General features: G+C 38.7%; 1 protein-coding gene, 1 non-coding gene and 1 pseudogene across 6 annotated transcripts; 2 read left to right on the forward strand and 1 right to left on the reverse strand.

The window, feature by feature from the left end:
• The first annotated feature begins 1,393 nt into the window (after positions 1 to 1,393).
• Positions 1,394 to 113,062, forward strand: FKBP5 (FKBP prolyl isomerase 5). Of its 5 annotated transcripts, XM_060109385.1 has the most exons (13): positions 1,394 to 1,522; positions 1,897 to 2,315; positions 6,894 to 6,998; positions 44,761 to 44,889; positions 49,845 to 49,989; positions 76,093 to 76,235; positions 77,197 to 77,311; positions 92,738 to 92,894; positions 98,159 to 98,249; positions 100,977 to 101,060; positions 107,023 to 107,208; positions 109,734 to 109,973; positions 110,709 to 113,062. In XM_060109385.1, the coding sequence occupies exons 4-13, from the start codon at positions 44,785 to 44,787 to the stop codon at positions 110,814 to 110,816; spliced, it is 1,374 nt and encodes a 457-aa protein (XP_059965368.1). In that variant the 5' UTR covers positions 1,394 to 1,522; positions 1,897 to 2,315; positions 6,894 to 6,998; positions 44,761 to 44,784; the 3' UTR covers positions 110,817 to 113,062. The 5 variants fall into 5 exon arrangements, with proteins under 5 accessions (XP_059965368.1, XP_059965366.1, XP_059965367.1 ...); XM_060109383.1 differs by lacking the exon at positions 1,897 to 2,315; XM_060109384.1 differs by lacking the exon at positions 1,897 to 2,315 and having other exon boundaries at positions 44,764 to 44,889.
• Positions 113,063 to 136,690: 23,628 nt separating this feature from the next.
• Positions 136,691 to 137,343, forward strand: LOC132497764 (sigma intracellular receptor 2-like; annotated as a pseudogene).
• A 6,202-nt stretch (positions 137,344 to 143,545) lies between these two features.
• Positions 143,546 to 143,618, reverse strand: TRNAA-UGC (transfer RNA alanine (anticodon UGC)). Its single transcript has one exon. It is a non-coding gene; the product is annotated as a tRNA-Ala (tRNA).
• Between the last annotated feature and the right edge of the window lie 561 nt (positions 143,619 to 144,179).

The following is a 144,179-nucleotide window of genomic DNA, read 5'->3' on the forward strand; positions in this document are numbered from 1 at the left end:
ATAGTAGGGCTTCCCTGGTGGCGCAGTGGTTGGGAGCCCGCCTGCCGATGCAGGGGACACGAGTTTGTGCCCCGGTCCGGGAGGATCCCACGTGCCGCGGAGCGGCTGGGCCCGTGAGCCATGGCCGCTGAGCCTGCGTGTCCGGAGCCTGTGCTCCGCAATGGGAGAGGCCACAACAGTGAGAGGCCCGCGTACCGCAAAAAAAAAAAAAAAAAAAAAAAAAAAAAATCATAGTAGATGCTTAATCAACTGGTGTTAGTATGCAGAGTAGTTTTAATCACCATTGTCTTACTGAATTAATGCACAAATAAATTGTTTCAGTGACTCTCCCTGGCATCTGGTAAAAAGGGAAGCTTCTAGGCACCTAGACAGGGCCTTTGCCCTTGACGAGGTTTCAGTGTCAGCTCTAGTGGTTATTTCTGCAGGCAGCACCTCTTGAAGGCAGGGATGGTGATTTGTAGAAGCTTGTCATCAATACCTAAATGACCCAGGTGATATAGCTTAGACAGCAGTTGTGGAGCTAGGAAATGTTAGGTTTCCATAGGTAATTAATAAGCTCCATAGCTATGGGACTTCAGGATTCTGTTTCCTCAAAAATGAGATTGAGCTAGCTACTTCCTAAGGCCCAGGTGGCTAGCTCAGTCCCCTCATCTGAATCTCTGGGTGGCCATTTCATTGGAGGGGCCTGAGCACCTCCTGAAGCCGAGTTGCTCAGCAGGCTTACCCTTCCGCAGGTGGCAGAGAACACAGACATCTTTTAAGGCCCTTTGCTCTCTCAGTCACGTGGGATCTCATGTTTGAAAGGTAGAAAGCCACAGGAAAGCGTAGTCTTCACAGTCCCTGAGTGTCCAGAGGGAAGTGCTATGTGCTATGTGCTATGGTTCTCCAGGTGGGATTTTCCCCAGTTCCAAATGGACAACTTTGAGTTCCTGGTATTGTTTCCTGGGGTTAACCTCACACAAACAAGCCTGGTCTGTCACTCTCCATCCTCAGGGCAGGCCTAGTGGGCAGACAGGAGGGCAGAGCTTTCAGAGAGAGATCCATATGTTTAGTCAACTAGCTTCTTTAGGCATTAGTTTTCCCGGAGATAAGGGATGGTGTGAGGGGGTGTCGGTCAGTTTCCTCCATCCCTTCCCTCCAGCTCCCACAAAGGTTAAGGGCCAGACACGTGGGCTGGCGTGGAGAGGCGGAGGTTACACCAAGGCGGAGGTGCAAATGGTCGGGGGCGGGGCCTTATTTGCATGGACGGCGCGCGGCCACCAATCCGGACAGGCGGAGCGACAGCCCGCGCGCCTTTTGGGGGCGGACTGACAGCCCCGGGGCCCTATGGGAGGCGGGTCCTGCGGCCGGCGTGGGTGGGACGGCGCCGGGCGCTACCCGGGGGATTCGGGCCGGTTCGCGGGCGCTGCCAGTCTCGGGCGGCGGCGTCCGGCGCGCGGGCGGCCTGCTGGGCGGGCTGAGGGGCCAGCGGCTCGCGGACTAGGCGGAGAGAGACAGAGCAGACGAACAACCGCGGCGACAGGTACTGGCTCCATGGCCGCAGGGATGGGGAGGGTGGTCGCTAAGCCCAGGGAGCCGAATTCCCTGCTTCGCGGTCCGGCCGCCGCTGCGCCGCCGCCTCCCCGCCCCCTCACGCGGCTCCCCAGCCCGGGAGCGGCGCGTCGGGGCCAGGGGGGCCTGGGGAGCCCCCAGGCGGGCGCGCCGGAGGCCCCTAGCTCCACTGCGGGGCTCCTCTACGTCCCGCCGGGCCGCGGGGCAGGGGCTCCCTCCCGGAGGCGCGGAGCCGGCGGCTGCTGGAGCGGCTCCCCGCCCCCCGCCGCGCTCTCTCTCTCGGAGACGAGGCCGGTCGCGCCCGCTGGTCCTCACCCGGCTTTTGTTTCCCTCCCGGGGTGACAGGTCCCGGCTCCCGTCCGCGGCCCCCGACTCGCCCGAGGCCCGGCGCCCGTGACCGCGGCAGCCCGGAGCAGACGGCGGGACCGGCGGAGAGCCGGGCGGCGCGTGAACAGCAGCTGCCGCGGGCGGGAGAGAAACTTCGCTTTCCGGGGCCCGGGCAGCGGGAGAAGTGGAGCCGGGGTGAGCCGTGCACCGGGACGCCGCGGGCGCGATGGAGCCGCGCTCACCTGGCGGGCCAGCCGAGAGTGAGGATAACGGAGCGTCCCGCCGCCGCCGTCCTGGCTTTCGGTTTGCGCTCCCCGGGCGGCGGGTGTGGATGCGCGTTCACCGCCTTCACCTGCCGCCCAGGGACCAGTGACTGGGAACAGCATCCCCGCTCTCGGCCGCTCGTAGAGGGTGCGGGTGCGGCGCCGTTCTAACAGGTGATAATCCTAGTGCCAGGTGAAAGCCAGTGAAAAGTTGTTTCAGAGCTCAGTATTCAGTTCACTCCGGGACGTTATAACGCCTTCTCCCTTAATGATTTCTAAAAAGGTGTGCTGGCCGCAGTATAGGAGTCAAAACTAGTATTGATTGGGAGGGAAAACAAAGGTGGGGGGCGGGTGTTGTCAGCGTGTAGATTGCCTTCTTTCCAATGACTTGCAGGGAGGAACATCTTTGTAAAAATCGGTTTCTGCAGTGGTGGCGAAAGCATCATAGTAAGGTACAGGTTGTAAATGGAGAATGCAGAACTCTAGATATCCTTCAGTGTGGTTCAGGGTAGCGTGTACAACGTTTGGCCGCCATTCAGTAAATTCTTCATGAAGCTGTTTGAGCTCGTGGTTTTGGATTTACTTTACAGGAGTGGAATAAGGCTTACTTTACAGGAGTGGAATAAGGCTTAGCGTTGAATGGGAGCTTTCTTTGCCTCTCTGAGGGCTCACAGGAGTGTTTATTTTCATTGTCTTCCCGTTTTGTTAGATTGTAGACAAGGGAAAATTAAGGCATATTTTGGTTCAGTATTTTGAGTAGTCTGTGGGAATTCTCCCGCACCCCCCCCCCCCGCATAAGAGTTTTGTTTTTTTCTTCCAAGGATAGAGTTGAAAAACTTCTTATTCTTGTGGGAAATTTTTATTTGTTATACTTTTCACTTATTTTCTGTTTCTCTCTCTCCCATCTGACCTCACTTAACAATCTACAGTTATGGCCCTGACCAATTTAGGGCATCTATAGAAAAAAAAGTTTTAAAATAATGTATAATTACTTTAAAATATATTATGAAGGTTATTAATAGCCTTCATTTGTGAGGAACAGTTGATTTAGATTACTCAGTTATTTTCTTCTAATGTGTCTTTTTTTTATATCTATGCTGGGTATGATTTGTACTTAAGAGATGTTAGTTTAACTTCTTAAGGACAGTTCTTTTAATTATGGTACTTTATTAGTGTTTCATTGAATGGTAGTTTTAGTTACTTACATAGCTAATTAGTAACACCTTTTAAAGGTGAACTCTTTAACCAATAGTCTAGTTGTGACTGGGATTTAAAAAAAAATCAAAGATGGACTTCATAAAATGTTTTATTTCTCTAGAACAACAGGCTTATATGCTGTGAGGTCTTTGTCTTTCCAGTATTTAACAAAACAAGTGTGTTTCTGAATCTTCAATTTTTTTAGTGATGGAATTTTGGGTAAATTTCTTTTTTAAAACACGATTTTAACCAGTTCAACATGAACATTTTAAAATATTGGATTAGGCACTAGTGAAATCTTCAATTTTCTGTTTATCCTTGGATTGGAAAAGGATACATATTTTAGGTTGTTTTGTTTCCTAAAGCCTTCTTACCTTAGAACCAGTCTAGAGAAGGAAGAGCATCCTCTTTCTCTAGCTGTAGAAGAAGTTATTACTGTTGAAAGCTGAGTTGGCTTTTTGATGTTTAGTGAGGGTAGATTGTTTGAACAGTGACTCGTGCAGAGTGGGTTTTATTATGTATAAGTAGTTTTAAGGAATCTTATGAGACTGGGGTTATGGGTGATGTATATAATTGTCCTTTAAAGTGTATAGGAATATATTAGTTTACTATGTGTAATTAGAAGTTTTATAGTCATTGTCCTATAATGATGCTTAACTACACCACATATCATAAATTAAAGCTATATTTCTTAGTTTTATTTATGTAGAGCATATTTGGGGAACTTTAACTATAGAAGTGCCCTTTAATTAAAAGACGATTTTCAAATTCAATTTTTACATATTTTAATTACTGATTGTTGTCCACTTTAACTTGCGGTAGACCATATCATAAAATTATCAACCACATTACAGTTTCAAAATTAAGCATAAGTTGAATTCTTGCATTTACACAATAAATGTTGGGAGTGTTTAAGTCACTGACCCTCAGGTGTGGCTCCTTTTTAGTTTGGGGGTGGGCAAATATTTTTGAATGAATAAAGCTACAAAAGAACAGGGACACATATTAAACCAGCTAAATTTGAGGGTAGATCACATGATACTGTTAGACATTAATACTACTTTATTTAACAGTAGTATGCATGCTGTATCTGTCATTAAGAATATTTTCTGTAGGCCTTTAATATAATTTTCCACAATTCCTAACAAAGAATCTATATTGTATATATTTTGGCACACTAAGTTCTGTAATTATTTTATGCTGAACAATTAAATATTTTATACATTTTATAATTCTGAGACTGTGTGAACTTTCTAACCTAGCTGATTAGTAATTAGATTTTGTTTTTTCATTGTTTCACATTCTGAATTTTTTTACAGCGCATTTTTAACTTCTGACATTATGTCCCCAAAAGTGTAAGGAAAATTAAGTCTACACTCGCCAGAGATTAGGTGGACGTTGGTAGGTAAATCACGTAACTATTGATTTAAAAACAGTAGCCACGGGACTTACCTTGGTGGTGCAGTGGTTAAGAATCTGCCTGCCAATGCAGGGCACACGGGTTTGAGCCCTGGTCCGGGAATATCCCACATGCTGGGAGCAACTAAGCCTGTGCGCCACAACTACTGAGCTGCACTCTAGAGCCTGCAAGCCACAACTACTGAAGCCCGCATGCCTAGAGCCCGTGCTTCGCAACAAGAGAAGCCACCGCAGTGAGAAGCCTGCACACCGCAGCTAGAGAGAGCCCACGCCCAGCAATGAAGACCCAACGCAGCCAAAAATAAATAAATAAATTTATTTTAAAATATATATATATAGTACATTTGAATTGTATAGTCTTGGAATTGTTCATTGTTTGGAAGGAAGAATAAAAGATGGAGAAAGATCAAAGGCTAGAAGAGGTTTTTTTTTCCCTTTTGTAGTTGCAAACCCTTCCTAAAGCAGATGATGGTAAATTTCTGGAACCGTTTGTAGTGTTCAGCCTCAGTCTTGGCAATTTATGTATGATGTTAAATAAGGAGCCATTCCTAGTCCCCTGAAAATGATCATCTGATTATTAAAAACAGGGTTGGGAATTTCAAATTGATCTCATCAAGAATCAGATTTGTGTGTATGTTTCTCAGTGTTCTATCTCTGGAAATTAAAGATCCTCCTCTACTGTCTGCCGAAAATTACACACAGAATTTGAAGGTTAGAATGTCTCTATCACAGACTTAATGCTGTAGTAAGTTACTTTTTGGAACGGAGAAAACATCCTAGCCTTCTTCAGAATATACAGTATTCTCAATGAGGATGAAATGGTCTTTACCCATGTTAAATGTTAGCCAATGGAATTATTTCCATGTTTTTAACTTTTTAAAAAAGCAAGACAGTAAAATAAAATATTGACAGATTTTGGATTTGGCCCCTAGCATAAAAAATTATTACATGGTGTATGGTAATATTTAATGTTTTGGAACTCTAGTTTGAGAAGGGGATTTGTTATGAGAAGAAGGGTATTTCATTGAAGCAAAACAGGGTAACTTACATGGAAAGAAATTTGTTTCTCTTTTGAATTAGTCTTAGGTTAAAACATACTTATTAAGAAAAATGGAAATGTCATCTTTCCTATCTTAAATTTACCTGCACTATGAACTTTATAAGGTCTTTTTTAAAAATGAATTTATTTATTTGTTTGTTTGCTTATTTATTTACTGGGTCTTTGTTGCTGTGCACGGGCTTTCTTTAGTTGCGGCGAGCCGGAGCTACTCTTCGTTGCGGTACGCCAAGGGCTTCTCATTGCTGTGGCTTTTCTTGTTGCAGAGCATAGGCTCTAGGCACTGCGGGCTTCAGTAGTTGTGGCTTGCAGGCTCTAAAGCGCAGGCTCAGTAGTTGTGGTGCACGGGCTTAGTTGCTCCACGGCATGTGGGATTTTCCCAGACCAGGGCTCGAACCCGTGTCCCTGGCATTGGCAGGCGGATTCTTAATCACTGTGCCACAAGGGAAGCCCTATAAGGTCTTTTAAAATATCTTTGTTGGTCCTAGGTGGACCTCTCAGAATCCATTTGTAGAGACACACACACATATATATACACACAGGTAGATAAAGTATCTATGCTATATATATTTGCATTATATATGTAACTATGTTTGCTATATGTATATATATAAATCAATCCATCTGTCTATACTGTGTGACTTCACAGGCTTATTTATATGTGAAACCTTTTTTTTTTTAAATGAAATCTTGCTACACCAAGAGGAATAAAGTGCATGTACACAGAAAGACTGATGAAAATGTTCATAGCAGCTTTTTCACAATAGTAATGAACTAATGATTCATACAGTGACATAAATGAATCTCAGAAATATTATTCAGAGCAAGAGAAGCCAAGCACAAGTATGTACTATAAGATGCCATTTATAAAAAATACAGGAACAGGCCAAACTTAGGTATGGTGATAGAAATCAGGACAGTGGTTTCTGGGTAAGGGCTGTGGATGACTGGAAAGGGGCAAAAAGGAACTTTTTAGGGTAATGGAAATATTCTGTACCTTGATTTGGGAATCAAGCTATGGAATTCAAGTGTACACTTTTGGGGTAAGTTTTAATTTTCATGTAACTTTTAACTTACAGAACAGTTGCAAGACCAGTACGAGGGACTTCCAGATTCACCAACTGTTGGTGTATACATTTGTTCACATTTACCCAGCTGAATACTTAAGATCCGTGCATTTTATGGTATGTAACTTTTATTTTCATAAGGGAAAACTATAAAAATTTGTTGAAGATGAGGAGAATGACCCTGTTTCTGAAAAAAGTGAAATACCTCAATTTGAAATTAAGCAGTGCTTTAATAATGATGTAGGAGAAGAGAATTACTGACAGTCTTTTGTCTCTACATATATGTATCTATGCTGCTTCTCTTTGAAGTTTCACGGCAGCATATTTCTTTTTTTTCTTTTTTTTTTTTTGTGGTACGCGGGCCTCTCACTGTTGTGGCCTCTCTCGCTGCTGAGCACAGGCTCCAGACGCGCAGGCTCAGCAGCCATGGCTCACGGACTCAGCCGCTCCGCGGCATGTGGGATCCTCCCGGACCAGGGCACGAACCCGTGTCCCCTTCATCGGCAGGCGGACTCTCAACCACTGCGCCACCAGGGAAGCCCGGCAGCATATTTCTGTTAGAAGAAACAAGATCCTGAAAATAATTCAAGGCAAACTGCCAGCCAGGAAACTGTGCTTTATTTTGTTATCCTGTGTAAGTCACCTAGGGAATGAGACTGATACCTAGCGATAGCTTCCTGGGAATTGAAGGTAGTGATAATTCCTGTTAAGAGAGTTGCATACCTTCAGTGTGCTAGGTTTTGCACAAACGTGCAATCTTTACTGTCCTAGAACTCACCAGACAAAGAAGAGGCAAACAAAGCTGGTTGTCATTTTTGGGTGGTATTTATAGTAGGGAGAAGGATTGGTGCTCGTAAACCATATAAACTAATCTTGGTCGTAGGTAAGTGGTAAATCTAAGGTGGTGAATTTGATGCTCACTCTTAGTTTAAACTGTGATTTAAATAGGTTTAATTTAAAGCTAATCACTCTACAGCAGCCCTAAAACCATGTCAGTTGTTTAAAACGTTCAGCTTTTTTTCTCGACTTACTATTTTATATAATCTTAAATATGTGTTCTTCACAATTTAGGATTGGGCATTATTTATGGATATTCATTTTTTTAATCAGTTTTTTTGCATCCACATAAGAAATTTGTTTATTTGGTTATCTACTAGAGTGGAATATGATTTGAAGTAACAGAATGACTAGCCAGCGGTGTCAACAAATTAATCATTGATAACTGGGGATGAACATTTATATTGCCTTTACTAACAAAAACCATACATTTATATGGTCTATATATTTTTCTTTAACAAATATAAGTTCTTTGAAGAGAAAAATGACAAATGTCCAACTCAACCAACATGGATAAAAGGAGGACTTTCTCCATTTAATGAACATATTCATGTTCCTCTGAAATGACAGGGCCTTATCTCCCTTTCATATACACTAAATTTCATTGGTCTATTGAGCATGAGTAAAACATTATTTGAAAAGTTTTTAGAATTTTGTTTTGAGTTGTCAAATCCTAACTGCAGATAGAACTTTAAAAATATCTGTAGGTAGCCTTTTTTTTTTTTAGACTTTTTTATTATGAAAGTTTCAAACATACACAGAACTGGAAAGAATAATAATGAACCTCCATATACCCATTCTTCAGATTTATTAATTATCAACATTCTGGATAGTGTGCTTTTTTTTTTTTTTTTTTTTTTTTTTTTTTGCGGTATGTGGGCCTCTCACTGTTGTGGCCTCTCCCGTTGCGGAGCACAGGCTCCGGATGCGCAGGCCCAGCGGCCATGGCTCACGGGCCCAGCCGCTCCGCGGCATATGGGATCCTCCCAGACCGGGACACGAACCCGTATCCCCTGCATCGGCAGGCGGACTCTTAACCACTGCGCCACCAGGGAGGCCCGGATAGTGTGCTTTTAAAAACTGATACATTCTCACAAATATTGTAAAATAGTAGTGGTATTAGTGTACCAGATTTTTCTCTCAGTTTTTTCAAAAGTTTCGTTGTAAATAGAGAAACCTGAAGAGCAGTGTGTTTTAACTCAGAGACTTAACTTTGGACAATCAGTAATTATGAAACTATTTTTATTCTAAGTTCCTTTCTGTCAATTCATAGCCTGGAGAAGAAAGATTAATTTTTTAGCTTTTTATTTATAATAAATTAGTCCAAATATTCTAATCTATAGAATAAGGTAGTACTGTTCATCTGGTAAGTTAGATTATCTTCAAGGTGTAGTGTCTGAGGAATGCTCTTGTCTAAATGTTTTGCTGTTACTTTCTCTTTCTCTAAAAACTCAGTCATTGCTGTGCTTTTTTAGGCTCCAAATCTATATCTTATGTCTAAACTCCAGGCCTTGCAAAACTTAGGCCCAAATTTTCACTTATGTCTTGAAACTAAATATGTTTAAATACCATCTCTGTAGCAACTGCACACCAACACCCCCTCTCTCCACCCCCAGTCAAAACGCTTCTCTTCCTGACTTTCCTCTTTAGCTGTTTGTGACACCATTATTCTTACTGGTCATTTTTTACTTTTCCTTTGCTTCTTAAGCTCAGTGAGTCACTAAATCACTTTGTTTTTAAATGTCTTTTTATCTTTTCGTCCTTTTTCATTTCCACTCCAGTTGTCCTAATTTGGGTAACATGTTAGCAGGAAGTTATCCCTAATCTATAATGAACTTCATACATATCAAAATTAAGATATGTTCCTAAAGTAAAATAGGGCATTTTCTTCCCTTTCAGAGAAGGCTTCAGTGAGTCTTATAAGCAAACACATAATTTTTAAGGGCTAGGAAATCATTATATTTAAACCAAGGTGATAGAGACGATTTCCAAATCACTCAGCTCAAATAACCTCGTGAACAATGGCCAGCAGGGCCCACAGTTTATCAAGGGATATAGGCAGCAGACTTTCTTGGACCACAGAAATAGCCCAGAATGAGTTCCTTCCAGCCCAGAATATCTGCAGGTGCTTTGCAGTGGGGGAAATACTGAGTGTATATAACACATTTTCAGGACTTCTTGTGTTTTTATGGTAAAAATAAAGATCTGTGGGTTTACCCCAAAACCCTTCTATTCCTTGTGGCATATTTCCTGACGAAGATAGTTCTTATCAAAAAGCCATTGTGCCGAAAGTGACATGATACTCTTACCTCATTACTTTCCCTTCTTTTTACAGGCTCCTAGAATTGACGTTTGTCAGAAAGATAGGAACCTGAGGTTAGTTGGGAAAATATAAAATAGAAATGGGAAAATAAGTGATATCCATTCTACTTCCCACTAGCAGTCGTCCACCCTCCAGTGGTCTTGGGCCTGAGTCCTTTACAGATGGATTGTAGCTTATCAACTTGGCTGCTTTTGGTCAGCTTATGGAGCTCTTTCTTCTTTCCACTCTTTTGGGAAATGTTTGAATTTCTTCCTGGTAGAAATCAAGACCCAATTTAAGATTACTGACTTTGGGGATAAGAGAATAAAATTTGATATTGTTTTAGATAATCCAGAATATCTGATTATTTTCTTCTATGGGAAGTAGGAATAATATGGGGATTCTGAGATGCTTATGCAGAAATTAATTTAATAGTTATTAAGAGTGGAAAATGGGAGAGAAAATTACACCATTTCTAGGAAGCCTAGTATAGTAGGCATAGACAGGGATGAGATTCAGGAGTGTTGCTACATGATCTTGGGCAAGTTAAAGTTACTTAACCTTACTGAGCCTTATATTAATTGTAAAATGAATGGGTTGGATTAGATAGTGTTCTAAGGTCTTTTTGCAGCTCTGAATTTCTAAAATGAGTGGTTTTTCAGGGGAAAAACTCCTGATTTATATACTGTTCCTGGTTAATGATTTTTTTCAGTGATTGTTTCACCTACGTATTTTTCTGTTTCCATTAGAAGTTAGGAAAGAAATAATTAAAGGAGTCAGCATTCGCAAAATGAATTAGATTTTAGTGTTTTCATTTATCTACATCTCTCTACTGGATTTATTCTGGACTCACTTTCACCTTCTATTTGTGTCCACTCTCCTGCTTTTCTTGCTTTTTCTTAACTTTGCTATACAGTGTGACTTTCATCTCCCTCTTTTTGCTGCTTCTCCTTGCTACTGTTTTTTTTCTAGCTGTCCATTGCCCATATTTCATTATGGACATGGAATTTGCCAAATAGACCCTTGAGTCTGAGCTACTGATAAATTAAATTTAGACATTCTAATAGTTGTCAGGATTAGTGGGCTCCTCCTACTCGATAATACAGAAAGTAGAGAGATGAGTCCTAGGGTAGAGGGAGTGGGGGAAGCCTGAAGAGAGAAGGAATGGGATGGAAGAGTTTCCAAGGACTATTTAGATATTTTGATTTAAAATATAAGTTAAAATCTTCCTTAAGTTTTGATGATGGTGGCTCTGCCTGTGATATCAGAGTTTGGTCCTGAAGTCTTAGTGCACTGTGAGTTTCATGAGGGCAGCAGCTGTGCCTCTAATTCTGAATCCTTGGTGTTCAGCATAGTGCTGCAGAGTAAGTGAAAGTTGAACTGAGTTGTTGTTAGGACTGATTCTTTCTTCAGGGTGTTTTGTGGTTGGCTGGAGATTAAGATTCTGATTAGACCCTTAAGTAAGACTGTCACCACCACCTTGTGATATGGGACAAGATATGTAGCTTCTCTCTAAGCCTCAGTTTCTTCATCTATAATAATGGGAGGTGCAGGCAGTATTAATATCTACCTAAGGGTTGTGAGGAATAAATGAGACAATACATATAAAGTACTTAGCCCAGAACCTGGCATATGTCTTCAATAAATATTAAATGCTATTATAGTCTCATTAATAAGCACTTTTGTGTTCCAGATAATAAGTTCTGTGAGGTTCTAAGTAGTGTTGTTACAGAATAAATAAGACAAGATCCTGTCCTTAGAAAAGATAGAACATGTGCACAAAAGATAAATAACAACCTAGGTCTTGTGGTAAGTGACAAAGGAGTGGTTTACTTAAGGTCTCAAGAGGCAAGAATAATTGCTAAGCAGGTGAGAACTTCAGGAAGGTGACAGAACTCCATCTAAGCCTTGTAGGACTAGTTAGCAAGTTAGGAGGACAGACTCCTTGGAGCCAGTTTGCCTGTGTTGGAATCCTGACTCTGTTACTGTGTAATCTTTAGCAAGTTACTTGACCTCCTTCCTAGGATGTTGAGAGAATTAAATGAGTTTATACATGTCAAGTGCTTAGAATGGTGCCTCAAACATGGTTAGAGCATGATAAATTGTTATTATAAATTGAAAGAAGGGAGAAAGCATTTGACAGAACACTGAGTGACAATGAAGGGGAGATTTCATAGGTTTGTCTGAAATGATGAAGCCAAATGGACTAGAGGGAATAACCTGTTGGAAAATAGTGAGTGATTATGTTAGGGCAGAATTATGAATGATTAAGCCAGGGAGTATGGCATCTTTTCCATATGTACTGGGGGAACTTGGGAAGATTTCTTGGGTTATTTGTAAAGCATTCTTGAGTGTTACAAATAACATTTCTAAGTCTGTATCTCTAGCATTTCTCACTATCTCTCCTGATGTCATATAACTGAAACTACTATTATATTAATTTTGACAATGAAGCTCATGATCCTCTATTCTGAACCATTATGCCTCTTTAATTTGTCCATTTGTTTTTGTAAACATGTATTTTGGGCTTTCTCTTTTTCTGTCCATATTCTAGTTGTTTACATAATTCTTATTCCTTTTCTCCAGAGTTTAGTGGGTTTCTGCTATTTTCCTCTCTGTCCTCAAAAATCCCAGTCTAGATCCTAAATCAATGAAGTCATAAAGTAGAAAGGGCCAGGGAGAGGGAAAAAGGGGGAGGAAGTTAGGGAAGTATGCTCTAGTCCAGCAGTCTTATTGTACAGATGAGACATTGAGGTCCAGAGGAAGTAAAGTCAGGATCCACAGCTAATTAGTTAGTGGCCTGTACCTTTCAGAGCTAAATCAGGACTGCTTTTTTTACTGTCGTCCTAGTATGATTCTTAACCATCTGGGTGGGAATTACAGTAGTATTACCAATAATCGTTCTACTAACAGCTATCAAACACCAAGGTAAGAAATAATTTTACTGCCAGGAATAATGTGGTAATAATTCACTCTATTCTCAATGAGAAGCCCATGATCACACTTCTTGGACGGGCATTACTATTCTTAAAGTGATATTTAAAACCAAGGCTCCAGGGCTTCCCTGGTGGCGCAGTAGTTAAGAATCTGCCTGCCAGTGCAGGGGACACGGGTTCGATCCCTGGTCTGGGAAGATCCCACATGCCACGGAGCAGCTAAGCCTGTGTGCCACAACTACTGAGCCTGCACTCTAGAGCCTGTGAGCCACAATTACTGAAGCCTGTGCACCTACAGCCCGTGTTCTGCACCAAGAGAAGCCACCGCAATGAGAAGCCTGCACACTGCAAGGAAGAGTAGCCCCTGCTCACCGCAACTAAAGGAAACCTGTGCGCAGCAACGAAGACCCAAGACAGCCAAAAATAAATAAAATAAATGTATTAAAAAAATAAAATTAAAAAATAAAACCAAGGCTCCAAAATCTTCTTTAGGAACAAAAGGCTTTCTTTCTTTTATTTTTAGAGTTGTAAATTATAAATATAATAGTGTTGTAAACATAAATATCATTCTCAAAAAAAGTGGACTTCTGTTTCTGTCATGGTGGAACACAGGTTCTTTTACAGAGTGATTGATAGTCCAGTAAGATTAGCATGAAAAGTTAGGAACTATTGTACTTTCACCTCACAGCCCCCAGCTGTGTACTTCTACTAGTACAGTAGTCTCTAACTTTACATCTTCTTTCGTCTCTTACATTTTACCATATGCCACACATAATGGTGAGAAACTTATTTAAGCATTGTTTTCTTCTATATTGTTTTCCTACCTAGATGCAATGTGTTGGAATGTCTTTTATAAAGCCCTAAGCTTAGTGTCTGGTTACTCTAGTTGCTCAATAAATACTCCCTTCCCTTTTTACAGAGCAGGTAATTTTTTCTCATTAATGTCATTTCTTCATCTCCAAGTCACTGTCACACTACTTTTCTTCCCTTGAAATGTCTTGTTTTAACTTTGACAAGATGCTCTCCCTGCATTTTGAAAATTTGTGTGACATACAAATACTTTTTAGTCACTTTAAGCATAATTTTGTCATAAAATTATTTCACAGCTGGCAATCTTTTCAGGTTCTATATTCTTTCCCATGATTAAAGAAAGAAAAAGTGTCTTGGGTTACATAAAAATACCCTCGACCTTTCTGCTCATCCTGCCATATTCCTTTAAAAAAAAAAGAAGAAAAGAAGACTTCTAACTGGATTCATTTTTACTGAAATACTAATTTTTCTTTATCATTTTCAAACACTGTGAAGTTGAATTGTATAATACACAAATATCTATACAAAAGAATTTTTTCCATGTCCTCAGTGCTTTGTATCAGATCACTTAGTTGTATTTCCCATGGTTTGGTTTCTTTTTCCTGTCTTCATTTTTCTGAAGGGAGAAGGGATTTTTTTCTCTCTTATGATCTGTGACTTGTTTTGTATTTAGATGATTACTCTTTATAACAAATTTTAACTTCTATTTATGCTATTAGGGGGGAAGAGAAATGCTTCAAAATTAAATTTTAGATTTCTTTTTTGAGGAGTGTGTGTGTGTGTGTGTGTGTGTTTCTCTCAGCCCCTTTCTTCAGATAATATATAGGAGTTTGTTTTTAAATTTTTTTTATGTTGAACTGTTTTATTGTTGTTTGAAAGAAGTCTGTTAAGCTATATTTTATGAGTGGTTACTAGCCTTTCCTTGTACATTTATGGAGTAATAGTACTATAAATTCTACTCTATATATGTTATATATACTATATATAATACTGTATGATATATGTTATATATACAACATAAATATAGTATATATTAATACTATATACTATGCTGTATAGTATATAATAATGCTATATAAATTATATAGTAATTTATATAGTAACACATTTTGCTGTTAACTTCATCCTTAGAATATTAAGTTTTTTGTAATTTAACTTCTTTGGGTATGTCTTGCAATTCTCATGTTGAGAGAGAAAGGAACAGTTGGTTTTTGTAACTTTTATATAAATTATTTGGCTGTCTTCTTCCATTTATTATCATTTTCTATTTTTTTATTTATGGCTTCTAAAAGTGAAGAGCTTTAATATTATGCATTCTTGTAGACTGTAGTCTTTGTTACAAAATGTGTTCATTTCTCTTTTCCATGTTTAATATGACTATGCTTAGGTTTTTTTGTTTAATTCATGGTATATTTTTGTTTAGTTTTCAGCTGGATTTGTCAGTTTGGGTTGTAGTTTCTTTTCATCTTCGTGTTGTTTTTGTTCATTTTCTTAATATCTCATTTTATCTCCACTTAACAAACATTTTGGTATTACCATATACTGAATATTTTCATATATGTGTGTGTCTATAGTTTCTAAACAAGTGTGACCGAGTTTCCCTCTTTTCTTAAGATTCCTAGGCTATTTAAATATTTTTATACCTGTTGTCATTTTGCATCTAAAATGCTGATAACAGTAAATAAGATTTTAGTACACTTTATGTGAGTTAATTTTTTATGACAATCTTAACTTTGCCAGACCAATTTTGTTAGTGAATTAAAAACATTTAAAAATTACTAATCCTCCTAATCTAGTGTCCCTAATTTAGTAATTTGTTTTGATCCGTGTGTCATTTTACCAGTCTTTTATTTTGAAGACTTGCCAATGACTTTTCTAAAAGTGAATCATGGATTATGTGAAACAATTAACTTTGAAAGGGGAAAATAAATATACATTTTAGAATCTACATTTTATATAAATTGGATTAACAGATTACTCAGTGATGTAAAGATATAATCTTTTAAATTAAGTTTCTTTATACTCTATATTCATTGAGAAGATTTGATAGCTTGTAATTAAAACTAAAAAGGCAAGAAACATTAAAAACAAAGTCAGAAATTAAGCATAAATCACTTGAGAAATAAGGAGCAGGATGAGGGAGTGGAAAGAAATCTTTACAGCAATAATCTGAGGCAAAATATTTTCTGTATTTGAACATTAAATTTAGCTCTGAGCTTCCTGGCAAGCAGGAGAAAAAAGGAAACAGGATGGGTTTCATAGTTATTGTCTGATAAAGAAAGCTTATCAGTTTTTCATGGGAGAGAAACTTTTTCTGAGTTCTAAGTTATAAAAGGAGGTTATGTGAATTCTTAATAAGGAATATAATTTATATTTCCATTTTATAGCTTAATTCCTGCTATTGCTGTGTTAGCTGTGATATACCATTTATATGCACTGTAGTTATATTTGGTCATATTAAGTTCACATCCACTGTTGTCAGGAGTGGAAATACCATGGCTAGGGTGTGTTTATGTATTGCCTCTAGAATTGTAGCCATTGACGAACAGGAAACTGAAAGCTAAAAGTTCAGGAAATGTATTGTATTTAGACTTTGTGGAAAAAATATATATGATACTTAACTACTGAAATCCATGGCTGTTTGAAGACTGAAAAATTTATGTGTGCATTTAGTTAGAGAATAATATTATGGATTCTTATAACAATGCTGTCAGATGCTTAAATATGATAATAAATACAGTATGCACATTGTGTGCCAGGAAAATTGTGCAATGCTAGAAAAAATGCAATGGATTATAATATGTGTTCAGCTATACTCTCAAGAAATAAAACAGCTGGCACAGCAGTTGAATTCTTCAAGGATATCTTATTTTCAGAGAATTACAGAGTTTTGGTTTTAGTTTTAGTTCCAGGGAAGGAGAGGTCCCTGTTTTACAAGACAGTCCATTTCACTCTTAGGAAATTCTAATGGTTAAGTTTTATTTTCTCATATTGCATTGAAGTTTGTTCCCCTGTAATTTATTAATATACTCTATAGTTTTCTTAGTGTTGAAAGGAAAATGGTTAACTGATAAAGATTATTATTTTTTTTAATAAAGATGATTTTTAAAAAAATTTATTAATTTATTTATTTTGGCTGCTCCGGGTCTTAGTTGTGGTATGCGGGATCTAGTTCCCCGACCAGGGACCGAACCTGGGCCCCCCTGCATTGGGAGCGCGGAGTCCTACCCACTGGGCCACCAGGGAAGTCCTGATAAAAATTATTTTAAAAGTTAAATATATTTCAAATGCTTGGGTTTGGGATTTTTTTTTGTTTGTTTTAGGATGGTGGCATTTTAGGTGCCTCATGAAATACTACCTGTAGGAGCTTTATTTTTGAAGTTGTTTAAAAGATTTCTGTCAGAGGATAAGTGATTAACATATATGCTGCATCACCTGTATTTTCTTACTGTTTCTATACTTAGCTATTTTAACAGGATGTGATTTATATGGTTTCAACATTCTTTGAGACAGCATCAAGTTTTAATAGCTTTTTAGAAACGGGAATTTTCTAATATTGTATTTTTGTTGCTGTTCTGTTTCAACAAAAGCGATCAGTTATGACTGTTTTCACTGCCAGTTTTGTGATTTGAAGTTATAGTCACACAGAATATTCAGGGACCACATTAAATGAGAATTCTATTTATTACAAAGTTCTTTTAGGAAATTTAGCTGTATTATATGTCAGCACTTATAATCATTTTAATAGCCTCATTAAAATTAGCCTCTTTTCAGGATTGATTTGGATTTGGATCTGTTAGGGTCATGTGTTCACCTCTGAACTGTTGGGGTGGCCAAGGGGATAAAAAGCTCTGACTGGCAAAGACTGGGGATTGGGCCCACCCCAGGAGGTGAGGAGCAGTGATTCCCCAGTGGAAAGTCCCAGAATGCTGTTTGCAGCAGAGGTTGGAATGGGCTCTGGGCTGACAAAACAAGGAGTCTCAACAAGGCCATACCATAAAGGGCCTTGTATAATGGGTTAGGGGGTTGGACTTTAGGCAGTAGCTGATCTGTTGTTGCAACAGAGGGTTTTCAAAAACAACTTTTACTTCCTTCTTATTGTATAGTAGTACATGGTTATTGTAGAAGAATTTAGTAAGAAAATACAAATGAAGAAAATAAAAATTTCCTATAATGTTTTTTTCTTTTGAATTTTCTTAGCTAATTTCCCTTAAATTTCATTTAACATCTAAATTACTTTTTAAATTTTGTTCATTTGAAGTGGTGCTTGTTCAGTTCTTTCACAAATTGTGTTTCTGTTAACTTTTTAAATTAATTATGAAGGAAATAGGAGTTAATAACATTTAAAGCCTTTGTTTTTGTTTGATGTAATTATTCTATTAATTTGTGTCTATTTTATGGGAAACAGTAGGCATAATAGGCATAATGAGAACACAGACCTGGAAGTCAAAGTGGTTCTTACAGGAGAAACAGAAAAAATGGAGCAGGGACTAGGTCTGTCTTGTTCACAGTTATGGCAGTATCATCAGGCACAATGCCTGACATATAGTAAGTGTTCCATAAATAGTTGCTGAATGAATGGATGAGTTTCTCATTAAGCACTTTGAGTAGCTCATATTTCCTGCAATGTGGATAATCAAGATCAATTATATTCATCCAAAGTTAAGAGTCTTTGCTGTGCTCTGCCCTTTTTTAAAAATAAATAAATTGATTATTTATTTTAAAAGATACATATGTGTGTATGTACATGCACACACACACAGTACAAAAAGTAAAAATCCCTTGTTTCTTCCCCTGAATCCCATTCTCCAGAATTTGCTATTATTAATGGTTGGTATATTTTTTCTAGATATTTTTTTGCATTTACAAATGTATATGCATTTTTTCATACAAATAGAATAGTAATTTACACTGTTGTATAACTTGCTTTTTCCCCCTTCATGCCATTCTTAAACATCTTTCCCTATCAATTCATATATAACTGCTTCTTTATTTTTTTATTTTTTTATTTTATTTTTTTATTTTTTTTATTTTATTTTATTTTTTTTTGGCGTTACGCGGGCCTCTCACCGCTGCGGCCCCTCCCGCTGCGGAGCACAGGCTCCGGACGCGCAGGCCCAGCGGCCATGGCTCACGGGCTCAGCCGCTCCGCGGCATGTGGGATCCTCCCGGACCGGGGCACGAACCCGTGTTCCCTGCCTTGGCAGGCGGACTCTCAACCACTGCGCCACCAGGGAAGCCCTATTTTTTTATTTTTAAAATTTTTATTTATTTATTTTTGGCTGCGTTGGGTCTTTGTTGCTGCGTGCGGGCTTTCTCTAGTTGTGGTGAGTGGGGGTTACTCTTTGTTGCGGTGCGTGGGCTTCTCCTTGCAGTGGCTTCTCTTGTTACAGAGCATGAGCTCTAGGTGTGCAGGCTTCAGTAGTTGTGGCTTGCAGGCTCTGGAGTGCAGGCTCAGTAGTTGTGGCACATGGGCTTAGTTGCTCCGCGGCATGTGGGATCTTCCCGGACCAGGACTGAAACCCATGTCCCCTGCATTGGCAGGTGTATTCTTAACCACTGTGCCACCAGGCAAGTCCTGCTTCTTTATTTTTAATTGCTGCATAATATTCCATTGTGGAGATGTATAATAATAGTCAATTAAGGAAATTTCAATTGTTCCCCCCTCCCTTTTTTTAAACCATTACAACAGTGTTTAATATTCCTTCCACATATAATTTTGTTTTCTTCTGTGAGAATATCTATAGGTAATTTCCCGGAAGTGCTATTGCTGGGCTAAAGGATATTTCCACTTACACTTTTTATAGATGTTGGAAAATTCACCCTTAAAGATAGTATACTACTTTGCACTCTCATTTAAGGATATGAGGTGTTATTTTTTGATAACTACATACTTTCATTTTGTGGATTAGAAGGGTTCAGCTTTTGAAGATGAATCCTTAGGGTAATTTGAGTTGTCAGAAGATGATGGATTAAGTCATATATTCCCACTGCCTGACATAAGTAGTTGAAGTCAAGTGAAAGATGGTGGACTGTACTCTCTACAGACCTATAGTGTGCATTGCACTGATCCAGATGTGGAAGATCAAGTTGCTGGTTTTCTAGGGTTTTGTCTCCTTAATATTTTTAAGCTAAACGTTCATGAGTGACAGTCTGAAGGGGTGGAAGGCCCTGAGTGCTGATTTGAGAAGTTTAGTTTTATTATGCTGGGGAACTCTTCTAAGTCCTTGAACTGGGGTGTGTACCGTGTGAGAGAGGTTTACTGGCAGTATGTACAGAATGAATGGAAGGGAGTAGGCTGGAGGTAGGCAGGTCAGCTGGAGGGCTGTGGTGACTCAGGAAGGAAAGGAAGAAAACCCAGAATGTGGTGATAGCTATGGAATTGGAAAGTAAGATAGTAGGAAACACAATGAACAGTTGGCAGGCCCTGTTGATTAAATAGAGAAAAATTAAAGTTGTAGGAGAATAACCAGACAATAAAGATGATAAAGTAAATGGAGAAGGAGCCAATTTTGAAAAAGTGAATTTTCTTTAAAAAATAGGGATAAAAAAGGGTCCTGAAGTACTGAGTATCTATAGCCAGGCAATTTGGGAGAGATTAAAAACAGGAGAAGGGAAGAGGGAGAAATTATAACTAGATCTGGAAGTTATCTTAATAGAGGCCATATTTGAAATTAAGAGTGGATGAGTTCTGGTATGAAGTGGTTGACAGGGGAAAAGCTGTTGATTGAAAACTGCTTTTTGAAAAGAGATACTTGCAATAATAGGAGATGGGATGAAAGAATAATCAAGGAAAGAAGTAGGTAATCTGAGGAGTAGGAAAAGAATCAGGAGCAATGTTACTGGGATCTCACTTTCATTCTTTTTCTCTACATATGATACTGTATTTACTGGATGTTTTCCAGGTAGCCACCATATTCTTTCTTTGGTGTAATACCTCAGAAAATTTTGGTGTGAATATTTTAAAGATAGAGTTAGTTTTATTCCTGAAGTTGACTATTATACTTGAAAAAAGCTCTTGGAAAAGTAGTTTTGGTGTCATGTGCTATGTTCCTTCTGGTTTCATAAAATCTTTTCATCTTGTTTTAATATCTGTGGGTCTAAAACAAGAAAAAGTACAGCTTATAGTTGAATAGATGAAAGTCCAGATACCTTGTGCATTTTAACTGATCATTTTAAAAATGTTTCCTGGCGATTGAAACTTGGCTAATAACAAATGATACGATGCATGTCTTTTTAGAAGAACATAGCATGAATTTAGAGTACACTATCTTGGTGCTTGTCTGGATGGAGCCTATTCACTGGAAGTAATCTAGAATCAAAGCCAGGAACCTGCATCTTCACTTGCCTCAGTGTGTGAGATGGTTCAAGTGCAGGCTCAGAAGTCATTCTGCCTTGTTCCACTGTGCACTAGCAATATTATGCACCTGAATTTCGCCATCTGGAAACGCTAATAACGGTTCCTGTTATCAGGGTAATTGAGAGGATCCATCCTGGAACTTATATTCTAGTAAAGAGAGACGGGAAACTTACAGATAAATACATGTGCCCGGTGGTAAGTGGAGGGAAAAAAATGGTAGGATTGATTGCCATTGTTTCTTGCTCTTTTATATTGGGTAATAGGGAGGGCCTTTCTGATAAGAAAGTGTTTGAACAGAGACCTGACGGAAGTGAGGGAGCAAACTGTGCAGCTGTTTGGGGCAAGAGTTCCAGGCAGAGGGGGCAGCAAGTGCAGAAGCCCTGAGTAGGGGTGTATTGAAGGGTACAGCAAGAAAGCCAGTGTCACAAAAGCAGAGTGAGTGAGAGGAGGAGCAATAGGAAATAATTTCAGAGATAGCCACTGACCGGCATGTGGGGTTTTAAGCATAAGAACGACTGGATTTTATTCTGTGTGAGATGGGAAGCTCTTGGAGGATTGCCAGAGAAAAAAATTTTTCAAGTCAGTCTGATTGTCACTTCTTTTCTTTAAAATGCTTCAGTTCTCTATTTCCTTTGGAATAAAGTTCAAATGCCTTATTCTGGCACACAGAGTCCTTCACAGTCAGGCCTCTGCCTATTTATTTAGCATCATCGGCCTCCTTCCCACATGTACACTTCACTTTAGCTAAATTGGATTACATGCAGTTCCCTGCACGGGTCACGATGATTTGTGTCTTATGTGTTTTTCTGCATGCTGTTTGCCCTGGGAGAAACTCTCTTCCTCAGCTCCCATGGTCATTGGCTCTGTTTTAGAGGGTCCTCTTTGTGTTCCCAGAGCACCCTGTACCTTGTTCTGTCACCATTCCCTCCCCTAGCCACTTTGTACTCAAGCCGCATAGTCTTGGAATGTGCTGTGTTCTTTTACCAGCCTTGATTTTACTCTTGCCACACCCTTGCCGGTTGAAATTATGCCCACCCTTCGAGAACCAGCTCAAACACTGCTGTCTTTTCTCTACGTTATAAACCTTTATAAACTCTGCTATCTTTTCCCTACCCTCATAAATACTTCATAGCTCGGTTATAATCAATCATAGTTACCTTACCATTAAAATGTTTCTTTGCCTTACCTCACACAAAATCCTTGGCCTTACTCATTTTCAGTTTCTATTGTAGCCCCCAGTATAGGGTCTTGTACAGATTTCACGTTCAGTAGATGCTCCAGATATGCAGGATTCATATGATAATTAGAAAACTATTAGGTTTCAAGCTGCTAAGGATCAAAAGCAGCAAAAATGAACAGTTAAAGTGAGACGCCTGTTAAATTAACAGAACAAATTTATTATAACATAATGTTGATGATGGCATGATTACTCTGGTTCTCTCATATATTTACTACTAGTGCCAAAAACTAGTACACCCCTTTTGAAATGTAGTTTGGCACAATGTATTCAGTCATATAAATGTCCATGTTTTTTGAGGTGGTGATACCACTTCTGGAAGTCATCTTCAGAAAATAGCACAAACTAGAATAACAATTATAATAGCTACCTCTACCACTAATGTTGATAGTTTACTATGTGACAGGCACCATGCAGAGCCCTTTACATGCATTACTTAATTTAATTCTCAGAATTCCAAGAGGTGTCAATACTGTTAACCTCATGTCATATATGGGGAAATTGAGGCACAAAGAAGTTAACTGACTTGCCCGAGATCATACAGCTGCTATGTTGTCAAGCCAAGATTCCTACTAACAGAATTCATACCCTTAATTATATGATATGGTAAAAGCCTAGGCACAAAACTGTTCATAGCAGTGTTGCATAGATAAGTTGGAAGCAATGTATATCATTAATTATGGTCCATCCATTCAATAGAATAATAGAAAGCTGGATAATAGAATAGATTTATTGAAATAAAATTCACATAGCATAATATTCACCCCTTTTATTTATTTATTTTTTATTTTATTTTATTTTTGGTGGTACGCGGGCCTCTTACTGTTGTGGCCTCTCCCGTTGCGGAGCACAGGCTCCGGATGCGCAGGCTCAGTGGCCATGGCTCACGGGCCCAGCCGCTCCGTGGCATGTGGGATCTTCCTGGACTGGGGCACAAACCCGTGTCCCCTGCATCAGCAGGCGGACTCTCAACCACTGCGCCACCAGGGAAGCCCTATTCACCCCTTTTAAAGTGTACAAGTCATTGGTTTCCAGTATATTCACAGAGTTATACAACTATCACCATTATCCCACTTCAGAACACTTTATCACCCCCAAAGGAATCTCATACCCGTTAGCAGTCACTCCCTATTTCCCTGTTACCCTAGAAGATCACCAGTCTATTTTCTGTCACTATAGATTTGCCTATTCTGGACATTTCATATAAATGGAATTGTACAGAATATGGCATTTTGTGTCTGGCTTTCATTTAGCATAATATTTCATGGTTCACCCATGTTGTAGCATGTTATCAGTACTTCATTGCTTTTCATTGCTGAATAATATTCCACTGTATGGATATAGCACATTTTGTTTATCCATCATTAACTAATGAACATTTGGGTTGTTTCTACTCTTTAGCTATTATGAATAATGCTGTTATGAACATTCATGTACAAGTTTTTGTGTGGACATGTTTTCATTTTTCTTGGAATTGTTGATCAAATGATAACTTTAACTTTTAGAGGAACTGCCAGACTGTTTTCCAAAGCAGCTGCATCATTTTACCTTTCCACTAGCAATGCGTGAGGGTTTCACCTTCTCCACATCTTTGTCAATACTTGTTATTATCTGTGTCTTTGCCAATAGCCATCCTAGTGTGTATGGAGTAGTATTGCATTGTGGTTTTGATTTATATTTCCCTGATGACTAATGATGTTGAACATCTTTTCATGTGCTTATTGGCCATTTGTAAATCTTATCTGGAGAAATGTCTGTTTGAATCCTTTGCCCCTTTTTTAACTGAGTTATTTTCTGTTATTGAGTTAAAGGAGTTAAAGGAGTTCTTAGTATATTCTAGATACAGTCTCATTATCACTCTTACACTGAGGTCTTTGGTCCATTTTGAGTTCCTTTTTGTATACTGTGTGAGGTAGGGTGTCCAACTTTGTAATCTTTTGCATATGGAGATCCAGCACCATTTGTTGAAAAGGCTGTTCTTTCTCCCATTGAATTGTCTTGGCACCTTTTTCAAATATCAGTTGTCCATAAGTGTAAGAGTTTATTTATCAGCTCTCAATTCTATTCCATTGACCTTTGTGTCTGTCCTCATCCTAGTACCACACTGTCTTGATTACTGTCACTTTGTAGTAAGTTTTAGAACCATGACGTGAGTCCTCCCAACTTTGTTCTTTTCAAGGTTGTTTTGGCTGTTTTATTCTGTTTGCTGTGAACCTGTAACTGCTCTTAAAAATAAAGTCTGTTTTTAAAAAAGGCTTCCTGAATTGTAATGTTGGGATTATGGTGAATTCTTTTCTCCTTTCTTTATTTCTCAAACTTTCTGTAATATATAACTATATTTTATTTATAATTTTAAAATTTTAAGTTTAAGTTTTGGCTAATAGAATACTTTTTTTTTTTTTTTTTTTTTTTAACTCGAGAGGCAGCTCTTAGCTCTGTAGCTAAAAACCAGTTACCTAACTTTCCAGGAAGAATGTATGAAAGTGAAGAGCTGGGACATAACGTTATGGTTAGAATGAGCCAGTCTCAGATTTAACACTCAGCTCCATGAATGCTCCTTTCTGTCGCCAGTTTCCTTCAGTTTCTTTTTCGCCTTCTCACTTTCCATTAAAAGCCCTCCCTCACATGCTAAGACTTTCCTCAGAACATTTAGGTGAAATTTTTGGAATCTGGCTAGTCTGTATAATTGCCATTGAGAAATGGAAAGAATTGTGATTGAGTAGCATGAGGGCAAGGAGCCAGATAATGCAGTCCGAGCCACAGAAGTCACTTTGATGGAAGGTGATTTTGGGTGAGGGGGGGAGTCATCCAAGCAGAGCTCTTTATGGCCTTCTCTGCTCTTGTTGTGTTCTATCAGTTTTTTTGCACCTGTATATGTTGTTTTCTTATGAAATCATATGCTGAGGGCAGAGATCTGCAGATGGTGCTAGGGCTAGTTAAAAGTTTAAATAGACACACAGAGAAAGAAGCCACGTGACTTGGTGACAGCCTGCTCTTCCTATGTTGTTTGTAAGTACCACTACAGAGTGTGCATGTTCTAAAGTTTGGGGACTTTCTTTCCAGTTGAAGCAGTGTTAAAATCTCAGTTTATTATTTTTTTGCATATAATAGGTGTCCATTTGAGGTTTGTTCCAAAACAAAAGCAAGTTTTATAGACCTGCTAAAGACTGTTAATACCAGTGACAACCACAAGCCAACTTTTTTGTAGCATTGTGACTTTGAAGTATTAAGATGATTAACAATGTATTTTTTTAGTTGAATTAATCAAAGGAAGGGGAAAACAGTTTTTAACTCAGATTTTTAAAAATTGTGGTATATTTATTAATGGCATTTAGAAATGTAAAATCATAATGTTTTTATTCTTATAAGGCTTAAACTTATCATTTTCTTACATAGATTAAAGAGAAAAATGAGATACCACAATTATCCAAATTTCCAGAAATATGCACAAAACCATAGTTTTGACTGCTGTCTTAAGATCAAGTACCTGCCATTTTAGGAGAGAGATGTTTACTGTCAGTTACAGGCTTTGACTTTTGTATTGTCGTGGAAAAACTATATCCTTCAAATTTCAGACTGTCAAAATTAGTTCTAAATAATGTTTATTTTATAAGATATTTTCTTGCCACTTGAAATTCCATTCATAATACTTGTGTCTTTTTACTGTGTCTCCCTTTTTCTGGCTTAAAAAATATACTTGTGGGCTTGTGCTTCTGGCCAAGGTGGAATAACAGAGATTGGATTTACTCTCTTGGCTGTAATCACATAACTAACAAACAAACAAACAAAAACCCCAGAAATACGATATGAAGTTTCAAACACTGACCAACTGGCAGCACAGGACAATGATTCCCAAGAAAGCAGAAACAAACAGATGAACCCTACAATTATCCTAGCTTACTGCCTGGAGAGAGTTTCTAGGCTGCAGCATAAGGAGGGGAATCCTAGGCGGAGCCCATCAGTCTCCCTAGTTGAGGAGACAGAGCTGGAGGCCAAGGAGGCTGTAGTTTGGAGAAGAGAGAGCTGCACAAGGAGGAAACTCCAAAGGTCTGCAGAGAGTCTCCCTTAAGTCTTCATATGAGTAATGATTAGTTCTTATGTTGTATGGAAGCTACCTGAAGCCAGGAACCACCCAAAAGGAGTAGAGGGGATAATCCCTGATTCTTTTTCAGGGTTAAAAATAGTTTGTGTTCCCACCAGCCATAGGAAAAAACCTCATAAGTCACAGAACATTGGGTAGAGTACTCAGAGGGTATTGCCCCAGCACTGGTGCATATGTAGACCTAAACTATAGACTGCTGTGATCCCTTCTAACAAAGCTTAAAAATAGGCCTCAAAAGGATCAAACTGTTTCCAAGTAATTTAACTGCATCCCAGAACTCAATATGTATAGTTATACAAAAATATCTAGCACTGTATTACCAAATAACAAGTGTTGGTGTGGATGTGGAGAAAAGGGAACCCTTGTGCACTCTTGGTGGGAATATAGATTGGTACAGCCACTATGGAAAACAGTATGGAGATTCTTCAGAAAACTAAAAATAAAACTAGTATATGATCCAGCAATTCCACTCCTGCATATTTTTCCAAAGAAAACAAAATACTAATTAGAAAAGATACATGTACCCATATGTTCATTGCAGCATTATTTACAATAGCCAAGATATGGAAGCAACCTAGTTACCCATCAGTAGATGAAAGGTTAAAGAAGATGTGATCTTTATACCATTTGTGACAACATGGATGTAGAGGGTATTACGCTATGGGAAATAAATCAGAGAGAGATAAATACTATATGATTTCACTTACATGTGGAATCTGAAAACAAAACAAATGAACAAACATAACAAAACAGAGACAGTGTTACAGATACAGAGAACAAATGGGGAGTTGCCAGAGAGGAGGGGAATAGGGGGAAGAAAGAAATAGGTGAGAGAAATTAAGAGGTATAAACTTCTGGTTGCAGAAAAAAAAAATGAGTCAAGGGTATGAAATGTACAGTGTGGGGAATATAGTCAATAACTAATATCTTTGTATGGTGACCTATTGTAACTAGACTTATTGTGGTGATCATTAGACTTATTGTGATGATCATTTTGAAACATATAGAAATACCGAATCACTGTGTTGTGTAACAGGAACTAACATAGTGTTTTAGGTCAATTGTACTTCAAAAACAAACTCATAGAAAAAGAGACCAGCTTTGTGGTTACCAGAGGCAGGGGCAGGAGGAGGGGAATTGGATGCAGACAGTCAAAAGGTATAAACTCCCAGTTATAGGATAAATGAGTACTAGGGATGTAATGTACAACATGACGAATATAATTAACACTACTGTATGTTATATAGGAAACTTGTTAAGAGAGTAAATCCTGAGAGTTCTCATCACAAGGAATTTTCTATTTCTTTAATTTTGTATCTATATGAGATGATGGGTGTTCACTAAACTTATTGTGATAATTATTTCATGATATATGTAAGTCAAACCATTATGCTGTACACCTTCAACTTATACAGTGCTATATGTCAATTATATCAATAAAACTGGAGGAAAAAAATATCTAGCTCTCACCAAGGTAAAATTTACATTTGGCCTCCAGTCAAAAGTATCAGACTTGTAATGAAGCAATCCATGAGGAGGAAAATTTAAAAATAGAAACTGACCCAGAAATGACACAAGTGATAGAATTAGTGGACAAAAACATTAAAACGGTTTTGACTATATGCCATATATTCAAGAAAGCAGAGGAAAGATTGAGAATGTTAAATGCAGATATAAAATATATTTAAGAGACATAAATTGAACATCTAGAGATGGAAACTACAATGCGCAAGATGAAAAATAAACTACATGGGATTTACAACAAATTAGACAGTGCAAGAGAAAAGATTAGTAAAGCCATAGCAATACAAACTATCCAAAATAAAACTCAGAAAGGAAACAAAGACCAGGAAAAAATGAATAGAGCATCAGTGAGCTGTGAGACAACTTCAGGTGGCCTAATGTACACATAATTGTAGTCTCAAGGAGAGAAGGGGGTGCAGAAAATTTTTTTGAAGAAATAATGGTCAAAAATTTCCAAATTTGAGGGCTTCCCTGGTGGCGCAGTGGTTAAGAATCCGTCTGCCAATGCAGAGGACACGGGTTCGAGCCCTGGCCCAGGAAGATCCCACATGCCGCAGAGCAACTAAGCCCGTGTGCCACAACTACTGAGCCTGCGCTCTAGAGCCTGCGCACCTAGAGCCTGTGCTCTGCAACGAGAGAGGCCACCGCAGTGAGAAGCCCGTGCACTGCAACAAAGAGTAGCCCCTGCTCGCTGCAACTAGAGAAAGCTCATGTGCTGCAATGAAGACCCAACACAGCCAAAAATAATAAATAAATAAAATAAATAAATTTATTTAAAAAAATTCCAAATTTGATAAAAACTATAAATCTTGAGATCTTAAAAAAAAAAGAGGAAAAATGGAACAAAGAACAGATGACAAATAGAAAACAAATAGCAAAATGTTAGGTTTACACCAAACTATATCAATACTTATATTAGCTATAAACCATCTAAACAATCCAGTTAAATGGCAGAGCTTAATAGATTTGGTAAAAAAGCAAGACTCAACTGCGTGTTGCCTACAAGAAACCTCTGATACATAGTGAGATACAAATAGATTAAAAATAAAAGGTTGGAAAAGGATATTCCATGCTAATACTAATCAGGAAAGTTGGAACAACTATATTAATTTCAGAGAAATTAGATTTTAGAACAAAGACTATTACCAGGGATAAAGAGGGTCATAAGATAAAGTGGTCAGTTCATCAAGTTGAATTAATAGTACTAAATATGTATTGTACCTAATAACAGAGTTTAGAAATACATGAACCAGAAATTAATAGAACTGAAAGGAGAAATAGATCCACAGTTATAGTTGGAGATTTCAATACCTTACTTCTCAATAACTGATTGAACAAGTAGACAAAAAATTAGTAATGATTTAGAAGAGTTAAAGATTATCAACCAGTTGATCTAATTGACATTTATATGACATTCTACCCAATACAGCAGAATACACATTTTGTTCAATCGCACAAAGAACATTTACTAGTATAGGTTACATTTTGGTCCATAAAATAGTCTCAATAAATTTAAAATTACTTAAATCATAAAAAGTATGTCATCTGACCGAAAGGGAATTTAATTTAAAATCAGTAACAGAAAGATACCTGGAAAACCCCTAAATATTTAGAATCATACTTGTAAGAAATTCATGGGTCAAAGGAAAAAAAAATCAAAGATGAATTTAGAAAGTATTTTGTACTGATTGAAAACGCAACACATCAAAATTTGTGAGGTAGCTAATGTAATGTTCAGGGGAAAATTCACTAAATGCCTATATTAGAGAAAATGTAAGGTTGCACATCATTCTCCCCAGCTTCTACCTTAAGAAACTAGAAAAAAGGAGAAAATTAAACCCATAGTAAGCAGAAGAAATGAGTTAAAGATAAAAGCCGAAACTATGAAGTAGAAAAACAGTAGAGAAAGCTAATGAAATCAAAAGCTGCTTCTTTGAGAAGACCAATAAAACTGTTAAACCTTTATCCTGTTGGATCAGGAAAAAGAGAAGACAAGTTATCAATATCAGGAATGAAAGAGTCAACAATGCTGCAGATACTATAGTTTTAAAAATGATACATAAAAGAATGATATGGATTACTTTACATCAATACATTAGACTCTTAGATGAAGTGGGCAGATTTTTTGAAAGATGCAAGATACCAATGCCCACTCAAGAAGATATGAATAGCCTGAGTAGTCATATCTATTAAAGAATTGAATTTCCCCAAAGAAAACTCTGGGCCCAGATGACTTCCCTGAGGAATTCTAGCAGATATTTAGGGAAGTCATAATACCAAGTTTATGCAAATTCTTCCATAAAATTCATGGAGGGAATACTTACTTCTTAACTCATTCCATGACAGTGGTATTGTCTTGATACTAAAACCAAATACATTGCAAGAAAAGAAAGTTACAGACCAATATCCCTCATGAACATAGTTGCAAAATTCTTTACAAAATTTTGGCAAATTGACTGCGACAACATAAAAAGATAAAATACAATGACCAAATGGGATTTGTCCTAGGAATGCAAGGTTGGTTTAACATTTGAAAATCAATATCATGTACCATGTCAATAAAGTAAAAACAGAAAACCATATGATCAACTGAGTAAATGCAGGAAAAGCATTTAACAAAATCCAACATTAAAAACTCTCAAAAAACTAGGAATAGAAGGTAACTTCCTTAATCTGATAAAGAACATCCATGAAAAACCAATAGCTGAAATCATACTTAATACTGAAAGACTAAATCTTTCCCTTCTGAGATCAGGAACAAGGCAAGATGTCCATTGTGAGTCACCACTTCTATTCAACATTGTATTTGAGGTTCTAGCCAGTACAATCAGACAGGAAAAAGACTTAAAAGGTATCCAGATTGGAAGAGAAGTAAAACTCTTTATTCACAGATGACATGATTGCCTATGATTTCTAAAAAAAAAAAGAAAGAAAAAGCTACTAGAACAATTAAGTGCACTTAGCAAAGTTGTAGGATACAAGATCAATACAGAAAAGTCAATTATATTTCTATATACTAGGAAATGAACAGTCAGGAGTTGAAATTTTAAAAGAATACTATTTATAGTAAAATTAAAAATATTCAGTACCTAGGATAAGTTTCCTAAAAGATATATAAGGCTTCTACACTGGAAGCTATAAAATATTACTGAGAGAAATTAAGGAAAACCTAAATAAATGAAGATATGTTGTGTTCAAGGATTGGAAGATTCAATATTGTTGTCAGTTTTCTCTAAAGGTATAGATTCAGTGCAATCTCAATCAAAATCCCAGCTGCCAATTTGTAGAGAGTGACAAGCTGGTTTTAAAATTTATATGGAAATGCAAAGGTCCTAGAACAGAGAGGACTTAACACCATCTGATTTCTAAAACTTATTATAGCTACAATAATCAAGACAATGATGTTGGTGTAAAGATAAGCAAATAGACTCATAGAATAGCAAATATGATCAATTAATTTTTGAGTTATGGTGCCAAGTCAGTTAAATGGAAAAAAGTTTAGTCTTTTCAACGAATGGTGAGGAACAATTTGAGATTCATATACAAAAAACTAAATCCATACCGTATATCATATATAAAAGTTAATTCAAAATTGATCATAGACCTAAATGTAAAGCCCAAATCAATAAAATTTTTAGAAGAAAATATGTTTGACTTTGGGTTTGGTAAAGATTTTTAAGGTACAACACCAAAAGCATGATTTATAAAAGAAAAAAGATAAATTGGACTGTATCAATTAAGAACATCTCTTTGAAAGCCACCTTTAAGAGAATAAAAGGACAAGTCACAGACTGGGAGAAAATATTCACAAATCACAGTATCTGATTAAAGGCTTGTATTCACATTATATAAGGAGCTCTCAAAACTTAATAATAAGAAAACTCAGTCAAAAATAGGCAAAAGATTTGAACAGTTCACCAAAGATACATGGATGGCAAATCAGCCCATGAAAAGATGATGAACACCACTAGTCATTAGGAAAATGCAGATTAAAATCACAGTTAGATACCACTACATACATGTTAGAATGTCTTCAGTTAAAAAGGCTTATAGTACCAAGTGTTAGGATGTGGAGCAACTGAAACTCTTACACACTTCTGGTCGGAACACAAAATGGTACATCCACTTTGGAAAACAGTTTGCCACTTCCTTAAAGACCTAAAATGTACACCTACTCTGTGCTTTAGCCATTCCACTCCTAGGCATTTATCTAAGAGAAATGAATGCATATGACTACATGAAGATTTGTACCCAAATATTCATAGCAGCTTTATCTGTAATAGACAAAAATTGAAAACAATCCAAATGTGCATTAACAGGCAAATCACCCAAATGTGCATCAACAGGCAAACATTTAGCACTGTCTCTGTACAATGGAATACTACTCAGCAATAAAAAGGAATGAACTATTGGTAAATGCAACAATGTATTTTATTCTCTATTACAGTAGGAGAAAGAAGTCAGGGGAAAAAGACATGATTCCATTTATACGAAATTCTATAAAATACAAACTCTTCAGAAAGCAAATCAGAGATTGCTCTGACGTGAGCCAGAGAGGAATGAATTTTAAAGAGACACAAGGAAACTTTTGTGGGTGACAGATATATTCATTATCTTGATTGTAGTGATGGCTTTATGGATATATATACATATGTCAAAACATACAAACTTGGGCTTCCCTGGTGGCGCAGTGGTTGAGAGTACGCCTGCCGACGCAGGGGACACGGGTTCGTGCCCCGATCCGGGAAGATCCCATATGCTGCGGAGCGGCTGGGCCCGTGAGCCATGGCCGCTGAGCCTGCGCGTCCGGAGCCTGTGCTCCGCAACAGGAGAGGCCACAACAGTGAGAGGCCCGTGTACTGCAAAAAAAAAAACAACCAAACATACAAACTTACAACTTGTATACTTTAAATATATGAATTTTATTGTATTGTCACCAAATCTGTTTAAAAAATGTACTTGTGTGTTCTTCAACATTTATAGCAAGCTGTTTAAATTTCAGAAGCACATAAGGGACTCAGAATAATTTTAAAAATAATTTGTCAGTGATTAAGTTTGATGAGGTGGGGAAACCTGCATTGTATATATCAAGTTTACTTATAATTTTAACTTATTACAAAATTGAGAAACTGAATAAATGTTCCAATTTGGGCTTTCTGAAATTCTGAAGAATTTTTTAGAATAATAATGATCAAATGTTAGATTTAATTGTATTGTCATATTAGAACACTGTAATCCAACTGGATGGTAAATAAAGGGAGAGAGGGGAAAGAATGTTGAAAGAGCCCTAAGTATAAAATGGAGGAAGTCAACAGAATTCTAGGCTTGGGAGAAATTCTTATGATATTGTTTGGATGACTAGGTATCTGTGGTAGATAGTATTGAATAATGGCCCCCTCAAAGATGCCCTCATCCTAATCCCTGAAATTTGTTAATATGTTACCTTACAGAGTAGAAGGGACTTTGCAGATATGATCAAGGTTAAAGACTTTGAGGTGGGGAAGTTATCCTGGATTATCCAGATGAGCCCAACATAACCACATGGATTCTTAAGAAGTGTAAGAAAGCAGGGAAACTTTCCCAGCTGTGGCCAGAGGGAGATGTGACTATAGAAGAATGATCAGAGAGATACAATATTGCTGGCTTTGAAAATGGAGGAAGGGGGGCCATGAGCCTAGGAACGTGGACAGCCTCTAGAGTCTGGAAAAAAGGAAGTTCTCTCCTAGAGCCTCCAGAAGGAATGCAGCCCTGCTAACACCTTGATTTTAGCCCAGTGAGACCCATTTCTGACTTCTGCCCTCCAGAACTGTAACATAATAAGTGCGTATTGTTTAAGCCATTACGTTGGTGACAATTGTTGTGGCAGCTGTAGAAAATATCTAAGGGGATAAACCTCAGAATAATGTTTTGCCAGAGGATTGCAGTAGAAAGTGAACTCTGTGATACCAGAATAACTTTTTCCATTCCTTGGGAATTGTTTTCCCTTCCACATATCAAACTTCATTGTCCTATAAGGTAAAATATGTACTTATTCATTAAAAAGTAATTCTAAACATTAAATATTAGAGTTGGAATAAACCTTACCCCCTGAAATTTACAGATGGAGAAACTGAGTGAGGGCCAAAGATTCCAGAGCTAGTTACCAATGGATTTGAGTTTAAATTTAGGCATGGTTCAATCCTCTATCATATATACCCTTTAATTAGAAATTTGTTCTGGAAATATGGAATATATGAATATAAATATGAATATAAACACCCATTCCAAAAAGGGTGTTTACTTAGGGAGGTAGACAAATCTTTATCTAGTTGACAGGATTAATTTATGAGATTAATTTGTCACTTTGGAAGGTCCTAACCCTAACCCTGACCCTGAGGAGAAGGAATAAGTCATATTAACAAACTTCACTGTTCAATAATTAGATCTGCATGCAGAGGAGGTACCAACTCAGAATGGAGGGGTTTGGGAGATGGCAGGGTCACACCAAAAATAAATTTTCCTTATTTCTTCCTGCCTAGGATGTGTTACAGCCTTATAGATTCTGTTTCCCCCCAGACTTCTCCCCAAACAGGAGTTTCTCCTGTTACGGAACATCCCCTTGTTCTCAAAACCCAGTGCCCAGGCAGGGGCTCTGGTCGTCAAACTTGAGAGCAGCTCTCTTTCCCTTCTCTCTCCTCAGTCCCTGTCCTCCTTCCATACTTTTGTGGAAGGATTTAAGGTGACCAAGGGTTTTTTCCTTCTGTATTTAAGGATTTGATCACAGACACAAAATGCAGTTTATTCTTGTGCAGTTTTACTCTTGGACATATAATGGACCTTGGGAAACAGAGTGAAGCCATGTGTTAAACCTGCTTAATTTATGTTATAGTGCTTTAATGAAACTATAAGAGGAATGCAGTACTATACAAAAATGTTATCCTAGGTTTTTTCCTTCTGCAGTCCAGCTCTCTGAGCCATCTCTTCCTCCAGTTGCTATTTAGTGTATACTCAGAGATTGACAGCTAGGTGTGGTCCTCTGTTTTTGACTGCCCATGTTTTAGTCAAACTGATATAATTAATAAGATAAACCTGTTATGTGTATGTATGCATAGACATATACTTACAGATGTATTAATTATGCTAGGGTTTTCTTGATTACCACTCCTGATTAGAGCAGAATATTATTTTTACTTTCATAGTTGAACACTTAGGTACGGTGTAATTCTCCAGATTAGATTTTTCAGAGTAGATTTAGAGAAGGAATACAGTCAACTGGTAATGATATTTCAGTGCTGATTCCTTATAGTGTCTGCTATTTTACCATCTTTATATCAGTTGCTTTTGAAAATCACAATTCATTTGCGTTTATCGACTGCCTCTTATATGCCATCCATTTACACTAGGTGTTGGGGGTTCAAGAATGAATAGGACACATTCTCTGCCTATATACCATGTTTACAGACCTTTGCCATATGTTACCTTGCTGGCCTGTTCTTAGAAATCACCAGCAGACTTGGAATCAAACTGTTTGACCCTAATGAATCAGCTCAAGTTAATAATCTACCACTGTGGCACAGGTAGAAATTTAATTTTTCTATTAAAACATGAATGGAGACTCACTCCTACTGTGTTTACCCTTCCCAGAATGTAAGTTCCAGGGAGATGGAAATTATTTCATCTGTTCTGCCACAAGACCTAGTAATCAGAAGTAGGGCTGGGACGTTAAAAGTTTGAGAACCACTGTTGTACTTTCTTAGCGGTAACTGGAAGTGTACTTTTATCTTAATTCCATGTAGAATCTGATCACGCCCCAACGTGTACTGTCCCCCAGAGTTCTCTCCTGAGCACAGGCCTTGTCTCTGACTGCCTTCTGGATGTCTCACGAGCATGAACTCTGCTCAACCAGATTTTGCTTCCTCTGCATAGGAGGCACTCCAAAATGTTTGAGTTAAGTTGAACAGAAAGAATAAGTCCTGATGAGAGCAGCCGTGAAGTGTTTTCGTCTCTTTGTCCTAAGTTTTCTTAAAAAATCATGGAAGTAATATATACTTAGTGTTAAACTATTTAACTGATAAAAAATTTTATAAGTGAAAATCCCTTCTTAAACTCCTAAATCTCATTCTCCAGAAGTAACATTGTTTTAATGGTGGTTAAATATATTTTTCTTATATATATAAGTAAATATACACCCATTTTCTTCCCAAAAATAGGATTATACTACAAATTGTTCTGCAGCTTGCCATTCGCTTAACAGTCCATGTTGGATGTTGTTCCAACTTTCATGTCATTATTAGAAGCTTGCTTATCTGGAATAGCTAAGATCTCGCCTGTTCCATATTAATATTTCCAAAGTTTAGTTGTCTTAACTCTAAGGAAGAACAATGATGAAAAAGACATTTTGACATGTAATATGTAATATTTGCATAATTGTAAGCCAGTGCTCTAAAATGATTCTACACACCAAAATCTATAAATAACTGGGAAACATGGTTGGTTCCTGCAAGCAATTATGATATACCACATTGTCTGTACCACATGTATTATCCCTTTGTAACATCCTCAAGTGATGTTGGTTTTGTTTACAGCCGGGAGAACCAAATCATCACTGGGCGCTATGCATTGTAACAATACGTTTCATTTATTACAATGGTATTCTTTTTTAGTGGATGGGCATCTACAAAATCCTTTCTCAGTTCAGTTGTTTTGATGTTTTCGGTGTTTAGACTCTTAGCTCAGTGATTCTCTTTAGATTTATCTCATCCTTTTCAAAGACAGCATAATATTTTTATAGTATGAATTTGCTAATTTTTATTTAAACATTCCTCTTGAGGAAAAGCTTTAGAATACTTTTATTTAGCCATATTAATGTAGCTGTAACTTAAGTGGCTGGGGGGCGGTGGTGGTGGGATGAATTGGGAGATTGGGATTGACATGTATACACTAGTATGTATAAAACGGATAACTAATAAGAACCTGCTGTATAAAAAAGTAAAATAAAATTCGAAAAAATAAGCAATCTATAAATGTTTAATTGATGAACAAATCTATGCCTTTGTTCTTCCTACTCTTGAATCATTACATTTTTGTTTCCCTGTGACTCTTTCCCTGTGTATTTAAGCTTGTCAAGTTCTTTCTTGTTCTTAAGCCTTTGCTCTCCACTCCCCTTTCCACCAAAGCATTTTACTGTTTCCCTTTGTAAGCCTAGTAAAAGTCTCAAAATTCTCACATTTTGCATCTTATACATTCCCCTTATTCTTAACTTTACACTCAGAGTATGCTACCTTTCTCTCCTTTCCATTTCTTAACTTCTCAACCTTTACCACTGCCCAGTGCCTTTGGGAGATGCTAGGGGATACATAAAATCAGCATTTTTTTTTCCTTAAAAACTTTTTAGCCAAATACTTATTCATAGGAGATGTCCCATTTTATTGTAAGTAGAATCTTCAGAAATATTTGAAAGATAATTGCATCCATAAAGTAAAGACATGCTAAGAAAAAATGAGCAATCAGATAATAAGAGTATATAGAAATAAATATTTTTAAAAATCCTTTGAACAAATTAAATGACACAGTGGGCATAGCTGACAACCAAATGGTGATCTAGAAATTCCATCAAAGGAGATCTCTTAGAATATAGAGCAAAAAGGCAAAGATGGAATTGAGGTGGTTTCTGGACCCTGTGTGCATATTAGAATCATCTGAGATGCTTTTTAAAAACACTGATGTCCTGACCACAGACCAGTTAAATCCAGACTCCCTGGGAGTGGGTCCAGGCATCAGTGGCTTTTTAAAGCTTCTCAGGTAATTCTTCTTTTTTTTTTTTTCCCTTGGTTCTTTGCTGTACTTTATTGTTTTGTTTTTTTAACATCTTTATTAGAGTATAATTGCTTTACAATGTTGTGTTAGTTTCTACTGTATAACAAAGTGAATCAGCTATATGCATACGTATATCCCCATATCCCCTCTCTCTTGTGTCTCCCTCAGGTAATTCTAATATTTATCCCAGAAACATGTTTAGGAGACCTGGAGGATAGAACCAAGATGCCCAAAGTCTGTCTAATAAGACTTCTAGAAGCAGAGGACAGACAGTGAAGGAAAAGAAATATTAGTAGGAACTTTCCTGAGATCCTCAAAGACTTGTCTTCAGCATTTAAGGACCAGGATGTTAAGGCCTCTGCAGGAATGAAGGAAAGAAGATTAATAACACGTATATTCTGGTGATACATCCGAACCCCAGGAGTAAAGAAGATTCTTACATGTTCATAGAAAAAAATGGGAGCCACCTTGTGCATTCGGGAGGGAGGGAAACCTACCTGGCCTAACTGATCTGAACACAGCGTCTGCTCTGTCCCCCAGGTGGGGCTGTACTTAATTTCTCTGCTCTTTGTGATGCTGACCAGGCTCCCTTTGGAAGAGGTGTTCTTACAGTCGGTGTTAAGAAGGCAGTTTGCTCTTCTTTGTTCTCTCCTTCTGGCTGATCTCATCTGTGTTCTAGTTCAGTGATACACCTTTTCTTGTTTTCAAGCTCAGAGCTTTGCAGATTTTTCTGTCGCTCCATTGCCATCGTGGGGGAAGTTGATCCCTTAGTCTTTCAGCCCTTGGCATTTGGATGGTCTAATATTTTCTAGACCTTTTTTTGTTTTGTTTTAATGCTAATATAACTCTTTGCCTCCTACTTACTTAAGAACAGTAATTCATCCAAGTAAACAGGGTTAGTGACAGGAGTAATGGTAAATTTGGTGTATTAACTTTGCTTTTCTTCACTAATTACTGAGAAGGAAAGTGAGTTTACCAAAGCATTGTATGTATCTGAGAGAGACAATAAAGGAGGAAATAATTTATAGCAATCAAGGGGTAGCTCCATTTAGGATTCTCTTTCCTCTCCAGTCTTCATGATTGGACTTCCCAGAGTCTTTGGTCCCCGAAGAACTGATACAATAATCACTTCTGGAGGCTTGACTCAGAACTTTGGGATTGCGCTGGAAATACAGAAGGTATCCTCAATTAAGGGGAAGGTAGGAGAGCTAAAGAGAGAACCATGGTTAAATGTACAGTGCAGTGGCATTAAGTACATTCACATTGTTGTGCAGTTATCACCACTCTTCTCCAGAACTTTTTCATCTTCCTCAAAAGACACTCTATATCCATTAAACAACCACTCTATTCTCTGCTACCCTCAGCCCCTGGTAATCTCTGTTCTACTTTCTGTGTCTATAAATTTTCTAAAAATATTTATTTATTTAGTTGGTTGGTTGGTTGGTTGACTGGTTGTGCAGGGTGTTAGTTGCGGCAGGCGGGCTCCTTAGTTGTGGCATGCAGACTCTTAGTGGCAGCATGCATGTGAGATCTAGTTCCCTGACCAGGGATCGAACCTGGGCCCCCTGCATTGGGAGCGTGGAGTCTTATCCACTGTACCACCAGGGAAGTCCCTGTCTCTATAAATTTGCCTATTCTAAGTACCTCATATAAGTAGAATCATACAATATTTGTCCTTTTGTGTCTTGCTTATTTCACTTAACATAATGTTTTCAAGTTCATCCATGTTTAGCATGTATCAGAATTTCATTCCTTTTTATGGAATAATATTCATTTTAATAATAACATATAATACATATTGCGCACACACCATATTTTATTTATGGACACTTGGATTTTTTCCACCTTTTGGCTTTTGTGAATATACTACTGTATCTGTTTGAGTCTCTGGTTTTGCTTCTTTGGGGTACATACCTAGGAGTGGAATAGCTGGATCATATGGTGATTCTGTGTTTAATATTTTGAGGAACCACCAAACCTTTTCACAGAGGCTGCACCATTTTACATTACTACCAGCAGTGCATGAGGGTTCTGATTTCTCTACATCTTCACCAACACTTGTCATTTTTCCTTTTTTGATAACAACCATCCTCATGAGTGAGAAGTGGTATCTCATTGTGATTTTGACTTGCATTTCCCTTATGAATAAGGATGTTGAACATCTTTTCACGTGCTTACTGGCTCTTTGTATATCTTCTTGCAGGTTTCTTTTTTAAAGGAGAAAAAGTAAGTGTATGAGCATATATAAGAGCGTTGTTCATCATCTCCCCATTCCGCACCCCAGTGTGGAGGAAGCAAATTAACTGGGGGAAAGTAGGTGAATAAATACAGTGTGCAGTTTCATATAGACATATAGTCTGTCTTTATATTTGATCTCGTTTCCTCTGCATGCATGTATATCTCTCTTTTGTGTGTGTCTTGCCTACAAATAGATAACTACTCCTGACACTCCTGTGTTACTGGACTTGAATGTTTGATAGAGGCCTGGGGTTGAAAGTAAATGAGAGCTTTCCAGTTCGCCCTTACATGAATATTTTCAAAATTAGGATGCACTTATACTGCATTCAGTTACAGTCCTTTCCTTGTGTTTTCTCTCTTTCTTTTGTGTTTTAATTTTAGGAGACTGGAAGCCTTTATGGCCCAGACATCTATGGTACTTAGAAAGAGTGCTGCTGTAATTTTGTAATTTTCTGTGTTTCTAACAAATTAGCCAGTTCCTATATTCTTTTTTGTCTTCTTTCTGAAAACTCTTCTGTTAGACAGTAGGATAATCTGTGATACAAGATACCTATATTTTAACAAAGAGAACAACTACAACAGTAGGTAATATACATGGTTAATTAGTGGATAAACCTTTAAAATGATTTCTCATTTGGGGGAATATGACAATTTAGTTATGTTAACTGAAGTTTTCAGTACACTGTTGATGAAATTTTAAGCTTAGTCTCATTTTTCTGTGATGTCTCAGGTGTTTGCTGACCAGCACTTTGGAGAGTGCATGCTTATCTGGCATGTCCGTAACAGAACGAACTGTGTGTTCCCTCTCTGAGGCTCTGGGCAGCAATTTCCCCCTTTGGACAGTTCAGGACAGTGAGCTTTATCATAGATTAATATCCATAGCTACAGAGTGCTTTTAAATCCAGAATAAACCTAGGGTAGGGGAACGAAGAAAAGGCTCTCTTATGAAAAAAGGGAAATTTTCTTAGTGTGTCTTACCGTTTTTTAGGAATTATCTGTTCTTACGGCCTTTTTTTCATGTAACATTAGATCAAGGAAGAAGTTTTTCTTTATTTGTTTTGTTTGCTTACAAAAATCTATACCCCAAATGGTATAACTGGAATTAAGGGGAAGTACTTGGAATGTTCAGTTTATTTCTTTATTCTTCCAGATTTATCTGCCTTTGAAAGTTCAACAGAGTTTTAGTGTTGTTTTTATCTTTGTGTTTTAATTAATTTAATTCGTGCTACCTCTTTTCACATGGACCCCATACTAGTCAGAGTCATTCTGAGATTGCAAAGATTATTTGTATCCGTTCAAGTGTTAGAACCAAAAATGAAGAGCAAATTCCTTTATCAAATGAGATTTATAAAGTTTGCAAATCAACTTATACAAGTTCCCTATTTATTTAAATTTTAGCAAGCCATTGTTTCCAAAGGGGAGGGTTAGAACAAAAGAAAATGTTTTTTGATTGACAGTATTTTCATTTAAAAGTTTAGCTGATCTACAAATGACAAACATTCAAAAGAAAGGCATTGCCTTTGGATGTGTTGTAGTCATGCTTTCTGAATGCTCTGTTTTTAGCTTTTGGTGATACTTGTGCTCACACATGCTCTCTCTCAAATGATTTGAAAGTAAGTGGCAGACATCATGGCACCTCACCCCTAAATACTTCAGCATGTGTCTCCTAAGAATGAGGATATTATTCTGTATAAAACCACAATGCTATATCACACTCCAGAAGGCTAACATTATACAGTAATAATAAGGTAATGTATGGTCTGTTTTTCCAAATTTTCCTAATTCTCACAAAAATGTGCTTTTATAAATTTTTATTCCCCCTAATCCAGGATCCAGCCAAGGATCACACACTGCATTTGGTGGCTGTGTCTCTTTAGACTTTTTTAAACCAGAACAGGCCCGTTTTCTTTTTTTTTTAACTTTTTTTTTGTCTTTCATAACATTAACATTTTGAGGAGTCTAGGCCAGTTGTAGAATGTTCCACAACCTAATTTTGTCTTTTCTTCTTGATTAGTTTCAGGTTAAATGTTTTTGGTAGGAATACCACATGTATATGTCCCATTACATCACATCAGGAGGCATACTGATATTGGTTTGTGTTAATATAGAAGATGCAGAGTTTGGTCATGATGCAGATCACTTGTGTGAAGGGGGAGGTTTGTCAGGTCACTCCACTGGAAAGCCCTTTTTCCTTTTTTAATAATAAGTAATCTGTAGGTTCCTGTTTTGAGACCGTGTAGCTGTCCTGTTCCCTAATAACCTTTCATTTGGTGGTTTTAATTTGTTTTTTGATTTACTCCAGGGTTTCCCCAGGGGTTTACTGATGGATGTCTATGTACCTGTAAAGCACCAGGAAATTTTTTTGTGTGTATGTATTTTTCCAGGGATATGGTCCAACACCTCCAGAGTGCTTAAAAGATCTTTTCCCTCTGTTTTTGAGGTGGCTCCTGCAAATTTCTATGCATCAGAGAGTGTTTTATAAGTGGTAGGTTACTAGAATTTGGGAACAAACCCTGTTCATCTAATTTCCCTAATTATCTTGCCCAGCATCACACAACAAGTAGGTACTTAATTTTTGTTGTTGTTTGTTTGAGAACGCTTTGTTCTGGCCTTTCCCTTATCCTGCGCCAAGCATTTGGATCTTCTGTGTTTGGCATAAAGTGTACTAGAAAATAAAGCAAAGGGCTAAGCCCCTGGTTTTTGGTGTTCTCTTTGAAGATTTGGGGGCACAGCAAAATTTGATTTGTGTCTTTGTTGACACTGAAGTAAATTTAGGTCAATTGGAAATGATTTAAAACACTGTATCAACTATTATTTAGTTGTCTAATTATCAGTTGTATCAGTAAGACATTTTTCATGAGTGTAAAATAGCACTTTTTAACTGTGTAGGCAAGAGGGTCCCACAGGTGACTTAGGGAGCCTTATGTCCATTATTAGCCTAATACTGAAATAGCTGTAGAAGTGATTAATTCTTGTCTTCCCCTGCTCAACCAGGAGAGCAGTATGGAATTCATCATGGCAGCAGCCAGCAAGGTGTGTTTTGTTTTGTCTTGTTGATTAGCCTGTTGGTATTTGCCTTGCATGAAAAGTGTCTGTCATTTAGGTGACTGATGATAATAATAAGAGTAAACATTGGAATAGTATACTTTTAACATACACATTATACCATTTAATCCAGAAGATCACTCTGTGAAAGTAGATATTATTTTTATTCTAATGACACAGGTAGGGAAAAAGCTTAGAGAAGTTAGAGTAAGCACATTAAACAGCTTGTAAGGAGCTCCAGGTTCCTTGACCTTTCTGTCATTCCAGTCTAAAAGGTAGAGGCATTCTAAGGAATCTAAATATGGACAAAACATGGCCCTGCTCTCAAGGATCTTTTAAATACAACAAGTGTGTTGTCTTACGAATGTATTATAGACAACAAATCAAGGGGAGAGCTAAGGAAGTACAGAAAGGGCAGACAACTGCAAAATAGAAGGTCAAGTTTGGTATGATGGAGGTAGCATTTGAGTGGGAAAAATGGGGATTTTATTTTTCTTTAATTTTTTAAATTTTTATTTATTTTTGGCTGTGTTGGGTCTTCGTTGCTGCATGCAGGCTTTCTCTAGTTGCAGCAAGTGGGGCTACTCTTCGTTGAGGTGCACGGGCTTCTCATTGCAGTGGCTTCTCTTGTTGCAGAGCACCAGCTCTAGGCGCGCGGGCTTCAGTAGTTGTGGCTTGCGGGCCCTAGAGCACAGGCTCGGTAGTTGTGGCGCACGGGCTTAGTTGCTCCGCGGCACGTGGGATCTTCCCGGACCAGGGCTTGAACCCATGTCCCCTGCATTGGCAGGCGGATTCTTATCCACTGCGCCACCAGGGAAGCCCAAGAGTGGGGATTTTAAAAAAGAGTGACCAAGAGCATGGAGATGGGAAAGCACGGGACTTGTTATGGGAGAAGAATTGGTCTGGTTTGGCTAGAGCATGAGCTGCATGAAAGAAAGTAGTGGAAGCTAGACCTGAAAGATGGGTAAGGATCATGTTGTGGAGGGCCTGGAATGCCATGATAGGGAAGAACCTCATTCCAAAGGAACTTTTGAGCAGGAAATGAAAAATGTGGCTCTAAAAAAGACCCAGTAATAATCATGATAAATGTTTACATTTTTAAGTTATGACTTCGTGCTAATCTCTTAACATTTGTTATCTCATTAATGCCTCACAGTAACTCTATGAACAAAAACTCCATCCATTTTACAGATGTGAAACTGAGGCTCAGTGACTAAGTTTGCAAATGTCAAACAGATATTGCTGGAGCTAGGACTCAGACTGGGGTCTGTCATTTTGAAAGCCTGTCCTGTTTTCCACTGTGATGTATTGTCATTTCTTTATCAGATCACCTGATAAGTTCTTAATTCTCTGTCAAGAATATGGCTGTAGGAAAAGGATGTTTTCAAAGTTCTGAAAGGACTACTTCTCAATGTGTAATCATGCTAAGGAATGTAATCACTATCAAACCTGACTTGTTCTGCTCTCTAATTTGGGATCAGAGCTGGATGGGAAATTGAAGAGTTGGATGATGTTTCATTTACATGCCTCATGACATCAGTACATGCTCATAGCAAATGTTTTTATTTTCCTTTTCAGTGTTTAACCTTATTGGCCCTTAGTAAATCTTGGGTCAGGTAAAGCTCAGTTCCTAGGGGCATTTAAGATGCATAAAGAAGTGATACTTTCCTAGCTAAAATATGTTTCTTCTCAGCAGGTTGTCTACTTATAAAAGACAATGACTACTGATGAAGCTGCCAAGAACAATGGAGAAAGCCCCGCAGCAGCTGTTGCTGAACAGGGAGAGGATATTACCTCCAAAAAAGATAGAGGAGTATTAAAGGTGAGGCCACAAGGATGAATGACATTTAGGGAAATTTGCTATCTGGAAAGATTGTTAATAAAAGTCTTTTTTTGTTTTTTTGGTTGGAGGCGGAGATGGATAATGTTTATAGAGGCTTACTAAGTACCAAACACTGCAGTTAAATTCTCATTTTGTCTTCATAACTGGAGGTTTATTTATTTATTTTATTAGTTTCTGCTTTATAACAAAGTGAATCAGTCATACATATACATCTGTTTCCATATCCCTTCCCTCTTGCATCTCCTTCCCTCCCACCCTCCCTATCCCCCCGCTCCAGGCGGTCACAGAGCACCGAGCTGATCTCCCTGTGCTATGCGGCTGCTTCCCACTATCTACCTACCTTACGTTTGGTAGTGTATATATGTCCATTCCTCTCTCTCACTTTGTCACAGCTTACCCTTCCCCCTCCCCATATCCTCAAGTCCATTCTCAAGTAGGTCTGTGTCTTTATTCCTGTTTTATGGAGGTTTATTTTTAATCCCAGATTATAGATGGTAAAACTGAGGGCCAGCTAGGTAAATTAACTTGCCCCAAATCATATATCTTAGTAAATGCAGATCTGGGGTTTAGGTCCAAGTTACGTCTGACTCCAAAAGGCTGTGTCTCTCTATTCTCAGAGTGTATAAATGGGTTATTATTATTATTATTATTATTATTATTTTTTTTTTCGGTATGTGGGCCTCTCACTGTTGTGGCCTCCCCCGTTGCGGAGCACAGGCTCTGGACGCGCAGGCTCCGGATGCGCAGGCTCAGCGGCCATGGCTCACGGGCCCAGCCGCTCCACAGCATGTGGGATCTTCCTGGACTGGGGCACGAACCCGTGTCCCCTGCATTGGCAGGCGGACTCTCAACCACTGTGCCACCAGGGAAGCCCAATTTATTTTATTTTTATTTATTTTTGGCTGCGTTGGGTCTTTGTTGCTGCATGCAGGCTTTCTCTAGTTGCAGTGAGCAGGGGCTACTCTTCGTTGCAGTGCGCAGGCTTCTCATTGCAGTGGCCTCTCTTGTTGCGGAGCGTGGGCTCTAGGCATGTGGGCTTCGGTAGTTGTGGCTCATGGGCTCTAGAGCACAGGCTCAGTAGTTATGGCGCACGGGCTTAGTTGCTCCGCAGCATGTGGGATCTTCCCGGACCAGGGCTCGAACCTGTGTCCCCTGTGTTGGCAGGCAGATTCTTATCCACTGTGCCACCAGAGAAGCCCACAGAATATTTTTAGTTTGATGTTCCACTTATTTATTTTTGTTGCTTGTACTTTTTGTGTCATATCCAAAAAATTATTGCCAAGATTAATGTCAAGGAGATTTTTCCCTTGTTTTCCTTAGATGTTTTATAGTTTCATATCTTATATTTAAGTCTTTCATTGATTTTGAGTTAATTTTTGTGAGTGGTGTAAGATAGGGGTCCAATTTTATTCTTCATAGGGTTATCCACTTTTCCCTACATCTTTTACTGAAGAGATTATCTGTTCCTCATTGAGCATTCTTGGCTCCCTTGTCAAATATTAGTTGACTGTATATGCTACAGTTTATTTCTGGGTTCTCGATTCTGTTCCATTGGTCTGTGTGCCTCTTTTTATGACAGTACCATTCTGTTTTTATCACTATAGTTTTTAATATAGTTTGAAATCAGGAAATGTTATGCCTCCAGCTTTGTTCTTTCTCAGAATTGCTTTGACTATTTGGGATCTTTTATGGGTCTGTACTAATTTTAGCTTTTTTTTTCCTATTTCTGTGAAAAATGCAGAAATTTTGATATGTCTTGATATGTCTTGGATTGAATCTATAGATGTTTTTCAGTAGTATGGACATTTTAACATTTTTAATTCTTCTGATCCATGATCATAGGATACCTTTCCATTTATATGTGTCTTCTTCAGTTTCTTTCATCAGAATCTTATAGTTTTCAGTGTATAGATCTTCCACCTCCTTGGTTAAATTTATTTCTAACTATTTTATAGTTTTTGATGATATTGTGAATGGGATTTTTTATTGAGGTATAATTGACATATAACGTTTTATTAGTTTCGGGTGTACAGCATAATGATTTGACATTTGTATGTATTGTGAAATGATCACCACAATAAGTCTATTTAACGTCTGCCACCATACATAGTTTAAAAAATTTTTTTTGTGATGAGAACTTTTTAGATCTATTCTCTTAGCAGCTTCCAAATATGCAATACAATATTATTAACTATTGCATCATGCTGTACATTACATCCATGACTTATTCTGTAACTGAAGGTTTGTACCTTTTGACTCCCTTTACCCATTTCTCCCACCCTCCCCTCAAACTCTGACCTCTGGCAACCACCAATCTGTTTCTGTTCTTTGTATCTATAAATTTAGTTGTTTTTTTCTTTACTTTTCTTTCTTTTCTTTTCTTTTTTTTTTTTTTTGTGGTACACGGGGCTCTCACTGTTGTGGCCTCTCCCGTTGAGGAGCACAGGCTCCGGACGCGCAGGCTCAGCGGCCATGGCTCACGGGCCCAGAGGCTCCGCGGCATGTGGAATCTTCCTGGACCGGGGCATGAACCCGTGTCCCCTGCATTGGCAGGCGGACTCTCAACCACTGCGCCACTAGGGAAGCCCTTTTTTTTTTTAAGATTCCATATATAAGTGAGACCATACAGTGTTTGTCTTTCTCTGTCTGACCTATTTTCACTTAGCATAATTCCCTCAAGGTCCATCCATGTTGTTAGAAATGGCAAGATTTCATTCCTTTTTTTAAAAATAAGTTTATTTATTTACTTATTTGGCTGCACTGAGTCTTTGCTGCTGCTTTCTCTGGGGCTCTTATTGTGGTGTGCGGGCTTCTCATTGTTGTGGCTTCTTTTGTTGCAGAGCATGGGCTCTAGGTGCACGGGCTCAGTAGTTGTGGCTCTCGGCCTCTAGAGCGCAGGCTCAGTACTTGTGGTGCATGGGCTTTGTTGCTCCGCGGCATTTGGGATCTTCCTGGACCAGGGCTCGAACCCGTGTCCCCTGCATTGGCAGGCAGATTCTTAACCACTGTGCCACCAGGGAAGTCCCGATTTCGTTCTTTTTTATGGCTAAATAATCATCCATTGTGTGTGTGTGTGTGTGTGTGTGTGTGTGTGTGTGTGTGTGTGTGTGTGTGTGTGTGTGTGTGTACATATATATATATATATATAAAACATACAAATATATATATATTTTCTTTATCCATTCATTTATTGATGAACACAGGTTGTTTCCATATCTTGGCTAATGTAAGTAATGCTGCAGTGAACATGGCGAGGGTGCATGTATCTTTTTCAGTTAGTGTTTTCATTTCTTTTGTATAAATACCCACAAGTGGAATTGTTGGATCATATGGTAGTTCTACTTTTAATCTTTTGAGGAACCTCCATACTGCCCTCCGTAGTGGCTGCACCAATTTACATTCCCACCAACAGTGCAAGAGGGTTCCCTTTTCTCCACATCCTCACCAACACTTTTTATTTCTTTTTGATGACAGCCATTCTGACAGGTGTGAGGTGATATCTCATTGTGGTTTTGGTTTACATTTCTGGGATTGTTTTCTCTATATCTTTTTCAGATATTTTGTTAGTGTGTAGAAACACAACTGATTTCTGTATATTGATTTTGTAATTCTGCAGCTTTACTGAATTCATTGATTAGTTCAAACACTTTTTTTTGATGAAGTTGCAGTAATCATTTTTTTTCCTTTAGGATTTCTAGGCTTTTGAGCTAAGAAGGTTGTAGAATCTAAGTTCACAGTGTTTATGTGGTGATATGAGGGTGGGGCAAGGAGGACACATCTCAAAAAAGAATTTAGGAGCAAATAATTGAATTCTTCAGGGGCTTCCCTGGTGGCGCAGTGGTTGAGAGTCTGCCTGCCGATGCAAGGGACACGGGTTCGTGCCCCGGTCCGGGAGGATCCCACATGCTGCGGAGCGGTTGGGCCCGTGAGCCATGGCCACTGGGCCTGCGCGTCCGGAGCCTGTGCTCCGCAACGGGAGAGGCCACAGCAGTGAGAGGCCGGCGTACCGCAAAAAAAAAAAAAAAAAAAAAATTTGAATTCTTCAGATAAAAATTCAGACCCTTCCCCCCAAAAAATGTTTATTGGACATTAGCTACCATCCTCTGTTATCTAATAAAAATGATTAATTTGGCATAAGTGATTGACAGAATAAATTATACACCACATGCCTGGATTTGATTTTCTTTTCCCAGAACTGACCAACTGCATTAGTGGCTTGCTCTGCCAAGAACAAAATAAATATACTGGATTTTATGATAGTTAAATGTTTTTCAACTCGGAGTTTTTTGGCATTTCCTTTACTAGAACACAAGTTATTCAGTATCATATCAAACTGTGCAGTGGTACTGTTTTTTTTACACTTTGAATATTCTTCAAATAGTAGGACGTATAACTTTATATCAGGAAATTGGGCTTTTTGAAATTAAACCAAACTAGTGGGATCTAGTCAAAAGATAATGTTTTTAGCAAAGGAGAGAAATAAAAATCTCACCTTTGAAACTTTGCTTCAGACTTCTTCTTGTTTTGAAAGTCCACTAATCTTTTTGAAAGTCCACTAATCTTTGAATGTTTTTGAAAGTCCACTAATCTTTTTGGTCTAATTCAGTTTGTACATGGACTAACTGTGTTTTGAAAGATTTCAGTGTCAAAAGATGAGGCATTAAACCAATGAAACAAGATCTATTGATTAATTATTTTGAGAGAATAGTGTGATTAACAATACAATTAAGTATAGCATTAAAGATTTAGAGTAGTACAGGATAATTTTGTAACAGTGAGGATCATTGAGAGAACTGGGAGGGAAGCCTTTAGAAAGGACAGACAGTTGTTTGCAAATGTGCCTCAGTGATGTGGAAGGGACTGTGTGACCTCTTTATTCTCTGATTAGAAATAAAATGTTTAACCTCATTTTTCTTGACATTTGTCTTTTCTAGATTGTCAAAAGAGTAGGGAATAGTGAGGAAACCCCGATGATTGGAGACAAAGTTTATGTCCATTACAAAGGAAAATTGTCAAATGGAAAGAAGTTTGATTCCAGTCATGATCGAAACGAACCATTTGTCTTTAGTCTTGGCAAAGGTAAGAGGGTTTTTGTTTTTTTTGAGTTGTTTTGCTTAGATTTATTGCTATTTATATTATACGGGAGCTAGTGGATCCTGTCCTTGCCAAAAGTGAAGATGTTTTGGAGCAGTAGTTCTCATGGATCCTATCCTTGCCAAAAATAAAGATATTTTGGAGCAGTAGTTCTCAAAGTATGGTCCATGGATCCCTGTGGGGTCCCGGAGATACTTTTAGGGGGTCCATAGTGTCAAAATTATTTTCATAATAATACTAAGATTTTATTTATTTATTTATTTATTCATTCATTCATTCATTTATTTTACTGTGTTGACATTTGCACCGATGGTACCAAGCTGCAATGGTGAATATTTGCTGGAGCCTTAGCACAAATCTAGGCAATGGCACCAAACTATACCATTAGTATGCCCTCACTCACTGTTTAAATAAGAAAAAAAAAGAAGGCCAGTTTCACTTAAGAATGTCCTTGATAAGGTGTAAAACATATTAATTTTATTAAATCCTAATGAGTTTCACATTGTTTTGATATTTTGTGACAGATGGGAAAGCACACATAAAACACTTCTGCATCCCCAACTACAGTAGCTATCTCAAGGGAAAGCACTCGTGTACTTGGCTTTAGTCAAGAGCTGAACTAGCTGCATTTTTTTCCATGAAGCACCATTTTTTTTTTTTTTTTTTTTTTTTGCGGTACGCGGGCCTCTCACTGTTGTGGCCTCTCCTGTTGCGGAGCACAGGCTCCGGACGTGCAGGCTCAGCGGCCATGGCTCATGGGCCTAGCCGCTCCGCTGCATGTGGGATCTTCCTGGACTGGGGCATGAACCTGTGTCCCCTGCATCGGCAGGCAGACCCTCAACCACTGTGCCACCAGGGAAGCCCGAAGCACCATTTTTATTTGAAAGAGCAAACTATGATTATTCAGACTTGATTTTTCCATATTTGGCAGATATTTTCTTGCAAATGAATGAAGTGAGCCTGTCACTTCAAGGACAGCAACTGACAGTATTTGTTGCCATTGAGTTTTCAAGTGAAAATTACAGTTTTGGAAAATTTGTATCTGCTACTCAGAGCTTGACAGCTTCCCAAAACTTAAAAGACTTCTGTTGAGATCAATGAGTATTAATGAATGTGATTTTTAAAATATCATGAAATGAAATGTGTTAACATTTGGAAGATTTTGTGACTCAGTGAACAATATTTTCCCAATGACCAATGCAAGACGTTATAAAATTACGCATGAGTAAAAGGTCCATTTGATGTGTAAGCTAGACCAATGGATTTTAACGTAACATAATATGAAAAGTTCATTGATAACGGTTTCAGATTCCACATTGCAACTAACCTTTATGAAACTACCACTTGTCCAGTTTTGATGTAGTATCAGATTATATTCATAATTATCTGAAAAGGCTATTAAAAAACTCCTATCTTTTCTGATTATCTATATGTGTGGGTTTGGATTTTTTCCATATACTTCAGCCAAAAATTGCAACAGATGAATCCAAAAGTAGGTATGAGAATCTGGTTGTCTTTTATTAAGTCAGACACATTTTACATTTGTAAAGTGATAAAACAACGTCACTCTTCTCACTAATTTTTTTCTTTTGGGAAATATAGTTATTTTCCATAAAAATAATTTATGTTAACATATGAGGTTATTGTTATTTTAAATGAACTGGTAAATAACTATTAAAAAAAATTTTAATATGGTAAATATCAATAGATACAGCATACAAACAAAAGGACCTTAGGGTCTTCAATTTTTAAGATGTAAAGGGGTCCTGAGGATAAAAAGTTGAGAACCACTGTTTTAAAATCTTAAATGTGATTTTTTACTAATTTCTTTACAAATGCTTTTAAATGTCTTCAGTTAATTTAGTATTCTTATTTTTTTTAATCTTGGAAGAAGAATCATACCCCATAGATCAAATTGAACTTTGTGGACCATGTGGCTTGTTGGAAGTTAGTGGCTGAATTACAAAGTCTTTTTACTCTTATCTGCCACAGATATAGCAGACTTCTAGTTTGTTCCCAGATCAAGTGTAGGAGCAAAGGGGCGATCCCCCCCATTCACCACCATGGCTCAATGTTGAAAAATTCCTTTCTTTTTCTGACTCTACACCTTGGTTGAGTTGCTAGCTAAGCAAGGATGTGGGAAAGGAAACAGCAAGTAGCTAAGGAGTTAAACTCTTTCTGCCTCTCTGCCTTCCCTGGTACCCACAGGCATTTCTATGTCCTGGTGACTTCTGCTTCCTGTACAGCTGTACTCTCTCCAAGTTCTAGTGCTGGCTATGCCACTGCTCCCTTCTCCTTTGGGTCCTCAGTGAGTTAATGGCTCATGTGAGATTAATCTTGTGTTCAATAAGATAGCAATCAAAATCAAATACAGATTTTTTTTTCTTAACATAGCAGATAAGGATGACGGTTAACTTAAACTTTTTTTCATTTTTGTTGATGTAAGGATGTGAATTTCCAGGGCCACCAGCATGGCTGTGGCATCATTATTTAATTTAGATGACCTCAGAGTAAATGGCCTCATCAGACCTTTTTGTTCCCACTGCCCTCCGCCTTTGAATTTCTGTCTTGAAGAAGTTGGTAGGTTTAAGATAATAGGTCTCCTCTCAGCAGTTATCTTTGCAAGTAGACTTAAGAATTGCTTCTCTATCCAGATTTTCTCAACAAAACATGCAATGGTGAGTGAGTCTTTCATCTTTCCTAGAATTTTGAGCAGAGAGAAAAGTGGCAACTTCCAGTTGACTTGGTACCTATGGCAACACCTATCTAGAGACAGTGTTGTCTCATGGGGAGAGCATCCAGCTGGGTGTTGGGAACCCGGGGTTCCTGTCTTTGCTCTTTCCTGTGGTATGTTAACATGAGTAAGCCACCTAACCTTCCCTGCTCTTACAAAAAGGAAGCGTCTGTAGAAGAGCTTTGAGATTAATCCTGAGTCTAAGATTCCATTCTTGTATATTCTGCAAAGAGTACAGGAACAAAAACTGTAAAGGACTAAACCCAACACAATTACAGAACCTTTAGAGGCCCCCTTAAGATGATAATTAGAAATATGAGACTAGAGCAGTATCCCTCTGGTAAAACTTCTATAACTTAATGTGTTCAGTTGCCTATAAAACAAACATTGGTTAGGCAGTTCATAGTTTTATACCTATATGTTATGGCAGTAGCTACTTCATAACATAATGAAGAAAAATAATATAAATAACTGTAGCACAAATATTGTACATTGAACTCTCTTGATCCCTTATATTGTACCTCTCCCAAGGGAATAAATAGAAATATTTCAGTGGAAAGTCACACTGATTTTGGGGTTCTTTTGTGACTTCAGTATTTAAAATAGAATCATAAGAACTTATCTATAAAAATTGCATTAAAAATACACATACCATATGTATAAATTTGAGGTATACCTACACATTGTTTGTATGTGTGTCTGTTGTTCTTTTTGTACCATCTTTGAAACTCTGTGCTTCACTTCCCTCATATATAAAGTGATGATAATAATAGTATATACAATTATATGTTGAGGATTAAATAAGATATTACACACTGTTGCTTAGCACTCAGCCTAATACATAGTAAGCACTCAAATCTTTTGTTACTGTTGTTGTTACAGTACTGGGATTATTGGTTGGCTTTACAATGGAGTGGCAAGAGCTGTGTTACAGCAGTTTGGGTCCTCACTCCTATTTACTATGCCTGCATACAGACCTTTTGAATGCTTAACCATCTTTTTTAGCCCCAGGAAGTCTGGAAAAACAACAACTGGATCAATCTAAGACAGTTGGTTATCACCACTGCAGAATATGTTAGAGAAATTAGAATGATGATGGTTTCCCTCACTGGATTTTCTTAACTAAATCTTTGTTACATGTTCTGAATTCCTAGAACTGTGTCCATAACCCATCTTAAAAGAAGTTGAAATAAGAATGACTCAGGATTTTCAAGTATACTTCCACAACAGGGGTTCTGTTCTTTCCCCTTCCCTGCCTGCAGCAAATATGTTATCACTAAAATTGGGAAGGGATGGGTTTGGGGGCTGAAAGAATTGTATCTACCTCTGTTCTTATAAGTAAATCCAAGGACACTAAAGCTTCACGCCTTCCCCATCTACCCCTATATAAAGGTCTGGTGATTTCTGATAAAAGGCTACTTCAGTGAAGTGGTTTTTTGTGTTCTTCGTATATGACTAACATGGTTGGGAATTATGAAGATAAAAATCCTCTCTCATATTCTCCCCCCAGATTTGAGAAGAGAAACAAACCAGTCATTTTGGATTTTTCACATACCTATACTTCTCTCTTACTATTGAGATTAAACCATAATGAAGTAAATATCAGTGATCTGCTTTTAATGTTAATCTAACCTTATTAGATGCATGATGACCCATGTTTATTGGTAAAAACATCTTTTAATTTAGCAGTCATTAGCATATTGGAGTAAAAGGGAGAAAGTATATGTTGAAAGACTAATGGCTAATACTTTTTAACTACTTACAGTGCCAGGCAAAGGGCGTAATGCGTTATCTCATTTAATCCTCACACCAATCCTATTACTACTTTCTAGATTTTTTGGTACAATTTATTTAGTATAGTTTAGGTGACAATTAGTCATTAACATTTGTATATAAGACTGAGTTTTTTATTGAGGTACTATTTACATATAATAAAACTTAACCCTTTTAAAGGGTATATAGCTTGATGAATTTGGGTAATAGTTGTGTAACCACCACCACAGTCAAAATATAGAACAGTTTCCTCACCCTAAAAAGTTTTCTTATGGACCCAGGGCCATGGAATCACTAATCTGGCTTCTGTTACTATAGTTTTGCCTTTTCCAAAAATTCATATAAATGGAATCATATATCATCTTTGGCATTTGACTTCTTTCACTTAGCATAACGATTTTGAGATTCATGCATGTTGAATTGCCAAGGAGCATTTTACAAGTATGGAAACACCACAATTTGTTCATCCATTCAAAAAATCGGACATTGGGGTTTCCAGTTTGGGGCTATTATGAATAATGTAATGAACATTCATATACCTGTCTTTGTGTGGTTATGTTGGGTAAATTTATTTTGGGGTAAAAACCTGGGAGTGGACTTGTTGATCATATGGTAAAACATACGTTTAACTTTATAAGTTACTACCATACTGTTTTTTCAAAGTGGCTGTACCATTTTGCATTCTCACCAGCAGTGTTTGAGAGTTTGTTTTTCACATGCTTGTCAACCATTAGTACTATCAGTCTTTTTAACTTTGGCCATTTTAATGGGTGTGAAATGGTATCTCATTTTGGTTTTCAGTTGCATTTCCCTGGTAACTGGTCACATTGAGGGTATCTTTTCTTGTGCTTAGTGGACATTTGTATATTTTCTTTTGTGAAGTATCTGTTCAAATCTTTTGCCCATTAAAAAAAAACAATCCTTCTGAGCTGTACTCAACAAGACAAGCACTTAATCAGATGTGTATTTTGCAAGTGTGTTCTCCCAGTCTCTGGCTTGCCTTTTCATTTTCTTAATTGATATTTCAAAGAACAAAAGTTTTTAATTTTGATGAAGTCCACTTTACCAGTTTTTAAAAAATGTTTTAGGTACCTACTATAACCATTTTAGTTTTGGTTTGCTTTGGTTTTTTTGTTTACATATGAGGAAACTAAGGTACAGAGAGAGATTAAGTAATTAGCCCAAAGTTAATATGGTAAAGTGGCAGAGCCAGGATTCAAAGCCAGGCAGTGTCTTTCAAGTTATGTTAGATCTTAAGGTTTAAAACTAGCCTAAACACTAAGTATAGAAACAAAGTAGGTCCTGGTCCAGCAGAATTTACTTAGTGCCTGCTGTACACCAGACATTTTTCTTACAGGAATGATGTAGTTAATGAGGTTTATCAAAAGCAAAATTATTGCTATTACATGCTTGGTATTGTGGGCCTAATTCCTATTTTTAAAGTTTTATTTTTATTTGAAGTGTATTTTTTTTTCACATATTTTAGGCCTTGACAACGTTTTACAAGTAGTAAAATACACTTACCAGTAATGGGTAACCATGCAGCCAGCTTCTTGTGGGTTGTGGTTTAACCATGTATTCCCTTTAATTTCTGTTGATACTCTTGCTCCCCCATAAATATATTCTTAACATCTGTTAACTTTTTTTTTTTTTTTTAACCTGCAGTTTAGGAGCACTCAGGATTCGGAAAGAAGGCTTTTAGGCCAAAATATTTAATTTTCCTAACCCTCCCCAAAAATGTGAGCCAGAAAGACAGCAAACTTTCAGAAAGTACTTTCTTTGGCTTTACCTGGTACTTTCTAATAGAGTAAGAATGCTTCCAGTTTCATCGCTGAGTGGATATTAAGGAGAAGCTAATTTAGGTAGGGGTGAGAGCAGACTGGGGGAAGCTAACACATTTCTAACTCTATTTAAATTAGATACTGCAGCATGGACCATGTTCCTTTATTGAGTATAATATTGTGGTTTTAAGTTCTTTGGGAAATAAAAAATAAACAAGACATGACTCCTGCCTTCAGGTATCTAGCAGTTTAGCCTGGCAGAGTTGATCATTAAGGTTGTCCCAGCACAGATTATTTTCTCCCCCTGTTTTTGAAATGATAAGCCATGAGGGTGGGGAGAGATCATCTGGTGATCAGTTTCTTAGTAATTAAATAGAGAAATGGCAAAAAATAGAATGTAACATAAGACATATAAACACTTTAAAAGAATCTTAACATATAAACGAGTTTGTTGAATTCATAATCAGATACTTTTGGTAGGGAATAGGGATGATTATCAGAGCCCTTTTATAAGACATTTAAAAATAAGACTAAATAAAATTTATAAGAGGAGAAAAATACACAGGAAAAACTTTGCTTTATCTAACATAAAAAGAAAGACAATGTCAATATTATCAATGGTTTCAAATGCAAACATGCATTTAAAGGTTAGATAGTCAATAATTTTATCAAGGATGCCAAGACTGTTTATTGAGGAAAGGACAGTCTTTTCAACAAACGATGCTGGGAAAACTAGATATTCACATGCAAAAGAATGAAGTTAGACCCTTACTTTACATCACATACAAAAATTAACTCGAAATAGATCAAAGATATATAAGACTTAAAACTGTATTAGAAGAAAACTTGGAGGCAAAGCTTCCTGACATTAGATTTGGCAATGATTTCTCGGATATGACACCAACAGCAAGGCAGCAAAAGTAAAAACTACATAAATTGGACTACATCAAAATAAAAACTGTGCATCAAAGGATACAATAATGAAGTGAAAAGGCAGCCTAAAGAATGGGAGGAAATATTTGCAAATCATGTATGTGACAAGGGGTTAATATCCAGAATATATAAAGAACTCCGATAATCCAACAACCAAAAAACCTCAAATAACCTGATTATAAAATGGACAATGGACTTAAATAGACATTTCCCTAAAGAAAATATACAAAAGGACTACAAGCATATGAAACGATGCTCTACATCACTAAATCATTAGGGAAATACAAATCAAAACCACAATGAGAGGGACTTCCCTGGTGGTCCAGTAGTTAAGACTCTGCACTCCCAATGCAGGGGCCACGGGTTTGATCCCTGGTCAGGGAACTAAGATACTGCATGCCATGTGGCACAGCCAAAAAAAAAAAAAAAATTTTAACAATATCATCTCACACCATCAGGTACTATTTAAAAAAAAAAGAAAAAGAAATTTGCAAGTGTTAGCGAGTTGTGGAGAAATTGAAAACCCCGTGCACTGTTGGTGGGAATGTAAAATAGTGTAGCCACTATGGAAAACAGTATGGTAGTTCCTCAAACAATTAAAAATAGAGTTAACCTATGATCCAGCAATTCCACTTCTCCGTATATACCAGGGTCCTAATGAGATATGTGTACACCCATATTTGTAGCATTGTTCATTATAGCTGAAAGGTGGAAGCCACCCAAATGTTTGTCTATAGACAAATGGATAAACAAAATGTCTTATGTACATACAATGGTATATTTCTATAAAGGAGTATTATTCACATGGGACAAAACTGATGAACCTCGAGGACATTACACTTAAGTGAAATAAACCAGTCACAAATAGACAAATAATGCATGATTCTACTTACATCTAAAGAAATCTAAAGTAATCAAATTCATAAAAACAAGTAGAATAAAATTCTTGCCGGGGCTTGGGACAGGAGGAAAAGAGGAGTAGTTTAATGAGTAGACTTTTAGTGTTGCAAGATGAAAAGTTCTGGACATTGGTTGCACAACAGTGTGAATATACTTAGCTGTGCACTTAACAGTTGAAATGGTCATTTTTATGTATTTTACCACAATTTAAAAAATTTTTAATCAATAAAAAAGAATGTTCTAAACTGGTCACTATAGTCTATTATAAGTGAAAGTATTCAGTGATTAAATTAAAATGTTATATATCGTATGATTTTTTAATAGACTTTATTTTTTTAGAGCAGTTTTAGGTTCACAGCAAAATTGAGCGGAAGGTAGAGAGATTTCCCGTGTACCCCCTGCCCCGCCATGTGCATAACCTCCCCCTCTTATCAGCACCCCCTCCAGGATGGTGCATTTGTTACAACTGATGAACCTACAATGAGCCTATAAAATTTGATTTTCTGAGAGATCACCTTCCTCCCCACGGATACACCAGAAATACAGCTACACGTGGAACAACTCCTACAGAACACCTACTGAACGCTGGCAGAAGACCCCAGACCTCCCAAAAGGCAAGAAACTCCCCACATACCTGGGTTGGGCAAAGCGGAGAGATTCCCGCACAGAGGATCGGTGCCGAGCGGCACTCACCAGCCCGAGAGGCTTGTCTGCTCGCCCGCCGGGGCGGGCGGCACTGGAAGCTGAGGCTCGGGCTTCGGTCAGAGCGCAGGGAGAGGACTGGGGCTGGCGGTGAGAACTCAGCCTGAAGGGGGCTAATGTGCCACAGCTAGCCGGGAGGGAGTCTGGGAAAACTCTGGAGCTGCCGAAGAGGCAAGAGACTTTTTCTTCCCTCTTTGTTTCCTGGTGCGCGAGGAGAGGGGATTAAGAGCGCTGCTTAAAGGGGCTCCACAGACGGGCGCGAGTCGCGACTGAAAGCGCGGAACCCAGTGACAGGCGTGGGATGCTGGGGCTGCTGCTGCCGCCGCCAAGAAGCCTGTGTGCGAGCGCAGGTCACTGTCCACACCGCCCTTCCGGGAGCCTGTGCAGCCCGCCACTACCAGGGTCCCGGGATCCAGGGGTGGCTTCCCTGGGAGAACGCACGGCGCACCTCGGGCTGGTGCAACGTCACGCCGGCCTCTGCCGCCGCAGGCTCGCCCTGCACTCCGTGCCCCTCCCTCCCGCCCGGCCTGAGTGAGCCAGAGTCCCCGAAGAGGCTGCTCCTTTAACCCTGTCCTGTCTGAGCGAAGAACAGACGCCCTCCGGGGACCTACACGCAGAGGCGGGGCCAAATCCAAAGCTGAGACCCAGGAGCTGTGAGAACAAAGAAGAGAAAGGGAAACCTCTCCCAGCAGCCTCAGAAGCAGCGGATTAAAGCTCCACAATCAACTTGATGTACCCTGCATCTGTGGAATATATGAATAGACAACAAATCATCCCAAATTGAGGAGCCAGGAGTCAGTGCTGTGCCTCTGAGGTGGGAGAGCCAACTTCAGGACACTGGGCCACAAGGGACCTCCCAGCTCCACATAATATCAAACGGCGAAAATCTTCCAGAGATCTCCATCTCAACACCAGCACCCAGCTTCACTCAACGACCAGCAAGCTACAGTGCTGGACACCCTATGCCAAACAACTAGCAAGACAGGAACACAACGCCACCCATTAGCAGAGAGGCGACCTAAAATCATAAAAAGTCCGCAGACACCCCAAAACACACCATCAGACGTGGACCTGCCCACCAGAAAGACAAGATCCAGCCTCATCCACCAGAACACAGGCACTAGTCCCCTCCACCAGGAAGCCTACACAACCCACTAAACCAACCTTAGCCACTGGGGACAGACACCAAAAACAACGGGAACTACGAACCTGCAGCCTGCAAAAAGGAGACCCCAAACACAGTAAGATAAGCAAAATGAGAAGACAGAAAAACACACAGCAGGAGAATGAGCAAGATAAAAACCCACCAGACCTAACAAATGAAGAGGTAATAGGCAGTCTACCTGAAAAAGAATTCAGAATAATGATGGTAAAGATGATCCAAGATTCTATTTCCAAGATCCAAAATCTTGGAAATAGAATAGACAAAATGCAAGAAACAGTTAACAAGGACCTAGAAGAACTAAAGATGAATCAAGCATCAATTAAAAACACAATACATGAAATAAAAAATACTCTAGATGGGATCAATAGCAGAATAACTGAGGCAGAAGAACGGATAAGTAAGGTGGAAGATAAAATAGTGGAAATAACTGATGCAGAGCAAAATAAAGAAAAAAGAATGAAAAGAACAGAGGACAGTCTCAGAGACCTCTGGGACAACATTAAACGCACCAACATTCGAATTATAGGGGTTCCAGAAGAAGAAGAGAAAAAGAAAGGGACTGAGAAAATATTTGAAGAGATTATAGTTGAAAACTTCCCTAATATGGGAAAGGAAATAGTTAATCAAGTCCAGGAGGCACAGAGAGTCCCATACAGAATAAATCCGAGGAGAAATACGCCAAGACACATATTAATCAAACTGTCAAAAATTAAACACAAAGAAATCATATTAAAAGCAGCAAGGCAAACACAACAAATAACACACAAGGGAATCTCCATCAGGATAACAGCTGATCTCTCAGCAGAAACTCTGCAAGCCAGAAGGGAGTGGCAGGACATAATTAAAGTGATGAAGGAGAAAAACCTGCAACCAAGATTACTCTACCCAGCAAGGACCTCATTCAGATTTGATGGAGAAATTAAAACGTTTACAGACAAGCAAAAGCTGAGAGAGTTCAGCACCACCAAACCAGCTTTACAACAAATGCTAAAGGAACTTCTCTAGGCAAGAAACACAACAGAAGGAAAAGACCTACAATAACGAACCCAAAACAATTAAGAAAATGGGAATAGGAACATACATATCGATAATTACCTTAAATGTAAATGGACTAAATGCTCCCACCAAAAGACACAGATTGGCTGAATGGATACAAAAGTAAGACCCATATATATGCTGTCTACAAGAGACCCACTTCAGACCTAGAGACACATACAGACTGAAAGTAAGGGGATGGAAAAAGATATTCCATGCAAATGGAAACCAAAAGAAAGCTGGAGTACCAATTCTCATATCAGACAAAATAGACTTTAAAATAAAGACTACTAGAAGAGACAAAGAAGGACACTACATAATGATCAAGGGATCAATCCAAGAAGAAGATATAACAATTGTAAATATTTATGCACCAAACATAGGAGCACCTCAATACATAAGGCAAATACTAACAGCCATAAAAGGAGAAATCGACAGTAACACAATCATAGTAGGGGACTTTAACACCCCACTTTCACCAATGGACAGATCATCCAAAATGAAAATTAAAAAGGAAACACAAGCTTTAAATGATACATTAAACAAGATGGACTTAATTGATATTTATAGGACACTGCATCCAAAAACAACAGAATACACATTTTTCTCAAGTGCTCATGGAACATTCTCCAGGATAGATCATATCTTGGGTCACAAATCAAGCCTTGGTAAATTTAAGAAAATTGAAATTGTATCAAGTATCTTTTCCGACCACAATGCTATGAGACTAGATATCAATTACAGGAAAAGAGCTGTAAAACATACAAACACATGGAGGCTAAACAATACACTACTTAATAACGAAGTGATCACTGAAGAAATCAAAGAGGAAATTAAAAAATACCTAGAAACAAATGACAATGGAGACACGACGACCCAAAACCTATGGGATGCAGCAAAAGCAGTTCTAAGAGGGAAGTTTATGGCAATACAATCCCACCTTAAGAAACAGGAAATATCTCGAATAAACAACCTAACCTTGCACCTAAAGCAATTAGAGAAAGAAGAACAAAAACATCCCAAAGTTAGCAGAAGGAAAGAAATCATAAAAATCAGATCAGAAATAAATGAAAAAGAAATGAAGGAAACGATAGCAAAGATCAATAAAACTAAAAGCTGGTTCTTTGAGAAGATAAACAAAATTGATAAACCATTAGCCAGACTCATCAAGAAAAAAAGGGAGAAGACTCAAATCAATAGAATTAGAAATGAAAAAGGAGAAGTAACAACTGACACTGCAGAAATACAAAAGATCATGAGAGATTACTATAAGCAACTCTATGCCAATAAAATGGACAACCTGGAAGAAATGGACAAATTCTTAGAAATGCACAACCTGCCAAGACTGAATCAGGAAGAAATAGAAAATATGAACAGACCAATCACAAGCACTGAAATTGAAACTGTGATTAAAAATCTTCCAACAAACAAAAGCCCAGGACCAGATGGCTTCACAGGCGAATTCTATCAAGCATTTAGAGAAGAGCTAACACCTATCCTTCTCAAACTCTTCCAAAATATAGCAGAGGGAGGAACACTCCCGAACTCATTCTACGAGGCCACCATCACCTTGATACCAAAACCAGGCAAGGATGTCACAAAGAAAGAAAACTACAGGCCAATATCACTGATGAACATAGATGCAAAAATCCTCAACAAAATACTAGCAAACAGAATCCAACAGCACATTAAAAGGATCATACACCATGATCAAGTGGGGTTTATTCGAGGAATGCAAGGATTCTTCAATATACGCAAATCAATCAATGTGATACACCATATTAACAAACTGAAGGAGAAAAACCATATGATCATCTCAATAGATGCAGAGAAAGCTTTTGACAAAATTCAACACCCATTTATGATAAAAACCCTGCAGAAAGTAGGCATAGAGGGAACTTTCCTCAACATAATAAAGGCCATATATGACAAACCCACAGCCAGCATCGTCCTCAATGGTGAAAAACTGAAACCATTTCCACTAAGATCAGGAACAAGACAAGGTTGCCCACTCTCACCACTCTTATTCAACATAGTTTTGGAAGTTTTAGCCACAGCAATCAGAGAAGAAAAGGAAATAAAAGGAATCCAAATCGGAAAAGAAGAAGTAAAGCTGTCACTGTTTGCAGATGACATGATACTATACATAGAGAATCCTAAAGATGCTACCAGAAAACTACTAGAGCTAATCAATGAATTTGGTAAAGTTGCAGGATACAAAATTAATGCACAGAAATCTCTGGCATTCCTATATACTAATGATGAAAAATCTGAAAGTGAAATCAAGGAAACACTCCCATTTACCATTGCAACAAAAAGAATAAGATATCTAGGAATAAACCTACCTAAGGAGACAAAAGACCTGTATGCAGAAAATTTTAAGACACTGATGAAAGAAATTAAAGATGATACAAATAGATGGAGAGATGTACCATGTTCTTGGATTGGAAGAATCAACATTGTGAAAATGACTCTACTACCCAGAGCAATCTACAGATTCAATGCAATACCTATCAAACTACCAATGGCATTTTTCACAGAACTAGAACAAAAAATTTCACAATTTGTATGGAAAACAAAAGACCCCGAATAGCCAAAGCAATCTTGAGAATGAAAAACGGAGCTGGAGGAATCAGGCTCCCTGACTTCAGACTATACTACAAAGCTACAGTAATCAAGACAGTATGGTACTGGCACAAAAACAGAAAGATAGATCAATGGAACAGGATAGAAAGCCCAGAGATAAACCCACGGACATATGGTCACCTTATCTTTGATAAAGGAGGCAGGAATGTACAGTGGAGAAAGGACAGTCTCTTCAATAAGTGGTGCTGGGAAAACTGGACAGGGACATGTAAAAGTATGAGATTAGATCACTCCCTAACACCATACACAAAAATTAGCTCAAAATGGATTAAAGACCTAAATGTAAGGCCAGACACTATCAAACTCCTAGAGGAAAACATAGGCAGAACACTCTATGACATAAATCACAGCAAGATCCTTTTTGACCCACCTCCTAGAGAAATGGAAATAAAGACAAAAATAAACACATGGGACCTAATGAAACTTAAAAGCTTTTGCACAGCAAAGGAAACCATAAACAAGACCAAAAGACAACCCTCAGAATGGGAGAAAATATTTGCAAATGAAGCAACTGACAAAGGATTAATCTCCAAAATTTATAAGCAGCTCATGCAGCTCAATACCAAAAAAACAAACAACCCAATCCAAAAATGGGCAGAAGACTTAAATAGGCATTTCTCCAAAGAAGATATACAGACAGCCAACAAACACATGAAAGAATGCTCAACATCAGTAATCATTAGAGAAATGCAAATCAAAACTACAATGAGATATCATCTCACACCAGTCAGAATGGCCATCATCAAGAAATCTAGAAACAATAAATGCTGGAGAGGGTGTGGAGAAAAGGGAACCCTCTTGCACTGCTGGTGGGAATGTGAATTGGTACAGCCACTATGGAGAACAGTATGGAGGTTCCTTAAAAAACTAAAAATAGAACTACCATATGACCCAGCAATCCCACTACTAGGCATATACCCTGAGAACACCATAATTCAAAAAGAGACATGTACCAAAATGTTCATTGCAGCTCTATTCACAATAGCCCGGAGCTGGAAACAACCTAAGTGTCCATCATCGGATGAATGGATAAAGAAGATGTGGCACATATATACAATGGAATATTACTCAACCATAAAAAGAAAGGAAACTGAGCTATTTGTAATGAGGTGGATAGACCTAGAGTCTGTCATACAGAGTGAAGTAAGTCAGAAAGAGAAAGACAAATACCGTATGCTAACACATATATATGGAATATAAGAAAAAAAATGTCATGAAGAACCTAGGGGTAAAACGGGAATAAAGACACAGACCTACTTGAGAATGGACTTGAGGATATGGGGAGGGGGAAGGGTAAGCTGTGACAAAGCGAAAGAGAGGCATGGACATATATACACTACCAAACGTAATGTAGATAGATAGTGGGAAGCAGCCGCAGAGCACAGGGAGATCAGCTCGGTGCTTTGTGACCGCCTGGAGGGGTGGGATGGGGAGGGTGGGAGGGAGGGAGATGCATGAGGGAAGGGATGTGGGAACAGATGTATATGTATGACTGATTCACTTTGTTATAAAGCAGAAACTAATAAAAAATAAAAAAAAAATAAATTAAAAAAAAAAAAAAAAAAAAAAAAAAAGAATTCAGAATAATGATGGTAAAGATGATCCAAGATTCTATTTCCAAGATCCAAAATCTTGGAAATAGAATAGACAAAATGCAAGAAACAGTTAACAAGGACCTAGAAGAACTAAAGATGAATCAAGCATCAATTAAAAACACAATACATGAAATAAAAAATACTCTAGATGGGATCAATAGCAGAATAACTGAGGCAGAAGAACGGATAAGTAAGGTGGAAGATAAAATAGTGGAAATAACTGATGCAGAGCAAAATAAAGAAAAAAGAATGAAAAGAACAGAGGACAGTCTCAGAGACCTCTGGGACAACATTAAACGCACCAACATTCGAATTATAGGGGTTCCAGAAGAAGAAGAGAAAAAGAAAGGGACTGAGAAAATATTTGAAGAGATTATAGTTGAAAACTTCCCTAATATGGGAAAGGAAATAGTTAATCAAGTCCAGGAGGCACAGAGAGTCCCATACAGAATAAATCCGAGGAGAAATACGCCAAGACACATATTAATCAAACTGTCAAAAATTAAACACAAAGAAATCATATTAAAAGCAGCAAGGCAAACACAACAAATAACACACAAGGGAATCTCCATCAGGATAACAGCTGATCTCTCAGCAGAAACTCTGCAAGCCAGAAGGGAGTGGCAGGACATAATTAAAGTGATGAAGGAGAAAAACCTGCAACCAAGATTACTCTACCCAGCAAGGACCTCATTCAGATTTGATGGAGAAATTAAAACGTTTACAGACAAGCAAAAGCTGAGAGAGTTCAGCACCACCAAACCAGCTTTACAACAAATGCTAAAGGAACTTCTCTAGGCAAGAAACACAACAGAAGGAAAAGACCTACAATAACGAACCCAAAACAATTAAGAAAATGGGAATAGGAACATACATATCGATAATTACCTTAAATGTAAATGGACTAAATGCTCCCACCAAAAGACACAGATTGGCTGAATGGATACAAAAGTAAGACCCATATATATGCTGTCTACAAGAGACCCACTTCAGACCTAGAGACACATACAGACTGAAAGTAAGGGGATGGAAAAAGATATTCCATGCAAATGGAAACCAAAAGAAAGCTGGAGTACCAATTCTCATATCAGACAAAATAGACTTTAAAATAAAGACTACTAGAAGAGACAAAGAAGGACACTACATAATGATCAAGGGATCAATCCAAGAAGAAGATATAACAATTGTAAATATTTATGCACCAAACATAGGAGCACCTCAATACATAAGGCAAATACTAACAGCCATAAAAGGAGAAATCGACAGTAACACAATCATAGTAGGGGACTTTAACACCCCACTTTCACCAATGGACAGATCATCCAAAATGAAAATTAAAAAGGAAACACAAGCTTTAAATGATACATTAAACAAGATGGACTTAATTGATATTTATAGGACACTGCATCCAAAAACAACAGAATACACATTTTTCTCAAGTGCTCATGGAACATTCTCCAGGATAGATCATATCTTGGGTCACAAATCAAGCCTTGGTAAATTTAAGAAAATTGAAATTGTATCAAGTATCATTTCCGACCACAATGCTATGAGACTAGATATCAATTACAGGAAAAGAGCTGTAAAAAATACAAACACATGGAGGCTAAACAATACACTACTTAATAACGAAGTGATCACTGAAGAAATCAAAGAGGAAATTAAAAAATACCTAGAAACAAATGACAATGGAGACACGACGACCCAAAACCTATGGGATACAGCAAAAGCAGTTCTAAGAGGGAAGTTTATAGCAATACAATCCCACCTTAAGAAACAGGAAACATCTCGAATAAACAACCTAACCTTGCACCTAAAGCAATTAGAGAAAGAAGAACAAAAACATCCCAAAGTTAGCAGAAGGAAAGAAATCATAAAAATCAGATCAGAAATAAATGAAAAAGAAATGAAGGAAACGAGAGCAAAGATCAATAAAACTAAAAGCTGGTTCTTTGAGAAGATAAACAAAATTGATAAACCATTAGCCAGACTCATCAAGAAAAAAAGGGAGAAGACTCAAATCAATAGAATTAGAAATGAAAAAGGAGAAGTAACAACTGACACTGCAGAAATACAAAAGATCATGAGAGATTACTACAAGCAACCCTATGCCAATAAAATGGACAACCTGGAAGAAATGGACAAATTCTTAGAAGTGCACAACCTGCCAAGACTGAATCAGGAAGAAATAGTAAATATGAACAGACCAATCACAAGCACTGAAATTGAAACTGTGATAAAAAGTCTTCCAACAAACAAAAGCCCAGGACCAGATGGCTTCACAGGCGAATTCTATCAAACATTTAGAGAAGAGCTAACACCTATCCTTCTCAAACTCTTCCAAAATATAGCAGAGGGAGGAACACTCCCAAACTCATTCTACGAGGCCACCATCACCTTGATACCAAAACCAGACAAGGATGTCACAAAGAAAGAAAACTACAGGCCAATATCACTGATGAACATAGATGCAAAAATCCTCAACAAAATACTAGCAAACAGAATCCAACAGCACATTAAAAGGATCATACACCATGATCAAGTGGGGTTTATTCTAGGAATGCAAGGATTCTTCAATATACGCAAATCAATCAACGTGATACACCATATTAACAAATTGAAGGAGAAAAACCATATGATCATCTCAATAGATGCAGAGAAAGCTTTCAACAAAATTCAACACCAATTTATGATAAAAACCCTGCAGAAAGTAGGCATAGAGGGAACTTTCCTCAACATAATCAAGGCCATATATGACAAACCCACAGCCAGCATCGTCCTCAATGGTGAAAAACTGAAACCATTTCCACTAAGATCAGGAACAAGACAAGGTTGCCCACTCTCACCACTCTTATTCAACATAGTTTTGGAAGTTTTAGCCACAGCAATCAGAGAAGAAAAGGAAATAAAAGGAATCCAAATTGGAAAAGAAGAAGTAAAGCTGTCACTGTTTGCAGATGGCATGATACTATACATAGAGAATCCTAAAGATGCTGCCAGAAAACTACTAGAGCTAATCAATGAATTTGGTAAAGTTGCAGGATGCAAAATGAATGCACAGAAATCTCTGGCATTCCTATATACTAATGATGAAAAATCTGAAAGTGAAATCAAGGAAACACTCCCATTTACCATTGCAACAAAAAGAATAAAATATCTAGGAATAAACCTACCTAAGGTGACATAAGACCTGTATGCAGAAAATTATAAGACACTGATGAAAGAAATTAAAGATGATACAAATAGATGGAGAGATGTACCATGTTCTTGGATTGGAAGAATCAACATTGTGAAAATGACTCTACTACCCAAAGCAATCTACAGATTCAATGCAATCCCTATCAAACTACCACTGGCATTTTTCACAGAACTAGAACAAAAAAATTCACAATTTATATGGAAACACAAAAGACCCTGAATAGCCAAAGCAATCTTGAGAACGAAAAATGGAGCTGGAGGAATCAGGCTCCCTGACTTCAGACTATACTACAAAGCTACAGTAATCAAGACAGTATGGTACTGGCACAAAAACAGAAAGATAGATCAATGGAACAGGATAGAAAGCCCAGAGATAAACCCACGGACGTATGGTCACCTTATCTTTGATAAAGGAGGCAGGAATGTACAGTGGGGAAAGGACAGTCTCTTCAATAAGTGGTGCTGGGAAAACTGGATAGGGACATGTAAAAGTATGAGATTAGATCACTCCCTAACACCATACACAAAAATAAGCTCAAAATGGATTAAAGACCTAAATGTAAGGCTAGACACTATCAAACTCTTAGAGGAAAACATAGGCAGAACACTCTATGACATAAATCACAGCAAGATCCTTTTTGACCCACTTCCTAGAGAAATGGAAATAAAGACAAAAATAAACACATAGGACCTAATGAAACTTCAAAGCTTTTGCACAGCAAAGGAAACCATAAACAAGACCAAAAGACAACCCTCAGAATGGGAGAAAATATTTGCAAATGAAGCAACTGACAAAGGATTAATCTCCAAAATTTATAAGCAGCTCATGCAGCTCAATAACAAAAAAAACAAACAACCCGGGCCTCCCTGGTGGCGCAAGTGGTTGAGAGTCCGCCTGCCGATGCAGGGGATACGGGTTCGTGCCCCGGTCTGGGAGGATCCCATATGCCGCGGAGCGGCTGGGCCCGTGAGCCATGGCCGCTGAGCCTGCGCGTCCGGAGCCTGCGCGTCCGGAGCCTGTGCTCCGCAACGGGGGAGGCCACAACAGTGAGAGGCCCGCATACCGCAAAAAAAAAAAAAAAACAACCCAATCCAAAAATGGGCAGAAGACCTAAATAGACATTTCTCCACAGAAGATATACAGACTGCCAACAAACACATGAAAGGATGCTCAACATCTTTACTCATTAGAGAAATGCAAATCAAAACTACAATGATATATCATCTCACACCAGTCAGAATGGCCATTATCAAAAAATCTAGAAACAATAAATGCTGGAGGGCCTCCCTGGTGGCGCAGTGGTTGAGAGTCCGCCTGCCGATGCAGGGGATACGGGTTCGTGCCCCGGTCTGGGAGGATCCCATATGCCACGGAGAGGCTGGGCCCGTGAGCCATGGCCGCTGGGCCTGCGCGTCCGGAGCCTGCGCGTCCGGAGCCTGTGCTCCGCAACGAGAGAGGCCACAACAGTGAGAGGCCCGCATACCGAAAAAAAAAAAAAAAAAAATGCTGGAGAGGGTGTGGAAAAAAGGGAACACTCTTGCACTGCTGGTGGGAATGTGAATTGGTACAGCCACTATGGAGAACAGTATGGAGGTTCCTTAAAAAACTACAAATAGAACTACCATATGACCCAGCAATCCCACTACTGGGCATATACCCTGAGAAAACCATAATTCAAAAACAGACATGTACCAAAATGTTCATAGCAGCCCTATTTACAATAGCCCAGAGATGGAAACAACCTAAGTGTCCATCATCGGATGAATGGGTAAAGAAGATGTGGCACATATATACAGTGGAATATTACTCAGCCATAAAAAGAAACGAAATTGAGCTATTTGTAATGAGGTGGATGGACCTAGAGTCTGTCATACAGAGTGAAGTAAGTCAGAAAGAGAAAGACAAATACTGTATGCTGACACATATATATGGAATTTAAGAAAAAAAAATATCATGAAGATCATAGGGGTAAGACAGGAATAAAGACACAGACCTACTAGAGAATGGACTTGAGGATATGGGGAGGGGGAAGGGTAAGCTGTGACAAAGTGAAAGAGAGGCATGGACATATATACACTACCAAACGTAAGGTAGATAGCTAGTGGGAAGCAGCCGCATAGCACAGGGAGATCAGCTCGGTGCTTTGTGACCGCCTGGAGGGGTGGGATAGGGAGGATGGGAGGGAGACGCAAAAGGGAGGGGATATGGGAACATATGTATATGTATAACTGATTAAATTTGTTATAAAGCAAAAAAAAAATAAAAAATAAACAACTTTTAAAAAAATTTTGATTTTCTTAATCAGAAAAAATATAATATTCTTCAGAGAGAAGAAAAAAGTACAGTGCATTGCTTTTATACTGGGCTTTGTACACTTTTAACGTTTCAATTCCCTATAGTTAGGTATATATAAAAAGCATTTACACTTATAGATAGATATATTATATATTTGTGTAAATATATATTCTTATTTCAGATTTTGTTGCTAATGGAATAGGAGTACTGAAATTGATAAATTGTGTTTGAGCCGGTAAAATTGAAGTCCAGAACAAGTGGAAGAATAAATTGCGTTTATATATTCTTGGTGTATTATACCTACAGTTAAGACCCTGAAGATCAAAAGATCCCAAAGATCAAGAATCTTAAAAATGTTTATGCTTTGACCCAGTAATTCTACTTCTAGTAATTGAATCTAAGGAAATACGGTAGAAGCTTGCTTAACCAACTCCAGACTAACTGCTGCTCTCCATTCCACTTGTAGATACACTGAGTGATACTGCTAGTTTCCTATTCTTCACTGTGGCCCTGCACTCTGCTTCAGCCAGTTGAGTGAGCCTTGTCAATGCCCTCCACCCACAGACCACTAGGAACAACTATAGTGAACAAGTTGGGTTTATTACTCGTAGGGAGGTAGACTGCACACCGTGGGAAACTGGAGGTGCCTCAGAGTGTTCAAAAGGTCTTTTACAGGATTTGGACTTGTATTAGGTGATTTGGGGAAGAGTTTAAGGAAGAAGGGATTTGCTCTGGATTGGATATTGTTGGGATGCAGGTGATTCTTTGGGTATCTTAGTAAATCTTATCTAGGAGGAGGGCTGACTGGAGTGAGACTAAAGCTGCACCTGTAGAGAAGCAGAAGTCACTCATGTCACCAGGAGAGGGGGATGTTTGGTATTTTGTAGGTGGCACAGGGACCTTGTTTTTTGTCCATGCTCGACAAAATTTTGAAGTGTTCTTGTTTTGTCTCACTTTTTCATGGTCTCAGAGTGACCTTGTCTGATGTTGATGTTTTGTGAGATTGTTATGTCCAACGGGAGAATAACATGGCCTAGCTGTGTGCCCCAGTCCAGCTTCAGAATCACCAAGGCCTAGCTGTAAGTGTCAGGCAGTTTCCAGACATTAGGGTGTGCTTTTTTCTTCCTCAGACTCTTATTAAGAATCAGTCTTAAAAAAAAAAAAAAAAAAAAAAGAATCAGTCTAAACTTGTTTATATCCATTGTCCTTTTTGTAATTATATAAATTTATTAGATAGTATATAAAACTCTGAAATTAGTGTAATAAGAAATGGGACTTATTTCTGTGAAAACTAAGTTAACATCTTTGGAAAGACTTATTAAAGTGAATTGCTGGGCTTCCCTGGTGGCACAGTGGTTGAGAGTCCGCCTGCCGAGGCAGGGGACATGGGTTCGTGCCCCGGTCCGGGAAGATCCCACATGCCGCAGAGCGTCTGGGCCCATGAGCCATGGCCGCTGAGCCTGCGCGTCCAGAGCCTGTGCTGCACAACGGGAGAGGCCACAACAGTGAGAGGCCCGCGTACCGCAAAAAAAAAAAAAAAAAAAAAAAAAAGTGAATTGCTAAAAGCCTTTTTTAAATGGCTATTGAGGGACTTCCCTGGTGGTCCAGTGGCTAAGGCTCCAAGCTCCCGATGCAGGTGGCCCGGGTTTGATCCCTGGTCAGGGAACTAGATCTCACATGCCACAACTAAGAGTTCGCATGCTGCAACTAAAAGATCCTGCGTGCCACAACTAAGACCCAGGGCAGTCAAATAAATAAATAAATATCTTTTAAAAAATGGCAGTTGAATTAGGGGTGGGTAAACTCTAGATGAAATAAGTAGGCCATTCAGAACACATTTTTACCAGAAGGATTCCACATACTGATTGCTTTTTACAAGTGTCTTCTACTTCTTACTTCACTTTAAAGAAATCCATGTTGTAAGTTGCAAGTGATTATGCCATAAGTGTGATTTATATAGTAAAGATGATATAGAACTCTTATCACTTGTCACATGCAGACAAGGCCTTGGACTTCTATCACAGGATTAGTGAATTAATATACTTTGATAGGTTTTAAGTTTAAAAAAAGTTTTAGGTTGTATATGTTCATTTTTATGATTCCTCACTTAAAGCAACATTTTAAATTAACCTACAACCATAGTCCTAATGTGTCAGGTAAGAGACTTTCATTATGCAAAAAAAAAAAAATCATGTGAAGATTTAGGTGCAGAGTTGTTCATTGCAACTTAATAAGAGTAAAAATTTTTTAAAAGCAATTTAAATATTTATTAGTGGGAGTAATGAAATTATGGCATATTTAAAAGATGAAATAGTAAATAGCATATAGTTATTAAAAGTCATGTTTTCAGATATTTAACAAGAAAAATGCTCATATAATGTGAAATGCAGAGTAGGCTACAAAACCAAATAAACTATGATCAGAATTTTAAGAATGTATATATAAAAATTTAATATGTAAACAAAGTATACATAACACAATTGGAAGAAAATGAGCCAAGAAATTGACAGTTTACTCCAGATGCTGAAATTTCAGAGTTTTTTTATTCTCTGTGCTTTTATATACTTTCCAAGTGTTCTATAATGAGTATGTATTATTATTTTTTAAATCAGGGGGAAGTGCTTTTTAAGAAAAGAGACCCAAGATTGGCAGTTTTAGAAATATACCTGTGTTCATATCAGTCTGGCTCTTTGCTCAGCGTGTTTCCTTCAGTGTCTAAAGCGCAGTGTTTAAAAGAAGCTTTAACGTTCCTGAATGAGAAGAAGAGCCAAAGGCATAGGCATGATTTATTCAGCTTGAGGCTCCTGTGGATTTAATAGCCAGGCTGATGTTTCCAACTTCTAAGGCCTAGCATAGGCATCATCTGTGAAGTAAGCTTTTGCTGACTGTTCCAACCCCACCCCAAGGCAAAAGCCCCTGTTTGTACTCTTATGTTAGTGTTCACCATGCTAAAAAAATCAGGGCAGGTATCTTTCTGCTCCACTAGCCATACTACATTGCATGTTTCTTGGAAGGAAGAAGGGAACAGCCACCTTTGTATTTTTAGTACCTAGACAGGCCTTTGCTCCTCAGTAATTGGCTGAATGCCTTGAACAAATGTACAGTAGTAACCCCATAATACAAAGATTTCCTGAAAGAGGGTGTAAGGTATTTGTCTTAAAATATCAGAGTTGAGAGTAAAAAAAAAAGTTGTTCTAAATGGCCCACACTAAAACCATTGCAGTCTTTGACGAGCATCAGTGACAGTAGAGCAGCCTGTCAACAGCAGACTTTACATTTCATCTGATGATTCTAGACTGTTTTCACATTGGAACCGTGTGTGGGCATATAAATTGATGTAGCCCTTTTGGAAGGGCAGTTGGGCACTATCAAATGGAAAGTGCACATCACCTTTGTACTTCTAGGAATCTACCTTCCAAATATACTTGCACAAAATAGGCAAACATAAGGGACAAAAATTCTTATTAGAGTACTGTTGACAATGTATCTCAATAGTAGAGTGACGGGAATATTATGCAGCCACTGAGAATGAAGTAGATCAGTATGTATTTACGAAGATGATAATTATCCTTTGTTAAATACATATTATATGCCAGGCACTTGACATATTTTATCTAATAATTCTTGGAACAACTATATGGCAGGTACTATTATTATCTACATTTTGAAGATGAGGAAACCTGCACAAGGTCACACAACTAATATGGGGCCGACCTGGTATTCTAATTTAGTCAGTCTGAAGTTAAAGCAGACTGCACGTCTAACCCCTAAAACGCATATCCTATCTGCTGATGGATAAAGATATCTATATACACATAAATGAATAAATTTTAAACATATATTTATTTATAACATTTCTATGTAATTAAAATATATATCTATGTAATGAGAAAACAGTTCAGAACTGAATGTATAGTATGCTGTCATTTGTGTTTTAAATTTTTTTAAAAGCGACAGCACACAGTGGATGGATACAAAAAAAACATAACAGTGGCTTCTTTTAAGGAGGGAATGGATGATCTTTTACCTTTCACTTATATCTTTCTCTCATGTGTGTTTTAATAATTGGCATGTATACCTTATATACACTTTTTTTTTTTCTTGCGGTACGCGGGCCTCTCACTGTTGTGGCCTCTCCCGTTGCGGAGCACAGGCTCCAGACGCGTATTCTCAGCGGCCATGGCTCACGGGCCCAGCTGCTCCGCGGCATGGGGGATCTTCCCGGACCAGGGCACGAACCTGTGTCCCCTGCATCGGCAGGTGGACTCTCAACCACTGCGCCACCAGGGAAGCCCCCTTATATACACTTTTAACTAAAATAAGTGTATCTGGTATTATGAAAAGTTGTAATGCCTAAGACTAAGCTGAATTCATGAGTCACAAATGCTTTGTCCATATCTACTTACATACCTTAGTATAGGGTTCCCCTTATTCTAATCATCCTTACTCTAATCCTAACATCAGTTCTCAGTTCAAGGTAATAGCTCTCTTCAAAATTCACCTTCTCTGGAGTTCATTGCTTATTACCTGATCTCACTTTGAATACTTAAGTCTTTGACATAGCACCTCAAATGTGTATATTATCCCTTGAAATTTTGTACATTTTCTATTGTTTCCCAAGGATTTGGGACTGCTTATTGTAAGACACAATTACAATTATATAGGTTAATATAGTTCTACAGCTGAGCAGTAAGCTTTGTTTCCTGGAAGTAGGCAAAAAAAAAAAAAAAAATTCTGAGTTCTGCACTCCTTGTGATTTGGCAAAAAAGGACACATATCATTCTGGGTTTTTTAGAAAAACAAAACCCACTTTTTTTCTTACTCTAAATTTTGAGAAGAAATCTGTTTCATGGGCCTTTTTATATAATTTATACTTTTCCGGTTTCTTGTTTGTTGTTTTTGTCTGCCCAACTAAATTATAAGCTTTCTTAGGACAAATTCCATTTTCTATACTATTTTTGTTCCATTTCTGCCTAGAAAACACGCACTTATTCTTATGGTTGAAATTATAAATTAAGCAACAACTGCAGCCCAGCCACATTTCAAAGATGATGTTACTGCCACTTTTCAAAGACTTAGTCTTTGAGCAGTTCAGAAACTGATACTACTTTCATCCTTCTCAGCAGAGAATCTTCTCTGATAGCCCTCAAAAAAAAAAAAATCACCATTTATTTCTTAGTGTATAGGTCTTACTGAGGTTTTTTTTAGCCCCTACTTCCTAGCTGAATAGTATGTAAGGAATTGGAAATTTGTTTGAACTTTTGCTTCGTGACAGTTAAGTCTTTTAAAATATGGCCTATAGCTTTCAACCACTTTTTCCTTTCTCCTAGGCCAAGTTATCAAGGCATGGGACATTGGGGTGGCTACCATGAAGAAAGGAGAGATCTGTCATTTACTGTGCAAACCAGAATATGCATATGGCTTGGCTGGCAGTCTCCCCAAAATTCCCTCGAATGCAACTCTCTTTTTTGAGGCAAGTATGTGTGTGATGTTGCCTTGTTAGCATCTGCTCTACTATAGTGCTGGCTCCAAAGCAACAGGCAGTGGAACAAGGAGCTGAGCTTGCTATTGAGAATCAGATCCAACTTATTTATTTTGGAGCTTGGCTTCTTGAATTGTTTCCCACAAACCCAAGGGATGTGTGCCAGTGCTTTCTTAGAAACGTGTCTCTGGCAGAAAATGGTCATATCCAAATAAACAGAAGACAACAGGCTTAGAAATAAAGGTTCTGGTCAGTGGTATGAGTTATGACATACTCAAACCTGATCAGAAGACAGGATGGAAATGTGGGAGATACATGTTGAAATATACCTAAAGCTATAAAGCAAGTTGTAAAGCTATTTTCATATTACAGAGGTTTATAAGTGTCACAGATCTCACTTCCTCATTAGAAGCAGTAGATGGTGATAAAATGGTATTCATCTTGTGTTGAATTATATATATTTGGCCATACTTAATTAAAAAATTAAAGAGGGGAAATGCCTAAAACATTGTAGCTAGGTAAAGTACACCTTTAGTTGGTTGTAGGCCTGATTCATAAGATTTAGTCTTAATTTTAAGAAGGGGATTCCATGAATCTGGGGTGAAAAAGTGGTGGCCTCTAGAGTCAGACAAAATAGTCTGGGCCAGCACTGTGTCACTCTGGCTTTTTGCCCACAAGGCAGTTTTCCTAGTATTTCCTGTCTGTCTTTGCTCTGCAGCCCCACAGGATGTAGTCCTAGACATTATCATTACATGAAGTTTCTTTCCAGGTATTGAAAAGTGCAGTGTTCTTTTTTCCCTACTTTTCCAATAACCAAGAAGCATAGATAAATATAAAACAGAGTTTTATTTTGTAAAATGAAAGGAGAGTGGTTGCCCTTGCCTTTAAGTATGTTAAATTGGCTTTTTTGGTCCGTTCTCAGTCAGATCCCTTTTTCCTTTTTCCTTTCTAGATTGAGCTTCTTGATTTCAAAGGAGAGGATTTATTTGAAGATGGAGGTATTATCCGAAGAATCAAACGGAAAGGAGAAGGTTATTCAAACCCAAACGAAGGAGCGACAGTAGAAAGTAAGTACTGCTGCGAGAGGGAACTGGTCCTTAAAAGTTGGGTTCCAATTATGTGGATGAAATGGAGATTTCGTTTTAAAAAATCTGTTTATGAAAATAAATATATTGAATATATACCTCTTAATAGTTTTAAATTCAACATTTTTTAAAAAGTGACTTCATTTAGTAAATATTCATTCAACCTGTGTGTGCCAAGAAATGTACCAGCCTCTTCAAACTCAAAACAATGAGTAAAAGGTAAGCCCATCCATCAAGGAATTCTTAGTCTGTGGACTCCTTGGTGTGCCAACAGCTATATTAGTTGCCTTATATATTATTTATTTATTACTCACGATAACCTTTTGAGCTATGATTAATTATCCCTAGGTGAGAAAAGTGAGTTCAGAGAAGTTATGTAAATTACCCAAGGTTACAGAGTTACTAAATAGAGTAGTAGATTGTAATGCCCGTCAGGGCTATCAAACCCATTTCACTGGCTGTCATCAAGATAAAAAACAGTTCATCATTTTAGTTAGATCAAAACAGGAGAATAGTTTATTCTGTTCTGTGTCAGGAGACCTGGGTTCAAGCTCTGCTTTTGTCATTTATTAAGTGACCTGCAGCTATTCCATTTTCTTCATTTGCTAATAAGTTGGATATAAGGACAGGACTGAGGACTGGGTCAACTGAGCACCCGTCCACCCTCCCAGAGGGAGGTGTACACACATTGTGTGTACACTACTTGTTACTTTATATTCTAATCAGCATCTGCCCATTTCCCTAGTATACAGTGAGTGCTGGAGGACGAGAATCTTTCTTCATATTTTTGTTTCCAGCATCACCTACAGAGCCTTACACACATTTGTTGTTCAGTAAATGCTTTCTGCATGGATAAATGTTTGCAAGATGGCATTTACTGAGTTGAAGTACTTCAAAAAAGACAGTAGTGAGAAAACATAAAGAAATACTTCCATTTAAAAAAATCAAGGGAGGGCTTCCCTGGTGGCGCAGTGGTTGGGGTCCGCCTGCGAATGCAGGGGATGCGGGTTCAACCCCTGGTCTGGGAGAGCAACTGGGCCTGTGTGCCACGGTAAGGAGTGGCCCCCGCTTGCCACAGCTGGAGGGGACCCGTGTGCAGAAGCGGGGATCTGATGCAGCCAAAGATGAATAAATAGAACAAATAAATTAAAAAAAATTTTTTTTAAGTTATAAAAAAAAAAAAATCAAGGGAATTCCCTGGTGGTCCAATGGTTAGGACTCAGCACTTTTACTGCTATGGCCCAGTTTCAAGTCCCTGGTTGGGGAATTAAGATTTTGTAAGCTGTGTGGCGCAGCCAAAAAAACTTTTTAAATTTTAAAAAGAAAGAAATACTTCCCTTAAAAAATCAAATCACTGGGCTTCCCTGGTGGCGCAGTGGTTGAGAGTCCGCCTGCCGATGCAGGGGACACGGGTTCGTGCCCCGGCCCGGGAGGATCCCACATGCCGCGGAGCGGCTGGGCCTGTGAGCCATGGCTGCTGGGCCTGCGCGTCCGGAGCCTGTGCTCCGCAATGGGAGAGGCCACAACAGTGAGAGGCCCACATACAGCAAAAAAAAAAAAAAAAAAAAATCAAATCACTGGGCTTCCCTGGTGGCACAGTGGTTAAGACTCTGCCTGCCAATGCAGGGGACACGGGTTCCAACCCTGGTTCAGGAAGTTCCCACATGCTGCAGAGCAACTAAGCCAGTGTGCCACAACTACTGAGCCTGCACTCTAGAACCCGTGAGCCACAACTACTGAAGCCCGCGCACCTAGAGCTGGTGCTCCGCAACAAGAGAAGCCAGTGCAATGAGAAGCCTGCGTACAGTAGCCCCCACTCACCACAACTAGAGAAAGCCTGTGTGCAGCAACAAAGACCCAACACAGCCAAAAATAAAAATAAATAAAATAAAAAGAATTGAAAAAAAATCAGATTACTAAATAAGGATGGCAGTGTGAACTATTGATATCAATATAAAAGGCCTAAAGAGTTCATTTTTAAAATGTAAACTAGAATAGTTGATTTTCTCATCTTTAATGTTGCGTATTGAACCACAACATTATTTTACATTCTACTTTGAACGCATGTTTCATTTCCACGAGTCTGGCAAATTAGTTCAAATTTAGTTGTTTTTTTTTAAATTGGAAACAGTTATAAATAGTATTACTGTTCTATTGTAGTTAAAGTGTTTAGATAGTTATCACTCTTGATAAGTTGTAGAATAAATGAAGAAGAGCTCAGGTGTATAGTGTTGGAGAAATACCTGGACCAGGAGCTGGAAGATAGGGTTCAGGCTTTGGCCCACTCTAACTAGACATTGCCTCTCTGGCATCAGCTTCTTTCCTGTCCAGTGACGCAGGGGTAGACGCCTTAATTTCTAAGGTCCTACTAGCCCGAAAAATTCCTGATAGAATTCTAAATGTTTATGAAGGTTATAGGAATGATAGAAAATTCTCCTCAATATATTAACAAGCACTTAAAAATCTTGTCTATAACATGTATTTTAAATTTTTATTATGAAAAATTTCAAACATATACAGAAGTAGAGGGTTTTTCCCCCTGTGATACAGTGACTCCCCAGATTTAACAATTTATATATTGTAAAATTGGAGGTTTTTATCAACTAAATTAAAAGGAAAAACTTGCCAGCTATAGGCAATACCACAAAACTACCACTGTAGAGTTAACTTTGGAGCAGGCTAAATTAAATCAAATCTTGCTTTTGGTAATATTTTCAATTGGAGTCATTTTTTTAACTTTTCATTTTGAAATAATTTTTGACTTATGGAAAAGTTGCAGAACTAGTACAGAGAATTTCCTTATATGCTTCACCCAGCTTCCCCTAATGTTGACATCCCTTAACCACAGTACTTTTATCAAAATCAGGAAATTAACATTGATTCAGTGCTATTAACTATTCTACAAATCTTATTTGAATTTCACCTGTTGCACGCTGATGTCCTTTTTCAAGTCCACCATCAAATTCAGGATCCAACATTGTAATTTAGTTGTCATGTCTCCTTGTCTCCTCCAGTCTGTGACAGTTGATCAGTCTTTGTGTTTTTCATGACTTTAACACTTTTGAAGTTAAAGTTAAATAATTGAAGGCCAATTATTGTAGAATATCCCTCAATTTGGGTTGGTTTGATGTTTTCCCCTGATTAGATTGAGGCTATGCATATTTGGAAAAATACATAAGTGATGTGCCCATCTCTGTTTATCATTATCAGGAAGTACATGACATTGATGTCTCATTACTGTTGATGTTAACTTGGGCCACTTGGTTAAGGTGGGATCTGCCATGTTTCTCCACTGTGAAGTTACTATTTTTCTCTGTCTAATTACTAAGTATCTCATTGGGAAGGAAATACTTGGAAACTATGCAGATAACCTCTTTTACATCACACCTTCACACACTAATTTTAGCATCCATGAATGATTTTTGTATGCAACAGTTATTACTATGGTATTTGCCTAATGGTGATTTTTCTATGTCCACTGTTTCTTCTACATTTAATTAGAATCCTGCTGTAAGGAAGAGCTGCCTCTTCTCCCCTGTTTATTCAGTTGTTTATTTGTATCAGTATTGACCCATGGATGTCATTTTATTCTGTAGGTTATTATTCATTACTATTCTTATTTATTTTGTTGCTCAGATTGTCCCAGATTTGGCCATTGGAAACTCCTTCAACTTGGCTCTTTGGTCCTTTCAACATTGTTTCTTGAGCACTTTCTTACTTAATGACACCACTAGATGCTTAGGGCTTATTTGGTAATTTTCCTGCCCCCGGTCTGGAATCAGCCATTCCTCCAAGGAGCTGATTCCTTTTACTGGAGAATGGTATTTAGAAATGAAGACCTGGGTGCTAGGTATACTCATGCTATGGAATGTTATTGCTTCTAGAACCTCTTAACAGAGCTAAAAAATACATATATCTCGACATGCATATATACACATTCTATGTGTACTTCTGTATTAGTCTGTATATATATATTAAAAACTATGAGTACATACTGACACTTTCAGTTTCAGCCCACCACAGATTTGTTTTAGCTACCTCTCTTTGCTTCTTTCAAATTGCTTTCTCCAACAGTGAGAAACCTGGCTCTCATTATCCACAGTATATTTATTTATTTGCTCAATCATGGTATATACAGAAAGTAGTTTCAGAATTGCTAACCCATACCCCTGTGAAAAACAAATTTCCTGGGACTTCCCTCGTGGTCCAGTGGGTAAGACTCCATGCTCCCAGTTCAGGGGGCCCGGGTTCAACCCCTGGTCGGGGAACTAGATCCTGCACGCATGCTGCAACTAAGAGTCTGCATGCTGCAACAAAGATCCTGCATGCCGCAACTAAGACCCAGCGCAGCCTAAATAAATAAATTAAAAAAAAATTTTTTTTTCCTAAGTAGGAAATATCTGAGTATACTTCCTTTTGTCATTAGCCTATAGCATACATTGAAAACACTGTTTTCCAACTTAGGTTAGTTCTTTCATCCTCATTCCCTTCAGTATGGTTATGTTATTCATTTGTAATACCGTTAAGTTCATTTGTTATGTTTACCTTCCATTGGGGTTCCCCCCACACTCTGGTAGGTTTTAATTATTTATTTGTTTTTTTGGTGTATGAAACATTACCATAATTCTAGACGATACAAAAAGATATACTCAGAAGTGTTATTCGCCCCCTCATCCCTACTAACCTGTTCCCAGTTTCTCATTATTTCCACTCTGTTCCTTCCTACCTCCTATAGGTAACCAATCTTATTAGTTCCTGGTTTATTATTGTATTTTTTTGCAGAAATGAGCAGATACATGTATTTTTATGTCCCCTTTTTGCGTGAAGGATAATATACTATGAGTAGAATTTTTAATGTATGTGAATAATCCTTTATATAATTTTATTTTTTCTGTTTCTAAATGTATTAAGAAAGGGCAATGACTAATTTTTTTGTCTCTCATCTTGTTAGATTGTACTTTCCTGGGAAATTTTAGAGTAAATGGTTTATTCTTACTTTTTCTCCCGAAAGCCCTTTTTGGTTTTCCAGAACAAACCAATTTGATAAAAATTTATTGTATTGTCACTTATCAAGGTTAAGGTGTCCTGCTTTCCCTCTTTGAGACCAGTTAGCTCTGTGTGGGAGGAGGACAGAAGGTTGACTCAAAAGTGGTCTCTGTCAGAAGCCAAGATCACCTTGTTCCTTTTGAAGTCTACTCAGTCTTTACTACTGGTTTGCCTTTTTTTTGTACGAGCACCCATATACTATTAGATTCAAAACCAAGTAGAAATCCTAGAACTAAAGCCAGTTCCACAGTGAAAGAAAAACTATAGACAGTGATCATCCATTATGATATGTCATTATAGATACACAAGAGTGACCAAGTTTCTGTCATTTCTGTGTAAAGGTACAGTGAATAGCTGGGGGAGGGGGCACACAGGCTTTGGAAGTGATAGATGTGAATTTTGAATCTTCAAATCACTACTTGATATTTTTATGACTTTAGACAAGTTACTTAATCACCTTGAGCATACAGCTTTCTCATCTGTAAAATGGGAATAATAATCTTTTACCCCCACAGATTGTTGTGACAGTTAAGGGAAGAAAGGTGCCTAATACATGGTAGACACTTAGTTTCTTTTTTCTATAAATAAATACATTTATTTCTCTAAATAAATGTATTTCTCTAAATAAATGTTTATATCATTTATTTTGTGTCCTTTAAATAGATTTAAGGAAATAAACTTCTCTTTCTCTTATACTCTACAGCCAGTCCATCAGCAAATTATTTTGTCTCTACCAGGGTTGACCTACAACCCATGATCAGTTTGTCTTCAGTAACAGTCTTAAAAATAATTATATATCTTCTTAGTAATGTTACCTAAATCATATTTCTCCAGGATTTTTGCTGGTTTGTTTTCTGAAGAACAAAGTTATGGACTGACTCAAAAGGCTTTTATTGAATTGTGATCTTTTGCTTCCTTTTAATAATTTCTTTGGGGAAGAGAGAAGTTAAATTAGTTTGACAGAATTTATTCTTTCTCAAAGAAATCATGATTTTTACTCCATCAGGATCCTAATGCTTGCAAATCAATTTTTAGATTCTGTTCCAGTGTGCTTTATGTCAATTAAGATGACCATCTTGTAATTTTTATTCAGTGTTGTCCTTTTTCCATTAAAAAAAGTCACTGTGTTCTAAGGTACTCTAATTGACATTATCATGATGACTGATACTTTAGTCATCATACTTTAGCTTCATTGCCTGTAGTGGCTACGTTGTTACTTTTGAGCTTTGCTTTCTTAGAAAAGCCAGTCTGACATAAGGCTCTGAATAGCTACCAGCTCCTCTTCCCCTAGCTCCCATCTCTCACATCTTCTGAGTTAACTTCCGTGCTTGGAGTAGGCACATCAAAACACTAGCTGTGTGTGACTCTCTTGCCTCACAGTGCTTTCAGCCACATCTGAATGCAAAGAATGCAGACAATCGGGAGTATTTTCAAGTGTGAAAATTTCAACAGAGTGATCTGCAGGGATTCAAGTTATTGGAGTACCCTTCCCTCTCACCTCCTTTCCCTCTGCAAATCCCACTGAAATGAGAGATGGGGAGGGGAGGGGTGGAGAATGATTTCAAAAAAAGAGGAAGAAATCCATGTTAGTGGTGGAAAATAGGAAGACTACAAGAAGTGGATCAGAAATTATGGAGAATTTCTGGAATAAGTAAAGTAGATAAAATTGGGCTGATGGAAACTAGACTCAGGAAACCCAACCCACAACAGGTGTAGAGAAAACCTCTGCAGAGGTACATACTGTTCTTCTCTACAAGCTTGGGCAGAACTCCAAGCTTAGTCAGCTGGTGCAAGGGAGCCAAGGCAGGCTATGGGGTAATCATCAGGGTTGTTATAAAACAATATGGAACAGCTGGGCTAGTAAGCCTGTAGTGTAGTGGTTCTCAACTTTGGCTGAATTTAGAATTACATGGGGAGCTTTTAAAATTCTGATGCCCAGGTCTCAGCCCAGACCAGTTAAATAAGAATAGCAAATCTCAAAAGGATGGAACTCCAGGCACAAGTATTTAAAAAACAACAAACTCCCCAGGTGATTCTAGTTTGCAGCCAAGGATTGAGAATTACTACTCGAGAGTTACTACTCTAGGGCCTGGCTGTGACTTTTGCTCCCAAGCTAAAGTCAGTAAGGCCCAATTTCTAAAGTAAAGTAGGGATCCGCCTCAGAAGGCTCCATGTGTTAGGACTTGGACTACAGAATGAGAACATAAGTATCTTTGAGCTTTTAAAACAGATTTGAAGGGGAAAAAAGTGAAAGCAGCTCTGCACAACAGTAAATAAGCTGAAGTGTTGTTCCTGAAGTAAAACTTTTTCCTACATCACCAGTGGAAAAAGGTGTCCCCAGCCTTCCTGTGCACATGATGCTCAGCATGTAGTAAATGCTCAATAAATATCTTTGGGATCTTCACCCAGAGATCTGCATGATCAGCCCACTCCTCTTGCGAAAAGGCTTACCATGGAAGTATATCCAATGGCTTAGAAAAACTGTGTCAAGTAACTAAAATCACTTGATCTTTCTGAATCCTTCCTTTATAAAGCATGGCCAAACAATACAGGATCATCAGCAAATACCATGAAACGGAAGCACTGAGGTGGACTAAGAAGAAATAGAAAAGAACTTTCAAAATACTAATTAGTATCTTCAGAGATATTTAACAGGATATTAAATTCATGAGTCAGAAAAATCAGCTTCTCTGAAAAAGGAAAAGATAAGAAAGTATCTGGGGGGCTTCCCTGGTGGCGCAGTGGTTGAGAGTCCGCCTGCCGATGCAGGGGACACGGGTTCATGCCCCGGTCCGGGAAGATCCCACGTGCCATGCAGCAGCTAGGCCCGTGAGCCATGGCCGCTGAGCCTGTGCATTTGGAGCCTGTGCTCCGCAACGGGAGAGGCCACAACAGTGAGAGGCCCGCATACCGCAAAAAAAAAAAAAAAAAAAAAGTGGAAATTAAGAATATGATTATCAAAATTGGAACTCTGAGGAAGGGTTGAAAAGCAAAATGGACAGTCCCAGAATCTTGAATTAGTGATACAAAAGATAGTGAAGAATATCTCAGAACAGAGGGGGGGGAAAAAAAAACACCAAAGAGATGAAAAGTGAAAGAAAAATTAGAAGACTGGGATAATAAATCAAGGATAGACGATATGTATCTAACCAAACGTGTAATGGAAGAAGGTTTCCTAGAGAAAGAAGAATCTTTTTTTTCTTAAGAATTTACCTCGCACACAGTGTTTTCTGTTTTCATTTTTTTTGGCTGCATTGGGTCTTCGTTGCTGTGGCTGGGCTTTCTTTAGTTGCGGCAAGCAGGGGCTACTCTTCGTTGTGGTTTGTGTGCTTCTCATTGGGGTGGCTTCTCGTTGCGGAGCACGGCTGTAGGTACATGGGCTTCAGTAGTTGTGGCATGCAGGCTCAGTAGTTGTGGCTGGCGGGCTGTAGAGCACAGGTTCAGTAGCTGTGGTGCACGGGCTTAGTTGCTCCGTGGCACATGGGATCTTCCCAGACCAGTGTCCTGCACGTTGGCAGGCAGATTCCTAACCACTGCACCACCAGGGAAGCCCCAGGATAGAAGAATCTTAAGACTGAAAGGGCCAGTTGATGGTGGCACACAGGAGTAAGGAGTGCTTTTTCACCTAGATACATCCTGGTGAAATTTCCCTTTCTTTCCTCCCTCCCTTCCTTCCTATTGAAGTATAATAGACTTAAAATATCATTAGTTTCAGGTATACAACATAATGATTCAGTATTTTTATACATTAACAAAATGATCACTATGATAAGTCTAGTTACCATCTGTCACCTTACAAAGTTATTACAGTATTACTGACTATATTCCCTATGCTGTACATTACATCCCCTGACATTTATTTTCTAACAAAATTTGTACCTCTTTATCTCCCTCACCTATTTCACTCATCCCCCTACCCCTCTCTCATCCCCCTGTTTGTTTCTGTATCTGTAACTCTGTTTCTGTTTTATTTGTTCATTTGTTTTTTTAGATTTTACATGTAAGTGAAATCATAGGGTATTTGTCTTTGTCTGACTTATTTCACTTAGCATAAATACCCTCTAGGTCCATCTGTGTTTTTGCAAGTGGCAAGAGTTCATTCTTTTTTTATGGCTGAGTAATATTCCATTGTATATATATCTGGTGAAATTTCTTAATTCCATAACTTAAAAGAAAATTTTGAACTCTTCCGGGGAGAAATAAGCTATATGCAAAGGAATGAGAATCAGAATGACATCAGACTTATTTGTGACACTAAATACTAAAAGACAGTGCTTTGAGCATTGTCTGTAACTGAATATTTTAAACCTAAATTTCTATCCTCAGCCAAATTATCACTTAAGTATGAGAACAAAATTAACTTTGGAGTATGCAGACTTGTGCCCTTTTTGAAAAAAATACTATAGGATATTCTAAAACATCACAAAAAATAAAGCCAAGAAGTGAAGATCCAAGGCATAAGAAACATTAGTGAGCATAAAAGTAATTTCCATAACATGACAGCTGAATTTGGATCTCTGAAATGGTAGAACTATAATGTTAAAAATAATAATTGTTTAACAGTATGGAGCTACAGTAATTAACAAAATGAGGTGCAAATGGGAAATGAAGAGGGGAAGCAAATGGTCTAAGAAGGTTTTCTTATTCAAGGAGAGATTATGCTGATTAGTCCACATTGATAAATATGTATATGTGTGTATGTATGTCTATATATATACACACATACACACATACTGTTGAATGATTTGTTTAAAATTTAACGTTAGGTACTAGTAAGAATAGCATGTAGAACTTCCAAGCGACCCTGCATGGAGTGGGGAAGTAAAGGAACGAGGAAAGTTTGATCAATTTAGTAAAAGTAATAAAGGAAGAATAACAAGAAAACATTATGTAGGAAATCAAAAATAAGATTGTAGGAATAAAATCAGTCATGTCAGTGATTACAAAAAATGTGAATGAGATAAAGTCACCTATTAAAGGCAGAAATTCTCATAAGGTTAACACAGTGATGACAAAATCTAGCTAGGTATTCTTTATAAATAAAACACCAAAAACCAAAATGGTCCAAAAATTGAAAATAGAGGAAAGATTTCATGTATGACCATGTTGAAATCTGATAGAGCTATGAGGGTTTTGGGGGTTTTGTTTTTCACATGCTTTTGAAGTATTTATGAATGTCCTGGCAAATTTTGTCCAGTAAGAGAGAACAGGTTCTTGAAACCATTTCATTATATATTTTTACAAAATAATGTAGTATGGTACTTGGGTCTAAAATGGATAGTGTTTATTCTTTCATATATTTTGGATTTATATAGCTCCTTCTAAAAAGGTATCTTCAAGTCTTCAGGTAGAGTAAAATCTTAGTAGAAAATAATCTTTTTGTTATTAAGAAATTAAGCCAGTGGACCTTTATTTTGGAATAGTATTAAAAAACAAAACTCCATATCAGTAAAGAATTTAAATAGCTCTTAGCATTTATTAAAAATAGGAGTACTAACATATTCAAAAGGGAAAATTCCTATAAATGAATGAAAATTACTACCATTTTCCTTAATGCCCTGTTTTCAGATTAATCATTAAATAAATATTTACTTTCTGGCCCTGAACTGTGTGTTGTACACACAGTTGTACACACTGTGAGGTACAAAATAAGATATTGCCTTTGCCTACTTTGAATTTTATTCATACTGTGACAGCTCTCTCTGTGGAGCGATTAAGTGGTTTCTTATACCAAGTTCTAAAACATGTTTAATCTGGTATAATTTACCACTAATTGCAGGAAAATAATCATAGCTAACATTCACTGAGTTCATCTCTGTCTATCCACACATAACACAGTATTTTCACATAGTAGCCACCCTGACATTAAATGAATGCATGCCAGGTATTGGGCTAAAAGCTTTAATTCAATACCTAATTTAATACTCTCAACAATTAGGAGTTAGCTGACATTATTTCCCCTGTTCTATAGATGAAGAAACTGAGCTTCAGATAATTGAAATGACCTTGCCCAAAGCCACAGTTGTTAAGTGACAGAATGGGACTGGAATCCAGTCTGGTGTAAAGAGGAGAGTGGTGAGGATTTGTATTGGTATAGAATTTATTGCTGTGTATGCTTCCTGTTTAGACTAAGGCATATAACCATTTGCATAAATGTTATTCTGTTCAAGTAACCAGGTTCCACACCTGCTCTCAGCATCTGTCCCCTCAGTGCCATGAGCAATCTTCCAGTGGTATTTGTTCATCATAGTACAAAATGGTACAGAGGAGGACAGGAGGCAGTTTGGGGGAAATTTGACCACCGTGCCTGAGGGGAAGAGTTTCTCTTCTAATCAGTGATTAATATGCCTCTCCTGATTTTAGAAATCCATCTCTGGATTTGCCTTTTCAGGGGGTCATTAAGATCCCACTGTCTCTTGGATGCTTTGCTCTGTTAGGCAGGAGATGCAGGCAGAGAGAAACTCCCTTGGCATGAATTAGGCAGCAGAGAAAACCCTTGCCGAGTGGGAGTAACCTGTCACAACCTGGTTTTCTCTGGCTAAATGACCAGTCTTGTCTAGTCGTAATGCCATTACAACATTCCCATTCAGATCCCCATGACCCAGTAATTGTTTTGGGAATGAGTGCAAAGCTATCAGACACCAACTACTATAATTAGAAAAGGGAAAAACAGACACTTACCAGAGCTAACGTCTTTAGGCTGGAGCGTTTACAGCACTTTTTGTGGGGGGGGTTATGGAGCCTCTTTCTCAGTTTTGCTTCCTAAAATACAAACTATACAGTTTTCGGGTTCTTGCATTCCAGTTTTTTTCCTTTCTGCAGTGCACTCTTTCCTTTCCCCCCCTATTTTAATCGGAGTACAAATTGCTGTCAGCACATCGAGTTCATGTGCCAGCCACATTCAGAACAGGGTGTTCTGTGCTCTTCAAAACAAAATTGCTCTAGGGCAGTAAGAGAACAATAAGTCAGAGCTCCAGTTTAAGTGATGTTTTGCAGCAGACTGGGCTCACTTGATGTGGTTACACTCGGATTGCGCAGCAAGGCTCGGGTAATTTGGTTCGGTTTGACTTCGTGGGGTTTGGAGGACCTCCCCCCTTTAAGTTACGTAGACTTTAAGTCAAGAGAAAATGTTGTCCCTTTTTAACTTGTGTATTTCTTTCTCTTCCCAAAAAAACCCTAAGTAGAAGCATCCTGTATGTACTTTTATTCTCTTTGGGCACGTCATAGATCATTTACTTCCCGTAAATCACGCTGGTTGGAATTAGCAACAGACCTCCTGAGCCCTAGAGGCCAAGCTCCCAGTGAGTCATGATGGTTATTATTAAATATTTATTAAATGAGTTTTTGCACTAAGCGATACAAGGTTAAAAGCAACCACAGGTCTTCTACAGCCAGAGCTGCCATGGTTTTCTTTGGTAGCAATTATCAAGACAATTTAAAAAAAAAATTGGATCTATGGGAGCCAGGCATGTCTGCATCTGTCACCATGATGGAGGTCCCTGCTGCAGCAGTCAGCTCCAAGGTGGGGAGGAGTTCTTGTCAGCTGTCTTATAGAACTTGTCACACCAGTGTTCCAATTCTAGAAACCAGTTAATCTAGCGAGAGTGTTTGCTACTTGTAGATGTAAAGAATCAATGGACTATACTCCCTGAGGCTGTGATACCTCTTCTTGCTATGACATTCCAGATAATGTCAGTATTAAAAGGTTTTATGTATACACGTAAAGACTGCTGCGTGTGTGCACGCACGCATGCGTATCAGTTTATCAATTTAAGACTCTGGTACTGTAGGTAGTGCTTATTCAGGTTCAACTTAAAAGAGATTTAATAGAAAAAAAAGATTGGTCCCTATATAAGGTAGTAAGTATTTATAAGAGTTATTGCAAATGTTTCCCTATTAGGTGGCCAAAAACATTAGTTCTACCATATATTGTTTCTCTTAGAGAGACCGGCTGCAGTGAACATTTTTTTTTGCTTTCTTAATTATGCCTTCATTATACTTTGACTTGAATTTTTTTTTTGCTTGCCTGCTTGCTTGACTTATCTTTCCCAACATGTTTATTAGTAGCCAATATTTTCTTTCCCTAATATGAAGGGTTATCACATGTAAAGAGAACTTCTGAAATTATTTATATAATTTTAATATCAAGTATATGCATCAAGCCGAAAAACCAGCCTAGGAAACTGACACACAGGCAGGAATCCTTCACAGAGTCTCTGGATTTCCTGTTTTGAAAACACATTCAAACTTGATCAACCAAAAACCACAACGAATGTACTGATAGTTTCCTCCCCCACTAAATGTACTCTCCATCAGGGAGGAAAACACTTCTAACAATAAACCTCACTCAGAAAGATCTGTCAACTAAGTTGTGAGCTACTAGGATAATAAATCTCAATGCTTGAGATATTCTATAATACGTGGACCGAAACTCACTTTGCTCAGCAAATCTTTTTTCATGAAAAGTGTCATCACATTAGTCTAAATTAAATTTCTTGGGCAGATTTAAAAATATTTAAAAACACAAGTTTTCAAACTCTCAAATTCTTTAGAAACACCAGCCTTTACTCCAGTAAAAAATATATTAAGCCTAGGATTCCTTGCAGAACCTCTCTAGTGTGTATGTATTTGAAAATAATAAAGTTGAATTTATTTTGAAACTATTTCCAATTCAAAAGAACTTTCACTCTGCTGCAAGCTAAGCTGTATTTTATCTAGAACATTCCAAAAGTGAGTTAATAGAGAGTCATGTGCATTTGTGAGTATGGGACATAGAACAAAATTTCTGTATGCCACCTCCACCCTGAGAGCCAGTCTAGCTCTTGCCCCTGTTTAGAAGGTCTGACTCGAGAGTCAGGCCTTCTCTAGTTTGGCCCAAGCGTCTTCGACTCCACCCTATGTCTGCAACGGGAACAAATCGGGATGGTATTAATCCTAGTGACTTAGAAAACGGTAGAGAACGTCAAAGCATAAATATCCATGTGACATTTCGGCCCCTAGTGTCTATGCCACTGCTGTTTACTCTTCAGGGTTTCTCTCATTTCCTAGGCCTGGGCTAAAGGTAACCTGATCAAATGATTAACTACAGGAATTAGCTTTGAAGCTGGTTTCTGGTCTACATTGAGAGTTATATTACTGGGCCATAGAATCGTAGAATTTTAGAGCTTCAAAGGACCTTTGAGATCAAGTAGTTCAAAAGTAGAGTAAGTTGGAATTGAATTTGTATTTGGAAAATAATTGTCTCCTGGAACGAATGTAACAGAACAAGTGATTTTTAGTCTCTAAAGCAAGTTATTGATCTAAAGTAGATCAACCAGTCTCAGAAAAGAAGCATTTTAGGAATTCCTTACATTTGAATCAAGGCCATTATATTACAGAAGTAGGAATAAAAAATTTTCTTATGAAAGACAAATTATTACATTGCTTGTCGAATGTTGTGCCGTCATACAAGCCATCCATTTTTCTTATTGAGTGAAAGACCTAAATGGAAAGGAATGAATATCTGTAATATTAAACGTAGTTGGAAAGTTTCAAAGAATTGTTTATCTCAGAAGAAAAAGTCTAACCAAGAGAAAAATATATATCTGTATGTGTTTTCCTATTTTATATTAACATAAAAGCCCCTTATGTAAAATTACCCTGGGAATGAGCTGAGTTTGAGTGCAGTGAGGAAGTAGGCCCTGAGAAATTGACCTCTTCACTTAACGTTTCAGAGGAGGGGGTTGAGTAATTTGATTTGTCGAGTTATAGGAGACTATTGATTCCTTCACATTTTACATTTATTACTGCACTAAGGGATTACAGATATGTTGATGATGTTGCCTTTGGCCTTTTCATTTTTATTCAAACGTATTTGTGAATGAGATTAAAACTCTCAAAGAAAAAAAAAGCTTCTATATTCAGTTAACCCTTTAATATCACTGGGGAAATAGCCATTCGGTTGTTTTTCAACCCAAGCATCCGAAGCCAAGATGCAGTATTAAATGTTTAAGCCTTTGTATACTTGATATTAAGTTTGTGGCATTTTGATAATTACCTATTAAATAATCTAGTATTTCTTGTTTTGTGTTATAGGTGAGGAAACCTCTCTCATATAGTAGGTTTAAGTTAAACCTGTGTTTCCACTTTATTATCCTCTAAGCTATCTTACTGATGTAGTTATCAGTAATTATAAGTTTAAACTTAAAACAGAAAGAAATATGATTGTTCTTAAATTTCCAGACTGGGTAGACTAAGCTTCAACAAGACATACCACGTATGTCTCTAGATGAAATGAGGAAGGAGAACTACTCATTTATCACGTCCCTGAATTAGCCAGTCACAAAGAGCAGCTCTGTTGACTGTCCTTCTCCTCTCCCTCAGTCCACCTGGAAGGCCGCTGTGGTGGAAGGATGTTTGATTGCAGAGATGTGGGGTTCATAGTTGGCGAAGGAGAAGACCACGACATTCCAATCGGAATTGACAAAGCCCTGGAGAAAATGCAGCGTGAGGAACAATGTATTTTGTATCTTGGACCACGGTAAGCAGCATACCAGTTCAGTACACAGTGAAGTTATCTAAAGAACAGGGATACACTTGCTTTTTCAATCAACCTTTTGCTATTTTCAGTGAAGTTAAGGCCAACAGTGGAAACAATTAATTAAATCAGGCTACAGTTAGTCACAGAGTGAGTTAATGGGCCTTATAATATTACAGACATTTGTAAGCCTATTCACTTGATTGATGTGTGTTCAGGGTAGGACTGACAGCAAGTTTTGCTTTTCTGTTTGTTTTGCCTGCCATATTGCCAAGAGAGGAAGCTGTTGGCCCTTCTCACATGATTCTCTTGCCCCTTCTCTCCTTTTCTCTAAATTAGGCAGGAGGCAGTAAAACGTGGGGGTTAGAAGTTGAAGAAGCACTTGGATGATTTATTACCACTTGAATTTGTGCCACCTGTTCTTATACAGACTCCCTGAAAAAGAAGTGTTCTTCCTGGATCTAAAGGCAGCAGAGATGACTCATTTTTGCCTAAATTTTTCCCATCATAAGGATATCCATTAGCACTACCAAGCTTAGAACTATCAGACACTAAGTCTCTCTTGTGAAAACATGTTTGGTATTATTTTTAGATCTAAAATTATACCATGAATCCAACCCTTCTATCTTGAGAAGTGGACCCTTGAGAGAAACCAGGGTGTTTTGATTCTGTTTGTGTGAAAGTGCATCTGCTTATCTCATGTTTCCTCCCTCTCTGGATCCTTGGATTTCAATCAGTAGGATTTTGAGTTATTGAGAATCTTGATGACCTGCACTTACCAATAGGCAATATTGTGCCTTTTGTACAGTTGCTTGCCTTTGTGTAGCCTCGGTCGTAATCCAGTGGCATATTTACCTTTGCCCTAACACTTGAGCCATTAATCGTATTTCTTAAGTGATGTTTTAGTCATGCCACTACCCACTTGAAAATCCTTGCAAAATGCTCTACACCTCGAGCCCTTTAGAGCTTTCACTGAGACACCTTTTATTTAATACCTTCTTTTTCTCTGTCTTATTCCTTTTTCAACTAGTATATTCCCACCTTAGTGTGTTTTATTTACATTTACTATGTATTTGTAGTTCACTTAGGTGAATCTGTTTCTATAAGGAACTTTTTAATTCAGGTGGTGCTATCTCTTCCATATCCAAGTAATATCTAACTATTTTTAATCCAGCATTCCAAAGTTACAGTAGTTCTAAACTCATATAAACAGAGTGGTATTTATGTCCATGTGTTTTCAGATCTAAGTTCCTTGAGGATGAGTTCTCTATACATTGTGAGCATATAATATGAATTGGTTCATTACATTTTAACCTAGCTGACAAGCCAGTTGTGGGAACAGATGTCTCAAGTTTAATGGCAAAGGGAAACAGGAATTATCCTTATATTTACTAATGCAAATAGTTCCTTGCAAGTTTAAATTGTTGTATGATTAGTGATTTTAAAAAAAAAAACATGCAACTTACCAGCTGTGTACTCGACTCTCCTAAGCCTTTAGTTTCCCTTTATGTAAAATGGGGATAACGGTATCTCCCGTACAAAGTTGTGGAGGACTGAATGAGATAATGCATGTAAAGAATGTAGCAAAGTGCCTGACACAGCCAAACCCTTAGTATGTTAGCTATTTTTGCTGTTGTGATGATTATCTCTCTCTTCCATTTTACTCTCAGACCATAAGGAAAGGGAAACCCCATTTTAACATATGGTAGATTTTTCAGGCATAAAAGTTGTCGACAAGTTTTCATAAATTACTAGATATAAAAGTTTTTTCATATGTTTTATGGAAATAATTTAGCATAGTTAGAAAGGAACATGTTCTTTTTTTTTTTTTTTTTTTTTTTTTTTTTTTTTTTTTTTGTGGTATGCGGGCCTCCCACTGTTGTGGCCTCCCCCGTTGCGGAGCACAGGCTCCGGACGCGCAGGCTCAGCGGCCATGGCTCACGGGCCCAGCCGCTCCGCGGCATATGGGATCCTCCCAGACCGGGGCACGAACCCGTATCCCCTGCATCGGCAGGCGGACTCTCAACCACTTGCGCCACCAGGGAGGCCCAAGGAACATGTTCTTTTCTCTTCAAGATGTTGCTTAGTATGTTGAGGAGTCATTAAAAGTGCAGAGTCTACACCAGGAGACTGTCCACACGGGTGCTGCGTAAGATTATCTGTGTATATAGAGAATCCCTGCCCACCGGGCATGCGGTGAGCATGTGCGGTGAATTTGCTTGTCTTACCAGAGTCCCAGTTATAGATACATTGCATTTGAGTGTGGCTATAAATACGGCTGTTGCAAATATGTGTTCTGTGTTACTCTTAGTGTCATCTGTATTTCACGCTCCAAAAACCCCAGGGCATATACCTTCTCTTTCATTCTGATAGACTCCTTGGCAGGATGTTTTCATAGTAAGGAGTTCCTAAAACACTTCCAGAGAAGCCATTTTCTCTCTTCTCATCAGGACAATGTCTTTAATATTGTTTTAAATACGGTGACTGATTAAGCTCTTTTGTTTCAGGTAAAATATGGCTAGTATTAGCTTTTTGCTTTTTTCTTCCTTATCTTCTGTCCTGCACCAACCCCAAACAAAAACATAGGCTGCCAAGAGCCAGAGTATCTCAATTATGCGGCAGTGTGGGTCAAAAACTAAACAACTTTCTGGGACACACAGAGTCTGAATTTAAATCCTGGCTCTACCACTGCCTCTTTGTGTGATTCTCAGGAAGCACTTCTCTCTGAGCCTCAGTTTCTTCATCTGTAAAAAGGAAGCAGTTGGTAAGAGCAGTTGCATACAAGGTGCAGGTGCTTCTTGTATGCACATAAAGGCTTAATGGTCATTAGCAGTCATTATTTGTATCTCTGCTCTCTGCAGGCACCTGTCAGTTTAAGAACATTGATACTGGATTCCTTCTGTTACTGTAATCCAGCTTGTCTTTTGGTTAAGCCTAGAATTCCTCTTGTGGCCTTCTGTCTTTCAGTCAGATGAATTTGTGTGCCCTGGGTCCCTCCTCGCCCAGCCTAATCCAGCATAAATCAGACAACTTTCTGTAAAATAGGAAGTCAGGTTAAATGCTCACAAAACAGTTCGGTATGAGCTTACGCCTCCCCAGGATTGTGTTCCACATGTGTCTTCACAGAGTTTCTTCATTTGAACCCAGGAAAGACTGTAGAAATCATATCCTTCCTTAGTATTCTTTAATCCCGTTGATGATAACCAGAACAATTTGGTGCCTGCCCTCAACCCAAACCCTCACCCTCCTCGCCCCCAGCCACGGAACTCCTATTTTTAAGCGTTGTAAGGCAGCTCTTCTCGTCCTCGGCACTATTGACATTTGGGGCTGGATATTTCTTGGCTCGGGGAGCTGTCCTGTGCATTGTTAAGATGTTTGGTAGTGTCCCTGACCTCTACCCACCAGAAGTCAGGAGCATCCTAGTTGTGACAAACCCCAAATCTCTAGACATTGCTAGCTGTCCCTGATAGGGATAGGGGATTAACCCCTTTTGAGAGCCACTGGTCTAAGGCAAGTGCCAGAGCATCTGTTGGGTTTGTACCTGTTTAGCACAGGGCTCCAAATAGAACATGCTGTCAGTAAACACATGCTCAGTGAGGACTCACCTGCCTACCTGATTCCCATCAGTTAAGGAATGTTCTTTTATTTACCAGATGGCAGAGACAAAATAGCAGATATATCGGTCTAAGAGCTCAAAGTAGAAAACTAGTCACCACTTCCTACAGTTGGCCACTGGTAATTATGTCCTCTTTTATTTCTTTGCTGAAGATACCCTTTGCCCTGCTATTAAAACTACCACACCCCATTCCTACCAGCTCTCACTCCATCTCTGTGCCTCTCTCTGGCTCCAGCTTCCATTTTCTTGTGTAACAGGGGAGGTAAATGAGTAAGCATTTTCTTCCTGAAAAATTCAGGCAGGGAGTAAAGAAGTGGTACAAATAGCAAGAGATGAGTGTTCCCACTCTAGTCCTTTTGCCCCAGAGAAAACTGAAGGTATTAATACATCAACTTGGCTTTGGCCTGGTTTCAAACCATAGCCTGAGAGTTTGAGTTTACTAAGATTTTTGCAGTGCCATTCCATATATTAAAGAGTAGTTTGCTTGAAACAGATGGAGCAGAGTATATTCCGGTGAACGTTTTCCTAATATGCTGGGCATTGTTCTGCATGCTGGGAAACCACTGAGCCAGACAGACAAAGCTCCATCAGAATTTCCATTCTAGTAGATGTGTACTCCTTAGAATGCCTTGGATGTGTTAAAATTTTAAATGATCCCCAAAAACAAATTTATATATCCCCGTAATTTTATTCAGTAAGTTTTGGCTAAAAAGTGTAGTGTTTTACAGTGTTATAGCCAGAGAGCTATGAGAATACAGTACAGAGTATTTCTCTTGATGAGGTATTAGAGTTTGCTGGGGCTGTTCTTTTTGAGTATACATTTGTTTTCTGGTATGGTTTCTGAAAGTCTTGAAGAAACACTATGAGGACGTATATCCTTCCTGATATCCTTTCCCCCATTTATCTGACTGGAAGTGGTACTTTTGGAAGGGGACAGCACTTTAAAGTTAAAAGCTTATTAAAACATACCTCTCCCAGGGCCTCCCTGGTGGCGCAAGTGGTTGAGAGTCCGCCTGCCGATGCAGGGGATACGGGTTCGTGCCCCGGTCTGGGAGGATCCCATATGCCGCGGAGCGGCTGGGCCCGTGAGCCATGGCCGCTGAGCCTGCGCGTCCGGAGCCTGCGCGTCCGGAGCCTGTGCTCCGCAACGGGGGAGGCCACAACAGTGAGAGGCCCGCATACCGCAAAAAAAAAAAAAAAAAAAAAACAACAACAAAAAAAACATACCTCTCCCAAACAGCACTGTAATGATTATAGTGCCTGTCTTCTCTGGGTCCTGATAAAGCTTCAGGGAAAGCCCTTATAGTCAAATAATGGCTGTTTTACAGAAAGAACTAGATATAAAATCAAGCAGAAAAAGAGACAGTGACATTTAAAATCACATTAAGCAAGCTGTCCCAAGGAGTGCAGGTATTGCATTACATATGAATATGAAGAAGAAAACTAACTGTAGCCTGGTTTCTTAAAAAAACCACAGCAGTGATACTTGGCACTATATCTTCTGATCAACATCTGGTTTGTCTTCAGGGCCTTTGATGTGTGTAGTTTGCAAGTGATAGCTCTATGCTGATGTGATGCCTCAAAATACTGAAGGGGTGCCTAGAAATACACCAATTCTTTAAAGTTTTATTTTTTTTACTCTCCATTTCAGATATGGTTTTGGAGAGGCAGGGAAGCCTAAATTTGGCATTGAACCTAATGCTGAGCTTATATATGAAGTTACACTTAAGAGCTTCGAAAAGGTGAGAAAATACCAACTTCTCTGAAATCATGACAGATTTCTTCTCCATCCACTTCTTGTAAATTAGTATCTTATATTACCAGGTGGTATAGATAGATGGTATTTGTTTGTATATTGTGCTTTTCATGACCAAGTTTGTCTCCTGTCTCTGACGCTGCTACTAGAGCACAGGACAACTGATACAGCACAGCTGATACACAACCAAGGAGCTCAGTGTTCTTATTTTGTTCCTATGTGTCAGCCTTTTTTTTTTTATTAACTTTTTTGGGTAGAAGCCAAGACTTGTTCCCTTATTTGTTCCTAGACTTGTTCTTTTTGTACTTTTTTTCCTGGGTTGAAGACAAAAAGGTTCATGTTCTTGCCAAGCAGCTCCTTGGGGGAGTGGGGTGCAGTTTTCCAGGGCTGGACGGATCATACCCTTCACAGGAGTTGTGAAGAGGCCTTCACTGTGGCTCCAAGTTATCCAAAATGCAAGGGCTTCATGGGCCACCAAGCTCTGTGGCAAGGAACACAAAGAACAAACCTGCTAACCCTAGACTTTTTCTTTTTGTACCTGTCCAAGTAGAAAAAAAGAGAGCGTTTGCCTCAGGTTCCAGAAATGGCACGCCTCCTTGAGTGTATTTCCATCTCAAACCCGCCTCTGGAAGCTCCCAGCAGCAGCTTCCCTGGACAAACGCAGAGCATATGCCTGAGCTAGGTACGCTGTCCCATCCAGCTACATCCTCTGCACCACCAGAACCCAGCCCTTCCCCGAGAACCTCAGGAACTGCATCTTGTAGACCTTTTTCATCCCCACAGTGCTACCTCCATGTTCCATACTTCAAGCTTTGGACTGGAAACGTGACTGTTTTTATGTTATTAGACTCAGAAAGGAAATCATTGTCCTGTAGGCCTCTAACTTTGGGATCCTCCCCGAACAGTGATGTTCCTAATCATAACACCTTCCCCAAAACAAACATATGCTCTTGTCACAACCATTGCTTGTTGTCAGGTAACGTCTTCTGAAGTCCTGCTAGCTCAGTACTGATCCTCCAAAGCTGTCTTCACAACACAAAGTGGTTTTTATTTTTAAAGAGGGAGAAAATAATTTTTAGCAATAAAGTAACCCCCACCCCTTCTCATCACAGCCCAGTGGACCTTGTACACTCAGGAGCCTCCTCACGGTAGTACGCCACAGCAAGCCTGTGCTCAGTCACGGCTGCAAGGGCATAGGCCAGGCTGCACTGCTAGGTGTATTTGAAACCACGTGATCAATCCAAGAAGAAGATACAAGAATTGCAAATATATATGCATCCAGCATAGGAGCACCTCAATATATAAGGCAGATGTTAACAGACATAAAAGGAGAAATTGACAGTAACACAATAATAGTGGGGGATTTTAACACCCCACTTAGATCAATGGACTGATCATCCAGACAGAAAATCAGTAAGGCAACACATGCCTTAAATGACACTGTAGACCAGATGGACTTAATTGATACTTATAGAGCAATCCATCCAAAAGCAGCAGAATACACATTCTTTTCAAAAGTGCACATGGAACATTCTCCAGGATAGATCACATGCTGGGTCACAAAGCAAGCCTCAGTAAATTTAAGAAAATTGAAATCATATCGAGCATCTTTTCTGACCACAGTGCTATGAGATTATATTTCAAACCATGTGACAGTGTGTGGCAGTGATGGAGGCAACATGAATTCATTTTCTGTTTTGTAATACTAAGAATAGATTTATAATCAATAAAGACTGAACCCAATATAAAAAATGCAGAACGCTTGTTATTAGATTTTTAAATAATAAAGTTAAATTGTTAAGAATCAACATAGGGTTGCCAGGAAGACTAGTAACTCTCATTATTCACTTTAAAAAGGAGGGGATATATATACCACTGTCTTTTGAATAGAGAATTTCATATTTACCCACTTAAGCTTCATAATTCTTATGCAGTAAATAGCACTGACACAGCCATTGTCATCTTCCCTAAAGGACTCCAGATTGTTCTGTTGACTCTTTATGATCCAGCTGTTCATAATGAAAGTGCAGTTGTCCCTGGATATGTATCTATAATGGGGGAGGAGTAATGATACACACAGTATAAGTTAGCAGGTGATCATGAAAGCATTTGTTTACATCTTGGCATCACCTCTATCCTCCCAATTATGTTTTCCTTGAAATTCCCCAAGTACGCATCTGCAAGTTGCTACAGTTTGGAGGCTTTATTATGTCTGGTTGTTTCAGAGTGGAGAGACAACTACATGACCTGGAATTTTTAAAGTGTGTATGAATATACAACTGTGACTTGACTACAATAGTGTTACCATTTTAGAGTTGAAAAACTGAGGCTTGAGAGAAACTTGCCTAAATTATAATAGTAGTTTAGGGGCAGAGTTTGCAGGAGGGAGATAAGGGGCCCCAGCTTCCATTGTGTGGCCTCACCTCATAATTCTAAAGGTGCATTCTTTAACGATGCTCAACAGTTCATCTTCCTTACGGTATTACTGCCTGCACCTCCCTCTTGAGCAGCATGGATCAAGCTACAGCTTTGTCCTCATGGAAAGTGAGTTCTAGCCTAGCAGTGCATTGGCAAGGGCACACAGTTTTAAAAGCCAGTGTGTTTTGGGGGTGTGGGTATCCTCTAGGAGTAGCTATTGTTTCTTCTTATGGACATCAGCTGATGCTTTTTCCTTCTCTGTTCATCTAACCATTGTCACACATTTATACAACAGGCCAAAGAATCCTGGGAGATGGATACCAAAGAAAAATTGGAGCAGGCTGCCATTGTCAAAGAGAAGGGAACTGTGTACTTCAAGGTATGTGAGTCTTTGTACAATCCTTTCTATCTCAAAGAATTTATTCAAGTATCAGTTAATTGTGCTGATATTCCCTATTCTGAATTCTATACCTTTCTGGATAAGAATAAGCCTAAATTTTTACAAGTCTGTCATTTTCAGTATAAGAAATGGTGAGACAGAATGAATTATGTGACAAAAAGAATACAAAAGCCTCTTGTACACATTCTACTCTAGATTGTAAGCCTCTGCAAAGTCAGACCAGGTCCGGCTTGCCCACCCACCATGTATCACTCAAGACCTAAAGCATCTTGATTGGTACATAGTGGTCACTCAACAAGTGTTTGTGGGACGAAACAAAGAATGAATGGAATAATTGTTAGTAGAATTCAAAGGGCTAAGTTTCATATCATTTTCCTTTCCACTGTCTTGGGGAAGTCACTTAGGTACATGATAAAAGGAAAGATCATGCACAGATTTCAAAAGGAACTGGCAGGAGGAGAGTATAAGTTTCTTCTAATGTCCAAGATGATCCCTGCCACACTTGCTTTTGTGAGAAAAAAGCAGAAATTCCTGAACGATATTTGTCATTTATTGGTTCTTGAAAACACTTTCTTGTAATCTAGGAATGTGTTGTTTCCTCACTTAGATTTTAGACCCCCAGATACAATAAAAAAAGAAACAGGGGCTTCCTTGGTGGCACAGTGGTTAAGAGTCTGCCTGCCAATGCAGGGGACACGGGTTCGTGCCCCAGTCCGGGAGGATCCCACATGCCGCGGAGCGGCTGGGCCCGTGATCCATGGCTGCTGAGCCTGCACGTCCGGAGCCTGCGCTCCGCAACGGGAGAAGCTACAACAGTGAGAGGCCCGCGTACTGCAAAAAAAAAAAAAAAAAAAGAAACAGCGCTTTGTCCAATTCTAATCAGAACATACTATCCATTGCTTCCCCATTGCCAAATATTATACCTTCTCCACATCAAGCAGAAAGGGCTTAGCGCAGAAGAGAATGAGAGAAAGAATGGGAGTTTTGTCAAGGTTTCTTTTTTTTCCTTGCTGCTGTGATCCAGGAGGAAAAAAAAAACAATTAGATGATGTTTTCAGCAGTCTATAAAGCAGTGATACATCAGTGTACTTCAACAAGTCTTCATGGAGAACCTGCTGTAAGACATGTCCTTGAGTTGACAGCCTTGTCTGGAGGGAGGGGAGGCAATATTAACCCACATGAAACAACTAGAGAATTATGTAAGACTGTATAACCAACATAGAATTACACAGCCAGAGGGCAACAGGTATGATTATTATTTTCTAAACTTTGAGAGGAGCCCCATTATTGAGTCATGAAATCAGTTTAGTGGAAGTGTATTGCCTTATGTAGTAAGGATACACTTCGTTTCACAAAACTTTGTTCGGTTGTGTGTGAGTGCGTACTAGGTCATAATTTAAAACATTGCTTACTGTGGGTGTAGCTAAAATATAATTATTTATATTTATTTATAACTATTACATATATTAAAATAATGTATGGATCACCAGAAAGCATTAGGATATGGCAGAATGACCTCTGAATTGGGGAAACTGGGCTTTATGGCTCCAAATGATTTAAAGTCATTTATGGTCCAAAGAGATTATTTTTTCATGTGAAAAGTGAGGGAGTTAAATTAGAAGATTCCCAAGTTTCCTTCCAGCCCTAAAATTCGGTGCGTTTCTGAAGTCTCAAGAACAATTTTGATTTTTTTAAATTCTAATTGAGGTATTGGATACCTCTGTAACTATGCAGGTAGATTCCAGATGAGTTATTTGTAGACCCAAATACCTAATACACTAGAACAAAAGAAAATTTTCTGTAAAATTACTTAAGACCATAGGTCCTGAACTATGTTTTCCTATCTACTTGGAGTCCATAAAAGTCTTTAAGTGTATTTTTTATATTTCCCAAAACCTCTGAAAAGAATATTAACATTTGGTAGGGGGGTTGCGACTTTTGGCATTTGACTAGAATTAACTCAGTGTAATAAAACAGCTTGGCTATTCAGAAGCTCTAATTGGTTGCTGATGACTCAAATAATGTTGCGAAGCCACGTGTCATATAGCTGTGTCCTGAATATATACAGAGAGATGGCCAGAATTTACAATCAGCAACAGAAAGCAGTGCTAAATTGTCTGTACAGTTACTAAACTTTGTTGCTTCTTAGCATCATAACTGCAACAGTGATTTGTGTATTTCATAATATTATGAACCCTCTTAAAATTACAGATCTTTGGATAAAATCTGGATCAGCAGTCACACATATGGAACATATTATTTTTAACATGCAATTTGATAGACAAAATCTTTCAAAACATTAGTTTATTGGGGGAAAATTAATGAAAGGTTCAAAACCACTGACCTAAGACCTTTCCCCCAGAATGTCTCTGAACATTTTGTACTACTCAGAACTTCCCTGGAGGCACCTTCAATAATTTTAGGTAAAAGATCCCAGCAGTGATCCTAGTTTTACCTGTAAGACTTCAGAAATGGTTGGTAGGTGGGTTCCTATACACATTCCCTTTTCAAATGTCAGGGCAGGTTTCAATCTGCTGTGCTGCCTTCCCGACCCTCGAGTTTCCAGGGTGTTTGACTTGGCGCCCTGTGCACAGCGCAGAGCCCGGGTGTGCAGGCCAGAGCAGAGATGGGGTACATTGCATGCCACCCACACGTTGGAGCTCCATTTTCATTGACCTGTCGGTTTGGTTTACACGTAAGTGGGTAAGTCTCTCCCCGTAGTAGGGTAGAATTGTAATAAGCCTTTAAATAGGAGTGATTTTGGCGTTTAGAGTGTAAACTCCTATCAACCTCTGAATGCAAAAGAGAAGAAAGGTAGGAGAGGACTCTCTTCATTTGGCTCTGAAAATAATTATTAAGCACGTTTAACAACGTGACGTTATGCCAGGCATTGTGCAAGTCAGTTAAACAGACATGATTTTTGCCCTCATAGCTGACAGCATTCTGCGGGACAAGAGCATTAACTATCACACGTGTTTCTCTTTTCTGACTTGGAGGCAGAGTGGTAAGGCTGAGGACACTTTCTAACCAAGAGGTTCTTGCGCCCCCTTGTGTTCCTTGGGGAAAAAAGCATTTCTAAAGCAAGCTAGTTAAGGATCGTCCTTCAACCATGGAACCCTTTGCAGACAAACCAGGCTTTGCTATGTTTTGACTACCATTACTGAACCAGGAAACCAGTGCTATGATTTAGAAACAAGTCGTCTATGACTCTACGATTTTAGGTTAAAAAAACTAAAAACCTGCCCCTCTTTCTTGTTCCTTCACTCTTTTAGAGCAGGATTTCTCAACCTCAGCACAATCGACATTTGGGGCTGTATAAGTTCTGTTTGGCAGGAGGCTGTTCTGTGCATTTAGCAGCATCCCTGGCCCCTACCCACTAGATGCCAGTAGTACACACATATTCTCCAGTTGTGACAACAAAAAACATCTCTAAACATTGCCAGATGTCCCCTGGGGGCAAAATCACCCTAGTTGAGAACTCCTGTTTTAGTACATCAGAAGCAGAAATAACACAGAGGTCTTTGTTCATTAGAAGTTGAGATATAAGTAAAATTATATATAAGAAAAGGCTATCAATTAAAATGCTCTGTAAAGGTAAGGAACATTTATGTATTACGAAGTCTAATACTTTGGGGTTTTTTTTAGAAACCATAGCCTTTACCATTCTGATAGTCAGAACCTACTGAAGTGATAGGATCTGGATCTTTGTCCTCCCTGACTCTTCTTTTCTTTCTCTATGACAATATATTAAATAGTCAGAAAGGTAATTGGAGCACTGAAGATGGAGGAGGAGAGAGAGGAAGAAGAAACTTGGCGTAACAGGGAAGATGCCTGTCCTCACCTAATCTAAATGAAGTGACACCTCTTATTTTCACCTACGCCTCCATTTTGCTCCCAATGATTGAAAAACTTTTGATTCCATAGTTATATTCCTTTGACCTTAATGTTTACTTAGCACACCTTCATTAAGGGCCTCCTTATGTTAAACCCTGGATATTCCAAAAGGGATAGGACATGCTTCCTGTCCCAAAGAGCTCACAATCCAGTAAGAGAAAAGACAATGACAGAAAATGCCCAACCCTGAAACTGGTGAGGACTTTAATCTTGAGTAGTGGGCCTAAGGCTAAGACAAACTATAAGTACAGACAACGCCTGACTTACGGTGGTGTGAAAGCTATACACATTCAGTAGAAACCACACTTTGAATTTGGGGTTTGACTTTTCCTGGGCTGGCGATGTAATCAGTGGCAGTGAGCACAGCTCCCGGCCCTGCAATAACGGAGGCAAATAACCGATACAACCATTCTGGACCCACACAACCATTCTGTTTTTCACTTTCAGGACAGTATTCAGTAAATTACATGAGATATTCAACACTTTATTATAAAACAGGCTTTTTGTTAGATGATTTTGCCCAACTGTAGGCTAATGCCAGTGTTCTGATCACACTTAAGGTAGGCCAGGCTAAGTTATACTGTTTAGTAGGTGAGAGGTAGTAAATGCATTTCAGCTCACCTGGGGTGTGTTAGGAGGTAACCCCATTATAAGCTGAGGAAGATCTGTACTTTCAGACCCAGGCCCTCTCCTTGGAACTGGTCTACCCCATCCTTATCACCAAAAATCGACATCGGGGCTTCCTTTCTACAGATGGAGCTCATTTTTATGCCAACCACCTGAATTCCTTTATAACGGGAACATTCTTGTAGACTTGCTCTGTGATTTTTCTCTTAGTCATTGGGTGACATTTGGAGTGCATGGGGAGACATAACTCTACACGGATGTGTATGTCCTGCTTTGACTATGGTAAATCCTAGTGACATGATCTTAACACTGTTCATTGGTCAGACATTGAATTTAATGTCCTAAGGGGTCTGGCTGCAATTCTTCCATCTGGTGGGATGTGTCATGTTTTCGAGCTTATGGTCACCTCCTGCAGAGGAGACTCCTCACCTGTACCCCCATCTTATTTGCGTACTTACCAGCTATCACTCCTCTCATTCATCCTAAAATGGCAGCAAACACATTGTTTCAGCCCATTATTTCTTGTATAGACCAGATATAATTCATGTGAGTTAATTACACAATTTTTATTCACAATTTTTAGAATTCTAATTGGGTAAGAGAGCAAAAATATGGTTAAGAGAAAGAGCTTTCTCATGTAGTTAGGTGACTAACACCTGTGTGATTTATGTTTTATAGTTATTTATGTTGGATGGCTGCTCTTCAACTATGTATATTCCCATTGTCTATAGATCAGAGGTTAGCAGACCACAGCCTGTTTTTGTAGGTAAGGGTCTACTGGGATGCAGCCATGCCCCTTTATTTATATATTGTCTGTAGCTGCTTTTGTACTACCAAGGACAGAGTTGCAACAGAGACTGTTTTGTCTGCAAAGCCTAAAATATTATCTGCCCCTTTACAGGAAATATTTGCCAACCCCTGGTTTAAATAAGATTTGCTGGGTTTGGGACTAGCACTTGCCAAAATATAGTGTGTGCTGTGCAGTGCTGATCGTCAGGAGGAGAAAAGGGAAAAGTAACTTCCCTTCAAGTAAACTAGTGACATAGTCTACAGCTACTCACCAGCCCTTTGAAAGTTTGGTAAATTTTAGCACCAAAGAATGTAACCCAAAAGCCTTGATGCCCACCTGCTGAAAGAACTGCCCCCTCTGAAAAGGGTGAGATGGTAAATGCTGGACAAGAGCATTATGGTGCCCGGCCCTGCACCAGCTCAGAGGTCACTGGAACTTGAGAAGGAAGGGGGAAAGCTGCCTGGAGAGCCACCTCCTGAGAACAGAAGGAAATGATCAGATACCTTGGTTGGTACGAGGTGGTTGTCTCCTTTTGCAGATTTGCTTTTCTCAGGGAGGGCTGAGCTTACACTTCCTTTGTACCTGCTCCAGAGCCTGTACAGCAAGTAATTACTGGCTTTTCTCTGTTAGGGAGGCAAGTACATGCAGGCGGTGATTCAGTATGGGAAGATAGTGTCCTGGTTAGAGATGGAATATGGCTTATCAGAAAAGGAATCGAAAGCTTCTGAATCATTTCTACTCGCTGCCTTCCTGAACCTGGCCATGTGCTACCTGAAGCTTAGAGAATACACCAAAGCCGTGGAATGCTGTGACAAGGTAAAATGTCTTCGTGTGGAATGAATGTTAGATAGTCCGGATCTTTTTTCTCCATCCTCGTACTCAGTCGTCTTCTGCTTCCTCTCAGCCAAGCTTTGGATTTTTCATTTTGCTTTGTTTTGTTTGGGATTATTTGTTTCTCAGTAAGAATTGGGAAATTCAGAAAGTTTTTTTTTTACTACAGTCATACTTTCCTAATGCCTAGACTGTTTATAATAATACATTATGAGTAAAAGTTTTGATAAAATTAAGCAATTTTTATCCATGACCTTAAGTCGATGGTATTTGGTACCAGATTACACAATTTAATAAGAACATTTAACTGAAGCCTTTTAGGATTTTAAGAACAGACTGTGGCTGCTCATGCAGGGATATATACAAGTCACTTTTTATTATAATCATATTTATTCACTGACTAGGAATATACATAAATAATTTGCAAGACCCACAAAGCATCAGCATCCCTTATTACATCTCTATCATTAACATGTTAAGCAGCACCTAAGTACTAAAAGACCAGTAACAGTATCATGTGTACGATTCTGTTCTTTTCTACACTAGCTGATGCTATTGTGTTAGGTATTTGGTCTCAGAGTGAACAGTGTATATTATACTGTGGGTAAAAGCTAGTAACTGGATATATCTTAAAAGATAGACAAAGGAAAGAGGAATAACACGCAACTATTTCATACCTTCTTTGTAAGATTATTTTTGAAATTTAAGATTTTGAGTTTTGTGGATGTGTTCCCTATCATGTTATACTAAATTTTTGCCTGAGAAAATAATGTTATTATTAATTACATTTTTAAACTTTGTGCTTCTTTACTATAGTAGTATAAAGTCATTCAAAATTCAGACATTACAGAAACATACAAGAAACTGAGTCCATTCATAAAATTTCCATTGACCCTCTCCCAAGACCACAATCATTCATTTCCCACACATCTTCCTTTTGTTTTTCCATACATAGTAACATGTATATTTTTTAATGAGAATGTATAGATGTATAAAACAAGGACATCTTTCTGCATCTTATCAGTTCATCATATAACTCTTCTTCATTCTTTTTTTTTTTTTTTTTTTTTTTTTTTTGCAGTATGCGGGCCTCTCACTGTTGTGGCCTCCCCCGTTGTGGAGCACAGGCTCCGGGCGCGCAGGCTCAGCGGCCATGGCTCACGGGCCCAGCCGCTCCGCGGCATGTGGGATCCTCCCAGACCGGGGCACGAACCCGTATCCCCTGCATCGGCAGGCGGACTCTCAACCACTTGCGCCACCAGGGAGGCCCTTTTCTTTTTAAAGTCTATATAGTATCAATTGTATGCATCTATCATAATTTATTTAACAAACCGTTTTGGTAGATTTCCAGGTTTTTGATATTATAAATTATGTAGTGTTTCTCTGCATATGTGTGGAATTATTTCTCTAGGATAAAATTCCTAGGAGTGGAAATACTGGTTCAAAAGATGTTATTTTAATATATTTAAATTTTAATACTTCATATATTATTGAATATTATCAGTGGTTTCTTTTCTCAGTAGTATTGGCAACAAAAAATTCTTTTCATTTTTATTTCTTGGTTACCAATGAAGTTGCACATCTTTTCATGACTTGTTAGCCATTTGTGTTTCTTCTTTGAATTGCTTGTTCACATCTTTCCACCAGATTATTTGTTTTCTATTGATTGAGGTAGCCTCACATTATCACTGTTAACCATTTGTCTGACAGTAGGTACCTTGTTCTCACTTATTTGTCTTTGATGATGGTATCTTTTTCTGAAAAGAAAGTTTTAATATTTCATAGTAAAATCTGTCTTTTTAGAAAAGTCTTCCCCATCCTACAATAATTTTAAAAACCCTGTTCAGTACTTAAAACACCTACTCCAACTAGGTTTACTTTAAAAAAAAAAATAACCCTATTATATTTTATGGGGGGTTTTTTGCATCTAGTTGGTCCAGAATTTATTTGTGTGTTTATGATACGAGGTAAGAATCTAACTTATTTTCTACATGGATAGTCACTGTCTTGGCCCCATTTATTGCAAAGTTAATCCTTTCCCTACATGATTTACATTACCATCTTTGTGATTATTAAATCTTTTTGTATACATACACATGAATCTGTTTCTGAATGCCTTGTTCTCTTCCACTGACCTGTTTGTCCGTGGAGTACTTACCACTGTTTTAATAGTTTCAATAGTTTAATAGTATATATTTTTCTCTGGTGGGTCAAGTCCCCTCATTATTTTTGTTTTTCCAAAATTTTCTCTGCCATTCTTAGTCATTTACTTCTTCCACTGGACTTTATATGAACTTTTCAAAAGTCCTCCTCCCAAGTCCCCTTGGAACCTTTATAGAAATTGCATTAAATATAGAAATTAATTTGGATATTTTGATCAGTAGTATATAATTACCTTGAGTCTGATCTTTTCAATATGCCTTTTCCAGTTCCCTTGGCCAGAGACCTTTCTCTCCAAATTCCCACAAGGTATATGCATCCTTTCTAAAACATAGACCATCTGTCCCTAGGCCCTTGGACTGGACAGTGCCAATGAGAAGGGCTTGTACAGGAGGGGTGAAGCCCAGCTGCTCATGAATGAGTTTGAGTCAGCCAAGGGCGACTTTGAGAAAGTGCTGGAAGTAAACCCCCAGAATAAGGCCGCGAGACTGCAGATCTCCATGTGCCAGAAAAAGGCTAAGGAGCACAATGAGCGGGACCGCAGGATATATGCCAACATGTTCAAGAAGTTTGCAGAGCAGGATGCAAAGGTATGTGCAGAACCCACTTGCCTTCAGGTAGATCATGAACTGACTGACCTTGCTCCCTTGACTTTTGTTCTAAGAAGTTTCAGCATAGGACACAGGCACAGGAAGACAACCTAAGAGGCACAAGAATAGGGAAAATGATTTCAGGTCTGATTGAGGCTGGTTTGGATCCAGAAATAGAGTAGAGCTGTTCCACTATTCTGTTCCCCAAAGGCACATAGTTGTGAGGCCCTGGCATGTCCATGCAAGAGAAGAGGGAAATTCATTCCCTAGAAATGTACTAAGGCTTTAATTATTTTTTAAAAAAAAACCAAACAACACCTGCTTGTTGAGACTTCGATTTTCCTGGGAAATGGGCTCTGATGGGGAAGCCCTGCCGTCATGCCCTTTACTTTGAGGCTCGGGAGCCAACCTAGCGAATGGGATAGGAGCAGTCAGCCTCCCCTGCAGCAAAGTTGTATTCTGGTCCTGCGCTGACCGTCCGCTCAAACCCCCTTGTCATGTGGACTTGACTGTTAAACAGCTGTCCCTGTGGCAAGCCGGTCACTTTAACGAAAGAAAAGTGAAAGCCCTCACTCTAACTATGGCAGCAGAGCCGTGACTTACACACCTGCACGATCTAAATAAAGTCACGGTAATGCCCTCTTGTGTTCGACCTGACAGTCTGGAGGAGCCAGGAAGTAATTGGACATTTCATTTCTTTTTTCCTCTAATCCTCTTGCTTTACTTCTTCCTCAGGAAGAGGCCAGTAAAGCAATGGGCAAGAAGACTTTAGAAGGGGTCACCAATGAAAAAGAAACAGCAAGTCAGTCGATGGAAGAGGAGAAAGCCGAAGGCCATGTATGACACCACGCCAAGGAGGGAAGAGTCCTAAGGAACTCGGCCCCTCCTCCATGGGCTTTCACCCAACTCAGGACTAAACAGTGTTTAATGTAAAGTTTGTTATAGTCTATGTGATTCTGGAAGCAAATGGCAAAACCAGTAGCTTCCCAAAAAACCACCACCCTGCTGCTGCCCAGAGCTCTCATCGAGGGGGTGGCAATGGGACCACTCCAGGTGGAACAAAGCAGTGACTGTTGGTGTGGAGAGATTGAGCCAACAGCTTAAGTCCAGCTCATTTCAGTTTATGTCAACTTGCAATATCCAGTTCAGGGTCTCTTGAGATCATCCTAACAATTGGGGGCTGGCTGTTAGGTTTTCCATTTGACTGAACTTTAATAGCACTGCAGAAACCTAGAAATAAATGCTTAAAGAGTTTCTTCTTTCCTACAGTTGGGCAGGGGAGAGTTGGGGGAGGTTTTGTTTTTCAAATGACTGAAGTGCTGTGAATGCATGCTGTTGCATTTTTAGCCAACAGAACCCAAAGGAGAGGGGCCGGGTTCCCCCTCAGATCCCCAGCAGCATCACCTACCTGGAAGCCAGAATCTCAGAGGCCTCTCGCTTGCTGACTTGGCTGCCTCCCAGACCCCCTCCTTAGTAAAGCAGCCTCCTTGTGAGAGCAGGCTTCTGCCCCGCCAGCCTGTCCCCCCAGAGGAGGAACCCTGTCATTCCTGAAATACTCTTCAACGCTAATGAGCAGAGGGAGTTTCTGGATTACCTTTCCCTGTTTTGGATGAAGTTCTGAGATGCTGAAATGTGAATAGAACTATCAGAATTGTGCTTTTTCTTCCCTCCTCTATCCTTTTAGGAAAGAATGTTGACTCCAGTACTGCCTGCTCGCATTGCTACCATTCAGTTTCTTATTTCCATTCTAACCCTCGCTATCAAGAATTTCAGGCTTGTTCTTAACAATATCTGGAGTGAGTGAGTTTATTTACCTATCTGTCTAGGATCCATGCAGCCTTTTTGTTGTCTTTTTTAAATTGCTGTCTGTCTCATAAACACATGTATACTGATTTATGGAAGTTTATTTACTCTCCTCTATCATGTTAAAAATTTTTTTTGACTTTTTACTACTAAGTAGCTTAATTTTTAAAAAAATCTGTGGGGTTGAAAAAATAAGTCATCGCTCTTCTGTGTTAAGCATTTTCCTTTCAGGTTTGACATACAGTAGCTTTCTTTTCCTGCGCTGATAGCTGCTTTGTTCTGGTGTGAGTTGTGAAAAAGAGTTGAAAACAGCTTCCCATGCAGGTACATCTAGCCTAAAATCTCCAGTACTTGGGCATTGAATTAGGGCAAGTCTTAACTATGTACATGTAGTTGAATTTTAGTCCTTACGGGTAAGCGAGATTAAGCATGGCTTTCCGGTCCCACAGCCTAAGAAATAAGAAACACTCATGGGAATGCATTTGGCAACCCAAGAAAACATTTGCTTCAACCTGGAACATCTCACTTTTTTAAATCCTAAAGAACACTGGCAATTGTATTTTAGATTAATTTTTATTTTTATAGTGGTTTTAACAAAACACTTTTATTGTTAGGTTAGGTCCCATGTTAAAACCTAAAAATAAAGTCATTTCCTTTTATATCAGTTTTTGTCTCCATGGAACAAATAGAATTGTTTCTTCTTTAATGATAACTAAAATCCTTTTAATTTCTCATTTACACATTAGTCTTTTTATGAGTTATTTCTTTTTTTAAAGAAATCTCACCTAGGGAATATAAAAGCAAAAGTTGATTTTGCTTATCCGCTTAACTGTTTAGTATTTGTAGCTCTGTTGACTAGAGCACGACTCCAGTGAGGCTAAGGTTAAAATCAGATCCTAAAAAGTCCAGTTAGATTTTTGCAGGTAACAAGCAAAAAACTGTTTGAAAAATTAGATTATCTATCTGTCTATCTTAGCCCACTGTCTCGTCTGTTATGGGTCATGTGAACAGGCGAGGAGAGAGGGGAAGGCTGGGCAGGTGGTTCGGAGCAAATGATTATGAGGCGCCCATCACCACTCAAGAGAAAGAAACTTCACATATTCTTGTATCAAATTCAATAATTTTAAACAATTTGTCTAGAAGTCAGCAGATGTCTTTGAACCATCTCTTAGACTGCATTTGGAGTGGTGAGGCAGCCTACGGTGAATTAAAAACAAATTGGTTTTTTAAATAAAGTATTCAGATGCACTTTTTTGGTGTTCCTTAAATAAATTAAGAAAAACAAATGTGATTTCCCATTATTCTTGGTTTTGCTCAAATAGTCTTCAAGAAAGGTGGTTTTGGTTGAAAAACTGTGGTGGGGGACAAGTTGTAGAAATGAGACCTCAGAAACTTGGCAAGAGACAATATTCTCCTGCCCCCTGCTCTAATGCACAACTTGAGATCAACATTGGGCTAAAGGCATCGGAATTATGCACCTTTGTAAAAACAAGAAGATTTTGTTTTTTCATTAACCAGTGGATATTCTGCCATTTCAACTGAGTGTAAGGTAGGTTCAGTTGGGGAAATGAAAAGTTTAATTGTGCCCTTTACTAAATATGTAAAATATAAGTAAGCATACGTCAGGCAATGTTCTGCGTTAAGCATGTATTTCCTCTTAGGTAGCTTGGTAATTCTGATTCACAGTGCAAAAGACAGGGGCTGCAGGGCTGGGGGCACTACGACCCCAATAGCACCACCAAGGCCTACAGACAGGTTAACACAGGCTCCAGCCACCTTTTACTCCCTTGGAATTCCTTGCTTCATCTTTGGATTTGAATTATACTCTTCCCCCTTTGCTGCTAAATTATGTGGTAATAGAATGATTCCCTTTATTTGCACGTTTTTTTCTAAACAAATAATGATTAGCTAGGGATCTTGAAGATAAGCAGAGAGTTTCCTAACTGTAAATTTGTGATTCGGGTAATTCGAGGCAGCCTGCACCTGCTCCAAAGCATGAGGACTATCAGTGAAGAGTTTTCTCCATAGTTATTTGGCCTTTAAGGCATCACTTCGACTCCTCTTTTAGCATGGTGCATCAGAATGTATTCCAAGGGACTGTCACCAACATTAGTGACAAAGAGCATTAATTTGAGCTGATTCATCAAAATCTAAAAACAATTCCCCAAACTAGCTGTATATTTCCATCAACCTGGCTACTTACGTGTTTGACTAGCAATGACTGACAAAAGTGTACATAAAAGGAACTCTCAGTGCTTCCTTTCAGATTTTTCTCTCCTACTTGTCTGACATTTCTTTGGGAGATAGGGAATTATACAGACAAGGCACAATAATTTTGACCCTGGTATTTATATAATTCATCTCAACATACATAATCTACATGTGCGACCTTAACGATACATTTCAAGAAGGGACATCACTGAATGTAGCTCCCGAGAAGACCTCTGACAGCACCTGTTGGAGCTAACTTCTACCTATAGATGGGATGACTGGAGCATAGTCCATATAGCAGGGACTCCCTGAGGACCCTGGAGAATCAAGGATATGAGGAGGACCCAGAAGGGTGAAGTGGCCAGCCCACGGTCATCCAGGTCACCTGATGCCCTTCTATAATTTCAAAATAGGTCTTTTTCTAGTCTAAAGCATGATTCTTTTGGCATATGGCATAAGATGTTGATAGCTCCTTAAAATCCCCAAGCATTTGGTGGAACTGAAATGGCAACAGAGCCATAGGCCTCATAGTCTACTTTGGAGTAAATGCAGGGAATTTACCAGTATGTAAAGGGAAGGGATGTTTTGCTTTTTAAAGCATGCTCTGGGTTGAGTTAAGGAATTTCAGTGTTTAGAGGAAAGAAAAACCAGATATTAGATCCTCACCACCCACCACCTTGGAATCTGGTTGGAGAAAGAAAAGGCAAAATGTTTTCCTCTGCAGCCTGCTCATTTTCAGCAAACACTTCAGTACCCATGTTTGGAGGGACCAGACCTTTTTAACATAATCAAGGGCAAGTAGTGAAATCTTCAGTAATCTGCCAGGCATTGACAAGGGTAGGGTAGGTACCAGTTGCTAAGAACAGTGCATAGAAAAAGCTGTCCTGCAGCCACAGGCTTAAACTGGTCATTACTATTTGAATTCTATGTGCCAGACACTTAAACCCTCTTTACACTGAATTTCCAGATATAAGAAGAATGTGGCTGCTACACTGTTTCTACCTTTGGAATCTCACAAAAGATCATGTGGTCCTTACCAACCTAAAACTATGCAAGGAAGGAATTCTGGGAGATGTATTTCAAACCTGGCTTAGTTGACACATTATAAATACCCCCAAGTGTCTAAGCCTCTCTTGAGACATTAAATATATTCCTGGCCTGGGTCTACTTTGGATAATATGCTTTCATAAAATAACTTTAAAGCCAAATCATAATGCCTACAGCAAGAAATTATTTCCTTAAAAGCTTCTGACTGAGGAGATAAGGTGGGCAGAACAAGTAGCTAATGACTAGTACTGGGGGAGGCAATGGCTAATTCTAGTTACTCTAACTGATTTCATGTCTGCTTACAACCACATTTCCACACTGAGAACTTCTGATCTTTTCAGTTTAAAAACGTGAACCCACATATATACCCTTGCCTTTTACAGATACCAAAGTCTTCCTAAAGGTGACACCAGCCGAAACATAATAAACTCATATGACCCCCTACTGAGGGATCAAGGAACTCATGCATTCCTTTACTCATCACCATCTCAGCATTTAGTACACTGTGCCCAAACTAGTACCTAGTAGATGCTCAATAAATTGGCTTCCTCCCTTTCTCATAAGGCAGCCTCACATCTCTATTTCAGTGGCCCTTCATTCCTGTTACTTGTCTTGAGATGTGGAAGCCAGAACCACATGGTTTTTCTAGCAATGCCAGCAACCTAATTTTGGTCCTTGATGTATTGGGAACCAGCAACAGCTTGACTTGGGGCAGGGGACGTAACTGCAAAATGGATCTGTAGTCTTCAGGCCACACTGATCTTAAATCTATTTCCACTATTAACTCAGAGTTCATCAGCCCAACAGATCATATGTGAAGTGGAGCAGGATTCTGGGGAGATGGAAGAATAGGAAGCACCAGGAATCTCTCACCCACTTAGACAACAATTACACTGGCAGAATCTGTCTGATGTAACTGTTTTGGAATTCTGGAGTCTGTTGAAACCTTGCAACTTCCAGGCATGGATGGTATATTGTAGACAATTTTAGTCAATTTCAGCTAGTACGATAGCAGCTACCCATCCACCACCACCAGCCACATGGCAGGCAGCTCTGCAAGTTTTCTGGCACAGCTTGTGGGAGCTAGGGTGGGCAAAAAGGACTCTGTCCCCTGAATATTAAGCATCTGTCCTCTGAGTAGGATTGCTGCTTGATTACTGAAGTGCAAAGAGGCAGGAAGCCACTGTCTCATCTCCCCCGCTCCCCCATCATTTTAAGCCCCTCCATCTCTGGCTCAAGTGACTTCCAGGGGAATTTAAAGGACCAGTGGCCTTTTGCCCTCCCCCCGCCTTCACTTTTTGCATTTTCCTCTTTCAGGAGCCAGACATTAAAGACTAGGGCATTCAAAAACAACTGCCTATATGGGGAAAATTAGAAAGTGACAATATATGTCCAGGGAAAGGCTCAGAAAAGACCTGAGAAGATGTTAACTTTACACCTCAGACCAATATTCAGCACAGAGACAGCCTACAACAATCAAAAAACAAAAATAACAAAAACAAATTTTAAAAACCCAGAAAACACTGGGGATGAGGGAGAATCTGATTTCCAGAGTTAATACCACATTATTAGATTCACATGGCCAGTGTTCAACAAAAATATCACAAGACATACAAAGAAACGAAACTATGGCCCACTCAAAGGAAAAAATAATTCAACAGAATCTTTCCCTGAAAAAGACCTCATGACAGATATACTACCAAAATTTTTAAACTGTCTTAAAGATACTCAAAGAACTAAAGGTAGATATGAAGAAAGTCAAGTAAACAATGTGTAAACAAAATGGAACTATCAGTAGAGATTGAAAAAACTTAGAGAAACCAAAAAAATTCTGGAGCTGAAAAGCACAATAACTGCAATGAAAAATTCACTAGGCATATTCAAAGGCAGATATGAGCAGGCAAAAGAAAAAACTAATGAACGTTAGGATATGACAGTGAAATTACTGAGACTGAAGGACAAAAAGAAAAAAGATTGAAAAAAGTGAACAGAGCCTAACAGACATGTGGGACACCATCAAGTGAACATCATGAGACTCCAGAACAAGAGAGAGAAAGGGGCAGAGAAAATATTAGAAGACATAATGGCTGAAAAGTTCCTAAGTTTACTGAAACACACAAATGTAAACATCCAAAAAGCTCAACAAATTCCAAGTAAGATTAATTCAAAGAGACCCAAATCAAGACACATTATAATCATACTTTCAAAAATACAAAGATGCGGTTTCCCTGGTGGTTCAGTGGTTAAGAATCCGCCTGCCAATGCAGGGGACATGAGCTCAAGCCCTGGTCCAGGAAGATCCCACATGCCGTGGAGCAACTAAGCCTGTGTGCCACAACTACTGAGCCTGCGCTCTAGAGTCCACGTGCCACAGCTACTGAGCCCGCGTGCCACAACTACTGAAGCCCACGCACCTAGAGCTGTGCTCTGCAACAAGAGAAGCCACCACAATGAGAAGCCTGTTCATGGCAACAAAGAGTAGCCCCTGCTCGCCGCAACTAGAGAAAGCCTGCGCACAGCAACGAAGACCCAACGCAGCCAAAAAAAAAAAAAAAGACAAAGATTGGATCTTGAAAGCAGCAAGAGAGAAGCAAGTCATCACATACAAGGGAGTGTCAACAAGATCATCATCAGATAATTTGGAGGCCCACCAGTGCACAGGCACCAGCCCTGGGTCCCACAGCCAGCCAGGCCAGGACCTGGCCCCACCCACCAGCAGCCTTTGCACAAGGCAGGGCCTGGCAGCCAACCGGGCCAGGGACCACCCTCACCTACCAGCCCACTCACAGTAGTCAGCTCCACCACAACAGAAGGGCCAATGGAGCACATATAAAGGACACCCCTAGATCATACAGGTTTGCATCCAGAGGGTAGTGTACTACCAGACCCCTGTAAGGACATCTCCTACAAATGACCACTTCTCCAAGATTGGGAACTGTAACCAACCTACCTAGTACGTACAAATGACCACAGAGAATTAGGCAAAATGAGACAACAAAGGAATATATTTCAAATGAAGAAACAAGACAAAACCCCAGAAGTACAGCTAAGTAAAGTGGAGATAAGCAATCTACCCAATAAAGAGTTCAAAGTAATGATCATAAAGATGCTCAGTGAACCTAGGAGAAGAAAAGATGAACAGAGTGAGAAGTTCAACAAAGAGTTAGAAAATATAAAGAAGAACCAAAGAGTTGAAGAATACAATAACAAACAAAAAATACACTAGAAGGAATCAAGAATAGATTGCATGATACAGAGGAATGGATCAGTGAACAGGAAAACAGTAGTGGAAATCTAAGCTGAAAAGAAAAAAGAAGTTTTAAAACATGAGTACAGTTTAGGGACTTCCCTGGTGGTCCTCCTTACAATGCAGGCGATGCAGGTTCGATCCCTGGTCGGGGAACTAAGATCCCACATGCTGCAGGGCAACTAAGCCTACATGCCACAACTATTGAGCTTGCATGCCTCAATGAAAGAGCCTGCGTGCCACAACTACAGAGCCCATGTGCCCTGGAGCCCACGCACCACAACTAGAGAGAGAAAACGCACACACCACAACTAGAGAGAAGCCCACAAGCTGCAACTAGAGAGAAGCCCGAGCACCACAACGAAGAGACCACACGCCTTAACGAAAGACTCCACATGCCTCAACAAAGATCCTGTGTGCTGCAACTAAGACCTGATGCAGCCCAAAAATAAGGAAAATAAATAAATAAAATAAATATTTTAAAAATTAGTACAGTTTAAGAGACCTCTGGGACAATATCAAGCATACTAACATTTGCATTACAAGGGTCCCAGAAGGAGAAAAGAGAAAGGGGCAGAAAATTTATTTGAGGCAATAATAGCTGAAAAAAATTCCCTAACTTGGAGACGGAAACAGACATTCAGATTCAGGAAGCAGAGAGAGTCCAAATGAGATCAGCCCAAGAAGTTCATACCAAGATATATTGTAATTAAAATGGCAAAAATTAAAGATAAAGAGAGAATGTTAAAAGAAGCAAGGGAAAAGCAAATAGTTACATACAATGGAACTCCCATAAAACTGTCAGCTGACTTTTCAGCAGAAACTTTGCAGGCCAGAAGGAGTGGCATAATACATTCAAAGTGATGAAAGAAAAAAAACCTACAACAAAGAATACTCTACCCAGCAAGGCTATCATTCAGATTTGAAGGAGAGATAAAGAGTTTTACAGACAAATGAAAGCTAAAAGAGTTCAGCACCACAAATCTGGCTTTACAAGAAATGTTAAAGGGACTTCTCTAAACAGAAAAGAAAAGACCACAACTAGAAAAATGAAAATTATAAGAGGAAAATAAATCTCATTGGTAAAATCAAATGTATAGTAAAGGTAGTAGATCAAACACAAAACTAGTAGGAAACTTAAAAGACAAAAGTAGTAAAATCATTTATACCCACAATAAGTAGTTAAGGGATACACAAAATTAAAAGATGTAAAATATGATGTCAAAAACATTAAGGTGGGGGGGAACAGTAAAAATGCAGGGTTGTTAGAATGTGTTTGACCTATAATAGATATACAAACCCCCCAAAAAAGAGGAGTCTAAGCAGAACACTAAAGACAGTCATCAAATCACAAGGGAAGAGAGCAAAAGAAGAAGAAAGGAACAAAAAGGAACTACAAAAACAACCCAAATACAATTAATAAAATGGAAATAAGTACATGCCTATCAATAATTACTTTATGTAAATGGACTAAATGCTCCAATCAAAAGATATAGAATGGGTGAATAGATTAAAAAAAAAAAACCAAGAACCAGGGCTTCCCTGATGGCACAGTGGTTGAGAGTCCGCCTGCCAATTCAGGGGATGCGGGTTAGTGCCCTGGTCCGGGAGGATCCCACATGCCACGGAGCGGCTGGGCCCGTGAGCCATGGCCACTGAGCCTGCGCATCCGGAGCCTGTGCTCCGCAATGGGAGAGGCCACAACAGTGAATGGCCCGTGTACCAAAAACAAACAAACAAAAAAAACAAGACCCCTATATATGATGCCTACAAGAGACCTACTTCAGGTCTAAAGACACACACAGACAGAAAGTGAGAGGATGGAAAAAGCTATTCCATGCAAATGGAAATGAAAAGAGAGCTGGAGTAACAATACTTATAACAGATAAGATAGACTTTAAAACAAAGACTATAACAGGAGACAGAGAAGGACATTACATAACGATAAAAAGATCAATCCAACAAGAAGATATAACAATTGTAAATATATATGCACCCAGCATAGGAGCACCTAAATACATAAATATCAACAAGTGTACAGAAAGAAATTGACAGTAACACAAAAATAGTAGAGGACTCTAACATTCCACTTACATTAAAGGACAGATCATCCAGACAGAAAATCAATAGAAAACACTGGCCTTCATATATACAATGGAATATTACTCAGCCATAAAAAGAAATGAAATTGAGTTATTTGCAGTGAGGTGGATGGACCTAGAGTCTGTCATACAGAGTGAAGTAAGAAAGAGAAAAAGAAATACCGTATGCAAACACATATATGTGGAATCTAAGGAAAAAAAATGGTCATGAAGAACCTAGGGGCAAGATGGGAATAAAGACACAAACCTACTAGAGAATGGAGTTGAGGACACGGGGAGGGGGAAGGGTAAGCTGGGACAAAGTGAGAGAGTGGCATGGACATATATACACTACCAAACGTAAAATAGATAGCTAGTGGGAAGCAGCCACATAGCACAGGGAGATCAGCTCAGTGCTTTGTGTCCATCTAGAGGGGTGGGATAGGGAGGGTGGGAGGGAGATGCAAGAGGGAGGAGATATGGTGATGTATGTATATGTATAGCTGATTCACTTTGTTATAAAGCAGAAACTAACACATTGTAAAGCAATTATACTCCAATAAAGATGTTAAAAAAAACACTGGCCTTAACACATTAGATCAGATGAAATTTACACATATATGTAAAGTATATATATATGTGTGTGTGTGTGTGTGTGTGTATATATATATATATATATATATATATATATATATATATATATAAAACATTCCATCCAAAAGCAGCAGAATACACATTCTTTTCAAGTGCACATGGAATACTGTCTAGGATAGATCACATGCTAGGCCAATAAAACAAGTCTCAATACATTTACAAAGACTAGAATCGTATCAAGCATCTTCTCTGACCACAATGCTGAGACTAGAAGTCAACTACAAGAAAAAACTGCAAAAAAATACAAACATGTGGAGGCTAAACAATATGCCACTAAACAACCAATTGGTCATTGGAATAATCAGAGAGAAAATCAAAATATATCTGAAGACAAACATAAGATGGAAACACAATGATCCAAAATCTATGGGATACAGCAAAAGCAGTGCTAAGAGGGAAGTTTATAACAATACAAGCCCAGCTCAGGAAACAAGAAAAATCTTAAATAAACAACCTAACTTTTTTACACCTAAAGGAACTAGAAAAAGAAAAACAAAAAAATCCTAATGTTAGTAGAAGGAAAGTAACCATAAAGATCAGAGCAGAAATGAATGAAATAGAAACAAAAAGAAAGAAAGAAAGGGAAAGAAAGAGAGAAGGAAAAAAATCAATGTAACTTAGAGCTGGTTGTTTGAAAAGATAAACTAAATTGATAAGCTTTTAGCCAGACTCATGAAGAAAAAAAGAAAGAAGGCCCAAAGAAATAAAATCAGCAATGAAAAAGAAGTTAAAACTGACACCACAGAAATACAAAGGATCATAAGCAATTACTACTAACAATATACACCAGTTAAGATGGACAACGTAGAAGAAGTGGATAAATTCCTAGAAATGTACAATCTCCCAAGACTGAATAACAAAGAAATACAAAGTATGAACAGATCAATTACCAGTAAAAAACTGCATCAGTAATAAAAAGTTCCCAACGAACAAAAGTCCAGGACCAGACAACTTCAGAGGTCAAGTCTAGCAAACATCTGAAGAAGAATTAATACCTATCTTTCTTTCTTTTATCTATTTGTTTTATTTATATAAATATATATTTTAACAACTTTATTGGAGTAGGAGTATAATTGCTTTACAATGTTGTGTTAGTTTCTGCTTTATAACAAAATGAATCAGCTATACATATACATACATCACCATATCTCCTCCCTCTTGCATCTCCCTCCCACCCTCCCTATCCTACCCTTCTAGATGGACAAAAAGAACCGAGCTGATCTCCCTGCGCTATGTGGCTGCTTCCCACTAGCTATCTATTTTACATTTGGTAGTGTATATATGTCCATTCCACTCTCTCACTTCATTCCAGCTTACCCTTCCCCCTCCCCGTGTCCTCAAGTCCATTCTCTATGCCTGCACCTTTATTCTTGTCCTGCCCTAAGTTCTGAAGAAACATTTTTTTTTAGATTCCATATATATGTGTTAGTATACAAATACCTATCTTTCTTAAGCTAGTCCAAAAGTGGCAGAGAAAGGAATGCTTCTGAACTCATTCTATGAGGCCAACATTTCCCTGATGCCAAAACCATATAAAACACCAAAAGGAAAGAAAATTACAGGCCAATATCGCTGATGAACATAGATGCAATAATCCTCAATAAAATAGTAGCAAACCAGGGCTTCCCTGGTGGCACAGTGGTTAAGACTCCTCCTGCCAATGCAGGGAACATGGGTTCGAGCCCTGGTCCAGGAAGATCCCACATGCCGCGGAGCAACTAAGCCCATGTGCCACAACTACTAAGCCTGTGCTCTAGGGCCCGTGTGCCACAACTACTGAGCCCACATGCCACAGCTACTGAAGCCCGTGTGCCTAGAGCCTGTGCTCCACAACAAGGGAAGCCACTGCAATGAGAAGCCCGCACACTGCAATGAACAGTAGCTCCCCCTCACCACAACTAGAGAAAGCCCACATGCAGCAATGAAGATCCAATGCAGCCAAAATAAATAAATAAATAAATAAATAAAATTTATAAAAATACATATATATTAGCAAACCAAATTCAACAATTCATTTAAAGTATCATACACCATGATCAAGTGGGATTTATCCCAGGGATGCAAGGATTTTCCAATATCTGCAAATCAATCAGTGTGGTACACCACATCAACAAATTGAAGAATAAAAACCATATGATTGGGCTTCCCTGGTGGCGCAGTGGTTGAGAGTCCGCCTGCCGATGCAGGGGACACGGGTTCGTGTCCCGGTTCGGGAAGATCCCACATGCCGCAGAGCAGCTGGGCCCGTGAGCCATGGCTGCTGAGCCTGCACGTCCGGAGCCGGTGCTCCACAACGGGAGAGACCACAACAGTGAGAGGCCCACATACCGCAAAAAAAACAAAAAACAAAAACAAAAACATATGATCGTCTCAATAGATGCAGAAAAAGCTTTTGACAAAATTCAACACTCATTTATGATAAAAACTCTCCAGACCCAGTTACAGGCTGTTGTGTGGGGCAGGTCTCAGTGCCAGAGACCCAAAATATCTGTCTCTGCCTCCAGCCAGAATTGATGCAGGTCCCTGCTTCTGCCACCAGCTTTTATGACCCCAGAGAGAGCCACAGTCGCCCCCGCCCCCTCATCTGTCCAGGAGACTCTCCAAGACCAGCAGGGTCCCTCTCATAAAAAGAAAACAAAGGACAGAAAGCATTGCTAAGGGCTTAAGGTATGGCTGAAATGACACAGTTAAGCTGAAGAATCCCCATGTTGACAGCATTCAATCCAAGGCCATGTGATAAAACTGAAAGAAGTTCAACAACTTGGGGTAAACAAGGTTTGGTATCTGGATCCCAACTCAGAGGCAGGCCTGCCCAGCTTGCAGCTTTGCTCTTGAGCCGTGTGGATGAAAGGCTCTTGGTGCTGCAGCCAGGAGTCAGTGCTGTGCCTCTGAGGTGGGAGAGCCAACTTCAGGACATTGGTCCACAAGAGAACACCAAGCTCAACATAATATCAAATGGGGAAAATCTCCCAGAGATCTCCATCTCAACACCAGCACCCAGCTTCACTCAACGACCAGAAAGCTACAGTGCTGGACACCCTATGCCAAACAACTAGCAAGACAGGAACACAACACCACCCATTAGCAGAGAGGCTGCCTAAAATCATAATAAGTGCACAGACACCCCAAAACACACCACCAGACATGGACCTGCCCACCAGAAAGACAAAATCCAGCCTCATCCACCAGAACACAGGCACTAGTACCCTCCACCAGGAAGCCTACACAACTCACTGAACCAACCTTAAACACTGGGGACAGACACCAAAAACAACGGGAACTACGAACCTGCAGCCTGCAAAAAGGAGACCCCAAACACAGTAAGATAAGCAAAATGAGAAGACAGAAAAACACACAGCAGGTGAAGCAGCAAGATAAAAACCCACCAGACCTAACAAATGCAGAGGAAATAGGCAGTCTACCTGAAAAAGAATTCAGAATAATGATAGTAAAGATGATCCAAAATCTTGGAAATAGAATAGACAAAATGCAAGAAACATTTAACAAGAACCTAGAAGAACTAAAGATGAATCAAGCAATAATGAGCAACACAATAAATGAAATTAAAAATACTCTAGATGGGATCAATAGCAGAATAACTGAGGAGGAAGAAGGGATAAGTGACGTGGAAGATAAAATAGTGGAAATAACTGCTGCAGAGCAGATAAAGAAAAAAGAATGAAAAGAACTGAGGACAGTCTCAGTGACATCTGGGACAACATTAAATGCACCAACATTCGAATTATAGGGGTTCCAGAAGAAGAAGAGAAAAAGAAAGGGACTGAGAAAATATCTGAAGAGATTATAGTTGAAAACTTCCCTAATATGGGAAAGGAAATAGTTAATCAAGTCCAGGAGGAACAGAGAGTCCCATACAGAATAAATCCAAGGAGAAATACGCCAAGACACATATTAATCAAACTGTCAAAAATTAAACACAAAGAAAACATATTAAAAGCAGTAAGGGAAAAACAACAAACAACACACAAGGGAATCCCCATAAGGTTAACAGCTGATATTTCAGCAGAAACTCTGCAAGCCAGAAGGGACTGGCAGGACATATTTAAAGTGATGAAGGAGAAAAACCTGCAACCAAGATTACTCTACCCAGCAAGGACCTCATTCAGATTTGATGGAGAAATTAAAACGTTTACAGACAAGCAAAAGCTGAGAGAGTTCAGCACCACCAAACCAGCTTTACAACAAATGCTAAAGGAACTTCTCTAGGCAAGAAACACAACAGAAGGAAAAGACCTACAATAACGAACCCAAAACAATTAAGAAAATGGGAATAGGAACATACATATCGATAATTACCTTAAATGTAAATGGACTAAATGCTCCCACCAAAAGACACAGATTGGCTGAATGGATACAAAAATAAGACCCATATATATGCTGTCTACAAGAGACCCACTTCAGACCTAGAGACACATACAGACTGAAAGTAAGGGGATGGAAAAAGATATTCCATGCAAATGGAAACCAAAAGAAAGCTGGAGTACCAATTCTCATATCAGACAAAATAGACTTTAAAATAAAGACTACTAGAAGAGACAAAGAAGGACACTACATAATGATCAAGGGATCAATCCAAGAAGAAGATATAACAATTGTAAATATTTATGCACCAAACATAGGAGCACCTCAATACATAAGGCAAATACTAACAGCCATAAAAGGGGAAATCGACAGTAACACATTCATAGTAGGGGACTTTAACACCCCACTTTCACCAATGGACAGATCATCCAAAATGAAAATTAAAAAGGGGAAACAAGCTTTAAATGATACATTAAACAAGATGGACTTAATTGATATTTATAGGACACTGCATCCAAAAACAACAGAATACACATTTTTCTCAAGTGCTCATGGAACATTCTCCAGGATAGATTATATCTTGGGTCACAAATCAAGCTGTGGTAAATTTAAGAAAATTGAAATTGTATCAAGTATCTTTTCCAACCACAACACTATGAGACTAGATATCAATTATATGAAAAGAGCTCTAAAAATACAAACACATGGAGGCTAAACAGTATACTACTTAATAACGAAGTGATCACTGAAGAAATCAAAGAGGAAATTAAAAAATACCTAGTAACAAATGACAATGGAGACACGATGGCCCAAAACCTATGGGATGCAGCAAAAGCAGTTCTAAGAGGGAAGTTTATAGCAATACAATCCCACCTTAAGAAACAGAAAACATCTCGAGTAAACAACCTGACCTTGCACCTAAAGCAATTAGAGAAAGAAGAACAAAAAACCCCCAAAGATAGCAAAAGAAAAGAAATCATAAAAATCAGATCAGAAATAAATGAAAAAGAAATGAAGGAAACGAGAGCAAAGATCAATAAAACTAAAAGCTGGTTCTTTGAGAAGATAAACAAAATTGATAAACCATTAGCCAGGCTCATCAAGAAAAAAAGGGAGAAGACTCAAATCAATAGAATTAGAAATGAAAAAGGAGAAGTAACAACTGACACTGCAGAAATACAAAAGATCATGAGAGATTACTACAAGCAACCCTATGCCAATAAAATGGACAACCTGGAAGAAATGGACAAATTCTTAGAAATGCACAACCTGCCAAGACTGAGTCAGGAAGAAATAGAAAATATGAACAGACCAATCACAAGTTCTGAAATTGAAACTGTGATTAAAAATCTTCCAACAAAAAAAGCCCAGGACCAGATGGCTTCACAGGCGAATTCTATCAAGCATTTAGAGAAGAGCTAACACCTATCCTTCTCAAACTCTTCCAAAATATAGCAGAGGGAGGAACACTCCCAAACTCATTCTACGAGGCCACCATCACCTTGATACCAAAATCAGACAAGGATGTCACAAAGAAAGAAAACTACAGGCCAATATCACTGATGAACATAGATGCAAAGATCCTCAACAAAATACTAGCAAACAGAATCCAACAGCACATTAAAAGGATCATACACCATGATCAAGTGGGGTTTATTCCAGGAATGCAAGGATTCTTCAATATATGCAAATCAATCAATGTGATACACCATATTAACAAATTGAAGGAGAAAACCCATATGATCATCTCAATAGATGCAGAGAAAGCTTTCAACAAAATTCAGCACCCATTTATGATAAAAAACCCCGCAGAAAGTAGGCATAGAGGGAACTTTCCTTAACATAATAAAGGGCATATATGACAAACCCACAGCCAATATCATCCTCAATAGTGAAAAACTGAAACCATTTCCACTAAGATCAGGAACAAGACAAGGTTGCCCACTCTCACCACTCTTATTCAACATAGTTTTGGAAGTTTTAGCAACAGCAATCAGAGAAGAAAAGGAAATAAAAGGAATCCAATTTGGAAAAGAAGAAGTAAAGCTGTCACTGTTTACAGATGACATGATACTATACATAGAGAATCCTAAAGATGCTACCAGAAAACTACTAGAGCTAATCAATGAATTTGGTAAAGTAGCAGGATACAAAATTAATGCACAGAAATCTCTGGCATTCCTGTACATTAATGATGAAAAACCTGAGAGTGAAATTAAGAAAACACTCCCATTCACCACTGCAACAAAATAAAATATCTAGGAATAAACCTACCTAAGGAGACAAAAGACCTGTATGCAGAAAATTATTAGACACTGATGAAAGAAATTAAAGATGATACAAATAGATGGAGAGATATACCATGCTCCTGGATTGGAAGAATCAACATTGTGAAAATGACTCTACTACCCAAAGCAATCTACAGATTCAATGCAATCCCTATCAAGCTACCACTGGCATTTTTCACAGAACTAGAACCAAAAATTTCACAATTTGTATGGAAACACAAAAGACCCTGAATAGCCAAAGCAATCTTGAGAACGAAAAACGGAGCTGGAGGAATCAGGCTCCCTGACTTCAGACTATACTACAAAGCTACAGTAATCAAGACAGTATGGTACTGGCACAAAAACAGAAAGACAGATCAACAGAACGGGATAGAAAGCCCAGAGATAAACCCATGCACATATGGTCACCTTATCTTTCATAAAGGAGGCAGGAATGTACAGTGGGAAAAGGACAGTCTCTTCAATAAGTGGTGCTGGGAAAACTGGACAGGGACATGTAAATGTATGAGATTAGATCACTCCCTAACACCATACAGAAAAATGAGCTCAAAATGGATTAAAGACCTAAATGTAAGGCCAGAAACTATCAAACTCTTAGAGGAAAACATAGGCAGAACACTCTATGACATAAATCACAGCAAGATCCTTTTGGACCCACCTCGTAGAGAAATGGAAGTAAAAACAAAAATAAACAAATGGAACCTAATGAAACTTCAAAGCTTTTGCACAGCAAAGGAAACCATAAACAAGACCAAAAGACAACTCTCAGAATGGGAGAAAATATTTGCAAATGAAGCAACTGACAAAGGATTAATCTCCAAAATTTATAAGGAGCTCATGCAGCTCAATAGCAAAAAAACAGACAACCCAATCCAAAAATGGGCAGAAACCTAACTAGACATTTCTCCAAAGAAGATATGCAGACTGCCAACAAACACATGAAAGAATGCTCAACATCATTAATCATTAGAGAAATGCAAATCAAAACTACAATGAGATATCATCTCACACCAGTCAGAATGGCCATCATCAAAAAATCTAGAAACAATAAATGCTGGAGAGGGTGTGGAGAAAAGGGAACACTCTTGCACTGCTGGTGAGAATGTGAATTGGTACAGCCACTATGGAGAACAGTATGGAGGTTCCTTAAAAAACTACAAATAGAACTACCATATGACCCAGCAATCCCACTACTGGGCATATACCCTGAGAAAACCATAATTCAAAAAGAGTCATGTACCAAAATGTTCATTGCAGCTCTATTTACAATAGCCAGGAGATGGAAACAACCTAAGGGTCCATCATCCAATGAATGGATAAAGAAGATGTGGCACATATATACAATGGAATATTACTCAGCCATAAAAAGAAATGAAATTGAGCTTTTTGTAATGAGGTGGATAGACCTAGAGTCTGTCATACAGAGTGAAGTAAGTCAGAAAGAGAAAGACAAATACCGTATGCTAACACATATATATGGAATTTAAGAAAAAAAAATGTCATGAAGAACCTAGGGGTAAAACAGGAATGAAGACACAGACCTACTTGAGAATGGACTTGAGGATATGGGGAGGGGGAAGGGTAAGCTGTGACAAAGGAAGAGAGAGGCATGGACATATATACACTACCAAATGTAAGGTAGATAGATAGTGGGAACCAGCCGCATAGCAGAGAGAGATCAGCTCGGTGCTTTGTGACCAACTGGAGGGTTGGGATAGGGAGGGTGGGAGGGAGGGAGATGCAAGACGGAAGGGATATGGGAACAGATGTATATGTATAACTGATTCACTTTGTTATAAAGCAGAAACTAATAAAAAATGAATAAAAAATAAAAAAACAAAGAAACAAAACTCTCCAGAAAGTGGGCATAGAGTGAACCTACCTCAACATAATAAAGGCCATATACAACAAACTGACAGCTAACATCATACTCAATGGTGAAAAGCTGAAAGCATTTCTCCTAAGATCAGGAAGAAGACAAGGATGTCCACTCTCGCCACTTTTATACAACATAGTTTTGGAAGTCCTAGCTATGGCAATCAGAAAAGAAAAAGAAATAAAAGGAATTCAAATTGGAAAAGAAGTTAAACTGACTGTTTGCAGATGACATGATACTACACATAGGAAATCCTGAAGACACTACCAGAAAAGTACTAGAGCTCATCAATGAATCTGGTAAAGTTGCAGGTTACAAAATTAATATGCAGAAATCTTTTGCATTTCTTTACACTAACAACAAAAGATCAGAAAGAGAAATTCAAGAAACAATCCCATTTACCATCGCATTAAAAATAATAAAATGCCAAGGAATAAACCTACCTAAGGAGACAAAAGACCTATACTCTGAAAAGTATAAGACGCTGATGAAAGAAAATGAAGACGACACAAACAGATGGAAAGATATGCATGTTCTTGGATTGGAAGAATCAATATTGTGAAAATGACGATACTACCACATGGCAATCTACAGATTCAATGCAATCCCTATCAAATTACCAATGGCATTTTTGACAGAATTAGCACAAAAACATCTTAAAATTTGTATGGAGACACAAAAGACCCTGAATAGCCAAAGCAATCTTGAGAATGAAAAACAAAGCTGGAGGAATCAGGCTCCCTCGCTTCAGACTATACTACAAAGCTGTAGTCATCAAAACAGTATGGTACTGACACAAAAACAGAAATATGGATCAACAGAACAGGATAGAAAGCCCAGAAATAAACCCATGCACCTATGATCAATTAATCTACAACAAAGGAGGCAAGACTATACAATGGTGGAAAGACAGTCTCTTCAATAAATGGTGCTGGGAAAACTGGGCAGCTACATGTAAAAAAAAATGAAATTAGAACATTCTTTAACATCATATACAAAAATAAGCCTAAGGTGGATTAAAAACCTAAATGTGAGACTGGATACTATAAAACTCTTAGAGAAAACCATAGGCAGAACACTCTCTGACATAAATTGCAGCAATATCTTTTTCGATCCATCTCCCAGAGTAATGGAAATAAAAACAAAAATAAACAAATAGGACATAGTTAAACTTAAAAGCTTTTGCACAGCAAAGGAAACCATAAACAAACTGAAAAGACAACCAAGAGAATGGGAGAAAATATTTGCAAATGATGTGACCAACAAGGGATTTGTCTCCAAAATTTACAAACAGCTCATGCGGCTTAATATCATCAAAACAAACAACCCAATCTAACAATGGGCAGAAGGCCTATATAGACATTTCTTCAAAGAAGACATACAGATGGCCAAGAGACACATGAAAAGATGTTCAACGTCACTAATTATTAGAGAAATGCAAATCAAAACTACAATGAGATATCACCTACACCAGTCAAAATGGCTATCATCAGGACTTCCTTGGTGGCACAGTGGTTGAGAATCTGCCTGCCAATGCAGGGAACACAGGTATGAGCCCTGGCCTGGGAAGATCCCACATGCCATGGAGCAACTAGGCCCATGCACCACAACTACTGAGCCTGCACTCTAGAGCCCATGAGCCACAACTACTGAGCCAGTGTGCTGCAACTACTGAAGCCTGCGCACCTAGAGCCCGTGCTCTGCAACAAGAGAAGCCACCGCAATGAGAAGCCTGCGCACCAAAACGAAGAGTAGTCCCCACTCGCCGCAAATAGAGAAAAGCCTGCATGCGGCAACAAAGACCCAACGCAGACAAAAATAGATAAATAAATACATAAATAAATAAATTTTTTTAAATGGCTATCATCAAAAAATATATAAACCAGGGCTTCCCTGGTGGCGCAGTCGTTGAGAGTCCGCCTGCCGATGCAGGAGACACGGGTTTGTGCCCCGGTCCGGGAAGATCCCACATGTCACGGAGCAGCTGGGCCCGTGAGCCATGGCTGCTGAGCCTGCACATCCGGAGCCTGTGCCCCGCAACGGGACAGGCCACAACAGTGAGAGGCCCACATACCGCAAAAAAAAAAAAAAAAAAAAAAAATACATAAACCATAAATGCTGGAGAGGTTGTGGAGAGAAGGGAGCCCTCATACACTGTTGGTGGGAATGTAAATTGGTACAGCCACTATGGAGAACAGTATGGAAGTTCCTTAAAAAACTACAAACAGAGCTACCATATGATCCTGCAATCCCACTCCTAGGTGTATATCTGGAGAAAAACATGGTACAAAAGGATACATGCACCCCAATGTTCACTGCAGCACTGTTTACAATAGCCAAGACACAGAAGCAACCTAAATGTCCATCGACAGAGGAACAGATAAAGAAGATGTGGTACATATATACAATGGAATGTTACTAAGCCATTAAAAGAATGAAATAATGCCATTTGCAGCAACATGATGGACCTAGAGACTGTCATACTGAGTGAAGTAAGTCAGACAGAGAAAGACAAATACCACATGATATCACTTATATGCAGAATCTAAAAAGAAATGATATAAAACAGAAACAGACTCACAAACTTAGAGAAGGAACTTATGGTTACTGGGGGGAAGAGTTGGGGGAAGGGATAGTTAGGGAGTTTGGGATTGACATGTACACACTGTTTTATTTAAAAGGGATAACCAACAAGTACCTACTGTATTGCACAGGGAACTCTGCTCAATATTATGTAACAACTTAAATGAGAAAAGAATTTGAAAAAGAATAGATACATGTATAACTGAAACACTTTGCTGTACACCTAAAACTACCACAACACTGTTAATCAACTATACTCCAATATAAAATAAAAAGTTAAAAAAAAATTTTTAAATGAAAAGACATATTGTGCTCATGGATTGGAAGGATTAATATTGTTAAAGTGATGATACTCCTTAAGGCAATCTACAAATTCAATGCAATCCCTATCAAAATATCAATGGCATTTTCATAGAACTATAATAAATAATTCTAAAATCTGTATGGAAACACAAAAGATCCCGAGTGGTCAAAACAATCTTGAGAAAGAATAACAGAGCTGGAGGTATTATGCTCCCTGATTTTAAACTATACTACAAAGAACTACTACAGTAATCAAAACAGTATGGTAATGGCACAAAAAACATAGATCAATGGAACAGAATAGAGAGCCCAGATGAACCCACACTTACAAGGGCAATTAATCTATGACAAAGGAATCAAGAATATACAATGGGGAAAAGAGAGCTTCTTCAATAAATGGTGTTGGGAAACTGGACAGCTACATGTAAAATAATCAGAATCAAACTAGAGGATGTGGAGATAAGGGAACCTTTGTGCACTGTTGGCGGGCATGTAAATTAGTGCAGCCACTATGGAAAACAGTATGGAGGTTCCTCAAAAAATTAAAAATAGAACTAACATACAATCCAGCAATTACCCTTCTGGGTATTTTTCCAAAGAAAATAAAAACAATAATTCAAAAAGACACATGTGCACCCCTATGTTCATTGCAGCATTATTTACAACTGCCAAGATATGGAGCAACATAAGTGTCTATCAATGGATGACTGGTTAAAGAAGATGTGGGGTCTGTGTGTGTGTATGGAATATTTTATCAGCCATAAAAAAGAATGAAATCTTGCCATCTACAACAATATGGATGGGCCTAGAGATATTATGCCAAGTGAAATAAGTCAGAGAAAGGCAAATATTGTACGGTTTCATTTACATGTGGAATCTAGAAAACAAAACAGATGAACAAATATAATACAACAGAAACAGAATCATAGATACAGAAACAAAAAGGTGCTTGCCAGAGGGGAGAGGGTGGGGGATGAGTGAAATAGGCGAGAGAAATTAAGAGGTACAAACTTCCAGTTTCAAAATAAATGAGTCATGGGGATGAAATGTACAGTGTGGGGAATATAGTCAATAACAATGTAATGTCTTTGTATGGTGATAGATGGTAACTAGACATCATTTTGTAATTCACAGAAATATCAAATCACTGTGTTGTAGTGTTGTAGGTCAAGTATACTTCAAAAAACAAACTCATAGAAAAAAAAAATGGAGGCAAGAAGTCAGTAGGCCAGTATATTCAAAGTGCTCAAATTAAAAAGTCAACCAAAAGTCCCCTATCCAGCAAAACTGTCTTTCAAAAGTGAGGGAGAAATTAAGATATTCCTAGATATACAAAAGCTGAAGAAATTTGTGACCACTAAGAGCTGCTCAAGGGAGACCTCCAAGGTGAAGTGAAAGGACCCTAGACAGTACTTCAAAGCCATATGGAGAAATGAATATTTCAATAACAGTAAATACATGGGTAATAATAAAAGCTAGTATTATTATAAAAGTGATTTGTAACTGTATTTTTTGTTTTCTACCTGATTTAAGAGACTAATACATCTAAAGAAAAAATTATTAATGTAAAAGTATATTACTGTAACTTTGGTTTGTAACTCCAAATCTTGGTTTTCTACATAATTTAGGAAACATACATTTAAAAGAATGATTACTTATGCATTGGGTACACAATGTATGAAGATGAAATTTTATGACATCAACAAGTGAAATGGTTGGGGATGGAGCTGTAAAGGACCAGTTTTTGTATGTTATGAACCTGCTATAAATTCAAATTAGAATACTATAACTTTATGTTAAATATAATCTCTATGGTAACTGGAAAAAATAGCTATAGAATATACAAAGAAGAAATTTAAACATTTCACTAAAAAAAAAAAAACCAACTAAACACGAAAGAAGACAGGAATGCAGTAAATGAAGGACAAAAAAGCTATACGACATATAGGAAACAAAAAAACAAATATCACAATAACAGAAGTCTCTCCCTCTCAGTAATTACTTTAAATGTAAGTGGATTCAACTCTCCATTCAAGACAGAGATGGGCAGAATGTATGAATGCACATGATCCAAGTATATGCTGCCTACAAGAAACTCACTTGAGATCCAAAAACACAAACATGTTGAAAGTGAAAGAATAAAAAAAAATTCCATACAAATTGTAACAAAAATAGGGCAGGAATGGATATACTAACATCAGACACAATAGACTTTAAATCAGAAAAGGTTACAAAACAAAGAAGGACATTATATATTAATACAAGTTTCAATACAGCAAGAAACTTTAACAATTACAATGTTTAAGCACCTAATGACCAACCATTAAAATATAGGAAGCAAAAAAGGACAGAATTGAAGGGAGAAAGAGACATTTCTACAATAACAGTTGGAGACATCAACACCCCACTTGCAAGAATGGATAGAACAACCAGACAGAAGATAATTAAGGAAACAGAGGACTAGACCTAACAGACATATACAGAGCAACACCCAACAATAACATGATATACATTCTTCTCAAGTACACCTGGGGCATTTTCCAAGACAGAGCATGTGTTAGGCCACAGATTAAGTCTCAATAGATTTTAAAAAGATAAATGTCTTACAAAGTATCTTCTCTGACCACAATAAGATGAAGTTAGAAATCAAGTATAAAGAAAACTGGAAAGTACACAAAACTGTGAAAATTAATACACTTTAAAAAACAGGAGTCAAGGGCCTCCCTGGTGGCGCAGTGGTTGAGAGTCCGCCTGCCGATGCAGGGGACGCGGGTTCGTGCCCCGATCCCGGAGGATCCCACATGCCGCTGAGCGGCTGGGCCCGCGAGCCATGGCCGCGGAGCCTGTGTGTCCGGAGCCTGTGCTCCGCAGCGGGAGAGGCCACAGCAGTGAGAGGCCCGCGTACAGCAAAAAAAAAAAAAAAAAAAAAAAAAAAAAACAGGAGTCAAAACATAAATCACAAGGGATATTAGAAATACCTAAAGATAAATGAAAATAAAACACAGCATACCAAAACTTATGAGACACAGCAAAAGTGGTACTAAGGGGAATTTTTTTTTTTTCGGTCGTGCCACACAGCTTGTGGGATCTTAGTTCCCCGACCAGGGATTGAATCAGGCCCTCAGCAGTGAAATCGCTGAGTCCTAATCACTGGACCACATGGGAATTCCCTAAGGGGAAATTTTTTAGCTATAAACACTTACACTAAAAACCAAGAAAGATCTCAAATCAACAACCTAACTTTATAATTTAAGTAACTAGAAAAAAACCAAACTAAACCCAAAAGTATCAGAAGAAAGGAAATAATAAAGATAAGAGTAGATATAGATGAAATGGAGAATAGAAAAATAATACAGAAAATCAATGGAATGATAAGTAGTTCTTTGAAAATATCAAGAAATTTGCAAAACTTTAGCTAGATAGACTAAAAAAGAAAGAAGACTCAAGTTAGTAAAATCAGAAATTAAAGTGGGGAGATTACTACCAATTCTATAGAAATAAGAGACCACAATGAACAATTATATGCCAGCAGATTGGATAACCTAGAATAAATGGATAAATTTCTAGAAACATACAAGCTACCAAGACTGAATCACGAAGAAATTGGAGCAGATCAATTACTAGCAAGGAGATTGAATCAGTAAGCAAAAATCTCCCAATGAAGAAAGGCCCACGACCAGATGGCCTCACTGGTGAATTCTATCAAACATTTAAAGAAAAATTAACATCAATTCTTCTCAAACTCTTCTAAAAAATCAAAGAGGTGGGAATATTCCCAAACTCACTGTCAAACAAGACAATGGTGCCCACTCTCAGCACTCCTACTCAACACAGTATTGAAAGTCCCATCCAGAGCAGTTAGGCAAGAAAAATAAGTAAAAGGCATCAGAATCAAAAAGAGGGACTTCTCTGGTGGCCCAGTGGCTAGAACTCCACACTCTCAATGCCGGGGGCCTGGGTTCAATCCCTGGTCAGGAAACTAGATCCCACATGCCGCAGCTAAGAGTTTGTATGCCAACTAAAAGATCCCACATGCCCCAACTAAAGGATCCTGCATGTGCAACTAAAGATCCTGTGTGCGGCAATGAAGATACCGTATGCTGCCCAGCCCAGCACAGCAGAATGAATGAATAGAAGGAAGGAAGGAAGGAAGGAAGGGAGGGAAGGAAGAAAGGAAGGAGGGAAAGGAAGGAAAGGAAGGGAAGGAAGGGAAGGAAAAGGAAGGAAGGAAGGAAGGAAGAGGTTGGAAACCATAAAAAAAAAAAAAAAGAGTCTCTGCTCCCGCTCTGCCCAACTGATGGATGATGGGGCCTCTGGGTGCCTGGCGTGGCCTGGAGTGGCTGCTGGGTCTCTACTTCCTCTCCTACATCCCCTTCACCCTGCTCGTGGACCTGCAGGCGGTGCTGCCGCGTGATCTCTGAGATCCCCGTGGAACTGAGAAACCTGCGGCAGTGGTAGACTGAGGAGTTCAAAGACCCCCTGCTACAGAACCCCCCGGTGTGGTTTAAGTCCTTCCTGTTTTGGGAACTTGTGTTTCAGCTGCTCTTCTTTCCCATTGCAACATATGCCTTCCTCAAAGAAGGCTGCAGGTGGATCCACACCCCTGCAATCATCTACTCGGTTCACACCATGACAACTCTGATTCTAATCCTCTCCACATTTCTACTCGAGGATTTCTCCAAAGCCAGTTGTTTCAGAGGACAAGGACCTAATAAGACTTTCCACGAACGACTATTCCTTATATCTGTCTACACGCCCTACTTCCTCATCCCTCTCATACTTCTGCTTTTCATGTTGTGGAATCCCTACTACAAGTCTGAGGAGAAAAGAAAGAAAAAATGAGGAAAAATAACCCTGGGTCCAGTGGAGAGGTGACCACGGGGCAGTTTCCTGTTGGACCCAGTACCAGGAAAATGCACAGAACCCATATTTTCAGTAGTATTTGAAACACACCAGCAGCAACACACACGACCAAGACACTGGCAGGAGGCCCATCAAACCCTCACCTTCCAAGGGTACTGGCACAAACAGACCAATCACCTGAGGATGAGCAGAGGGGTGTGGGCTAGGTTATAGGGAAATGGTGCCAAAGGCCTTACTGTGTGCCCAAGTGCCATTGCAGGATTACTAAAGGCAGGACCAGACCAGAAACTAGATAAACTTCCACGCAACACGGCCTACTTGGCATGTTCACGAGTCATGTGACCCACAGTAAACATGTGACTAACCCTTTGACTCATGATTCTCTACAGCATATCACTGGGATGTCTCGGGCCATTTTTAAGTTTGAAGTTATGCCTCTGTAATATTCATTAAAAATTGTTTTCTTGTCCCCACCCCTAGGTGGGGGTGAGCTATTCTGTAAGAGGTTTAAACTTAGTTTTCCTTAAGTTTCAACCTTGGCATGACTTTCAGTCAGAAATGGGTCAAATTGGAAGGTGTATTGTTTCTGTCTTAAACAGGTCATCCAGGAGAAGAGAATTTTTAAAGCCTCCTTGTTTACCCTCTTTCCAAGCCTTAGTCTTCTATTACTTTTTACACACCACCTAACATAAGTTCCTTTACTCTGAGATCTGGTGTCTCAAACCTGAGCTGGAGGTGTGCCTCCTACTGGATAACTTCATCCTACCTAATAGTTTAATAATTCCTTCCTGTCTTGTTCAGTCAAAGGTAGTGGGTGAGGGGAGCTGGGCATGACAGATCCAGTGTGTGCATATAGGGTTTCTTCACGTTAGTATTTGATATTCTGCTAGCTTTCTCTAAATTCATACTCAAGGCCAACTCAAAAAAAAGACTTGTGAACACATGGAAAATGGTAGACGCTGGTCCTGGTTATTAGTTCCCTATTTTTGCTTGTTTAGCTTACAAGCTCTAATGGTCTGATTGTTGGGAGTATCGTCTGACTCGTGTGTCTGGTCAAAATAAAGGTAGGTGCTGACCAAAATAAAAGGGGTGGGGGGCTTCCCTGGTGGCGCACTGGTTAAGGAGCTGCCTGCCAATGCAGGGGACATGGGTTCAAGCCCTGCTCCGGGAAGATCCCACATGCTGCAGAGCAACTAAGCCTGTATGCCACAACTACTGAGCCTGCACCCTAGAGCCCACGAGCTGCACAACAAGAGAAGCCACTGCAATGAGAAGCCTGCACATCACAATGAAAAGTAGCCCCCGCTCACCACTAGAGAAAGCCCACGTACAGCAGCGAAGACCCAACGCAGCCAAAAATAAATTAAATAAAATTTTAAAATTTTAAAAAGCTTTAAAAAATATGCCAAATTTATTTTAAAAAGAAAAGGAAGTAATAAAATTGTCTCTATTTGTAGATGACATAATTTTATATACAGAAAACCCTGAAGACTCCACCAGAAAACTGTTAGAACTAAGAAATAATGTCAGTAAAGTTGCAGGACACAAGATTAACATTAAGAAATCAGTGGTGGGGACTTCCCTGGTGGTGCAGGGGTTAAGAATCCACCTGCCAGTGCAGGGGACAGGGGTTCGAGCTGGTCTGGGAAGATCCCACATGCCTCAAAGCAGCTAAGCCCATGCGCTACAACTACTGAGCCTGTGCTCTAGAGCCTGCGAGCCACAACTACTGAACCCACGTGCCACAACTACTGAAGCCTGCACTCCTAGAGCCCATGTTCCACAATAAGTGAAGCCACCACAGTGAGAAGGCTGCGCTCCACAGCGAAGTGTAGCCCCTGCTCGCTGCAACTAGAGAAAGCCCACTCACAGCAACAAAGACCCAACGCAGCCAAAAATAAATAAATAAAAATCAGTGGTGTTTCAGTACCCTAACAACGAATTATCTGAAAAAGAAATCAAGAAAATAGTCCCATTTGCAATAGCATCAAAAACAATAAATACCTGGTAATAAATTTAAGCAAGGAAATGAAAAATCTCTATGCTGAAAACTTTAAGATGTTAATAAAAGAAACCAAAGAAGACACAAATAAATGGAAAGGCATGCCATGCCTCTGGATTGGAAGAATTAATACTGTTAAAGCCAACTCTTCAGTGCAATCTCTATGAAGATTCCAATGGCATTTTTTAACAGAAGTAGAAATAAAAATTCTAAATTTTATATGGAACCACAAAAGACCCCAAAGAGCCAAAACAATCCTGACCAAGAAGAACAAAGCAGGAGGCATCATTCCTGACTTCAAGCTATATTATACAGCTATAGTCATCAAAACAGTTTGGTGCTGGCATAAAAACAGACACATATACCAATGGAATAGAACTGAGAGCCTATTTATTAGAAAATAAACCTATTCATACATAGTCAACTAGTATTTATTAAGGGAGCCGAGAATACTCAATGGAGAAGACAGTCTCTTCAATACAACGATGGTGGGAAAATTGAACATTCACGTGTAAAAGAATAAAACTAGACCCCTATCTCATACCACTCACAAAAATTAACTCAAAATGGATTAGAGACTTAAAATTTTAAGACCAAATGACAAATGCTGGAAAGGGTGTAGAGAAAAGGGAACCCTCCTACATTGTTGGTGGGAATGTAAGTTGGTGCAGCCATTATGGAAAACAGGATGGAGGTTCCTCAAAAAAAAATAAAGATAGAATTGCCATATGATCCAGCAATCCCACTCCTGGGCATATATCTGGACAAAACTACAATTCAAAAAGATACGTACACCCCTATGTTCACAGTAGCACTATTCACGATAGTCAAAACATGGAAATAACCTAAATGTCCATTGACAGAGGGATGGATAAAGAAGATGAGGTACCTATGAACAATGGAATACTACTCAGCCATAAAAAAAGAATGAAATAATGCCATTTTCAGCAACATGAATGTAACTAGAGATTATCATACTAAGTGAAGTAAGTCAGAAAGAGAAAGACATACCATATAATATGACTCATATGTGGAATCTAAAATATGACACAAATGAACCTATCTAGGAAACAGAAACAGACTCACAGACATAGAGAACAGACCTGTACTTGCCAAGGGGAAAGGGGGTAAGGGAGGGATGGAGTGGGAGTTTGGGGTTAGCAGATGCAAACTATTATACATAGAATGGATAAACAGCAAGGTCCTACTGTATAGCACAGGGGACTATATTTAATATCCTGTGATAAATCATAATGGAAAAGAATATTATAAAGAATGTAGGGACTTCCCCTGTGGTCCAGTGGTAAAGAATTCGCCTTCCAATGCAGGGGATGTGGGTTCAATCCCTGGTTGGGGAACTAAGATCCCACATGCTGTGGGGCAACTAAGCCCACACGTCACAACTAGAGAGAAAACCCACATGCTACAACTAGAAAGAAGCCCGAGCAGTGCAGTGAAGAGCCCACGCACCACAATGAAAAAAATCCCACATGTCTCAACAGAGATCCCACATGCCGCAACTAAGACTTGATACAGCCCCCAAAATTAATTAAATAAATAAATTAAATATTTTTAAAATTAATTTTAAAAAATAAAAAGAATGTATATATATATGTGTGTGTGTAACTGAATCACTTTGCTGTACAGCAGAAATTAACAGAATATTGTAAATCAACTCTACTTCAATTTAAAAAAAGAAAAGGGAACTAATACTTTAAAAAAAGACTTAAATTGTAAGACTGAAAACCATAAAACTCTTAGAAGGGGCTTCCCTGGTGGCGCAGTGGTTGAGAGTCTGCCTGCCAATGCAGGGGACACGGGTTCGAGCCCTGGTCTGGGAAGATCCCACATGCCGTGGAGCAACTAGGCCCATGAGCCACAATTACTGAGCCTGCGTGTCTGGAGCCTGTACTCCACAACAAGAGAGGCCGTGATAGTGAGAGGCCTGTGCACCGCGATGAAGAGTGATGCCCGCTTGCCACAACTAGAGAAAGCCCATGCACAGAAAGGAAGACCCAACACAGCCATAAATAAATAAATACATTAAAAAAAAAAAAAACTCTTAGAAGAAAATAGGAAGAAATCTCCTTGACATAGGTCTTGGCAATGATTGTTTGGATGTGACACCTAAAGCAAGTGAAATATATCAAAACAAACAAGTGAAACTACAAAATGAAAAGCTTCTGCACAACAAAAGAAATGATCAACAAAATAAAATGACACTACAGAATCGGAAAAAAATATCTGCAATTCATATATCTGATAAGGGACTAAATCTGAAATACACAAATAACTCACACAACTCAATAGCAAAACCAAAATGAAACAAATACAGTTGACCCTTGAGCAACATGGGCGTTAGGGGCATCAAATCTCCGAGCAGTCAAAAATCCGAGTTTAACTTTATAGTTGGTCCTCCTTCTCCTCAGTTCCACATCCAAGGATTCAACCAACCACAGGTTATGCAGCACTGTATTTACCATTGACAAAAACCCACGCATAAGTGGACATTTATAGTTCAAACCCGTGTTGTTCAAGAGTCATTATAATCCAATTAAAAAATGGACAAAGGACATGAATTAACATGTTTCCAAAGAAGATATAAAAATGGCCAACAGGTATAGGAAAAGGTACACAACATCACTAATCATCAGGGAAATGCAAATCAAAACAACAAGATATCACTTTATACCTGGTAGAATGGCTATCATCAAAAAGACAAAGACAACAAATGCTGGCAAGGATGTGGAGAAAAGGGAACCCTTGTGCACTGCTGGTGGCATGGTAAATTCGTACAGCCATTATGGAAAAAAATATGGAGGTTGCCCAAAAAATTAAAAATAGAAATACTATATGATTCAGCTATACTATTTCTGGGAATATATCCAAAGGAAATGAAATACTATGTCACAGAGATATCTGCACCCCCATGTTCACTGAAGCATTATTTACAATAGCCAAGACATGTATACAACCTAAGTGTCCATCAACAGATGAATGGATAAGGAAGTAGTGTTATATACACAGTGGAATATTATTCAGCCATAAAAAGGAAGGAAATCTTGAGATCTGCAACAACATGGATGGACCTTGAGGGCATTATGCTAAGTGAAATAAGTCAGTCAGAGAAAGACAAATACTGTATATGTGGAATCTTAAAAAAAAAAAAAACTCATAGAGAAAAAGATCAGATTTGTGGTTACCAGAGGTTGGGTGTGGGGGAATTGGATGAAAGTGGTCAAAAGGTACAAACTCCCAGTTATAAGATAAATCAGTACTGGGGATGTAATGTACAACTTGATGACTACGGTTAACACTGCTTTATAGTATGTGTGGAAATTTTTAAAAGAGTAGATCATCACAAGGAAAAACCATTTTTTCCTTTTCTTTAAATCTGTATGGATGATGGACATTAAACTTATTATGGTAATCCTTTCACAAGATGTGACAGTCAGTGCTGTACACTTTAAACTTACATAGTGTTGTATGTCAATTATATTTCAATAAAACTGTATGTTGATTACATTTCAATAAAACTGTCAATTATATTTTCAATAAAAAGTATCTATTTCAATAAAAGAAATAAATAATTTTATTTATTTCTTGAAATAAAATGTCAAGAAAAATTGAGAAAAAGACACTATCCACAGAGTAAAAAGGCAACCCACAGAATGGGAGAAAGTATTTGTAAATCATATATCTGATAAGGAATTAATATCCAGAATATATGGAGAACGCCTAAACTCAACAACAAGAAAATAATTGATTCAAAAATGGATGAAGGACTTGAATAAACATTTCTACATAGATGATACACAAATGGCCAAGAAACACATGAAAATATGCTCAACATCGCTAATCAGAATTAAATGTAAATCAAAACTACAATGAGATATAACCTTACATCCACTGTGATGGCTACTATCAAATAAACAGAAAACAAGTGTCAGAAAGGATATGGAGAAATTGGAAAACTTGTGCACTATAGGTGGGAATGTAAAAGCTACAACCACTGTGGAAAACCATGTGGCAGTTCCTCAAAAAATTAAAGGTAGGATTACCATATGATCTAGCAATCCCACTACTGCGTATATACCCAAAAGAACTGAAAGCAGGTTTTTAAGAGATATTTTTACACCCATGTTCACAGCAGCATTACTCACAATAGCTAAAACATGGAAGTAACCCAAGTGTCCATCACTAAATGAATGGATAGGCAAAACGCAGTATATGCATATAAAGGAATTTTTTTTTTTTTTTTGGCTGTGCTGTGCGGCTGGCGGGATCTTAGTTCCCCAACCAGGGATTTAACCTGGGCCCCCAGCAGTGCAAGTGCAGAGTCCTAACCACTGGACCACCAGAGAATTCCCCATATAATAGAATATTATTCAGCCTTAAAAAGGAAAGAAATTCTGACACATACGACTACGTGGTTGAACCTTGAGGACATTATGCTAAATGAACCAAGCCAGTCACAAAAAGACAAATACTGGGGCTTCCCTGGTGGCACAGTGGTTGAGAGTCCGCCTGCCAATGCAGGGGACGTGGGTTCGTGCCCCGGTCTGGGAAGATCCCACATGCCGCAGAGCGGCTAGGCCCGTGAGCCATGGCCGCTGAGCCTGCATGTCCGGAGCCTGTGCTCCACAACGGGAAAGGCCACAACAGTGAGAGGCCCGTGTACCACAAAATAATAATAATAATAATAATAATAATAATAATGTTTGATATGTGACATATCTAGAGTAGTCAAAATCATAAAGATACAAATTGTATGGTGGTTACCAGGGGTTGGGGCCAGCAGAGAATGGGCAGATGTTGGTTAATGGGCATAAAGTTTCAGATTCGCAAGATGAAAAGATTTATGGGGATGGATGGTAGTGATGGCTGCACTACAATGTGAATGTGTTTAAGACCATTAAACTTTA

This window comes from Mesoplodon densirostris, chromosome 10 (assembly GCF_025265405.1).
Source record: "Mesoplodon densirostris isolate mMesDen1 chromosome 10, mMesDen1 primary haplotype, whole genome shotgun sequence".
Classification (NCBI taxonomy): Eukaryota; Metazoa; Chordata; class Mammalia; order Artiodactyla; family Ziphiidae; genus Mesoplodon; species Mesoplodon densirostris.

Coding starts and splice junctions, on each gene's coding strand:
- FKBP5 (XM_060109385.1), top strand. CDS start 44,785: ATGACTACTGATGAAGCTGCCAAGAACAATGGAGAAAGCCCCGCAGCA. Junction 49,990..76,092: donor TGTCTTTAGTCTTGGCAAAG/GTAAGAGGGTTT, acceptor CCTTTCTCCTAG/GCCAAGTTATCAAGGCATGG. Junction 92,895..98,158: donor ATTTTGTATCTTGGACCACG/GTAAGCAGCATA, acceptor TCTCCATTTCAG/ATATGGTTTTGGAGAGGCAG.